The following is a 144,179-nucleotide window of genomic DNA, read 5'->3' on the forward strand; positions in this document are numbered from 1 at the left end:
TATTAATTCAAGTATATTATAAAGGTTAGTCATTAATAACCTGTTCTATACATTTAGTTCATGTGCATAATTTGGGAGATATTTGATGTATCAGTCTATGAGCCTTTGTGTTAAGAAAAGATATATCTGTGATGTGGAAATATGAATACATAAAATTAATAATTCCTTAGGCAGAAATACTTGTTCCTCTAGTGCAATGGCTTTCAAACTATTCTTGGTAGAGACTGAGGAATTCCCAAGAATTATCTGACGTTTGGCAGAGTGCAGGGGTGGAAAACAGAGCCAGCCAGACTCGTGTTCGCCCAAATACACATAATAAAAACACACACTTATTTTAATCAGAAAACTCCATTTACATGTCTTCCATATGGGTTATCTACATCATGTTTTCCTTGAAGAAAAAGATGTACAGATCAGTTTTAAAAAGCTTTAAGTAGTGATTGCTTTGTAACCAGCAGAACTGATCAGCACTGGAAACTGAAATGCATGTTTTTGAAAAATCTTGAAGTATGCACTTTATAATGATATTTTTTGTCATGTCACATTTTTTTTAAGATGATTCTAAGAAATGCATAGTAGAAACATCACTGGGTTGACTCAACTTATTTGTCATTTGCAAGTTACCAGCTTTGCATCCTAGGGTAAATCAACTGATTTTTCTGGATTTCAGTTTCCTTTTTGGTAAAATGAGGTTGACTTAGATTAAAGTATCAAACAGGTTTTAAATCTTGTGCAAAATCTGGTGACTGTTGTTGCCTTTCTAAAGTAATGTGTTTAGAAGAATTCTGAGGCTCAATAAGAAAGATCTCTGAAATCCTTTTACAGTATCTTCCATGGACAAGCAAATGGATCAGGAAAACTTTTGGGCAATTGAACATCCCTGGGCTAGGTGATCTCTTAAAATCTTTTCTAATCTTAAGGAGTGTAACGTCTAAAAAAAACAAGTAAGTAGCACATCAAGTAAACTGCAAAGCACATGAATGAATTGCAAAATGCAAAAAACATTTATATATATATATATATATATAACTCTGCTGTACACATGAGACTAATGTGACATTGTGAATCAATTATAGTCCAATAATTTAAAAAAATAAATTTAAAATGGAATAAATTTCTGAGCAGATTGACAATCAAATGACATGAATGAGACAAAGAAGGAGGGATGAATACGTGGAACACAGGACTTTTAAGGCAGTGAAACTATTATGTTACTATAATGCAATGTTATAAAGTAATGCGTTTAGAATGTGTTATTATAACATTATAATGCTATAATGGATATAGTATGAATTTGTCAAAATCCATAGAATTGTAAAACACAAAGAATGAAGCCTAATGTAAACTATGAACTTTAGTAAATAATAATTTATCGATATTGGTTCATCAACTATAACAAAATATATTCTATTAATGCATGATGTTAACAATACTGGAAATTGGGGGATGAGGAAAAGTATATGAGCTCTCTGTGCCTTTTGTTCAGTTTTTCTTGAAACTTCCTAAATAAAACTGCTCTAAAAAGTAAACCAATATAATATTGTAAACTAATTAGCCTCCAATTAAAATAAATAAATTTATATTTTAAAAAGTAAACTAATTTGTTAATTTTTAAAGTGAGAACGGCTACATTGACCACTTATTACAAAAGCAAACTGCCAAATAATGACAATAGGGGAACTTTCAAAGAAAAATAAAACTAAAGACTTGCCTACTTCCCCAGCTGCTTCTTCCCTAGCTTCTTTCTAAATCCTAGCTGGATTTAGAAAAGATGGAGGAACTAGAGATCAAATTGCCAACATCCGTTGAATCATCAAAAAAGCAAGAGAGTTCCAGAAAAAAAAAAAAAATCTACCTTTGCTTTATTGACTATGCCAAAGCCTTTGACTGTGTGGATCACAATAGACTGTGAAAATTCTTAAAGAGACGCGAATACCAGACCACCTTATCTGCCTCCTTAGAAATCTGTTTGCAGGACAAGAAGCAATAGTTAGAATTGGACATGGAACAAGAAACTGGGTCCAGATCAGGAAAGGAGTATTTCAAGGCTGTATATTGTCACCCTACTTATTTAGCTTATATGCAGAGTTCAGTTCAGTTCAGTCGCTCAGTCGTGTCCGACTCTTTTTGATCCCCAAAATCACAGCACACCAGGCCTCCCTGTCCATCATCAACTCCCGGAGTTCACTCCGACTAGCGTCCATCGAGTCAGTGATGCCATCCAGCCATCTTATCCTCTGTCATCCCCTTCTTCTTCTGCCCCCAACCCCTCCCAGCATCAGAGTCTTTATCAATGAGTCAACTCTTCACATGAGGTGGCCAAAGTACTGGAGTTTCAGCTTTAGCATCATTCCTTCCAAAGAAACCCCAGGGTTGATCTCCTTCAGAATGGACTGGTTGGATCTCCTTGCAGTCCAAGGAACTCTCAAGAGTCTTCTCCAACACCACAGTTTAAAAGCATCAATTCTTCGGCACTCAGCCTTCTTCACAGTCCAACTCTCACATCCATACATGACTACTGGAAAAACCATAGCCTTGACTAGACGGATGCTGGGCTGGATGAAGCACAAGCTGGAATCAAGATTACTGGGAGAAATATCAATAACCTCAGATACACAGATGATACCACCCTTATGGCACAAAGCGAAGAACTAAAGAGTCTCTTGATGAAAGTGAAAGAGGAGAATGGAAAAGTTGACTTAAAACTCAACAGTCACAAAACTAAGATCATGGCATCCAATCCCATCACATCATGGCAAATAGATGGGGAAACAATGGAAACAGTGACAGACTATTTTGGGGGGGCCTCAAAATCACTGCAGATGGTGACTGCAGCCGTGATATTAAAAGACACTTGCCCCTTGGAAGAAAAGCTATGGTCAACCTTCACAGCATATTAAAAAGCAGAGATATTACTTTGCCAACAAAGGTCCATCTAGTCAAAGATATGTTTTTTCCAGTAGTCATGTGTGTATGTGAAAGTTGGACCATAAAGAAAGCTGAGCACTGAAGAACTGATGCTTTTGAACTGTGGTACTGGAGAAGACTCTTGAGAGTCCCTTGGACTGTAAAGAGATCCAGCCAGTCCATCCTAAAGGAAATCAGTCCTGAATGTTCATTGGAAGGACTGGTGCTGAAGCTTGAAACCAATACTTTGGCCATCTGATGTGAAGAACTGACTCATTGGCAAAGACTCTGAAGCTGGGGAAGATTGAAGGCAGGAGGAGAAGGGGACGACAGAGGATGAGATGGCTGGATGGCATCACCTACTTGATGGACATGAGTTTGAGTAAGCTCCAGGAGTTGGTGATGGACAGGGAAGCCTGGTGTTCTGCAGTCCATAGGGTCACAAACAGTTGGACAGGACTGAGTGACTGAACTGAACTAGCTTCTTATCTGATCACAAGAACTCTGATGTAAGTAAAATGTGTGCTGACCACAGACAATCTCTACTCTTGGCATGCTGAAGTATTTGCAGTTTCTTTAATGTTCCATGATGGCAAGAGTCTCTAAGCCAGAAAACATGCTGCTGCACTCCCCTTGCTTCTTCACCTGGCTAACTCCTTCTTAGCCTTTAAGTCATAGTTTATATATCACTTCCTATCAGAAAGTATGGGCTTCTCTGGTGGCTCAGTGACAGAGAATCCGTCTGGCAATGCAGGAAGCATGGGTCTGATCCCTGGGTTGGGAAGATTCCTTCGAGAAGGAAAGGGGAACCCACTCTAGTATTCTTGTCTGGGAAATCCCATGGACAGAGGAATCTGGCAGACTATAGTCCAGGGGGTCACAAAAGAGTTGGACATGACTTAGTGACTAAACAACAAATAGGAAAGTATGCCTGATCACCTCTTATATTCACCAACACATAATATCTCTCTTAAATTCTCTCAGCACCACTTCCTTATCTTTCTATATCTTCTTTATCTTTCTATATCTTCTTTATCTTTCCATCTTTAGAAATGACTAGAAAAAAAAAAGAAATGCCTAGTAATTTGTACATCATTCCACAGTAAATAGTTTCTTAAAAGTAGAGATAATGCCATATCCATGTTAATAATTTTACCCCTAAAAAAGTGCCTGAAAATGAAAGACTCCTTGTAACCCCATGGACTATACAGTCCATGGAATACTCCAGGCCTGAATACTGGAGTGGGTAGCCTACCCCTTCTCCAGCAGATTTTTCTGACCCAGGAATAAAATGTCTCCTGCATTGTAGGTGGATTCTTTACCAACTGAACTATCAGGGAAGGCTCCCCCCCAAAACAAACAAACAAACAGAAGTGCCTACTGTATATTAATTGCAAGAGTTGAACACAACTTAGCGACTAAACAACAAAATATATTTTGTGATTAAAAATATGGGTTGAATGATTAATTTTAACTACCACTCATAGTAGCATTTTAAAACTTAGATATTATAAAATATAAAAAGTAAGATTTTTAAAGTTTTTAATGCTTTTTTTTTTCCTTTTTTTCATTTTCTCAGAGCATATCAAATCCATTGTAGGAAACAAAAAAATGTAGAATGGAGTTGGAAAAGCTATGTACCACTTGCTGAAAGGTCAGTCACTACAACAGATACTTAATTTGTTGTTTTTCTCCATCTTTACTTCAAGCTAGTTATTATAAATTTAATATACAGTCTTCTCCAATGCCTTCATTTAATATTTTACTAATGCTTAGAAATAGCTAAAACCATATGTGGTTTGCATATATTTCCTCTATTATGAGAGAAAGTGAAAATAAATGGAATTATTCATATTTTCTTCCAAGCTCCATCTACATGAACAAACCTGTTTGTTTTGACTGACTTAATCTGTTTGTTTTGACTGACTTAATCATTTCATAACTCAGTGAAGCTATGAGCCAAGCATGCAGGGCCATCCAAAGACGTATGGATCATACTGAAGAGTTCAGACAAAAAGTGGTCCACTGGAGGAGGAAAGGGCAAACTACTCCAATATTCTTGACCTGAGAACCCCATGAACAGCATGAAAAGGCAAAAAGACATGACTCCAGATGAGCCCACCAGATTGGGAGGTGTCCATTATGCTACTGGAGAAGAGCAGAGGGCAATTACTAAGAGCTAGAGAAAGAATGAAGAAGCCAGGCAAAGGGGGAAACAATGCTCAGTTGAGGATATATCTGGTGGTGGAAAAAAGTCTGATGGCTTTTCCTACTGCATAGGAAACTGAGATGTAAGGTCCATGAATCAAGTAAATTGGACATGGTCAAGCAGGAGATGGCTAGAGTGACATCAACATCTTAGGAATCAGAGAAATAAAATGGATGGGAATGAGCAAATTTAATTCAGTTCAGTTCAGCTTAGTCACTCAGTTGTGTCTGACTCTTTGTGACCCCCATGAACCGCAGCACATCAGGCCTCCTTGTCCAACACCAACTCCCGGAGCCTAAACAAACTCATGTCCATTGAGTCGGTGATGCCATCCAAACATCTCATCCTCTGTTGTCCTCTTCTCCTCCTGCCCTCAACCTATCATAGCATCGAGGTCTTTTCCAATGAGTCAACTCTTCACATCAGGTGGTGAAAGTACTGGAGTTTCAGCTTCAACATCAGTCCTACCAATGAACACCCAGAACTGATCTCCTTTAGGATGGACTGGTTGGACCTTCTTGCAATCCAAGGGACTCTCAAGAGTCTTCTCCAACACCACAGTTCAAAAGCATTAATTCTTTGGCGCTCAGCTTTCTTCACAGTCCAATTCTCACATCAATACATGACTACTGGAAAAACCATAGCCTTGACTAGACGGACCTTTGTTGGCAAAGTAATGTCTCTGCTTTTTAATATGCTGTCGTGGTTAGTCATAACTTTCCTTCCAAGGAGTAAGCGTCTTTTAGTTTCATGGCTGCAATCAAGATTTGCAGTGATTTTGGAGCCCAAAAATACAAATTCAGCTACTGCTTCCATTTCCCCATCTATTTGTCATGAAGTGATGGGACCAGATGCCATGATCTTAGTTTTCTGAATGTTCAGCTTTAAACCAACTTTTTCACTCTCCTCTTTCACTTTCATCAAGAGGCTCTTTAGTTCCTCTTCACTTTCTGCCATAAGGGTGCTGTCATCTGCATATCTGAGGTTATTGATATTTCTCCCGGCAATCTTGATTCCAGCTTGTGCTTCCTCCAGCCCAGCGTTTCTCATAATGTACTCTGCATATAAGTTATATAAGCAGGGTGACAATATATAGCCTTTTCCTATTTGGAACCAGTCTGTTGTTCCATGTCCAGTTCTAACTGTTGTTTCCTGATCTGCATACAGTTTTGTCAAGAGGCAGATCAGGTGGTCTGGTATTCCCATATCTTTCAGAATTTTCCACATTTATTGTGATCCACACAGTTAAAGGCTTTGGCATAGTCAATAAAGCAGAAGTAGATGTTTTTCTGGAACTCTCTTGCTTTTTCCATGATCCAGCGGATGTCGGCAATTTGATCTCTGGTTCCTCTGTCTTTTCCAAAACCAGCTTGAACATCTGGAAGTTCATGGTTCACGTATTGCTGAAGCCTGGCTTGGAAAACTGTGAGCATCACTTTACTAGCGCGTGAGATGAGTACAATTGTGCAGTAGTCTGAACATTTTTTGGCAGTTCCTTTCTTTGGGATTGGAATGAAAATTGACCTTTTCCATTCCTATGGCCACTGCTGAGTTTTCCAAATTTGCTGACATATTGAGTGCAGCATTTTTACAGCATCATCTTTTAGGATTTGAAATAGCTCAACTGGAATTCCATCACCTTCACTAGCTTTGTTTGTAGTGATGCTTCCTAAGGCCCACTTGACTTCACATTCTAGGATGTCTGGCTCTATACGAGAGATCACAGCATCGTAATTAACTGGGTTGTGATGATCTTTTTTGTACAGTTCTTCTGTGTATTCTTGCCACCTCTTCTTAATATCTTCTGCTTCTGTCAAGTCCATACCATTTCTGTCCTTTACTGAGCCCATCTTTGCATGAAATGTTCCCTTGGGATCTCCAGTTTTCTTGAAGTGATCTTAATCTTGCCCATTCTACTGTTTTCCTCTATTTCTTTGCATTGATGGCTGAGAAAGGCTTTCTTATCTTTCCTTGCTATTCTTAATTCAGATGACTATATTTACTACTGTGGGTGAGAATACCTTAGAAGAAATGGAATAGCCCTCATAGTCAATAAAACAGTCTGAAATGCAGTATTTGAGTGCAATCTCAAAAACAAAATAATCTCAGTTCATTTTGAAGCAAACCATTCAACATGACAATAATCCAAGACTAGGCCCCAGCTGCTAATGCTGAAAAAGGTGAAGTTGATTGGTTCTCTGAAGATTTACAAGATATTCTAGAATTAACACACACACACACACACACACACACACACACACACACACAATGATGTTCTTTTCATCATAGGGGATTGGAATGCAAAAGTAGGAAGTCAAGAGATACCTGGAGAAAAAAGCAAGTTTAGCCTTGGAGTACAAAATGAGGCAAGGCAAAGGCTAACAGAGTTTTGCCAAGAGAACACATTGGGTATGGGAAACATCCTCTTCCAACAACACAAGATATGGCTCTACACATGGACATCACCAGATGGTGAATACTGAAATCAGATTGATTATATTCTTTGCAGCCAAAGATGGAGAAGCTCTATACAGTTTTCAGAAACAAGACCTGGAGCTGACTGTGGTTCAGATTATAAGCTCCTTATTTCAAAATTCTAACTTAAATTGAACACAGTAAGAAAAAACCACTAGGCCATTCAGGTATGTCCCAAATCAAATCCCTTATGATTATACAGTGGAGGTGACAAATAGATTCAAGGGATTAGATTTGGTAGGCAGAGTGTCTAAGGAACTATGGACGAAGGTTCATAACATTGTACAGGGGGCAGTGACCAAAATCAGCATGGCCTTGAAGGCACTTCCTAATATTCAGAATTTCACTTGCTTTTTTTATATCTATAGGACATATAGTACTCAGCTGACAAAAAGAAAGATTTCAATTTGCAAAGACTTAATTCAGCATTTTACTTTACATATACATATATGTTAATTTTAAGGTATAGTCTAGTAGATATAAACATCTCAAAAATGTCATCTATTTTTAAAGAATGTCTGTTTTTGACAGTATTGATTATTTGAAACTAAAAGAAAAGCAAAAATGCCCACATAAAATACTGCAAGTATCATCATCTGTATTTAATAAAGCTCAGGAGAATATATTGATAAAAACATGTTTTAGCATTTTCCAGAATATATTACAAAATACCCTGTTTACTCTAGAGCTCTCCACAGCATATTTTTGTACACAAAATAATTATTTGTTTGACTCCAGTGTATACTGCAAAATTCAGAGCCCTAAAGAAATTTACAAAATGTATTCAAAGTGTTTTCTTTCTGTTATTTTCTCTTTTCTCCTTTCCCGCTATCTAAAAAGTCTATTACCCATCTCAAATTATTATTACACTATTTAGAAACTCTATGAACACAAAAATTTATGTTTTTGAAAGTACTGAGTTTATTTTAAAACATTGCATCAAGGTTGAATTTCAGCAAACAAAGCCATTTCTTCATTATATGCTGATTTTGGCAAAGAGCACAGACTTGCATACATCAAATGATATGATAAAGTAATTTAAAGTAAAATGTGTTTGCTTTCAGTAATGTGGAACCAAATTAGAATAGTAGTGTGGAACTAAAGCACAATATACATGTCTTCTGGCTGATGTAGGCCATAATGTTTCTTATCTTCTAAGAAGTTTTCAAAATTAATATTTAAAAAATTGATCCTTTTGTCTGATACTTATGGTATTCACTGGAGTAGAGGCATAGAAAAGATTCTCTCTGCTTAGATTAATGCACTCATAAAATAAGCTGAAATAAAAATGTCAAATATGTCAGAGATAGTGGCATTCATGATCATAAGTTGTTTTAAAAGGGGAAACTTAGTTCCAATCTATTTTAAAAGTTAATTAAAAGTCTGAGTTCTTTGCAAAAGGATGTCATTTTAAACTTATTTGCCACCCCACTTCCATAACATACATATGCATATTTCTACAGGGAAAGCACCTTAGCAACATGATTGCATGAAAGTAAAGCAAGAAACTTTGTGGTTAAGCAAGAAACTTTTCAACTAAATACATCTTTTGTGTGTGTGTGTGTGTGTGTGTGGGAGATCATCTGTTCTGGTCACTGCAATATGCAACGAAAGGCTACATTTAGAAGCCTAGAAAACCTGTGATTCAGTACATAGAACTCTTTTAAACTTTTAACTACAAAGGAATGGGAATGTTATAAATGCCACAGGAAATTACAATGTATGACATATCATAAACATTATCTGCAACTATTTTTTAGTCACAATAATTTCACATTAAAAAGGTACAGACTTTTGTTCACTAAAATTAATGAGGCAATTTGGGAACAAGAAACAAATTCTCACTCACCTTTTAAAATTATTCAATGTAGAGATACAGATATAATTAAACTGCAATAATAATACCAAAAAAGGGAACAGGTGCTTGCTTTTTAAAATCACTGAAGTACATAAAATGCCTTAGCAGACAACAATAATATTCCATGACACCCACTTAAAATTTCATGTTCATTTCCTATTTTCCTCATCACAATGTTAACATTTTAATTATGTATTAATTTTAACTGTTTGCATGTGAAAGTACCAACTAATAACATTAAGCCTACTTCTTTTGAAGCCATGATATTAAAGCAATGGAGACTCCTTTTTTAGGATGCTTAAGGCAGAATATTTAAGATTCATGCTTGCTGCTTTGCCTGAGCTTCTGCTTCCTGAAATGGAAGAAAAAAAAAAAAACAGATTTAAATATCATAAAACAGATACCCATGTGTATTTTGAGTAAACTATATTATCTCAAATTAGTAAGAATATTCAAAATAAGAAAAACAGACCCCAGAAAAAGACAGCTTAAAAATTCTTAATAGAAAAACTATAATATAGAAACTTCTGCCTAAAAACAGATGTAACAGAGAACTGTCTACAATTCCATAAAAGCGGGTGATTTACACTTGTGTCAATTATAGTTACCATTTTATTTAAAAGTAGCTAATTTCCTTTTTGAGTGATTTTTCACAAAAATTGAGTGTTCAAAGACATCGTCATCTACAGTTTCCAGTCTGCTGAGTTTTGTTTAATTAAGGCTTAAGTTACTTAGAAAATGTGTTATTTGCCAAAATGCTGTTTTTAAATTTCATAGCCGTTCCTGTGGACAGTGAGTACTTCTACCATAGGAACTCTGAACCATAGGTGTGCTCTGGCACTTAAGATAGTACTCGACACAAAATACAATTCAAGGAAAAATATATGGAAATAAATATGGGTGGCATGAGTGAATTTGGTGAAAGAAACCTCAGATTTAAGTTGTAGAAATCATATATACTCGAAAATCAGCACCTAAACACCTGTCTCTAATAGAATATCAAGAGGAGTGAAAGCAACTGAATATTCCAAAATAAGCCTCTGATGCTAACACCAGAAGAAAGGAAAAATAGAAGGTGCTACATTTTTATCTGCCCCCCCAAAAAAAGAAGTAAAAATGATAGAAGGAAACCAGAAGACAGTGTAATTCATTCTTAATATATCCTTAACAAAACAGATGTAATACACTATTGACTCACCTTCTAAAACCCTTAGTAAATATATATATAGTAAATATATACATAGTAATATATATATATATATATATATATATATATATATATATATATAGTCCCTAAGCTCTTTTGAAATTTCTAAGGTAGTGTTTTGCTGTCAAAATGAGTATGTCTTAGACCCACATTATGTATTTTATTTCATTTTATTTAACAAGCTTCTAAATATTTCCTCACACAGCACAATGAATTTTATACCAAAACCCTTCAATGCCCTAGCATATATAGGTGGGGAAGAGGTGGTATAAAAATATGAATATGTGGCTAATGTAATGTCCTTCTTCTTATGATCACTTAATACCTGAGTAACTAGTATTTTGGAGACAGCCTAGTTCCCTAAAGTCCCTCTTATCAATCTTTACTATAATCTGTCACAAACTGTGTAGCTTTCAGTTATCCTTTATAATAGAATAAATTACTAGCACAAAAATCCAAGACAAAAGGCAATTAAATATTCTTTGTAATTTGTCTTTAAGAACATATACTATTTAATATACTATATTTAAATATACTATACTTACATTTGCTCATAAGTATATTATATATACTTAAATATACATACTATATTATATATACTTAAATATATACCTATAAGTATAGTATGTTAAATACACTGCACTTATATTTAAATATAAAATATACTATATATTTAAATCATTTACTTTTTAAAATATAGTTTATTCATAAAATATATAAATTGTGCTAAAAGCTTTATTATTATGTAAAAGTAAGTGGCTAGTATTTATAGAATCATGAGTTGCTTAATCAACCAGAGAGCTTTAGAAATAGGAATATGATGTGTTCTTTACCTCTACTCCCACCATAAATATCATTCTATAAATGCATTGGTTTTGAATCATATAATCCTGGATTCAAATTCCATATCTGCTACTCGATTATTATGTAGTCTTGGTCAAATTACTTAAATTATCTGAGTATTAGTTTCCTCCTCTGTAAAATGGCATTGAGGATACCTAGCTTTTAAGGGTGGAATAAAGATAAAATGAGATGAATGTGAACTGTGTAGCTCAGTGCTGGGTTCATTGCAGGTGTCCGTATTTTTTTCCTACCTTTCTTCTTTCCACTTTCTGGATTAAGTGGAAAGTAACTAAGACCAACACCACAGCTAAATGTTATTAACATACAGTTTCCCTTGGAGATGTAGTAAAATGGAATGGATTTAGTAGAAATGGGAATATTTTAAATCTCACAGTAGAGGCAGATTTTCGTGGCCTCTCCTTAGACCCAGGTGGTTCAAAGTCAATGAGAATACTTCTTTAACCAGCATGTTTTGGTCCTTCAACATGTTAGTGAACATGGCTTTTCCACATCACTGGATTTTTATATTTTAGTAAAAATATACCAGTTACTTTATTCCATATCAAAACTATCAACTCTACTGAAATGTAAGAAATGCTAAGTGCTAAGAAATTAGCTTTTGTATTAATAAAATAGTAAATAGCAAAAAATGTAAATAGTAAATATATTTATACACTATGTTTAAATGCATCCAATATTCAAAAGAATAAAAAAATTATTTTCTTAAATAAGATTCCTTGCTTTATGGAACTATTTGCTATTGGATACTTTTAAATAACAAGTTTTCCAGTGCACTGGCTTTCAATAATTTTTAAGTATAAAGATAATATATTTTAATTATTTGGAAAAGAAAGGGACAAATAGGCATATTATTAGTTATGATTCTAGTCTCTTTTGCCCTATAAATATATTTAAATGTAATTAGAATGTTAATTACACAATAAAAGCAATTCTGTAGCTCATTATAATGTATCTTTTCACAAACTATCATTTTTTTAATGAGAACATGAGTTCATTATATAAACCATTTTTGTTGATCCTGTTTTTAGACATTTAACTTGTTTACAAATTTCTTAAGATATAAATAACATTTTTATTTTGTTATTTATAAAGCTTTTTCCATGTATAAAATTATTTCAATAGGCTTTAATAAAATTACTTTAGTAAAATTACTGGATGAAGAATTGTAAACATTTTTTAGGTCCCTAATATATATTTGCCATTTTGGTTTTCAAACAGTAGTACCAATTTATACCATCATCAGTAATATATGAGAGAATATGTTTCAATGAACCCTTCTCTGCATTGAGCATTGTCACTCTTTTATATTTGTTAACTTCACAGATGAGTACTGTATCTACTTTTATCACATTTATTTTATTATGACTGCACTTTTCCAATGCGGGTTACTTAGCTGTATCTCTTATTTTGTAAACTTTCTTTTCAGCCAGTTCTTTCTGGAAGAATTATTGTCTTGTTAAATTAAAGGGGGAAACTCTTCTGATATAAAATTTATCACTTTTAATCTTGAGAAAAACTTATTAAATACTAACATTCAAAATCTCCCTATTACCAATCTACCCTCAACTCCACTGTCAATTCTGGACAGCTTTTTGTTATCCCAATCTATCAGCTCCCTCTAGTTTAATCCTTGATAATATCCACTGTTCATTTACTCTATTCCTACTTATAGGGTTAAACAAGGATAAAAAAAAAAAACACTATAAATAAGTTGAATAGCTTCATAATGGGCTCATCAACTCTAACTTCATCTGGGCCTTTCATCTTGCTAAGCCATCATTCCATCCATGGTTTTAGCCTATTCTTTAGCTTTTTATTATTATTATTTTCAGCAAGTGAATACTTTCAATTCTCATTGAATTTCCCATCCCTCCTAGTAGATGATTTTTCTTCCTACTTCATACTAAAGATAAAACATTTTCAAATATGAACTTCCCTAAACTCCCATGCACATTAAAACTTCTATTTTCATCTTTGTCTCTTCATTCTTTCCAGTCTCAGAAGAAAACTGCATACCCTCTCCTTTCCAAGACTAGCCCCTCCCTTGGATCATTCACTTTTCTGTTTCCCCCATGACTTTTGCTTTATTTCCCAATCATCCAGGTTATTCTGCCTTAGAGATTGCTTCAATCCTTCCCAATTCTTTCCAAACACAAGAATCTAGTAAACTGCCAAATTCTATCACAAGTGATTTTCTGTGTCTCTTAAATCCATCTTTTCTTTTCTATAGCTGCTGTCCCACTTTAGGTCTTCTTTTCTGGACTCTTAACATACCCTCTAATGGGTCAGCCCGACTCTAGTATCTCATTTATTCAATGTTTCACAATCCACAGAGCTGCCAAATTTATTTTCTTAACACAAAGATCAAATCATATCTTAAAATACAGATATAATCACCTCATTGCCCTCCCTCATTCCACACCATGGCTTTTATGTGCCTAGAAGATGAAGTTGAAAGTATTTAGCACAACATTCATAATCTGGTCCCAACCTTCCTAGCCAGTCTCATCTCTTAATGCATCTTCTTTTATTTAATATGTCCTATACTAGGTTCATGCTACACTGCACTGCTGCTCCCCAAATATACCATCAGGTCCAGCTATATCCAAATGCAGTGGTTCCTGCTGCAACCCCTGTGGAAGACGCTTAGTGTTACTTCAGTACTTTGGAATCCTTAATAGCGCAAATGTCAATTCCTCTGTGAATCCTTCCCCAAACTCCTTAATAGTAATTTATGATTACTTCTTCTGGATGCCTACTAAACTTAATTCATACCAAACATATAGAATTTACCACAGTATATCATAATTATTTGTAGACATATTCATACATGTCTCTCTCTAGGTTATAAACACTTTGAAGACAGATATTATGCCGTATTCTCTGTATTTGCCCTACCATCAATATCAAGTGAATATTTGACAATCAGTAAATATTTACTGAATGAATAAATGAATGACTTCCAATTTTCACTGAAAGTCATCAGTCATAGAAAATAGAATATCCTTCCTTTCATACTTTCTCTAATATATGCACTGAAATCAGTGACAATTTGGGTTTTCCTAACTTGTTTAAGGGTTTCCCAAGGTGGTGCTAGTGATAAAGAACACTCCTGCCAAGACAAGAGATGTAAGAGATGCAGGTTCAATCCCTGGGTTGGGAAGATCACTTGGAGGACAGCATGGCAACCTACTCCAGTATTCTTCCCTGGAGAATCTCATGAACAGAGGAGTATGGCAGGCTACAGTCCATCAGTTCAGTTCAGTTCAGTCGCTCAGTCATGTCCGACTCTTTGAGACCCCATGAATCACAGCACATCAGGCCTCCCTGTCCATCACCAACTCCCAGAGTTCACTCACACTCACATCCATCCAGTCAGTGATACATTCAGCCATCTCATCCTCTGTTGTCCCCTTCTCCTCCTGCCCCCAATCCCTCCCAGCATCAGAGTCTTTTCCAATGAGTCAACTCTTTGCATGAGATGGCCAAAGTACTGGAGTTTCAGCTTCAGCATCATATCCTCCGAAGAAATCCCAGGGCTAATCTCCTTCAGAATGGACTGGTTGGATCTCCTTGCAGTCCAAGGGACTCTCAAGAGTCTTCTCCAACACCACAGTTCAAAAGCATCAATTCTTCGGTGCTCAGCCTTCTTCACAGTCCAACTCTCACATCCATACATGACCACAGGAAAAACCATAGCCTTGACTAGACAGACCTTTGTGGGCAAAGTAATGTCTCTGCTTTTCAATATGCTATCTAGGTTGGTCATAACTTTTCTTCCAACGAGTAAGCGTCTTTTAATTTCATGGCTGCAGTCACCATCTGCAGTGATTTTGAAGCCCCCAAAAATAAAGTCTGTCACTGTTTCCACTGTTTCCCCATCTATTTACCATGAAGTGATGGGACCAGATGTCATGATCTTCGTTTTCTGAATGTTGAGCTTTAAGCCAACTTTTTCACTCTCCACTTTCACTTTCATCAAGAAGCTTTTTAGTTCCTCTTCACTTTCTGCCATATGGGTTGTGTCATTTTCATATCTGAGGTTATTGATATTTCTCCCTGCAATCTACAGTCCATACGGTCACAAAAAAGTTGGACATGACTGAAGTGGCTTAGTTTGCTTAAAGAAAGACTAAGCTTGCTTAACTTGTTTAAAGAAAAATGCCTTACCTAAAATTTCCTACAATTTGAATTATATAAAGCCTAAAATAATGCATTTTATCCATGGTAAAACAAAGTTTGGCAAGGAAACAGAATTTCATAACTCAAAAATGCCTGTAAATGGTCTCTAATGAAAACATAGACAATAATACAGACTCAAAATTGGAGAAGGAGCTGGAGTTTGAAGAATTTGTTTAACATAAAATTAACTTCTAAGAGTAAAATGTAAAATGCCAGCAGGGGACACACATTTTTATTAAACTAGCCTTTGTGGAGAAGAAATATGGTAAAAGGCAAAGGCATATTTAAAGTCCAATGCTTTGAGACTTTTCTTCAAATTGGCAATTTAATTATCCACTTTTTTCTTTATATGGTCTCCCCTGGGAACTCTGCCACTCACAAAATTTTGTCATTGGCAGGGGGAAATTTCCAAATTCAGCCAGCAATTTAGTGACCAGTTTTGAGACTCAGATGTTCTTAGTTAAAATTTGAATAGGGGACTACAGCATTTGCTTTCACACAAAAACAATAGATACTGCCAAGAAGATTACTATGAACTAAGATGATTTCTGTCTGTGTAGACCCATACATGACAACTGGAATAATGGAGTCTTTAAAATTGCCAACCACTTATTTGTGAATGGGTCAGTGAGAAATTTGCTGTCTTGGGCAGTTTGACAGGGAAGTCACTCTGCCTACCTCTTGTCCACATGCATAATGTATTTGATTATGCACATCTGTTTACCATACTAGGGATTAAGTGCATACAGAAGGGGCATTTCCTTTCAGCTATGCTGTACTGTCTCTGGCTTAATCTGAGTACTTAATAAAGGAAATTTTACTGATTAAAAAAAAAAAAACAGCAATAAAGTGGCCTACAAAGAAAAGGAAAACTGAATCATACCTTTGAACCAGGTGGGGCTGTCAAACCTAAAAAGGCATACACTGCATTATTTTCTCTGGCTTCAAAGAAGGCATCATAATCCTTGATAAAAAGAAGGCACAAAGAATTAGCAATATGAAACCTTTGTTGGTTGGAAGGAAAAGGGGAAATTAATTCAAAATTATCTGACTGCATAACATCTTTGGGGGCAGACAGGTTAGTTAACTTCCATAATGCTAGAATTCTGTAAAGAGCAGTAAAGAGGCAAGGCTTATTGGACCCCAGTTAACGTGGGTTAAAAGATATGCTGTTCTGTGAGACAAGAAATTGGTCTTTTACTTCATACTGCATAGAACTTAAATCTGCCCCAGGGGAAGTAGCTTTCTTCACAGCCCAAAATAGCCAGCTATATGCCAGTAAGAGGTTGCTTATTTTTGGTAGGAAACTGTTGCTCCAGTTCACCCCTATTTCTCCTGCATTATTTATGCAGATAAAAATAAAAATAAATAATTATAAAATAAATAAAATAATAAAAAATAAAAATAATTTTAAAAGGTAGAGATGTCTTCAGAACCAATGAAAGACCAGACATTAGCTAGCCATGCTCATGGCCATAAGAATAATAAATCTGCGTTGTGTTTGGAGGAAGGGTATGAGATTTTCATGAAATAGGACTGAAAGGGCAGTTCAGTTCAGTTCAGTCACTCAGTCATATCCAACTCTTTGTGACCCCATGAACCATAGCATGTCAGGCCTCCCTGTCCATCATCAACTCCTGGAGTCCACCCAAACCCATGTCAATTGAGTTGGTGATGACACCGAACCAACTCCTCCTCTGTCATCCCCTTCTTCTCCTGCCCTCAATCTTTCCCAGCATCAGGGTCTTTTCAAATGAGTCAGCTCTTCACATCAGGTGGCCAAAGTATTGGAGTTTCAGCTTCAATATCAATCCTACCAATGAACACCCAGGACTAATTTCCTTTAGGATGGACTGATTGCATGTCCTTGCAGTCCAAGGGACTCTCAAGAGTCTTCTCCAATGCCACAGTTCAAAAGCATCAATTCTTCAGTGCTCAGCTTTCTTTATAGTCCAACTCTCACATCCATACATGACTAGTGGAAAAACTATAGCCTTGACTAAATGGACCTTTGTTGGCAAAGTAATGTCTCTGCCTTCTAATATGCTATCTCGGTCGGTCATGACTTTCCTTGTAGACTTGCCATCAACAACCAAAATGGCATACTTGAAAACATCAATCACAAAGTAAAAATTACTTTTCTTTCCCTAATCCATATATAAGTTAAAAGTTTAAAGAAAATTCATTAATGTTACCAAAATAAAAGCTTTACTAAATGGCATTGAAACATGTATAATATCATATATGAAACGAACCACCAGTCCAGGTTCGATGCATGATACTGGATGCTTGTGGCTGGTGCACTGAGACGACCCAGAGGGATGGTATGGGGAGGGAGGAAGGAGGGGGGTCCAGGATGAGGACGGATTCATGTTGATGTATGGCAAAACTGATACAATATTGTAAAGTAATTAACCTCCAATTAAATAAATTTAAATAAATTTATATTAAAAAATATTCCTCTTTTTAAACTAATTTCAAACTAAATAAGTCAAACAGCTCACCTCTTTACAGCATCTTCTTCATGAACATACTAAAACAATAACATGCTCTAGTCTGTACTTACATATTCACTGATAACTTTTTGGTGAACGACTCATCTATTTATCTTCAAGTAGAAGGCAAATGGTACCCCACTCTAGTACTCTTACCTAGAAAATCCCATGGATGGAAGAGCCTGGTGGGCTGCAGTGCATGGGGTCTCAAAGAGTCAGATACGACTGAGCGACTTCACTTTCACTTTTCACTTTCATGCATTGGAGAAGGAAATGGAAACCCACTCCAGTGTTCTAGTGTGGAGAATCCCAGGGACAGGGGAGCCTGGGGGGCTGCCATCTATGGAGTTGCACAGAGTCAGACACGACTGAAGTGACTTAGCAGAAGCAGCAGCAGAAGGCAAAATAGGGAAAGGAGTATGTCAAGGCTGTAGATTGTCACCCTGCTTATTTAACTTATATGCAGAGTACATCATAAGAAACGCTAGGCTGGGTGAAGCACAAGCTGCAATCAAGATCGCTGGGAGAAATATCAATAACCTCCGATACGCAGATGACACTACCCTTCAAAAAGTGAAGAAGAACTAAAAAGCCTCTTGATGAAAGTGAAAGAGGAGAGTGAAAAAGTTGGTTTAAAACTCAAAATGCACAAAACTAAGATCATGGAATCCAGTCCCATCACTTCACAGCAAATAAATGCAGAAAAAGTGGAAACAGTGACAGACTTTATTTGGGGGGGGGGGGGTGGCTCCAAAAATCACTGAAGATGGTGACTGCAGCCATGAAATTAAAAGACACTTGCTCCTTGGAAGAAAAGTTACAACCAACCTAAACAGAATATTAAAAAGCAGAGACATTACTTTGCCAACAAAGGTCCATCTAGTCAAAGCTATAGTTTTTCCAGTAGTCATGTATGGATGTGAAAAGTGTACTATAATGAAAGATGAGCACCGAAGAATTGATGCTTTTGAACTGTGGTACTGGAGAAGACTCTTGAGAGTCCCTTGGATAGCAAGGAGATCCAACCAGTCCATCCTAAAGGAAATCAGTCCTGAATATTCATTGGAAGGACGGATGCTGAAGCTGACACTCCAATACTTTGGCCACCTGATGTGAAGAGCTGACTCATTTGAAAAGACCTAATGTTGGGAAAGATTGAAGGCATGAAGAGAGGGGGCCGACAGAGGATGAGAAGGCATTAGCAACTCAAGGGACGTGAGTTTGAGTAAACTCCAGGAGTTGGCGATGGACAGGGAGGCCTGGTATGCTGCAGTTCTTGGGGTTGCAAAGAGTCGGACATGACTGAGTGACTGAACTGAACTGAACTGAACTGAGAAGGAAAAACACCCCAGATGTCTAGGATGGATGCAAAAGATAAGCAGGAGAAATGACTGTATTGAGATTTGGAGTGGGAGTAAAAGAAAGAGAATGGGTTTGAGGCAATCCATTTGAAAAAAAACCAGAATTTTAATTGGTTCCTTACCCCACGGTACTGGCTTTCATTGAAAATCTGAGGTGGCAGGGGGTATCCTGTGGCTGGTCGATTGTTTTCAGGTACATTTTCTCTCATCCACTTCCGATTTTCTTCATTGGCTGCAATATCTTTTTCTTCAAATCCTATTTTGTTAGCTTCTAAGAAACCAAGCACATCTTGCTGTTTTTTCTTAATCTAAGACCCAAAGGACAAGAAATTATATTGTTGAACAAACAGCTTTTATTGTTTTTATTTTCCAAATTCAATTAAAGTGTGTTAATGAACTAGTAGAAATGAATTCATACATGGATTAAGATTTGTGGCTTTCCAGAACATATGTGGTTTTCCCTCTTTATTAATGTGTTCTCAATGATGTCTCATAAGAGGATTGAGAGCTTTTAATTTTTTCGTTTTCCTCTGAAATTACCATATCTAATCATGTAGAATTAAAGCTAGCTGATGCATATCGATAATATAAAGGGGGATTAACTAAAAAGTATCTACAAACCTCTCTTAATTTTATCCCTTGTTGAAAGTCATCCCAAATGACCTGAGTCTAATTCCTGTCTTAATAAGCATCACATAGCTAGCAGAAATGAATCTTACCTTGAGAATGTTTCAAGCCTCTATGCCTCAATTTTCATCATTTAGAATAGAAATTGAAGAAGATGTAAGAAGATCTAAGCCTGGTTTTATAATAAGTTTGAAATATACCTGTACCATTCATTAGCCCTTAACATGTAATACTAAGGCATCTTAGAGATCATACACTTATTATGTTTCCTAATCATTCCTAGAAGGCTTTAGAATAATAAAATTAATATTTTTAGGTTTCTTCCCTGATATGTTTTTCTTTTAGAACCTTGAACATACATCTATAGTAACTTTCCAAATTTAAAACTTAGTAAACATTTCTGAGCTGCAGAGCACAATCAATAAATATTTCTTCATGGAACTACACTAAAAAGACTCACAGAACAGAAGCATCAAAAATACAAAATCAAAAGAAAAAGTCTGTTTAATGGAAATCAAAATGCAAAATAAAAAGAAACTTTCATATAGTCAAATCTTCTTTAGATTTATATCCCCCCACACACATACATACATGTGTAAACTGAGGTCATATTTCTGTTCTTCTAACTTGTTTGTGACTACAGGTAATTTTATCTCTCATCACACAACTTCAGGAAAAAAAATTCTCAACTTCTCCCAATAGGAAGTGAAATCTCTACAGGATATTTAGATTAGAGCACAGAATGTCCTCCTTTAAAGATCACTTACAATCCAGCAAAATTTGTAGCCAATTTTTCTAATAGGAATCATATTTCCTTATTAACTTATAAAATCAAACTTCTATTTATAAATGTAACAATACTACACCCTGGGTCAGGAAGATACCCTGGAGAAGGGAATGGCTACCCACTCCAGTAATCTTGCCTGGAGAATTCCATGGACAGAGGAGCCTGGTGGGCTACAATCTATGGGATTGAAAAGAGTCAGACATGACTCAGCAACTAAGCACACCACCTTTTGAATTTTGAAGATTGTTCTTGTTCAGTCACTCAGTCGTGTTTGACTCTGACTTTTTGCGACCCCATGGGCTTCAGCACACCAGGCTTCCCCATCCCTCACCATCACCCGAAGCCTGCTCAAACTCATGTCCATAGAGTTGGTTATACCATCCAATCATTTTGTTCTCTGTTGTCCCCTTCTCCTCCTGCCTTCAATCTTTCCCAGCATCAAGGTCTTTTCAAATGAGTCAGCTCTTCACAACAGGTGGCCAAAGTATTGGAGCTACAGCTTCAGCATCAGTCCTTCCAATGAATATTCAGAACTGATTTCCTTTAGGATCGACTGGTTTAATTTCCTTGCAGTCCAAAGTAATCTCAAGAGTCTTCTCCAACACCACAGTTCAAAATCATCAATTCTTCTGTGCTCAGCCTTATTTATGGTCCATTTCTCACATCCATACATAACTAAGGGGAAAACCATAACTTTGACTAGATGGACCTTTCTTTCAAGGAGCAAACATATTTTAATTTCATGGCTGTAGTCACTGTCTGCAGTGATTTTGGAGCCCAAGAAAATAAAGTCTGTCACTGTTTTCATTGAATTTTGAGGATAATCCATGTAAAAGTCAGTAACAGGAGTGATAGAAGGCTCAATTAAATTAGTGGGTTTTTATCTCCATGATGCTAAAGGGAGTGTTCAGTTTGCATGGAGTGTGTCAAGTAATTTGTTCATGATTTGCATATTTACAAATTTAAGTAGATATACAGATATCCCATAAATATGGTACTTTGAGGCATTTGCCATTCTAACAGATATTTTTAGGGAATTAAGAGTTACTGTTACATCTAACATGCTAAGAATTATACATGGCCCTCAATGACTGTCACCTGTCATGCTTATGGGAGACAGAAAGCAGAGAACCCTTAAGATAAATGACTCTTTCAGGCCTTTCTCACATTATTGAATGTTTAATATGTTGGGAACACTGTTTTCTATGTCTCTCTCTTAACTCTCTATAAGTTAAGGTGGTAGCCAGGCCTGGTATCAGTGGTCATTATAGTATAGCTTCAGTTATGTCTTTACCCTCTAACCATTAGCTCTGGATCACAAGTATTTCTTCCATCTTCTGGAACTGCCTGACAAGTAAGTACACATGCCTCTTAGAGTATTCTACATCTTCAAAGGGCTGAACAGAATGGGCTATAATACTTTTTAAAGTAGATTCTGCCCTAGCAATATGAACATTTATCCAGGATTGAATCTTCAGGAAATGTAAAAAGTTGTTTCTTAACTTGATATATCTGTAAGTTCATTTTCAAATATCATTTTTACTTCCTACAAGGGATGACTTATATCTAAAGAGTTAGTGCCTATAGGTACATGCTCACTAAAATATATCCCTACAAAGTGGTTTTGGATAGATGTGACTGAAAACCACACATTGCTAAAACAATTAGGAACAATTGTTCAGAACAATTAGGAACAATTGTTCAGAACAATTTGGAATGCATATCACAAAGTTTCCCTAAGGAATAAAGTTTAAATTTCCTACAGGAAAAAATACTTTGGAGTTAAAAGGTTACTGATATCCTTTTCAACACAAAAAAGTATTTGCAAGTAGACAGTGGCACTGTTCAGGAATTTAGATCTATTTTTTTCAAAGAGCAAACCACACTCCCCACTTTCACCCAAAGAATGCCTACCTGTCAGGGTTTGAGATTCAGGGTATCCATCCCACCAAAGACACAGAGCAGGGCTGCTGAAAAACTGCTGTCTACACGAACAAATGTGTCTCCAGCTAGCCTCAGTAAGTTTCCTGTCTGTCAGCCAAAGGTCAAGTTTTTTTTTTTTTTTTTAAGAGGGAAACTGATAAGGTTTCTGCTTTAGAAGGTGTCAGAGTGAATGTTCAAATTCCAAAGGAAGAACAAAGCTTCGATAATCATGCTTCTAATGGGAAAACAAGAGTCTTTTTCATGACAGTGCTGACCTACAATAAAACATTTAATCAAGATGAGGTTTTGTCTTGTTTTATAAATAACCTGACATTTTCCCAGCTGACACTTTACAGTGAAGATCGACAGAAGTTCCAACCGTGATTCACTGAAATTTAAAATGATTGTCTGACACTATTTCACAGCTATTCAACAATATTTATTGGGTGCCTTTTAGGTGTGCAAGAATTTTATGAGGTTCTCGCAAATGTCTAAAAAACACAGCAGATTCCCTCCTAAAATTACAATCTAGTGGGAAGGATTAGACATAAATATATTACAAATTTTAATTACAACAATGTGATTTAAATAGGAAACTAAAACAACCATATAAGGCTGAGAGGAGTCAAGTGAATGACAAAGCAAATGAGTGGAAGAAGAGAAAGCAAATGTTTATTGCTATGAGTGATGTCACTTAGACTAAGCTTAATAATGACTTCACAAATACTACATACATATCCATCTATACTGAATTCAGTCTCATGCTTACTGAAAGCATGATGTGTTTAGTAAAGCTTAATATAAACAACCAGCTGTGAAAAATGAGCTCACAACTATTATGGCATATTGCACTAGAACAATGAAGGTATAGTATTATAAAATAAACCTGTACACTTTCTAAATGTATGTTCACAATTTCTATGATTAAATTCTTAATGAATAAATACCTATGTAGGTATGCATTTTGTCTTTTTATACAAGTTACAATTTGTGACCCAGTCAACTTATGCAGAAATAAATTCAGATATATAGACTCCCTCCAATCGGTTCTATTTGTTTTGAATCTGCTATAAGAGAAGCTGCTCTAATTTGCAGAGAAATAATAAGCTTATCTTCGCTTAGCCAGTGCCTAATAAGCATTTAAGAGTGGGGTGAAGGAAGCATGAACAAATAGAATTTAAAGCTGTTTTTTTTAGGTCTTTTACTAATCTACTTACCAAATATACCCAAAAGGAAAATCAAATCTGAATCCCCAGTCTGTTTGGCTATAGACCACACACAGCAGCATGGCCACTGTGTAGTCATTTGGTAACCAAAGAGATCTGCATGCATTTTTAAGAGAATACTGTAATAAGCCCTTAAGGCACTGGCTTCTTACTGCTTAATCTAATGTTACAACCACAGCAAGAGACATTTGCTTTCAGCTTGCCTGTTCTGCAATATTTTAAAAAATGCTTTGGTCACAATCAGCCATGAAAAACTTGTAATTCATATCTCTTTACCAACAAGTCTGCAAAAAATCTAGGTTAAGACTATTAAGAATTTTCTTGTTGATCTCCCACCTCTACCCCTAGCTCTCTGGAGTTCTCCTGACAGGTATTCCACGATGTGGCAGCATAAGAGCACAATGCAAGGTTTGCTATTTTACTGCTGCTTGCCATCCCAAAATGCTGTAACTATTTTCTCTTTTAGTTGCACTTCTACCACACTATGTCTAAAGAGATGCTAAGGCCCAAGTAACTTCAGAATTAGAGCCTTGTGTGAAGAGGAAAAGGTAGATGTTTAAAGGTACTTTCTCAAAAATAGCTATTATTATGTCTTAAGGTAGTCACAGTAAAGACAGTAGAGTTACGCCTAATTTTCTGGGTTAAGAAGACTTTTTTTGATCAGTTCTGAATAATCTTATCTATCCAGCTCTTTCTTATCTGAAGTTTTGTTTTTTTTTTTTTTTTTTCCCAGAGTCAGAAGGAACTGTGGTGTCTCTCCAGTTCCTTCAGACACTGCTCCATGTGTAGATACAGGAAGTTGTAAAATAAGGAGCACCAATTTAATTCAATTTGATTCAATTCAATTCAATCTTCTGATGCCTGAAACTTTATCATTACTGATTTAGAATGGGCAGGAAGTGTGCATGTTTGGAACGGAAGGATGGACTGCCTGGAGAGAAGTAGGTAAGGAAACAATGAAGTTTCTTTGTGTGCCTTAGAATTTTGCCCAGAGTCGTCCCTACTTAAATTCTAACAGAAGGTTACACAAAAATGCATCGGGAATGCCCTCCCAAGATAATCTGAAAACAAAATTTCCAAGCCTTACTGTATGTTATTATTGAGCTAAGCTTTGTACCAGATAAAGACCTCTAAGGAGAAAGGAAGACTAAGGCCTGTTCAGTGTTTCCTGAGTATCAAATTCTTTGTGAGTCTATGTATACATAGCTCTTGAAATCCTCACAATTCTGAAAGGTTAGTATGATTACCTTCATTTTACAACAATGGAAACTGAAATTTAGAAAGGTTAACAGACGTGCCTGAGAAGAATGATCTATTAATTGCAAATACCAAATTACAAATCTAAAGCTATCTGGCTGCAAAGCCCTGTTCTTTTTCACTACATGCAGTAAATATTAGAATTCACAGTCTTGCTGGAGAAATAAGACTGACATATAAGAGAGAGTTCCTTCTAAGCTATGTGATACAGAATAGAAAGACAAAAAACCTGAGGTATGTTATCTTCCAAATAGCCTCATTTAGTGCATTTGATTTTCCAGGTATTATGGTCTCTTTTCCCTTGACCAGTCCAAATTGACCCCACTGAATTCCCAAGTCCACCAACTTGTGGGCTGACTTGCTTGTACATAGGCAGCATGCACAGAGGAGAACTGAATGGAATGTAATGAGGCCTCTGATTTCTTGTTGACTGCACTCAATATGCCAGCAAGTTTGCAAAACTCAGCAGTGGCCACAGGACTGGAAAAGGTCCATTTTCATTCCAATTTCAAAGGAAGGCAATGCCAAAGAATGCTCAAATTACCACAACTGCACTCATCTCACATGCTAGTAAAGTAATGCTCAAAATTCTCCAAGCCAGGCTTCAGCAATATGTGAACCGTGAACTACCTGATGTTCAAGCTGGTTTCAGAAAAGGCAGAGGAACCAGAGATCAAATTGCCAACATATGCTGGATCATGGAAAAAAACAAGAGAGTTCCAGAAAAATATCTATTTCTGCTTTATTGACTATGCCAAAGCCTTTGACTGTGTGGATCACAATAAACTGTGGAAAATTCTGAAAGAGAGAGGAATACCAGACCACCTAACCTGCCTTTTGAGAAATCTGTATGCAGGTCAGGAAGCGAGAGTTAGAACTGGACATGGAACAACAGACTGGTTCCAAATAGGAAAAGGATTCCGTCAAGGCTGTATATTGTCACCCTGCTTATTTAACTTCTATGCAGAGTACATCATGAGAAACGCTGGGCTGGAAAAAACACAAGCTGGAATCAAGATTGCCGGGAGAAATATCAATCACCTCAGATATGTAGATGACACCACCCTTATGGCAGAAAATGAAGAGAAGCTAAAAAGCCTCTTGATGAAAGTGAAAGAGGAGAGTGAAAAAATTGGCTTAAAGCTCAGCATTCAGAAAATGAAGATCATGGCATCTGGTCCCATTACTTCATGGGAAATAGATGGGGAAACAGTGGAAACAGTGTCAGACTTGATTTTTTGGGGCTCCAAAATCACTGCAGATGGTGACTGCAGCCATGAAATTAAAAGATGCTTACTCCTTGGAAGAAAAATTATGATCAACCTAGATAACATATTCAAAAGCAGAGACATTACTTTGCCGACTAAGGTCCGTCTAGTCAAGGCTATGATTTTTCCTGTGGTCATGTATGGATGTGAGAGTTGGACTGTGAAGAAAGCTGAGCGCCGAAGAATTGATGCTTTTGAACTGTGGTGTTGGCGGAAGACTCTTGAGAGTCCCTTGGACTGCAAGGAGATCCAATCAGTCCATTCTGAAGGAGATCAACCCTGGGATTACTTTGGAAGTAATGATGCTAAAGCTGAAACTCCAGTACTTTGGCCACCTCATGCAAAGAGTTGACTCATTGGAAAAGACTCTGATGCTGGGAGAGATTTGGGGCAGGAGAAGTGGACGACCCACGATGAGATGGCTGGATGGCATCACGGACTCAATGGACACGAGTCTGAGTGAACTCCGGGAGATGGTGATGGACACGGAGGCCTGGCATGCTGCTGTTCATGGGGTCGCAGAGTCGGAGATGACTGAGCGACTGAATTGAACTGCACTGATAACAATGTAGCCCATGTCTCCCCTTTGCCAAGCATTTTATCACATAATAGTTCTGAGTGGGCAAAGTTGCTATGTGGGGCATATTTCTGTACATAAAATTTACAAAGAAATAGATAAGAAAGTGCAAGGGCATCAGATGCTTCCCATTCTTTATTATTTTTTAAATAAGCAATGTACCCATCACTTTAAAAAAGTCCAACAATCATTTCACACAGTAAAATGATCAGAATACAATAAACTACTCTCTTGAAAGTAAAAAAAAAAAAAAAAAGCAGTAAAAGACAGGGAGACTAAAGAAAAGAGTATCTACAGAGGAAAGTTCCAGATAAGAGAGGGCTTATAAAGATGAGATTATTCAGAACTGAAACTTAATTTAGTCAGGAAAACCTCTTTTAATCGAGAAAATGCAGGTGACTATACTTTCACCTCTTGCAGGTGAACTTCAAACCCACATAGTCTTATCAAATGTACATGCCAAGAGAAATGTCTGTTGTTGTTTGGTTGCTAAGTCATGCCCAATTCTTTGTGACCCCATGGACTACATACAACTCACTGGGCTCCTCTGCCTAGAGAATTATTAGCAGGTTAATAAATAATAGACTAATTTGACCAAAGGCTGCAAGCCACAGTATCAAAATATATACCGTAATCCTATTGCTGCTACACTGGTTCCCTGTGGCCAACTTCAACCTTACCCCCTACTGCTTAACTTTAAAGTTTCTGCATAATGTTTTATCTACCACTATAAAAATATGCATTACTCAACCACCCTATAGCAGATCAAGCTGCCTTTATTCTTGCCTGAGTTTATTGTGCCGAAGACCTGGAAAAGGTCAGTTTTCATTCCAATCCCAAAGAAAAGCAATGCCAAAGAACGTATAAACTATACTTCAGCTGTGTTCATTAAGCATGCTAGCAAGGTAATGCTCAAAATCCTTCCAGCTAAGCTTCAGAAGTGCATGAATCGAGAACTTCCAGATGTACAAGTCGGATTTAGAAAAGGCAGAGGAACCAGAGATCAAATTGTCAACATTTGTTGGATCATGGAGAAGGCAACGGAATTTCAGAAAAAAAAAAAAAAAATCTATCTCTGCTTCAGTGACTACACTTAAACCCTTGACTGTGTGAATCACAACAAGCTGTGGAAAATTCTTAAAGAGATATCAGACCACCTTACCTGTTCCCTGAGATCCTGTATGTAGTTCAAGAAGCAACAGTTAGAACCAGACATGGAACAGCATATTAGTTCAAAATTAGAAAAGGAATATGTCAAGGCTGTATATTGTCACTCTGCTTATGTAACTTATACACAGAGTACATCATGCAAAATGCTGGGCTGGATGAATCACAAGTTGGAATCAAGACTGATGGGAGAAATATCGACTTCAGATATGCAGAGGATACCACATTAATGGCAGAAAATGAAGAGCAACTAAAGAGCCTCCTGATGAGGGTGAAAGACGAGAGTGAAAAAGCTGACTTAAAACTCAACATTCAAAAAACTAAGATCATGGCATCCAGTCCAATCACTTCATGGCAAATGGATGGCAAAAAAGTGAAAACAGTTACAGATTTTATTTTCTTTGGCTCCAAAATCATTGTAGACAGTGACTGCAGTGATGAAATTAAAAGATACTTCTTCCTAGGAAGGAAAGCTATGACAAACCTAGACAGTGTATTAAAAAGCAGAGACATTATTTTGCCAACAAAGGTCTGTCTAGTCAAAGATATGTTTTCTTTCCAGTAGTCATGTATGAATGTGAGAGTTGGACCATAATGGAAGGTTAAGCACCAAAGAACTGATGCTTTCAAACTGAGGTGCTAGAGAAGACTTTTGAGAGTGACTTGGACAGCAGGATCAAGCCAGTCAAATCCATTCATGTTGCTGAAAATGGTAAAATGTTATTCTTTTTTTATGCTTGAATAGGATTCTAGTGTACATATATAACACATATTCTTTATCCATTAATCTGTTGATGAACACTGAGATTGCTTCCATATCATGTAAATACTGCTGCTATGAACATTGGGGTGTGGTATTTTTTGAATTAGTGTTTTGACTGTTTTGGATATATACCCAGGACTGGAATTGCTGAGTCATGTAGTAGTTTTATTTTTAGTTTTTAAAGAAACCTCCATACTGTTTTCCATAGTGACTTTACCAACTTACATTTTCACCAACAGTGTACATGGGTTCCCTTTTACAGAGAAAAAAACAGACTTTAAAGCACAGATTGTAAGAGAGAATGAAAAACACTGCATAATCATAAATGGATTAATATAAGAAGAAGATACAATGATGGTAAATACATATGCACACAACAAAGGAGCACCTCAATGTCTAAGGCAAATATTAACAGCAAATAATGGGAGAAATTGACAGTAACACAATAATAGTATGAGACTCTAACACCTCATTTATATCAGTGAACAGATAATCCAGACTGAAAATCAGTAAGAAAACACTGGCCTTAATGGACACAATAGAGTAGATGGGCTTAATAGACATATAAAAAACAGTCCATCCAAAACCAACAGAAAACACATTCTTTTAAAGTGAACATATAACAGTCTCCAGGATAGATCACATGCAAGGCCACAGAAAAGCTTGGTAAATTTAAGAAGACTGAAATCATACCGATCATTTTTTCTAATCACAGTACTATGTGATAAGAAACAAAAATTAAGGGGAAAATATGCAAAAAAAAAAGAGACAAACACATGGAGGCTACTAAACAATGTGTCACAGAATAAATCAAAATGACAGTGAAAAAATATCTAGAGACAAATGAAAACGAAACCACAATGGTCTTAAACCTATGGGATGTGGTGAAAATGGTTCAAAGAGATGTCTACAGCAATCTAGAAAAATAAAAAATTCGGATAACAGTCTAAACCTACACCTAAAGGAACTAGAAAAAGAACAAAGACAAAAGATAGCATAAAAAGAGAAATAATGAACAGCAGAGCAGAAATCAATCAAATGCTGGGAGTGGCATGGGGGAGAAAAAGCAACAAAGAAACTAACAGCTGATTCTCTGAAAACAAACAAAATAACAAATTTTAAGCCAGACTTAGGCAAGTTTTCCCTTGAAGTACAAAAGGAAGTAGGGCAAAAGCTAACAGAGTTTTGCCAAAAGAATGCACTGGTCATAGCAAACACCCTCTTACAACAACACAAGAGACAACTCTACACATGGACATCAACAGATGGTCAATACAGAAATCAGATTGATTATATTATTTGCAGCTGGAGCAGTCCTGTACAATCAGCAAAAACAAGACCAGGAGCTGACTGTGACTCAAATAATGAAATCCTTATTGCAAAATTCAGAACCACTAGGCCATTGAGTTACCAACTAAAACAAATCCCTTAGGATTATACAGTGGAAGTGAAAAATAGATTCAAGGGATTACATCTGATAGACCGAGTGCCTGGACAACTACAGAAGGATGTTTGTAACATTGTACAGAAGGTGAGATCAAAACTATCCCCAAGAAAAAGAAATGCAAGAAAGTAAAACAGTCATATGAGGAGGCCTTACAAATAGCTGAGAAAAGAGAACCAAAGGAGAAAAGGAAAGATATACCCATCCAACTGCAGAGTTCCAAAGAATAGCAAGGAGAGATAAAAAAAGCCTTCTTCAGTGATCAATGCAAAGAAATAGAGGAAAACAACACAACGGGAAAGACTAGAGATCACATCAAGAAAATTAGAGCTACCAAGGGAATATTTCATGCAACAATGGGCACAATAGAGAACAGAAACAGCATGGACATAACAGAAGCAGAAGTTATTAAGAAGTGGCAAGAATACACAGAAGAACTACACAAAGAAGATTTTAATGACCCAGATGACCACGATGTGGTAATCACTCACCTAGACCCAGACATTTTTCAGTGCTAAGTCAAGGGAGCCTTAGGAAGAATTACTATGAACAAAGTTCCTGGAGAGGATGGAATTCCCACTGAGCTATTTCAAATCCTGAAAGATGATACTATTAAAGTGTTGCACTCAATATGCCAGCAAATTTGGGAAACTCAGCAGTGGTCACAAGACTGAAAAAGGTCAGTTTTCATTCGATTCCCAAAGGAATGCAATGCCAAAAAATGTTTAAACTACCACACAATTGCACTCATTTCACATGCTAGCAAAGTAATGCTCAAAATTCCCCAAGCTAGGCTTCAATAGTAAGTGAACCAAGATGTTGGTTGAACATCTTGAACTTCCAGATGTTCAGGCTTAATTTAGAAAAGGCAGAGGAAGCAGAGATCAAATTGCCAACATCCATTAGATCAGAGGAAAACCAAGAGAATTCCATAAAAACATCCATTTCTTCTACATTTATTAAGCTAAAGCCCTGTACTGTGTGGATCAAAACAAATGGTGGGAAATTCTTCAAAAGATGGGAATACCAGAAAGGGAAACCCACCAAAAGAAAGGGAAGACCACCTTTCCTGCCTCCTAGAAACTTGTATGCAGGTCAAGAAGCAACAGCTAGAACCAGACATGGAAAAGTGAACTGATTCAAAATTGGGAATGGAGTACGTCAAGGCTGTAAACTGTCACACTGCTTATTTAACTTATATGCAGAGTCCATCATGTGAAGCTCAAACATGAATCAAGATAGCTGGGGAAAATATCAATAACCCCAGATATGCAGATGACATCTCCTTTATGGCAGAAAGTGAAGAGGAACTAAATATTGATGAAGGTGAAAGAAGAGAGTGGAAAAGCTAGTTTAAAACTCAATATTCAGAGAACAAGAGGTGGAGGAGTAGGTGGATGTGGATGTATCTCTCCATGGATACATCAGGAATACACCTTCAAACATAGAAGTGCATGCAGAACACCAGCTGAGAATGGACAGGAGTACTTGAGAAGCAGAAAATAATCTATGGGCTTCCCTGGTGGCTCAGAGGTTAAAGCATCTGCCTGGAAAGTGTGAGACCTGGGTTTGATCCCTGGGTCAGGAAGATCCCCTGGAGAAGGAAATGGCAACCCACTCTAGTACTCTTGCCTGGAGAATCCCATGGAGGGAGGAGACTGGTAGGCTACAGTCCATGGGGTCACAAAGAGTCAGACACAACTGAGCAACTTTAAAACTCAATATTCAGAGAACAAGATGGTGGAAGAGTAGGTAGATGTGGATGTATCTCTCCACGGATACATCGGAAATACACCTTCAGACATAGAAGTGCATGCAGAACACCAGCTGAGAATGGAAAGGAGTACCTGAGAAGCAGAAAATAATCTATACAGCTACGCGAAACTGGGTAAAATGAAGGAACTAGGAGGGAAAGCAAGAGTGTTAGTAGGACTGGACATACCCTCAGCAGGTGGGGGAACTGAAGCAGGGATCCGATCCCCACATCGGGGCAATTGTCTGTGTCAGAAGAGAAATATTTAAGGCTGAGAGTGAAACAGCTGATCTGTGGCAGCCTAAATGGAATGAAAATCAGACACTCCTTGCCGCAGTCATACATACCATATACAGGGACACGAGTCCTCTGGAAGGCGCAGCAACTAGGAGCTGGAGGTTAGGGATTGTGCAGCAATCCCAGGGTGAGGGTTGCTGTTGACTGTGCAGAGACAGATCGAGGGGACTGTGGTGGAAAATGCCTGTGGAGGAGAGCCAGGCAGCCATGGATGCAAGGCAATACTGCTGAGTCACTTGGCGGGGGGGGGGGGGGGCGGTGGAGCCATCACCATAGCCTCTCTCTCCCCACACTCCAGCACTGACAGCTGAACAGTGGAGAGGCTGGCCCATCAAATGCCTGAGGCACTGAACTACAGAGTAGGACTGCACCCAGGATGCCCCTTTAATCTCATTCAAAATTGATGGAGAAATAAAAAGCTTTTCAGACAAGCAAAAGTTAAGTGAATTCAAGATGACCAACAAATGGGATTACAACAAACATTTTAAAAGAAATGTTGAAGGGATTATATAGTCAAGAAACACAAGAGAAGAAAAAAATAAATCCCAAACAATTAAGAAAGTGGCAATAGGAACATATATATCAATAATTACTTTAAATGTAAATGAATTACATGCTCCAATCAAAAGACCCAGACTGACTGGATACAAAAACAAGACCCATGTATTTGCTGCCTACAATAAACCCACTTCAGACCTAAAGACACATATAGACTGAAAGTGAGAGGATGGAAAAATATATTCCATGCCAATGGGAAGCAAAAGAAAGCTGGAGTAGCAATCCTCATATCAGACAAAAGAGACCTTAAAATAAAGAAGTTTGCAAAAGATAAGGAAGGATACTACATAATGATCAAAGGATTGATCCAAGAGGAAGACATAGTAATTGTAAATATCTATGCATCAAACACAGGAGCACATCAATACATAAGACAATCACTAACAGATATGAAAGGAGAAATTAACAGTAACACAATAATAGTAGGAGACTTTAAAACTGCATTCACACCAATGGACAGATCATCAAAACAGAAAATTAATAAGGAACCACAAGTCTTAAATGATGCATAAGCTGAGATAGATCTCATTGATGTCTTCAGGACATTCCATACAAATGCAGAATACAACTTCTTCTCAAATGCACATGGAACATTTCCCAGGATAGACCACATCGTGGGTAACAAATCAAAGCTCAGTAAATTTCAGAAAGTTGAAATCGAATCAAGCATCTTCTCTAACCACAATGCTATGAGACTAGATATCAATTACAAGAAAAAAAAAACTGTAAGTAACTCAGACATATGGAGGTTAAACAACACATTTCTAAATAACCAACAGGTTAGTGAAGAAATCAAAAGGGAAATTAAAAAATTTCCAGGAACAAATGACAATGAAAACATGACAGCTCAAAACCTATGGGATGCTGCAAAAGCAGTTCTAAGAGGAAAGTTTATAGCAATACATTCCTACCTCAAGAAACAAGAAAAACATCGAATAGATAACCTATCTTTACACCTAACTGGAAAAAGAAGAACCAAAAACCCCCAGAATTAGTAGAAGGAAAGAAATCATAAAGATCCAAGCAGAAATAAGTGAAAAAGCAATGAAAGAAACAATAGTAAAGAATAATAAAACTAAAAGCTGGATCTTTGAGAAGAGAAAACTGACAAACCTTTAGCCAGACTCATCAAGAAAAAGAGAAGGATCAAATCAACAAAATTAGAAATGAAAAAGGAGAGGTTACAACAGACAATGCAGAAACACAAAAGATTATGAGACTATTATGAACCACTATATGCTAATAAAATGGATAACCTGGGAGAAATGGACAAATTCTTAAGAAAAGCTCAACTTTACATCACTGAACAAGGAAAAAACGGAAATTATGTAAATCAAATTACAAGCACTGAAATTGAAACTGTGATCAAAACTTGCACACACAAAAGAAGTCCAGGACCAGATGGCTTCACAGGAGAATTCTATCAAACATTTAGAGAAGAGCTAATGCCTATCCTTCTAAAACTCTTTCAAAAAATTGCAGAGGAAGGAACACTTCCAAACTAATTCTATGAGGCCACCATCGCCCTGATAACAAAACTAGACAAAGACAACACACAAAAAAAGAAAACTACAGGCCAATTTCACTGATGAACATAGCTTCCAAAATCCTCAACAAAACTTTAGCAAACATAATTCAGCAACACATCATAAAGCTCATACACCATGATCAAATTGGGTTTATTCCAGGGATGCAAGGATTCAATACACACAAATCAATCAATGTGATACACCATTTAAACAAACTGAAAGATAAAAATCATACGATAATCTCACTAGATGCTGAAAATGGCTTTGACAAAATCGAGCACCCATTTTTGATTAAAATTCTTGTAAAAATGGGCATAGAAGGAACCTGTGTCAACATATTAATGGCCATATATGATAAGCTTACAGAGAACATTATTCTCAACATTGAAAAACTGAAAGCATTCCCCCTAAGAAGAGGAAAAAGAAAAAGGCTCCCACTTTCACCACTATTATTCAACATAGTTCTAGAAATCCTAGCTATAGAAATTGGAGAAGAAAAAGAAATAAAAAGAATCCAAAATGGAAAAGAAGTAAAGCTCTCACTGTTTGCAGATGACATGATACTGTACATAGAAAACCCTAAAGATAGTATCAGAAAATTACTAGGGCTAATCAGTGAATTTAGCAAAGTTGCAGGATACAGAACCAACACACAGAAGTCACTTGCATTTCTATATACTAACAATGAAAAATCAGAAAGAGAAATTAAAGAATCAATCCTATTCATCATTACAAAAATAATTAAATATCTAGGAATAAACTTACCTAAGGAGACAAAATAATTGTACACAGAAAAATTATAAGACACTAATGAAAGAAATCAAAGATGACATAAACAGATGGAGAGATATTCCATGTTCCTTGGTAGGAAGAATTAATATCGTCAAAATGACTATACTATCAAATGTAATCTACACATTCAATGTGATCCCTATAAAATTACCAAAGACATTTTTCACAGAACTAGGGCAAAAAAAAAAAATTCAAAATTCATATGGAAACACAAAGGACCCTGAATAGCCAAAGCAGTCTTGAGAAAGAAGAATGGAGCTGGAGGAATCAACCTTCTTGACTTCAGATTATACTACAAAGCTACAGTCATCAAGACAGTATGGTACTGGCACAAAAACGTAAATATAGACCAATGGAAAAAGATAGAAATCCCAGAAATAAACCCATGCACCTATGGGTACCTTATTTTTGACAGAGAAGGCAAGAAAATACAATGGGGCAAAGACGGCCTGTATAATAAATGGTGCTGGGGAAACTGGACAGCTACATGTAAAGGAATGAAATTAGAACACTTCCTAACAACATACAAAAAGATAAACTCAAAATGGATTAAAAATCCAAATGTAAGACCAGAAACTATAGAACTCTTAGAGGAAAATATAGGCAGAACACTTAATGATATAAATCAAAGCAAAAGCCTCTATGACCCACCTCCTAGAGTAATGGAAACAAAAACAAAAGTAAACAAGTGAAACTTGATGAAACTTAAAAGCTTCTGCACAGCAAAAGAAACTATAATAAGCAAGGTGAAAAGACAATTCTCAGAATGGGAGAAAGTAATCACAAAAGAAACAACTGACAAAAGATTAATTTCCAAAATATACAAGCAGTTCATACAACTCTATGTCAGAAAAACAAACAAGCTAATCAAAAAGTGGGGAAAAGACCTAAATAGACATTTCTCCAAAGAAGACATACAGATGGCTAACAAACACATGAAAAGATGGTCAACATTGGTCATTATTAGAGAAATGCAAATCAAACTTTAAATATCACCTCAGTCTGGTCAGAATGGCCATGATCAAAATGTCTACAAACAAGAAATGCTACAGAGGGTGTGGAGAAAAGGGAACGTTCTTGCACTGTTGGTGGAATGTAAACTGATACAACCACTATGGAAGACAGTATGGAGATTCCTTAAAAACTAGGAATAAAACCACCATAAATAAATAAAACCAGCAATCCCACCCCTAGGCATATACTCTGAAGAAACCAAAATTGAAACACACATGTACCCTATTGTTCATTGTGGTACTATTTACAATAGCTAGAACATGGAAGCAACCTAGATGTCCACTGACAGATGAACGGATAAAGAAGTTGTGGTACATATACATAATGGAATATTACTCAGCCATAAAAGGGACATATTTGAGTCAGTTCTAATAAGGTGGATGAAGTGAGAACCTATTATACGGAGTGAAGTAAGTCAGAAAGAGAAATATTGTATTTTAACACATATATACAGAAACTAGAAAAATGGTTCTGAAGAATTTACTTACAGAACAGCAATGGAGAAACAGTTATAGAGAATAGACTTATGTACATGGGGAGAGGGGAAGAGAGGTTGAGATGTATGGAAAGTAACCCAGAAACTTACATTACCATATTAAAATAGATAGCCAACAGGAATTTGCTGTATGGCTCAGAAAACTCAAACAGGAGCTCTGTATCAATCTAGAGGGATAGGATAGGGAGGGAGGTAGGGGGAGGTTCAAAAGGGAGGGGATATATGTACACCTATCAGAGAAGGCAATGGCACCCCACTCCAGTACTCTTGCCTGGAAAATCCCATGGATGGAGGAGCCTGGTGGGCTGCAGTCCATGGGGTTGCTAGGAGTCGGACACAACTGAGCGACTTCACTTTCACTTTTCACTTTCATGCATTGGAGAAGGAAATGGCAACCCACTGCAGTATTCTTACCTGGAGAATCCCAGAGACAGGGGAGCCTGGCGGGCTGCGATCTATGGGGTCGCACAGAGTCAGACACGACGGAAGTGACTTAGCAGCAGCAGCAGCATATGCACACCTATGGCTGATTCATGTTGAGGTTTGACAGAAAACAACGAAATTCTGTAAAGCAACTCTCCTTCAGTAAAAAAGTAAATTAAAAAAAAACCTCAATATTCAAAAAACTAAGAAAAATGGCATCTGGTTCCATCATTTCATGGCAAATACATGAGGAAACAATGGACAGTGACATACTTTATTTGCTTGGGCATCAAAATCACTGCAGATGATGAGTGCAGCCATGAAATTAAAAGACGCTTGCTCCTTGGAAGAAAAGCTATGACTAACCTAGACTGCATTAAAAAGCAAAGACATTACTTTGTTGACAAAGGTCAATATTGTCAAAGGTATCATTTTTCCAGTAGTTATGTATGGATGTGAGATTTGGACTATAAAGGCTGAGCATGGAAGAATTGATCCTTTTGAGCTGTGGTGTTGGAGAAGACTCTTGAGAGACCCTTGGACAGAAAGGGTATCAAACTAGCCAATCTTAAAGGAAATCAATCCTGAATATTCATTGGAGGGACTGATGCTGAAACCGAAGCTCCAATACTTTGGCCACCTGATGTGAAGAGCTAAATCTTTGGAAAGGACCCTGATGCTGGGAAAGATTGAGGGTAGGAGGGGAAAGGGATGACAGAGGACAGGATGGTTGGATGGGATCCCCGACTCAATGGACAGGAGTTTGAGCAAGCTCTTAGAAATGGTAAAGGACAGAGAAACCTGGCATGCTGAAGTCCATAGGGTTGCAAAATAGTGGGACATGGCTGAGCGACTAAAAAACAAGAAATCAAAAAAAAAAGGAGAAGGCCCAAATCAAAGTCAGAAATAACTGAGGAAAAGTTACAAACAATAGCACGGAAATGTAAGGATCATAAGAGATTCCTATGAACAATTATAAGCTAACAAAATGGACAGCTTAGAATAAAGGAACATGTTCTAAAAATGTAGAATCTCCCAAGACTGGACCAGGAAGTATGAACACAGAGAAAAACAGTAATGAAATTTAATAAATAATTTAAAATACTATCAACAACAACAATAAAAAATCCAGGACTAGATGGCTTTATATGTGAATTCTACCAAACCTATGTACAAGAGCTAAAACCTGTCCTTTTAAAATTGTTACAAAAACCTGCATAGGGAGGAACTTCCAAACTCATTCTATGAGGCCAGTCTCACACGGTTACCAAAACCAAACAAATGTATCACACAGAAAAAAAAAAAAAAAAAAATATATATATATATATAGGCCCAAATCACTGGTGAACATAGACACATAAATCCTCATCATAGTAGTAAACAGAACCCAACAACACATTAAAAGGATCATATACCATGATCAAGTAGGATTTATCCCAGTGATGCAAGTATTCTTCAACACATGAAATCAATTAATGTGATACACTATGTTAACAAATTGAAGAATAAAACCAATATGATCGTCTCAATAGATACAAAAACCTTTTGATAAAACTCAACATCCATTTATAATAAAAACTCTCCAGCAAGTTAGCTTTGAGGGAAATTGGCATGGCCTGTGTGCTCAGTCATGTCAAACCCTTTGTGCCCCCATGGACTATAGCCTGCCAGGCTCCTTTGACCATGGAATCTTCCAGGCAAGAATATTTGAGTGGGTTTTATCAAGATAATTTCCTACTTCAAGGGATCTTCTCGACCCAGGGATTGAACACACATCTGTTATATTTCCTGCAATGAGAGGTGGATTCTTTACCACTGTGCCACCTGGGAAGACCCCAGAGGACACCTACTTCAATATAATAAAGGCCATATATAACATGCCTACATATAACATTATATTGAATGGAGAAAAGTTGAAAGCACTTCCTCCTAGATCAGGAACAAGACATACATGCCCATTCTCAACACTATTATTAAACGTACTATTAGCAATCCTAGTGACAACAGCAAGAAGAAAAGAAAGAAGAAGAAATAAAAAGAATCCACACTGGAGGTGGGAGGGGGTCCCAAGATGGTGGCACAACAGGACAGGAAGACCACTTTTTCCCAAAAAATTCATCAAAAGATCATTTGAATGCTGAGCAACTTCCACAAAACAACTTCTGAATGCTGGAGAAGGACACCAGGCACCCAGAAAGGCAGCCCAAACTCTTTGAAAGGGAGGTATGGCAAAATACAAAATATGAAAAGAGAGACAAACAATTTAGGGACAAGAGACCCATCCTGTGGAGGGGGTCATAAAGGAGAAGTTTCCACACAGTAGGAAACTCTCCACGTGTGTCCGTGGGGAGTTTTGGAATCTCAGAAGGCAACATGACTGGAGGGGGGGACAGAATGCCAGCAGAGAAGCTGCCCAGAGGCTCACATCCACCACCAGCAAGTGGGGGCTTGGCAGGGAGGCATGGGTTGCATCATCAGTCCTTAGGGGAAGGACTGGGTTTGAATGCTCTGAGGAAAATCTGAAGGACCTAATGTGACATAGCAACCCAAACTGTGAGATCGACAGAGATTCCAAAACAAGAAAGGACCTTTCCCGGTAAAGTTTCCAAAGCTGCATGATGACCTCAGCACACTCAGAGAACAAAGGATTGTGCCCTAGTGAATTCCAAAGGAGAGCAAGCTGGCTGCCATTTAGGGTCCTCCTTCCCTGGAGGCAGAGAGGCAGGTGTGCCACAATCAGAGATGAAAGGCAAGGGGCTGCTGCAATCTCAGCCCTAGAGACTGAATCTCCCACCAAACTGTGAGCAAGCTGCCAGTTGCTAACCATGTCTTCCTGCAATCCAAGACTGTTCACATCCAGAAGGAGTGTCACGACCTGTGATCAGCTCCCCAGAGGAGATACACAGCACACGAGGGACTGTGTGCTCCTGGTGTACCCAGGAAACTGAGCTGCTGAGATCAGGGAGGTGGGTAAGATGCATGGCCCACCTGGGACAGTGAGCTCACCAAGCACCCAGTCGCCTGAGTGGCTTGGACCTGGGAAGTGCACAAAACACAGGGCCCATTTGGGACAGTGCCCTTGCAGAGCACCCTGGAGCCTGAGCAGTGTGGACCCAGGAAATACACACTGCCTTGGGCTATGGCAAACCAAGTGTAGTCCACCACTGCAAGCACTCCCCACACATGCCAGCAGCATTTGTTTGCAGCGTCCCTCCCTCTCCACAGCACAACTGAACAACTGAGCCTAAGTAAGTGGCTACGGTGGCCCCATTGCTCCAGGGTCGGCGGAGGGGGAGAAACGGAAGAGACTTACAAGGAGAGGAAACCAAAATAAACAAAGAAGGGTACACCACACTGGAGGTGACAAGTGCAACATATTAAAACCCTACAGTTAATGCTGAGACTGCATTTAAGGGGGTATTTCAAGACCTTGAGAACAAGTACAAGCAGGAAGAAGGGAATATCTGAAAATGAATTGACACCAAACTGCCCACAACTGCTCTAGAGAAATTCCTAGGTATATTTGGACTATTATCACTTTTTAAGTTCTTAAAAATTTTAGTTCTTTATTACTCCTTTAACTTTCATTCTTATAGCCTGCTATTACCTTTCTAAAAAAACAGTCCTACTTTCTAGACAAATTCAATATGTATATTTTTTAATATTAATGATCGATTTTCTTTTGAATTTTTTATATTATATTTTTGAGAGTCTAACATCTATTCTAGGTTTTAACTCTTTAATGTTGATATTTGTTATCAATTTTGTACCTTTAATAATCTAATCTTCAATATCCATTTTCACCTAGTGATTTGATTACTGGGTTCATTGCTCTCTTCCCCTTTTCAATCTCTATTTTCTCCTCCTGGTCATCTCTATCTCCCTCCATCCTCTTCTCTTCTTTATATGACTGTAAATCTCTCTGGGTGTTCCTGGCAGTGGAGAGTTGGTTCACCATTGACTTAGGGAGTTTATCTTCTGTGCCTTATGGATGGAGAAGTCTTGAGGTTACTGCAAGAGGAGGACCAAAACCCAAAGGCATGAGGCTCTACTTCAGAACTTAAAAATTTTGGAGAACTTCTGATGCCAGGGAACACAAACAGACAAGAGCTTACCCAAAAATCTTTACAACAACACTGAAACCAAGCTCCAAGCATGAGCCAACAAGTCCTAGTCAAGACACGGCATGGTAATTCTCTAGCAAAACAGGAACACAACCCTGAACAATAAAAGACAGGCTGCCCAAAGCCATACCAAACACACAGACACACCATACTCACTACTGAACATTTCATTGCACTCCAGAAAGAAGAGATCCACTCTGCCCCACCAGAATATAGACACAAGATCCCCCAATGAGGAAACCTTTACAAATCACTGGTCCAACTCTACCCACAGGAAGCCGACTCCACAATTCAGAGGAATCAAGATCTTAGAGCCTGCAGGAAGGGCACCCCAAATGCAGTAATACAAGATGAAAAGGCAGAGAGATATTCAGTAAATGAACAAACATGATAAAACCCCACAAAACCAAACAAAAGAGCAGGAGAAAAGAAGTCTACCTGAGAAAGAATTCAGAATAATGATAGTAAGTTCAGTTCAGTTCAGTTCAGTTCAGTCACTCAGTCGTCTCCGACTCTTTGTGACTCCATGAATCGCAGCATGCCAGGCCTCCCTATCCATCACCATCTCCCGGAGTTCACTCAGACTCACGTCCATCGAGTCCGTGATGCCATCCAGCCATCTCATCCTCAGTCGTCCCCTTCTGCCCTCAATCCCTCCCAGCATCAGAGTCTTTTCCAATGAGTCAACTCTTCGCATGAGGTGGCCAAAGTACTGGAGCTTCATCTTTAGCATCATTCCTTCCAAAGAAATCCCAGCACTGATCTCCTTCAGAATGGACTGATTGGATCTCCTTGCAGTCCAAGGGATTCTCAAGAGTCTTCTCCACACCACAGTTCAAAAGCATCAATTCTTCGGTGCTCAGCCTTCTTCACAGTCCAACTCTCACATCCATACATGACCACAGGAAAAACCATGGTCTTGACTAGATGGACTTTAGGTGGCAAAGTAATGTCTCTGCTTTTGAATATGCTATCTAGGTTGGTCATAACTTTTCTTCCAAGGAGTAAGTGTCTTTTAATTTCATGGCTGCAATCACCATCTGCAGTGATCTTGGAGCCCTAAAAAATAAAGTCTGACATTGTTTCCACTGTTTCCCCATCTATTTCCCATGAAGTGATGGGACCTGATGCCATGATCTTCGTTTTCTGAATGTTGAGCTTTAAGCCAATTTTTTCACTCTCCTCTTTCACTTTCATCAAGAGGCTTTTTAGCTCCTCTTCAGTTTCTGCCAGAAGGGTGGTGTCATCTGCATATCTGAGGTTATTGATATTTCTCCCGGCAATCTTGATTTCAGCTTGTGCTTCTTCCAGTCCAGCATTTCTCATGATGTACTCTGCATATAAGTTAAATAAGCAGGGTGACAATATACAGCCTTGACGTACTCCTTTTCCTATTTGGAACCAGTCTGTTGTTCCATATTCAGTTCTAACTCTTGCTTCCTGACCTGCATACAGATTTCTCAAGAGGCAGGTTAGGTGGTCTGGTATTCACATCTCTTTCAGAATTTTCCACAGTTTATTGTGATCCACACAGTCAAAGGCTTTGGCACAGTCAAGAAAGCAGAAATAGATGTTTTTCTGGAACTCTCTGGCTTTTTCCATGATCCAGCGGATGTTGGCAATTTGATCTCTGGTTCCTCTGCCTTTTCTAAAACCAGCTTGAACATCAGGGAGTTCACGGTTCATGTATTGCTGAAGTCTGGCTTGGAGAATTTTGAGCATTCCTTTACTAGCATATGAGATGAGTGCAATTGTGCGGTACTTTGAGCATCCTTTGGCATTGCCTTTCTTTGGGATTGGAATGAAAACTGACCTTTTCTAGTCCTGTGGCCACTGCTGAGTTTTCCAAATTTGCTGGCATATTGAGTGCAGCACTTTCACAGCATCCTCTTTCAGGATTTGAAAGAGTTCAACTGGAATTCCATCACCTTCACTAGCTTTGTTCATAGTGATGCTTTATAAGGCCCACTTGACTTCACATTCCAAGATGTCTTGCTCTAGATTAGTGATTACATCATCATGATTATCTGGGTCGTGAAGATCTTTTTTCTACAGTTCTTCCGTGTATTCTTGCCACCTCTTCTTAATATCTTCTGCTTCTGTTAGGTCCATACCATTTCTGTCCTTTATCGAACCCATCTTTGCATGGAATGTTCCCTTGGTATCTCTAATTTTCTTGAAGAGATCTCTAGTCTTTCCCATTCTGTTGTTTTCCTCTATTTATTTGCATTGATCGCTGAAGAAGGCTTTTTTTTAATCTCTTCTTGCTATTATTTGGAGTTCTGCATTCAGATGCTTATATCTCTCCTTTACTCCTTTGCTTTTCACCTCTCTTCTTTTCACAGATATTTGTAAGGCCTCCCCACACAGCCGTTTTGCTTTTTTTGCATTTCTTTTCCATGGGGATGGTCTTGATCCCTGTCTCCTGTACAATGTCATGAACCTCATTCCATTGTTCATCACCCACTCAATCTATCAGATCTAGGCCCTTAAATATATTTCTCACTTCCAATGCATAATCATAAGGGATTTGATTTAGGTCATACCTGAATGGTCTAGTGGTTTTCCCTACTTTCTTCAATTTAAGTCTGAATTTGGTAATAAGGAGTTCATGATCTGAGCCACAGTCAGCTCCTGGTCTTGTTTTTGTTGACTGTATAGAGCTTCTCCATCTTTGGCTGCAAAGAATATAATCAATCTGATTTCAGTGTTGACCATCTGGTGATGTCCATGTGTAGAGTCTTCTCTTGTGTTGTTGGAAGAGGGTGTTTGCTACGACCAGTGCATTTTCTTGCAAAACTCTATTAGTCTTTGCCCTGCTTCATTCCGCATTCCAAGGTGAAATTTGCCTGTTACTCCAGGTGTTTCTTGACTTCCTACTTATGCATTCCAGGCCCCTATAATGAAAAGGACATCTTTTTTAGGTGTTAGTTCTAGAAGGTCTTGTAGGTCTTCATAAAACCGTTCAACTTCAGTTTCTTCAGTGTTACTGGTTGGGGCATAGATGTGGATAACTGTGATATTGAATGATTTGCCTTGGAGATGAACAGAGATCATTCTGTCGTTTTTGAGATTGTATCCAAGTACTACATTTCAGACTCTTTTGTTGACCATGATGACTACTCCATTTCTTCTGAGGGATTCCTGGCCACGGTAGTAGATATAATGGTTATCTGAGTTAAATTCACCCATTCCAGTCCATTTGAGTTTGCTGATTCCTAGAATGTCAACGTTCACCCTTGCCATCTCTTTTTTGACCACTTCCAATTCGCCTATACACTAATAAAAAAAAAAGAAAGAAAGAGAAATAAAGCAAACAATGTTATTCTCCATTGCCACAAAAAATAAATTATTTAGGAACAAATTTACCTAAAGGAAAAAAAAAAAAGAAAAAAAGACTGATATATAGAAAACTATACAACACTGATGAAAGAATCAAAGATGACCCAAATAGATGGAGAAAAATACATCATGTTCATGGATTAGAAGAATCAATAGAGTGAAAATGAGTATACTACCCAAAGCAAATGATAGATTCAATGAAATTCCTATCAAGCTAACAATTTTCCAGAGAACTAGAACAACAAATTTCACAATTTGTTTGGAAAAAAAAAAAAAAAAAACTCAAATAGCCAAATCAGTCTTGAGAAAGAATAATGGAACTGGAGGAATCCACCTGCCTGACTTCAGACTATATGACAAGTCTACAGTCATCAAGACAGTATGGTACTGGAAGAAAGACAGAATTATAGATCAATGAAGCAAAATGGAAAGCCCAGAGATAAACCCACACACCTATGAATACTTTATTTTTGACAAAGGAGGCAAAAATATATAATGGAGAAAAGACAATCTCTTTAACAAGTGGTGCTGGGAAAACGGGTCAACCATCTGTAGAAGAATGAAACCGGAGCACTTTCTAACACCGTACACAAAAACAAGTTCAAATAGATTAAAGATTTAAATGTAAAACCAGAAACTATTAACCTCTTAGAGGGAAACATAGGCAGAACACTCTCTGACTTAAGTCACAGCAAGATCCTCTAATGCCCACCTTTCAGAGCAATGGAAATAACAAACAAATGGGACTTAATCAAACTTAAAAGTTTTTGCACAATGAAGGAAACTATAAGCAAGGTGAAAATCATAGCAGAAACGGGAGAAATGGGAGAAATAATAGCAAATGAAACAAGAAAGAATCTCCAATATATACAAGAAGCTCATGCAGCTCAATACCAGAAAAAACAAACAACCCAATCAAAAATGGGCCAAAGAACTAAACAGACATTTCTCCAAAGAAGACATACAGATGGCTAGCAAACGCATGAAAAGATGCTCATCATCACTCATTATTAGAGAAATGCAAATCAAAACCGCAATGGGATATCATCTCACACCAGTCAGAATGGCTGCCATCAAAAATTCAACATACAATAAATGCTGGAGATGGTGTAGAGAAAAGGGCACCCTCTTACACTGTTAGTGGGAATGCAAACTTGTACAGCATCTATGGAAAACATTCCTTAAAAAACTGGAAACAGAACTGCTATACAACCTAGCAATCCCACTGCTGGTCATACAGACCAAGGAAAGCAGAACTGAAAGAGACACATGTACCCCAAGGTTCATTGCAGCACTGTTTACAATAGCCGGGACATGGAAGCAACCTAGATGTCTATCGACAGACAAATGGATAAGGAAGTATGGTACATGTACACAATGTAGTATTACTCAGCTATAAAAAAAGAATGCATTTGAGTCAGTTCTGATGAGGTGTATCAAATTGGAGCCTATTATACAGAGTGAAGTAAGTCAGAAAGAGAAACACCAATACAGAATATTAACACATATATAGAATTTAGAAAGACAGTTATGATGATCCTATATGCAAGGCAGCAAAAGAGATACAGATGAAAAGAACCAGACTTTTGGACTATGTGGGAGAAGATGAGGGTGGGATGATTTGAGAGAATAGCACTGAATCATGTATATTATCATATGTAAAATAGATGACCAGTGGAAGTTCAATCCATGAAGCAGGGTACTCAAAGCGCTGCTCTGAGACAACCCTCAGTGATGGGATAAGGAGGGAGGTGGGAGGGGTTTCAGGATGGGGGGACACATATGCATCCACGGCTGATTCATTTCAATGTATGGCAGAAACCATCACAATATTGTAAAATAATTATCCTTTAATTAAAATGAATTAATTAAAAGAAATGAGAATCCACATTGGTAAGAAAGTAGCAAAATTGTCACTGTTTACAGATGGCATGATACTACATATAGAAAATTCTACAGATGTCACCATAAAACTATTAGAACTCATCAATGAAGATGTAAAAGTTGCAGGACATAAAATTAATATATAGAAATCTATTATATTTTTATACATTAAAAACCAAATGTCTGAAAAATTAAGAAAGCAATCCCATTTACCATCACATCAAAAAATAAAATAAAATATCTAATAAACCTAAGTAAGATAAAAGACCTATGCTCAGAACACTATGACACTGATAAAAGAAATTGAAGATGACAAAACAGATGGAAAGATACACTGTGTCCACAAATTGGAAGAATTAGTATTGTTAAAATGAAGATACTATCTAAGGTGATCTACATACTCAGTACAGTCCCTACCAAAATACTAATGTTATTTTTCACAGAACTAAAACAAATAATTCTATAATTTCTATGGAAACAAAAGAACCCAAATAGCCAAAACAATATTGAGAAAGAAAAACAAAGCTGGAGGTACCAAAACCTCTGATTTCAAACTACACTATAAAGCTACAGTATTCAAAACAGTATGGTACCAGTACAAAAGCAGACAAATTGATTTTTGGAACCAAACTGAGAGACCAGAAAGGAGCACATTAAATGGTCTATTAACCTATGATAAAAAGGCAATAATATACAATGGGGGAAAAGAAAGCCTCTTCAATAAATGGTGCTGGTAAAACTGTATAGCTACATGCAAAAGAAGGAAATCAAACTATTTTCTCACATCATATACAAAAATAAACTCAAAATGGATTAAAGGCTTAAATGTAAGACTTGAAACCATAAAACTTCTATGAGAAAAGTATAGGCAATATGCTCTTTGACATCAGTCTTAGCAGAATTTTTTAGATATGTCTCTTCAGGCAAAGGAAAGAAAAGCAAAAATAAACAAATGGAACTAAGTTAAACTAAAAAGCTTCTTGCACAGTGAAGGAAACTAAACAAAATGAAAATCTGCCTACTTAATGGGAGATTACAAACAGTATAGCCAGTAAAGTGTTAATATATAAAATACACAATAAACTGAAACACCTCAACATCAAAAAAAAGAAAAGCTGATTACAAATCAGCAGGTGACCGGAGTAGACAATTTTTCCCAAGAAGAAACATACACATAGACAGGCACATGAAAAGACGCTCAACATCACTAACCATCAGAGAAATCAAAACCAATATCACCTCACACCTGTTAGAATGGTTTTTATCCAAAAGACCACAAATAACAAGTATTGGCAAGGATGTGCAGAAAGGAAAATCTCATGCAAATAACTTTGGGAATATAAATTGGTGCTGTCACTACTCAAAATAATTGTGAGTTTTCTTAAAATATTAAAAATAGAACTACCATGACTTCCCTGGTAACTCAGACAGTAAAGAATTCACCTGCAATGCAAGAGACCTGGGTTCGATCCCTGAGTTGGGAAGATCCTCTGGAGGAAGGCATGGCAATCCACTCTGGTATTCTTGCCTGGAGAATTACATGGACAGAGGAGCCTGGCATGACTCCATGGAAGCACAAAGAGTTGGACACAACTAAGAGACTAAGCACAGCACAGCACAACACATATAATCCAGAAATTGCATTCTTGGATACTTAGCCAAAGAAAATGAAGACACTAATTTGAAAAGATATACACCCCCCCCCATACTCACTGAAGCATTATTTATAATTGTCAGGAGATGGAAACAACCTAAGTGTCCATCAATAGATGAATGGATAAAAATGATGTGACATATATACACACTGGACTAGTACTCAGCCATAAGAAAAAATGCAATCTTGCCATATGTAACAACATGAATGAACCTAGAAGGTATTATGCTAAATGAAATGTCAGACAGAAAAACTCAAATAATATATGATTTCATCTAAATATCAATCTAAAAAACAAATGAACAAACATAATGAAAGAGAAATAAAGTCACAGATAAAGAAAACAAAGAGGCAGAGAGGAGGGAAAGCTAGGGAGGAGAGAAATAGGTGTGGGAGATTAAGAGGTAGGAAAATTCAGTTACAAAATAAATGAATTAAGGGTATGAAAAGTACAGTGTGGGGAATATAGTCAATTATTATGTAATTAATATCTGGGCTTCCCTGGTGGCTCAGAGGTTAAAGTGTCTGCGTGGAATGCAGGAAACCCTGTTTCAATCCCTGGGTTGGGAAGATCCCCTGGAGAAGGAAGTGGCAACCCACTCCAGTACTCTTGCCTGGAGAATCCCATGGACGGAAGAGCCTGGTAGGCTACATTCCATGGGGTTGCAAAAAAATCGGACATGACTATGTAATATCTTTGTATTTTGATAGAGGGTATCTAGACTTATCATCATGGTGATCATTTTGAAACATATAGAAATACTGAATTACTGTGCTGCATACCAGGAACTAGCATAGTGTCATAGGTCAATTATACTTCAAAACTAAACAAACTAACACTGAAAATGAGATCAGATCTGTGTTTACCAGAGGCAGAGGTTGGAAGGAGGAAGAAATGGATAAAGGTAGTCAAAAAGTCGGAGAAGGCAATGGCACCCCCCTCCAGTACTCTCGCCTGGAAATATCCCATGGATGGAGCAGCCTAAAGGCTGCAGTCCATGGGGGGTCGCTGAGGGTCAGACACAACTGGGCGACTTTAACTTTTCACTTTCATGCATTGGAGAAGGAAATGGCAACCCACTCCAGTGTTCTTGCCTTGAGAATCCCAGGGACGGGGGAGCCTGGTGGGCTGCCATCTATGGGGTGGCACAGAATCAGACACGACTGAAGTGACTTAGCAGCAGCAGCAGTCAAAAAGTAGAAACTCAGTTGTAAGATAAATGAGTACTAGGAACATAATGTAATACAACTAAAAGTATGAGTAACACAGCTATATATTATATATGAAAGTTGTTAAGACATTAAACGCTAAGAGTTCTCTTCTCAGAGAAATCATTTTTTTTCTATTTCATTAATTTTGATTCCATATGAGATTATGGATATTCACTAAACTTATTGTTGTAATCAGTTCAATTAAGTTGCTCAATCCTGTCTGACTCTTTGAGACCCCATGGACTTCAGCATGCCAGGCTTCCCTGACCCTCACCAACTCCTGGAACTTGCTCAAATTCCTGTCCATTGAGTCAATGATCCACTATTTCATCCTCTGTGGCCCCCTTCTGCTTCTAACTTCAATCTTTCACAACATCAGGGTCTTTTCTAATGAGTCAGTTCTTTGCATCAGGTGGACAAAATATTGGAGTTTCAGCTTCAGCATCAGTCCTTCCAATAAATATTCAGGACTGATTTCCTTTAGTATGAACTGGTTGGATCTCCTTGCTGCCCAAGGGACTCTCAAGAGTCTTCTCCAACACCACAGTTCAAAGGCAACAATTTTTCAGTGCTCAGCTTTCTTTACAGTTTAACTCTCACATCCATACATGACTACTGGAAAAACTACAGATTTGACTAAATGGACATTTTTGGCAAAGTAATGTCTCTGTTTTTTAATATGCTGTCTAGGTTTGTCTTAGCTTTTCTTCCAATGAGCAAGCGTCCTCTAATTTCATGGCTGCAGTCACCATTTGCAGTAATTTTGGAGCCCCCCCCCCAAAAAAAAAGAAAAAAAAACATCTGTCACTGTTTCCATTGTTTCCCCATCTATTTGCCATGAAGTGATGGGATCAGTTGCCATGATCTTAGTTTTCTGAATGTTAAGTTTTAAGCCAACTTTTTCACTCTCCTCTTTCACTTTCATCAAGAAGCTCTTTAGTTCTTTGCTTTCTGCCATAGGTTTGTTGTTATCTGCATATCTGAAGTTATTGATATTTCTCCCGGCAATCTTGATTCCAACTTGGGCTTCATCCAGGCTGGCATTTCATGTGATGTACTCTGCATGAAAGCTAATTAAGAGCTTCTGCACAACAAAGGACACCTCATGCGAAGAGTTGACTCATTAGAAAATACTCTGATGCTGGAGGGATTGGGGGCAGGAGGAGAAGGGGAAAACAGAGGATGAGATTTCTGGATGACATCACTGACTCGATGGACATGAGTTTGAGTGAACTCTGGGAGTTGGTAACGGACAGGGAGGCCTGGCATGCTGTGATTCATGGGGTCGCAGAGTGTCGGACACGACTGAGAGACTGAACTGAACTGGATGCACCACATCTTCTTTATCCATTCCCCTGTCAATGGACATTTAGGTTGCTACTATGTCATGGTGACTGTAAACAGTGTTGCAATGAACACTGGGGGTGCATTTATCTGTTTGTATCATGTTATTTTCCAGATATATACTCAGGAGTGGGGTTTCAGGGTCATATGGTAGCTCTATTTTTAGGTTTTTACGGAATTTCCAATCTATTCTTTGGAGTGGCTATACCAATTCACATTCCCACCAACAAATAAAAGGGTCGCCTTCTCTCCACACCCTTTCCAGCATTTATTGTAGATTTTCTGATGATAGCCATTCTGCCTGCTGTGAAGTGATAGCCCATTGTAATTCTGATTTGCATTTCTCTAATGATTAGCAATGTTGAACATCTTTTCATGTGCCTACTGGCCATCTGGAGGTCTTCTTTAGAGAAATGTCTATTTAGGTCTTCTGCCCATTTTTTAAGTGGGTTGTTTGTTTTGATGCTGTTAAGCATCATAAGATGTCTGTAAATTTTGGAGACCAATCCTTTATTGGTCACTTACATCATTTGCAAATATTCTCTCCCAATCTGTGGGTTGTCTTTTTGTTTTGTTTATTGTTTCTTTTGCTGTGCAAAAGCTTTTGAGATTAAGTAAGTCCCATTTGTTTGGTTTTTATTCCCATTCTCTGCGAAATGGATTGAAAAATATATTGCTGTGATTCATGTCACAGAGTGTTCTGCTTGTTTTCCTCTAGGAGTTTTACAGTGTCTGGGCTCATATTGAGGTCTTTAATCTATTTCAAGCTTTTTTGTGTGTATGGAATTAAACAATAATCTAATTTTTTTTGTCCAGTTTTCCAAGCACCATTTGTTAAAACAATCTTTCCAACATTGTATAGTCATACCTTCTTTGTCATAGATGATTTGATCATAGGTACATGGGCTTATTTCTGAGTTTTCTGTCTTGTTCCATTGATCTATATTTCTATTTTTTTCCAGTACTACATTGTTTTGATGACTGTAGATCTGTAGTACAGTGTGAAGTCAGGGACCTGATTCCTCCAGCTCTGTTTTCTTTCTCAAGATTGCTTTGGCTATACCAAGTCATTTGTGTCTCCATACAAATTTTTAGGTGTTTTGTTATAGCTCTATGAAAAATGCCATTGGTAATTTGATATGGATTTCATTGTCTCTGTAGGTTGCCTTGGGTAGTATAGTCATTTTGACAATATTGGTTATTCCAATCCATGGACATGGTAATCTACAAAAAGCACTTCTAAGAGGGAAGTTTATAACACTACAATCTTACCTCACAAAACAAGAAAAGGAGAGAGGACAAGATGGTGGAAGAGTAGGTGTATGTGGATCTCTCTCCACATATGCATTAGGAATACATCTTCAGACACAGAAGATCTCATAGAATACCAGCTGCGAGTGGGCAGCAGTCCCTGACCACTTGAAAGGAGTATATAGATCCACAAAAAATTCAGTAGGACAAAGGAAGCAGATGAAAAAGAGGAGAGTGAGCTAATCAGGACTAAACCTGCACCCAGGGGGTGGGGAAATTGAATCAGGGGTCAGATCCCTACATTTGGGCAATTGTCTGGGAACCTGGAGAAGCATTTTAAGCTGCTGAAGAGTGCATCAGCTGATCTGTGACAGTCTGAATGGAATGAGAACCACACAGACAATCCTTGCCACAGCTCTATGAACCCTGGACAGGGATGTAAATACCCTGGAATGTGTGGAGGCTGGGAGCTTGGGCATAGGAATTGGAGAGCAATCCCAGGGTGAGGTCTGCTGTTGACATTGGGAAGAAGGCCCTAGGGGATGTGAGGGAGGAGATCATGGTGGGGAATGAGTTGGAAGAAATCAGAGCAGCCATAGACATAAGGCAATAATGCTGAATCATGCACAGGGGATGGAGCCATCACTGTAACCTCTATCACCCCACATGCCAGCACTGACCAATAGAGAAAGACCCCAGAGAGGGTGGCCCTTCAAGTGTCTAACATGCCAAGCAATAGAGAAGTTCCCAAGCCGGGGAAGGGGGCATTAATTGCCTGATGCTCCAAGGAACAGAAAAGGACCTGAGCCAGGTGGGCCCTTTAAGTGCCTGACATGCCAGGTAACAAAAAAGGACCAGCCACAAAGGCCTTTTGAATACCAACTGCCAGAGGCTAGAAAAAGACTGTAATAGCACCATAGCTTTTGTGGCTGAGACGGCCAGCATCCCTACACACTTGGTGCCACACAGGGTCCCTGCAATAGAAGCAAATACACCACTTCCATGCTTAATCTTCACTGGGAGAGACTTGCCAGAGGCTAGGGAAAAAACTCTAAGAGCACCATATCTCCTGTATATCTGGTATTACCAGAGTCCCTGTGATCTAAGCAGCTGCACCATCTCCACATGCAGTCTTCATCAGGGCAGACCAAGTCCTCCAGGGCAGCCTCAAGACCAAACTCCTGTGGACGATCCACATGGAGAGGTGGAAATAAAACCACATTTGAACCCCAGGGGCAGTGTAGCTGAGGAAGAGGATAGAGAACCTTCCCACAGGTTGTACCAGCTACAGGTTAAATCCACACGAGAAACTAGGCAGACTCTGTGTCTATGGAATATATAAAAGGACAATGAGAGCTCCCACAAAAGAAAACACACTAGCTCTGGCAGCTGTGGACATTGGAGGCAACAATATGCAGGAGAAGGGCCAGATTAGAGTCTAAGCTATCCACATAGCAGGTCAGGAGACCAGCCCAGTATTGGAGGGCATCCTAGGGAGGCAAAGATGGACTGTGACTCACAATGAGGGAAACGATGTTGACAGCTGAAATCTGAGAAAAACATATATTATCATTATTTTTTGACTTGTTCTGTAGTTGGCTCTGTGTTATTATTATTTTTTCCTCTGTTGTTGAGGTTGTTAATTTCATTATTGCTATTAATTATTTAATCTTTTGGAATTTTATTTTTTTAACGAATCTTTTTACTTCCTTTATATACTGCTGCCTCTATGTTGGCCTTTTGCATTTCTGTGGGGTTTTTCCTTTGTTTTGTTTTTTTATTGTTTTTCTTGTTATTCTTTTCCTGCTATAGTTATTGTTTAATATATATAAATCTTTTTTATACACTTCTATTTAACTTTGCTTTTCTAGATTCTTTTACTTTTCTTTTCTTCTATTTCTCTTTTTCAACATGTTAGTTTGTTTTCTTTGCTTAATTCCCCAGTTGGCACTCCATTTTTGTTTCCTGGTTTGCATTTTAGTTAGTTCTGTTTTTAATCGGTTGATATAATTTTTGGTTTCCTTTGCTTCTCAAGTCACATTCTTGTACTTTCTTTTCTTTGGAATGCTGTGGTTTTATTTGTTTGTGTGTATGTGTGTGTCAGCTGGCATAGAATCTGCCTGTAATGCACGAGACCCCGGTTCAATTCCAGGGTCAGGAAAGATCCCTGGAGAAGGGATAGGCTACCCACTCCTGTATTCTTTGGCTTCCTTGGTGCCTCAAAAGGTAAAGAATCCACCTACAATGTGGGAGACCTCAGTTTGCTCCCTGGTTTGGGAAGATCCCCTAGAGAAGAGAAAGGCTACCCACTCCAGTATTCTGGCCTGAAGAATCCCCATGGACAAAGGAGCCTGGCAGGCTACACGCCATGGGGGTCACAAAGCATCAGACACAACTGAGAAACTAAGTGCAACACAACATGTGTGTTAGTGTATTCCACTGTTTTTGTTAGTATTTAATTTTAAATTTACCATTCGCTTCGGTTCATCTTTTGCTTCTTCTCATTTTGTTTATGTATGTTGTGTGTCTGTTTAATCCACTTTAATTCTGTAACAATTTGTGGAATCTCAGTCCCCTGAAAGAGATATGACCTGAGCCTTTGAAGTGGGAGCATTGAGTTCAGGGCCCTAGACTGCCAGAGAACTTCTAACCCCAGGGAGTATTAATTAGTGAGTACTCCCACAAAGGTCTCCACCTATATACAAGACCTGGCATCACCAACTTCCAGCAGCATCCAGTGCAGGACACCTCACCCAAACAACAAGCAAAACAAAAACATAAACATAGTCATCAGCAGACAGTATACTAACAAACACCCCAAAATCAACCACCTGATAGAACCCTGCCCAACAGAGAGAAAAAAGAAAAAAAAAACCTCCTCCCACCAGAATGCAGGCACAAATCGCTCCCAACAAGAAGCCTACACAAACCACTGGACCAACTTTACCCACTGAGAGCAGAAACTGAAAAGAGGAAGCCATATGACCATAAAGGCTAGAAAAAGAAGGCCTCAAACACAGTTAGTTGGAAAAAATGAAAAGACAGAGAAATATTAAACAAATATTACACAAAAGAAAAATTAAACAAGGTAGAAATTCACAAGATCTTATGAAGAAGAAATAGGCAAACTATGTGAAAAATAATTCAGAATAATGATAGTAAAAAATGGTCCAAAACTTTGAAAATAGAATGGAGGAAATATAAGAATTAATTAAGATGTTTAACAAGAATCTAGAAAAAAAAAAAAAAGAAAGAAAGAATATAGACAAACAACACCATTACTAAAAATTAAAAATACTCTAGAAAGAATCAACAGCAGAATAACTGATACAGAAGAACAGATAAGTGAACTGGAAGATAGAATGGTGGAAATAATTGCTGAAGAGCAAATAAAGGAAAATGAATGAAAAGACTTAAAGATAGTCTCAGAGATCTATGGAACAATACTAAACACACCAATATTTGAAATATAGAGATCCCAGAAGAAGAAGAGAAAAAGAAAGGGTCTGAGAAAATTTTTGAAGAGATTATCTTTGAAAATTTCCCCAACATGGGAAAGGAAAGAGTCAATCAAGTCCAAGAAGCACAGAGTATCCCATACAGGATAAACCTAAAGAGAAACATGCTGAGACACGCACTAATAAAACTAAAAAGATTAAATACAAAGTGAGAATATCAAATGCAGCAAGGGAAAAGCAACAAATAACATACAAGGGAAACCCCATATGCTTGACAGCTGATCTTTCAGCAGAAACTCTGCAGGCCAGTAGGGAATGGCAGGACATATTTAATGTACTGAAAGGGGAAAATCTACAACCAAGGTTACTCACCAGGGATCTTATTCAAAATCGATGGAGAAATCAAAAGCTTTATAGACAAGCAAAAATTAAGAGTATTTAGCCACAACAAATGAGCTTTGCAACAAATGTGAAAGGGACAAGAGAAGGAAAAGACCTACAAAAACAAAATAATTAAGAAGATGCCAATACGAATATATATATATATATATATATATATATATATATATATATATATATATAATTACTTTAAATGTAAATGGATTAAACAGTCTTACCAAAAAACACAAACTGGTTGAATGGATACAAAAACAAGACTCATATATATGCTGTCTACAAGAAACCCACTTCAGACCTAGAGACACATATGTGAAAGTAAAAGGATGAAAAAATAAATTCCATCCAAATGGAAATCAAAAAGAAGCCAGAGTGAAAATTCTCATATCAGATAAAGTAGATCTTAAAATAAAGAATATTGTAAGAAACAAAGATGGTACACAATGATCAAGAGATCCAAGAAGAAGACATAACAATTGTTTATTTTTTTATTTAATTATTCATGTATCCTACATACAAGCACCTCAATACATAAAGCAAAAATTAACAGACATAAAAGGGAAAATTGAGAGCAACACAATAATATTAGGGGATTTTAACACCTCACTTACACCAATGGACAGATCATGAAAACAAAATTAATAAGGAAGCATAAGCCTTAAGCGACACATTAGAGCAGATGGATCTAATTGATATCTTCATGACATTCCATCCAAATGCAGATGAATATGCCTTCTTTACAAGTGTACATGGAACATTCTCCAAGACAGACCACATTTGGGGCCACAAATTAAGCCTCAGTAAATTTAAGAAAATTGAAATCATATCAAGCATCTTTTCTGACCATGATGCTGAGACTAGGTATCAATTACAGGGAAAAAAAAAAAAAACTCTTAAAAATAGTCACATGGAGATTAAACAATATGTTTCTAAATAATAAACAGGACACTGAAGAAATAAAAAAGGAATTGGAAAACATTCCTAGAAACAAATGACAACAAAAACACGATGACCCAAAACCTTTAGGATGCAACAAAAGCAGTTCTAAGAGGGACATTTATAGCAAGATAATCCTACCTCAAGAAACAAGAATAACATTGAATAGACAACCTACCTTTACATTTAAAACAACTGGAAAAAACAAACAAAAAAAAAAAGTCCAAAGTTTGTAGGAAGAAAGAAATTATGAAGATCAGATCAGTAATAAATGAAAAAGAAATGAAGGAAACAATAGTAAAGATTAATAAAACTAAAAGCTGATTCTTTGAGAAGATAATATTGACAAACCATTAGCCAGATTCATCAAGAAAAAATGGGAGAAGAATCAAATGAACAAAAAAAAAATTTTAAAAAAATGAAAATGGAGAGGTACAACAGACAATGTGGAAATACAAAGAATCATAAAAGACTATCATGAGCAACTAAATGCAAAATAGACAACCTGGAAAAAATGGACAGATTCCTAGAAAAATTCAACCTTCCATGACTGAACCAGGAAGAAATAGAAATCGTGAACAAGCCAAATATAAGCAATGGAATAAAAATTGTGATAAAAAATCTCCCAAAATACAAAAGCCCACGGCCAGATGGCTTCACAGCTGAATTTTAGAGAAGAGCTAAAGCAAATTCTTCTGAAACTCTTTCAAAAAATTGCAGATGAAGAAATATTTTCAAACTCATTCTACAAGGCCACTGTCACCCTGATACCAAAACCAAAGACATCACACAAAAAGGAAAATTACAAGCCAATATCTCTGATGAACACATATACAATAATCCTCAACAAAATTCTAGCCAACAAAATCCAACAGCACATTAAAAAGACCATATATCATGATCAAGTCAAGTTTATCCCTGGGATAAAAGGACTCTGCAATATACACAAATCAATCAATGTTTCCTTGGAAGAAAAGCTATGACCAACCTAGACAGCATATTTAAAAGCAGACATTACTTTACCAACAAAGGTCCATCTAGTGAAAGCTATGGTTTTTCCAGTAGTCATATATGGATGTGAGAGTTGGACTATAAAGAAAGCTGAGTGCCAAAGAATTGATGCTTTTGAACTGTGGTGTTGGAGGAGACTCTTCAGAGTCCCTTGGACTGCAAGAAAATTCAGCCAGTCAATCCTAAAGGACATCAGTCCTGAATATTCATTGGAAGGACTGATGGTGAAGCTGAAACTCCAACACTTTGGCCACCTGGTGCGAAGAACCGACTCATTGGAAAAGACCTGATACTGGGAAAGATTGAAGGCAGAAGGAGAAGGGGATGACAGAGGATGTGATGGTTAGATGGCATTACCGATGTGACGGACGTGAGTTTGAGTAGACTCTGGGAGTTGGTAATGGACAGGGAAGCCTGGTGTGCTGCAGTCCACGGAGTCTCAAAGAGTTGGACACGACTGAGTGACTAAACTGAATCAATGTGATACACCATATTAACAAATTAAAAGATAAAAACCATATGATCATCTCAACAGATGCAGAAAAAGCTTTTGACAAAATTAAGCACCCATTTGTGATGAAAACTCCTCAAAAATTTGCCACAGAAAGAACCTACCTCAACATAATAAAGGCCCTATATAACAAACCCAGAGCAAACATTTTTCCCAATGGTGAAAAACTGAAAGCATTCCCTCTAAAATCAGGAAGAAGATAAAGGTACCCACTCTTCCTACTATTATTCACCATAGTTTTGGAGGGGCTAGCTATGGCAATCAGAGATGAAAAAGTAATGAAAGGATTTTAGATTGGAAAAGAAGAAATAAAACTCTCAGTTGTTTGCAGATGACATGAAACAATACATAAAAAACCTTAATGATACTATCAGAGAATTTAGAGCTAATCAGTGAATTTAGTAAAGTCACAGGATACAAAATAAATACACAGAAATCACTTCCTTTCTTACATACTAACAAAAGAAATCATAAAGAGAAATTAAGGAATCAATACTATTGCAACAAAAAGAATAAAATACCTAGGAATAAACCTACCTAAGGAGACAAAAGAGTTGTATACAGAAAACTATAAGACACTCATGAAAGCAGTCAAAGACAACATAAACAGATGGAGAGATAATCAATGTTTCTGGGTTGGAAGAATTAATATTGTGAAAATGACTACTACCAAATATAAACTACAGATTCAAGGCAATGCCTTTCAAATAACCAATGGCATTTTTCACAGACCTAGAACAAAAAATGTCACAATTCGATAAACTACAGATTCAAGGCAATGCCTTTCAAATAACCAATGGCATTTTTCACAGAACTAGAACAAAAAATTTATCAATTCGAATGGAAACACAAAAGACCCCAAATACCCAAACAATCTTGAGAAGGAAGAATGGAGCTGGAAGAATCCACCTTCCTGATTTCAGACTATACTACAAAGCTACAATTATCAAGACAGTACGATACTGGGACAAAAACAGAAATATAGACCAACGGAACAAGATAGAAAGCCCAGAGATTTCTATCCACATGCCTATGGGCACCTATATGACAAAAGAGGCAAGAATATACAATAGGGAAAAGACAGTCTCTTCAGTAAGTGGCAGTGGGAAAAACTGGACAGCTATGTCCAAAAGAGTGAAATTAGAACACTTCCTAACAGTATACACAAAGACAAATTCAAAATGGATTAGAGACCTAAATGTAAGACCAAAAACTATAAAACTGGTAGAGGAAAACAAAGGCAGAACACTGTGTGACATAAATCACAGCAAGATTCTTTATGACTCACCTCTGAGAATAATGGAAATAAAGATAAAAATAAACAAGTGAGACCTAATTAAATTCAAAAGCTCTTGTACAGTAAAGAAAAGTATAAACAAGGTGAAAAGAAAAGACAACTCTCAGAATGTGAGAAAATAAGAGCAAATGAAACAACTGACAAAGGATTTATTTCCAAAATATAAAAGCCACTCTTACAACTCAATACCAGAAAAACAAAGAACTCAATCAAAAAGTGTGCAAAAGACCTAAGACGCAGAGATGGTTAATAAACACATGAAAAGATGCTCAAGGTCACTCATTATTAGATAAATGCAAATGAAAACTACAATAAGATATCAGCACACACTGGTCAGAATGCCATCATGAAAAAATCAACAAAAAATAAATGCTAGAGGGTGTGGAGAAAAGGGAACTTCGTGCATTGTTGGTGGGAATGTGAACTGATATAGCTACCATAGAAGATAGAATGGAGATTCGATAGGAGAAAAAAAAAAAAAAAAAACTAAAACTACCAAATGACCCAGCAATCCCCCTACTAGGCATATATCCTGAGGAAACCAAAATTGAAAAAGGCACATGTATCCCAATGTTCACTGCAGCAACCATTTACAATAGTTAGGACATGAAGCACTATTTACAATAGTTAGACATGAAGCAACTTAGATGTCCATCAACAGATGAATGGGTAAAGATGCTGCAGTACATATATACAATGGAATATATGCCCCTCAGCCATAAAAGGGAACATATTTGAGTCAGTTCTAGCAAAGTGGATGAACCTAGAGCCTATTATACAGAGTGAAGTAAGTCAGAAAGAGGAAAACAAATATAAATTTATATGTATATGTGGACTCTAGATAGATGGTACTGATGAACCTATTTGTAGGGCAGCACTGGAGACACAGACATAGAGAACAGACTTATAGTCATGGGGGTGGGGGAGGAAGGAGAAGGTGGGACAAATTCAGACAGTAACATGGGAATATATACACTACCATATGTAAAACAGATAGCCAATGGGAATTTGCTGTATGACTCAGGGAACTCAAACCAGGGCTCTGTAACAAACCAGAGGAGTGGGATGGGGTGGGAGGTGAATGGGAGGTCCAAGAGGGAGTGGCCATATATATACCTATGGCTGATTCATCTTGAGGTATGGCAGAAATCAAAACAATATTGTAAAGCAATTATAAAAACTAAATTTTTTTTTTTTAAAAAAAGAAGAAACAAGAGAAACCTCAAATAACCTAACTTACATCTAGAACAACTAGAGAAAGAAGAACAAATGAAACCTAAAGTTAGTAGAAGGAAAAAAAATCATAAAGATCAGAGCAGAAATAAATGAAATAGAGACAAAGAAAACAGTTGCAAAGATCAATGAAATTAAAAGCTAGTTCTTTGGAAAAATAAACAAAATTGATAAACCTTTAGCCAGATTCATCAAGAAAAAAAAAAAAAAAGAAGAAGATGATGCAAATTAATAAAATTAGGAATGAAAAAAGTTATAACTGACTCCACAGAAATACCAAGGATCATAAGAGTCTACTATGAGCAACTGTCTTACATTAGCCATGCCATATTTTTTTCATTAATGACACCGTAAACTTTTATAAATGAACAATGCCCAATACTTGGACTTTAGGAATTATTCACTTTAATATGTTCATTTTTTCATGAAATTTTTTACTCTGATGCTGTGTTGAGATTAGCATAAATTCAATAAATCACAAGTCTCACAAAATAACCAATATATGGGAATATTATTTTATGGCATGATCTTAAGAGTGTACTAATCTATAGGCATGAACAATGCCCAGAGGGCTTCTTAAAGAAGAGAGGCAGAAGAGAAGAGGGGGAAGAAAAGCCACTAGACCTATTTTAAGTCTTCCAAAACAAGGCAGGCTGTAAATTCTTTCAGAACAAACACCTTTTCCCTCACAGAGCTGAAAGTTTTATCAGCAGGTAGAAATATGTGTTGAATTGATAACAAGTGGATCTCTATGTATTGTACAGAGCTATTCTTTTTTTGCTTCCACTACTTCAATAAACTAATCTTTCTCTTCACTGCACAAAAAGAGGTAAAAAATAACCATCAGTTACCCAGATTTCCACAATCTTAGTCCCAAAATCTAGGACAATAAGAAATAGCATATTATCAAGGGAGGTTATACATTCCTTCTTTGGGGACTTTACTAAGAGAAAATTGATTATGATCCTTCTGGGACAATTCACAGGCAGTCCTTATGTGTATGGACTGGATGACTTCTTATGATCCCTTCTATGCAGATGCTTTTAATATTTTACTTTTAGTGTGTTTGATGCTGAGAAAAATGGGAAAGACTGAAAGCCATTTATTTCCACAAGGAAGAAGGAATTTTCAGTGTTCTACTCTAGGTTTCTTAATAACAAGTGACAACAGTCCAAAAAAAAAAAAAAACAAATTAACTTTTATCATGCCCTTTCTATCGAGATATAGTTGTTTTAGTACACTAAAGCATTGTTACAAAAATTTGAAAGTCATAATACTATTTTTTATATGGCATATGGCATGCAGGATCCTTGTTCCCTGACCAGGGACCAAACCCATGCAGCCTGTGGTTGAAGCGTGAAGTCCTAACCACTGGGCAACCAGGGAATTCCCCATAATGCTATTTTAAGACCAATTTGGTACTAGGAGAAAATTTATCCACAAGAACAAGGCCCAACTGGATTTTGATGCTTATTAATTTTGGTAATTAGTGCAACCATTTTTGATGGGGTTCAAATGTTTGTGGTGGGAAGAGTTAAAAATATGTTGTAAGGGGGAAGGAGGAGCTAAAATTATCTTTATCTAATGAGTTGGTGGAAGCAAAAGATAAATATTGATTATTTCAGCAATGAGTCTTTTTGCTATAAGATTGACCAATGGCAAACACTGAATACCCCCCTCCCTAGGCAGTCTGGCTCAAGAGATGATCCTTATCAAATCTAACATAGCAATTGGCATGAACTAAATCCTACCTAAATACAGGACATTGATACATAGAATCCTGAACCAAACATTAAACCTTACTACTGGAAGTCCTATAATCCTTTAGAAAGGAAAAAGAAAGGGCCAAGGAGAACAGGAAGGGAGAGCAAATAAATATAAGATGATCAAGGATTTATAAATAAATATAAATACACCTCAGATTTTTGTAAGAAATAATTGTTTACACAAAAGATCAAGGCCAGGATCCCAAAGTGAAGGGATTATTAAGAAGACTAAAAGGTATTTTTCAGATAATGAAAAGGAGGCTTAGCATGATTTGTTCCAGTATTCCAAGGTAACAGATAAGCAGTTCTACCACAAATCTTTAACTTTTCAACACTGCTACATCTGGCTTTAAACAGAACTGTATAATAATCATGAAAACCATGCCTGTGAAAAAATGTTCAAATATAAGAAGTGCAAACTATACCTAAGATCTACTTCACACCCTTCTCAAATGTGATGACAGGAAAACTGAGTAAAGCTTGAACTGAACTAATAAACTATTATTATTTTCAGAATAGTTATTCAAGGAGATTATTGACAGGGTGACTAAAAAGGGTAGACAAAGTACTTTGGTACATTCGTTGGGAAGTAGAATGTTGATTACTGTGAGATAGCATGCCAAATTTCAGGCAAGGACTTCTGCCTTTGAGCCCTCACATCACATAAAACTCCTTATTTGCAAACTATATTCAGTTCAGTTCAGTTCAGTCGCTCACTCGTGTCCGACTCTTTGCGACCCCATGAATTGCAGCACACCAGGCCTCCATGTCTATCACCAACTCCCAGAGTTCACTAAAATTCATGTCCATCGAGTCAGTGATGCCATCCAGCCATCTCATCCTCTGTCGTCCACTCCTCCTCCTGCCCCCAATCCCTCCCAGCATCAGAGTCTTTTCCAAAGAGTCAACTCTTCGCATGAGGTGTCCAAAGTACTGGAGCTTCAGCTTTAGCATCATTCCTTCCAAAGAAATCCCAGGGCTGATCTCCTTCAGAATGGACTGGTTGGATCTCCTTGCAGTCCAAGGGACTCTTAAGAATCTTCTCCAACACTACACTTCAAAAGCATCAATTCTTCGGTGCTCAGCCTTCTTCACAGTCCAACTCTCACATCCATACATGACTACTGGAAAAACCATAGCCTTGACTAGATGGGCCTTAGTCGCCAAAGTAATGTCTCTGCTTTTCAATATACTATCTAGATTGGTCACAGCTTTTCTTCCAAGGAGTAAGTGCCTTTAATTTCATGGCTGCAGTCACCATCCGCAGTGATTTTGGAGCCCCAAAAAATAAAGTCTGACACTGTTTCCATTGTTTCCCCATCTATTTCCCATGAAGTGATGCAACCAGATGCCATGATCTTCGTTTTCTGAATGTTGAGCTTTAAGCCAACTTTTGCACTCTCCTCTTTCATTTTCATCAAGAGGCTTTTTAGTTCCTCCTCGCTTTCTGCCCTAAGGGTGGTGTCATCTACATATCTGAGGTTATTGATATTTCTCCTGGCAATCTTGATTCCAGCTTGTGTTTCTTCCAGTCCAGCATTTCTCATGATGTACTCTGCATATAAGTTAAATAAGCAGGGTGACAATATACAGCCTTGACGTACTCCTTTTCCTATTTGGAACCAGTCTGTTGTTCCATGTCCAGTTCTAACTGATGCTTCCTGACCTGCATACAGATTTCTCAAGAGGCAGGTCAGGTGGTCTGGTATTCACATCTCTTTCAGAATTTTCCACAGTTTATTATGATCCACACAGTCAAAGGCTTTGGCATAGTCAATAAAGCAGAAATAGATGTTTTTCTGGAACTCTCTGGCTTTTTCCATGATCCAGCGGATGTTGGCAATTTGATTTCTGGTTCCTCTGCCTTTTCTAAAACCAGCTTGAACATCAAGAAGTTCACGGTTCACGTATTGCTGAAGCCTGACTTGGAGAATTTTGAGCATTCGTTTACTAGCATGTGAGATGAGTGCAATTGTGCGGTAGTTTGAGCATTCTTTGGCATTGCCTTTCTTTGGAATTGGAATGAACACTGACCTTTTCCAGTCCTGTGGCCACTGCTGAGTTTTCCAAATTTGCTGGCATATTGAGTGCAGCACTTTCACAGCATCATCTTTCAGGATTTGAAATAGCTCAACTGGAATTCCATCACCTCCACTAGCTTTGTTCATAGTGATGCGTTCTAAGGCTCACTTGACTTCACATTCCAGGCTGTCTGGCTCTAGATGAGTGATCACACCATCATGATTATCCAGGTCATGAAGATCTTTTTTGTACAGTTCTTCTGTGTATTCTTGCCACCTTTTCTTAATATCTTCTGCTTCTATTAGGTCCGTACAATTTCTGTCCTTCATCGAACCCATCTTTGCATGAAATATTCCATTGGTATCTCTAATTTTCTCAAGAGATCTCTAGTCTTTCCCATTCTGTTGTTTTCCTCTATTTATTTGCATTGATTGCTGAAGAAGGCTTTCTTTATCTCTTCTTGCTATTCTTTGGAACGCTGCATTCAGATGCTTATATCTTTCCTTTTCTCCTTTGATTTTTGCTTCTCTTCTTTTCACAGCTATTTGTAAGGCCTCCCCACACAGCCATTTTGCTCTTTTGCATTTCTTTTCCATGGGGATGGTCTTGATCCCTGTCTCCTGTACAATGTCATGAACTTCTTTCCATAGTTCATCAGGCACTCTATCTATCAGATCTAGGCCCTTAAATCTATTTGTCACTTCCACTGTATAATCATAAGGGATTTGATTTAGGTCATACCTGAATGGTCTAGCGGTTTTCCCTTCTTTCTTCAATTTAAGTCTGAATTTGGTTATAAGGAGTTCATGATCTGAACCACAGTCAGCTCCCGGTTTTGTTTTTGTTGACTGTATAAAGCTTCTCGATCTTTGGCTGCAAAGAATATAATCAATCTGATTTTGGTGTTGATCATCTGGTGATGGCCATGTGTAGAGTCTTCTCTTGTGTTGTTGGAAGAGGGTGTTTGCTATGACCAGTGCATTCTCTTGGCAAAGCTCTATTAGCCTTTGCCCTGCTTCATTCCGCATTCCAAGGCCAAATTTGCCTGTTATTCCAGGTGTTTCTTGACTTCCTACTTTTGCATTCCAGGCCCCTATAATGAAAAGGACATCTTTTTGGGGTGTTAATTCTAAAAGGTCTTGTAGTTCTTCATAGAAACGTTCAACTTCAGCTTCTTCAGCATTACTGGTTAGGGCATAGACTTGGATTACCGTGATATTGAATGGTTTGCCTTGGAGACGAAAAGAGATCATTCTGTCATTTTTGAGATTGCACCCAAGTACTGCATTTTGGACTCTTTTTTTGACCATGATGGCTACTCCTTTTCTTCTGAGGGATTCCTGCCCACAGTAGTAGATATAATGGTCATCTGAGTTAAATTCACCTATTCCAGTCCATTTTAGTTCACTGATTCCTAGAATGTTGACGTTCACGCTTGCCATCTCGTTTGACCACTTCCAATTTGCCTTGATTCATGGACCTGACATTCCGGGTTCCTATGCAATATTGCTCTTTACTGCATCTGACCTTCCTTCTATCACCAGTCACATCCACAGCTGGTTATTGTTTTTGCTTTGGCTCCATCCCTTCCTTCTTTGTGAAGTTATTTCTCCACTGATCTCCAGTAGCATGTTGGGCACCTAATGACCTGGGGAGTTCCTCTTTCAGTATCCTATCATTTTGCCTTTTCATACTGTTCATGGGGTTCTCAAGGCAGGAATACTGAAGTGGTTTGCCATTCCCTTCCCCAGTGGACCACATTCTGTCAGACCTCTCCACCATGACCCGCCCATCTTGGATTGCCCCGCGGGCATGGCTTAGTTTCATTGAGTTAGACAAGGCTGTGGTCCTAGTGTGATTAGATTGACTCGTTTTCTGTGAGTATGGTTTCAGTGTGTCTGCCCTCTGATGCCCTCTTGCAACACCTACCATCTTACTTGGGTTTCTCTTACCTTGGGCATGGGGTATCTCTTCACAGCTGTTCCAGCAAGGCGCAGCCACTGCTCTTTACCTTGGATGAGGGGTATCTCCTCACCGCCACCCTTCCTGACCAATGTGGGATGGCTCCTCCCAATCCTCCTGCACCCACGTAGCCACCATAATACATAGTCTCAAAAACTCACATCTCCAGACTGCCTCACTTATTTTGGTTCATGTGACAACAACAAGCATTTGTCTTTTTTATTATATGCTTTTACATATAATAAGAGCTCATGGCTAATCATATGAAATGAAAATTGCTATGCTGCTGCTGCTAAGTCACTTCAGTCGTATCCAGCTCTGTGTGACCACACAGACAGCAGCCCACCATGTTTCCCTGTCCCTGGGATTCTCCAGGCATGAACACTGGAGTGGGTTGCCATTTCCTTCTCCAATGCATGAAAGTGAAAAGTGAAAGTGAAGTCTCTCAGTCATGTCCGACTCTTAGTGACCCCATGGACTGCAGCCTACCAGGCTCCTCCATCCATGGATTTTCCAGGCAAGAGTACTGGAGTGTGGTGCCATTGCCTTCTCCTTGCTATATATTTTTATTAAAACAAAACAGACATATGAATTAATGTCTACCATTCCAACTTCAAATATTTTCATGAAGTCTTATAAGGACATTAAAAGGTGGTCCTTTTTGCAAATGTGGGTATGAAATTATGTCATAATTATCTCACTCATTGGGCTTCCCTGGTGTCACAGACAGTAAAGAATCTACCTGCAATGCAGGAAACCTGGGTTCAATCCCTGGATTTGGAAGATCTCCTGGAAAATGGAATGTCTACCCACTCCATTATTCTTACCTGCAGAATTCCATGGACAGAGGAGCCTGTTGGGCTACAGTCCATGGGGTCACAAAAAGTCAGAAATGAGTTGGCGACTAACACATTATCTCACTCATTAGGAGATTGTGTACTTTTCCTTATAACTTTATTGGAAAAATATGTGGACAACCCAAAAGTTCAGGTTTTCCACTTTTCTTCCCCCAGAATCTCTTAACATGAGCTGTTGCACAATGTGGTATCTAATTGTTGTAGCAGTAGCCCTTTTTAGATGTTCTCTATATATTCCAAGAAATAAAATTTAAAAAAATAAATAAATAAAATAAAATTGCAAAAAAAAAAAAAAAAAAGATGTTTATGCACTGTATGCCTAGACTTATATATTGAAGTACAACTGAAAGTACAACTCCAATATTCCTCTATCCCACTACATTATACGGTGAAAAAATAAAATATATCTCTGTAGCAAATGATTTTCAAAAAGTAATTATATATTGATTTATAGTTAATCTACTTAGGTATCCAGACATAAATTATTTAAATAATACTGCACTAGATGTTTTGTATTTCAAAGCATCACCCTTTCATGAAATCTAGAGTCACTGAATTTTAAAAGTATATACGTGCTATGTGACTGATGGGACTTCCTCTATACAGACCCTGATATTTTGATAGTGTAAGGATTCTCTGGAATGTATAGCTTTAGTTCTAAGGTCATCTTTTTGGTAGAGTCAGACTAAATATCAAGGGAGATATATACATACTCCTCTCTTAAGACTCCACACAGAGACTGATCATAATCATAAAATAAACGGGATACAAACATATACCAAACAAATTTATTCTTCAATTTCAACTTCAGAATATAATAATAAGTCTTAATGCAACTGGACAAAAAATGTTTAGTCACATTTTCCTAAAATATTTTTAGATTTTCCTTTCAACAACTTTTTTTTTTAAAGCACACAAATTCCAGGGTCTGGTACACAATCAGCCTTATTATGGATCTTGCCACACTTTCTACATATTCCCTTTAAAACTCACCAGATATTTGTCTTGTTGCCTGGCCAATTTGCTATATCACCACCACCAACTTGAGTGTCCTCTCAATATTGCTCAGAATATTTAAATTAAAGACCTTTATTTCTAAAAATTTTAAGTAGAAACTCATTGAAAAAGTTTCACCACAACCACAGCTTTTTGAGTTCAAAATATTTAGTTGATGAGCAAGACCAATTATGCTTAAGATTCTGAAAATGTGAGATCAGATTACACATTATTTAGTAACAGATTTCCAATGACAATTACTTGCAGAAGTTTTCTTCCATAATACTAATAATTTTATGTTATTTATAGTCCACTTGTGAGGGTGATGAGAAGCAAAGGAAGGTTTAGTGACCTAATCAGATTACCCAGGCATCAGGCATACTTCACCCTAAAACTACATTTCCTAGCTAAAAGTTTAAAATTCTTTCCCAAAAACAATATGTTTTAATCTACTTTTAGTTAAACTGTCTTACACAAGGTAATTTTCCTATATTGGGATAAAAGCACATGTTCTGCATTCTAACTAATCATACACACATAAGCTTTTGTGACTTTAAATTTCTACTCTAAAGAAGTCTAAGTTCTTTACATGAACAGGCAACTGAATTATTCTTGGTACTGTTATAGACCAATTAATTAAGAAGTACTTTTTGTGATTTTCCAAGTTTGTTCTGAATTCTAACTAATCATACACACATAAGCTTTTATGACTTTAAATTTCTACTCTAAAGAATTCTAAGATTTTTACATGAACAGGCAGCTAGAATTATTCTTGGTACTGCTATAGACCAATTAATTAAGAAGTACTTTTCTTGATTTTCCAAGTTCAGAAGAAAAGCAATTTTACAATGACTTTTAAACTAATTTCAGAGCTACATTCATACTGGATAATTAATAAGTAACAATCATTAGGCAGAATAACATAACCATTAAGATTATGAGCTCTGGAATCAGACAGATCTGAAGGGTGTTTGTTAGCTCTCTAACATTGCTAGCTCTCTCAGTCTGTTTCCTCTTCTTAAAAGAGTCATAATAATAGAGGAATAACAGGTACCAACTACTACTACATAAAAAAATATATAAGCTACAAGTATACATTGTACAGCACAAGGAATATATACCATATTTTGTATTAAATATAAATGGAGCACAACCTTTAAAAAATGTGAATCACTAGTTGTATATCGAAAATCTACTATATCTCAATTAAAAAAGGGGAAAAGGGAAGGAAAAAAATGAGCACAATGGGAGTACTGACTCCACTGAATTGCCATAAGAATTAAATGACACAATGCATCGAAAGTTCTTGCCACTATGCCTGGCATATTTTAAGTGTCCAATGAGTGATAGTTCTTACTATTATCAACTAAAGCTGATAAATTATTTACATGATAAATTAAAATTAAAAATGAGGTGCTTTATCATATTTTTAACATATTCAGTACTTGTCTATGTTCATCTTCCTTCTAAATCACACTGGATAGAATGATTTCTTAAATAATAAAGCCACTATTCAATATATATATATATATATATATATATATATATATATACTGTTATAATTTCAGTGTTGAGAAATATGCTGCACTTATGGTGAAACAATTGGCTGAGTGCTAGTAAAACAAACAAAATTTTCTCATGTTGTAGCTCAACTAAGAAGACTATTCTCCAGTTTTAAAAAGGTGATGTTCTTTTTGTCTTGAGTCACTGCTGGAAATCCCCTCAGCAAAAATGTTTGGTGTACTCCAACTCTGTGGCAGGGTCTCATTTCCAGAAAGGACTAAGCAAAAGGGACAGAACTCAAAGACTAGAGTTCAGAACCAGAGTTTACAAATCACAGAAGTACTGCTTTCTTAATTTACATTTATAGAATCATTACAGGCCATATTATAATTATGTTAAAAAGAATCAAAGTCATAAAAATTCAATACATGTCACAAATGCTATTTAAAAAATATGTCCTTGGTTAAGCAATTTTATTCAAGAAAAAAAACTAAATTATATATGAAAATGTTGCTACTAACAGATCTTTCCCACTCGCACCTAACTCTCATATGCAGATTATAGATGATATATTTGCCTAGTTAGGCATCATCCAGTCTTTTTCCTTCTTTTCAGGCATCTTATATTTATTAAATGGCAGTTATATGTTCCCAATCACATGACAAGATTTTAATGTACTATTGACATAATTTCTGTTCAGTATCTATCCAGTAAGACAGAGTACAAATAACACAATGCTTAGAAGTATTTAGTCAGAATAACCTGAGTTCTAATCCTAGTTCTACCATTTGTAACTCTTTGATTTTGAGCAATGTACCTAGTTTCTGGGTCTTAGCAATATCCCCTTCAGTCATATGAAATAAATCTAATACTAGTACTTACCTCACAAAGTTATCACAAGGATTAAACTTATTTGAAATGAAGTATGTGAAACACTGGGCACTGTGCTTGATATACACAATGCATAAATAAATGTTAGGCTTTACCATTACTAGAATCAAATCCTGATTAGCCAGGTTAATGAAAAGTAATGAAACAAAAATCTAGCAGCACTACTGAATACTTTTAAACATACAGTTTATAAATTTGTGGTGATATTTTTAAATTTATATTTAACTTTTGCCTGATGTTCTGGCAATCGGAAACACTTTCAACAAACCAATAAAGCTAAAATGTGAGGGACTGAGCCAGAAAACAATCCCTTTGCTTAGAATTATTCTCTATTGGCCAAATGTGAAAAGTCAGCTTTGCTCTCATATTAATAAAAATAGTCATCATAAATTAGCTGTGTCTTCTTTCTAAATGTATGTTTGTTTAATCTTGGTCTGCATTGGAAGAAATAATTAAATACTGGGTTTAGAAGGCTTCCTGGTAGGCTGCAAAGTACAACAGAACTGAAAACAAACAAATGGTCATATAGTCATCAACAGATTCCCAATCTTTTTAATTTTATCAGTAGGAAATGAAACACATTTACCCTTGATAATTCACCTAAAGTAGAAAATATTCCTGTAAAATATATGCTTCACAGCACAATATATATTTTGGGAAATAATTTAAAGATTAACTACAGAAAATTAGAACATTTGACTTGACTATGTCTAGGGCTTCAATTTATTTTTCTCTTCCAGCACAACCCAAGGGGTGCCATGCTGTGTTCACTTTGGTCCTGTCTGACTCTTAAAGACCTCATGGACTGTAGCCTGCCAAGCTCCTCTGTCCATGGAATTTTTCAGGCAAGAATAATGGAGTGGGCTACTATGCCCTCCTCCAGGGGATCTCTCTTGACCCAGCGATCAAACCCATGTCTCCTCCATCTCTTGCATTGCAGGTGGATTCTTTACCACTGAGCCACTGGGGGGACGGTTGACCTTAAGGTTTATTAATCAAAGCCCTTTCCCTGACAGAATAGTCTTTGAGCTAAAAATAAATTTATTTTATGCTTTTCTCCTACCATATTATGAAACTTTTACTAAACTTCTGCAATGCATTCTTTCCTACAACCATTTGAATTTCAAGAACCCAAGAGTCATGATCATTGGTAAGTGTGTCTCCTGAGCCTCTTTAAATTGGGCAAAATTATTCCAAAAGTTTTGCCATTGCTGCTGTGACGTTAAGGAAAGCAGCCACTAAATATAGGACATCAATCTACAGGCACCAGTCTTTAGATTGTTCCTCCATTTATTTCATGAGAGCTACCATTTCCCACGGTTCAGGGCATCCAAAAAGCATGTCCAAATGGCCATCTCATGAAATTTCTAATTTTGCTCTTCTAAATAGCTTATGAATATCTTTACACAGCATTCAAACAAACGTTGGCAGCAATGACAAAGACCACAGCATATTTCAAATTAATGTTCTATTTATAAATACAAAGAGCAGTGGCAATAAATGACAAATGCACAACTACCATAAGACTCAATAGTGAAAAGCTGAAAGCATTTCCTCTAAGATCAAAAACAACACAAGGATGCCCACTCTTGTCATTTTTATTCAACAGAGTTATGGAAGTCCTACCCATGGTTATCAGAGGAGAAAAAGAAATAAAGGGAATCCAAATTGGAAAAGCATAAATAAAGCTGTCACTGCTTGAATATGACATGATACTATATGTAGAAAATTCTAAAGATGCTACCAGAAAACTACTAGAGCTCATAAATGAATTCAGTAAAGTTGCAGGATACAAAATTAATACACAGAAATCTGTTGCATTTCTACACACTAACAATGAAAGATCAGAAAGAGAAATTAAACAAACAATCCTATTTAACATTGCATCAAAAGAATAATATATCAGGAATATACTAATACAACAGAGTGACTGAACTGAATTGATATCTACCTAAGGAGATGAAAGACCTGATCACTGAAAACTATAAGATGAAAGAAATTAAAGACAGTACAGAAAGATGGAAAGATATATCATGTTTTTTTACTGGAAGGATCATATTTTCAAAATGACTATACTACCCAAGGTGATCTACAGATTCAACGCAATCCCTATCAAAATATGAATGACATCTTTCACAGAACTAGAACAGAAAATCTTAAAACTTGTATGAAGAGACAGAAGATCAAAAAAAAAAAATCTTGAAAAAGACAACAGAGCTGGAGAATCAGGTTTCCTAACTTTAGGATATACTAGAAAGCTACAGTCATCAGAACATTATGGTACTGTCATAAAGCAGAAATGTACATCAATGGAACAAAACAGAAAGCCCAGAAATAAACTCATGAACCTATGCCCAACGTTTCTATGACAAAGAAGACAAGACTATAAAATGGAGAGAAGATGGTTTCTTCAATAAATAGTGCTATGAAAACTGAAAGCTACATGACAAAAAAATGAAATTAGAACATTCTTTAATACCATAAACAAAAATAAACTCAAAATGAATTAAAGACCTGAATATAAGACCAGATACTATAAAATTCTTAGAGGAAAACATAGGCAGAACACTCTTTGACAAATCACAGCAAGATCATTTTTTGATTTCTCTTCCAGAGTAATGGAAATAAAAACAAAAATAAACAGATGGGACCTAATTAAGATTTTCACAGCAAAGTAAACCATAAACAAAATGAAAAGACAACCTTCAGAATGGTAGAAAATATTTGCAAACAATGCAACTGACAAGGGATTAGTCTCCAAAATTTACAAACAGTTCATGCAGCTCTCAGTATCAAAAAAACAAACAACCCAATCAAAAATTGGCAGAAGACCTAAAGAGACATTTCTCCAAAGAAGACACAGATGGCCAAGAGTCACATGAAAAGATACTCAACATCACTAACTATTCAGTTCAGTTCAGTTACTCAGTCGTGTCTGACTCTTTGCGACCCCACGAACTGCAGCACACCAGGCCTCCCTGTCCACCACCATCTCCCGGAGTTCACTGAAACTCATGTCCATCAAGTCAGTGATGCCATCCAGCCATCTCATCCTCTGTTATCCCCTTCTCCTCCTGCCCCCAATCCCTCCCAGCATCAGGGTCTTTTCCAATGAGTCAACTCTTTGCATGAGTTGGCCAAAGTATTGGAGTTTCAGCCTTAGCATCAGTCCTTCCAATGAACATCCAGGACTGGTCTCCTTTAGGATGGACTGGTTGGATCTCCTTTCAGTCCAAGGGACTTGCAAGAGTCTTCTCCAATACCACAGTTCAAAAGCATCAATTCTTCAGCACTCAGGTTTCTTCACAGTACAACTCTCACATCCATACATGACTACTGGAAAAACCATAGCCTTGACTAGATGGACCTTTGTTGGCAAAGTAATGTCTCTGCTTTTCAATATGCTGTCTAGGTTGGTCATAACTTTCCTTCCAAGGAGTAAGCATCTTTTAATTTCATGGCTGCAATCACCATCTGCAGTGAAATGCAAATCAAAACTACAATGAGGTATCACCTCACACCCATCAGAATGGCCATCATTTAAAAGTCTACAAATAATAAATGCTGGAGAGGCTGTGGAGAGAAGGGAACCCTCCTACACTGGTGGTGGGAATGTAAATTGATACAGTCAGTATGGAGAACAGCACAGCAGTTCCTTAAAAAACTAAAAATAGAGCTACTATATGATACAGCAATCCTACTCTTGGGCATATATCCAGAGAAAACCATAGCTCAAAAGGATACATGCACCCTAGTGTTCTTTGCAACACTGTTTACAATAGCCAAGAAATGGAGGCAACCTAAATATTCATCAAAAGATGAATAGATAAAGAAGATGTGGTACATATATACGATTAAATATCACTCAGCCATTAAAAAGAATGAAATAATGCCACTTGCAGCAATATGGATGGACTTGGAGATTATGCTAAGTGAAGTAAGTCAGACAGAGAAAGATAAATATCATCACTTATACATGGAATCTTAAAACAATTGATACAAATAAACTTATTCACAAAACAGAAACAGACTTAGAGAATGAACTTATGGTTACAGTGAGGAAGTTTGTGTGGTGGGGGGTAAACTGGATTTAGGATTGAAATACACACTCTGCTATATTTAAAATGCCTTTCCATGAAAAAAAGAGCAGCAGATACTCTTTCACATAATGCAATTATTATTGAGAATACTTGAGAATCATACAGATGAAGAACTGTGGCTTGTTGTTTTATGTCCATATTATCCAAATGAAGAAAATAGTGACTAGTGACTAATGCTTTGGCAATCACTAGCTTTTATAACTCATACACAGAATAATGCCACAGAGGAAAATTATGTAGATTTCATTTACTATATGGACAATCTAAGCTACAACTAGTTTATTTTAACAGTAAAACAAAAGAGATCATTTTGCAGAAGTTAGTCCATAAACAATACCCTCAGAAATTTATCACAATCTATCTACTCAATCTTAAAATTTCTATACTAAGTACATCTAAAATGCATAGAGACCCTGAAATGGAGATAATTATGGACTTGAGGAAAAGTATGGGAAGGAAACTCTAAGTCAGTTATAATTCTCCATGCTATTTTCACTCTAGAGATCCTGATCAAAGGCCAAGGTTGATTTTTGTTGTCATTGAAATTCATTAAGTTTATTACAGGCTCTATGCTTACTATTCCTCTTCCATTAAATGCAAATTTATAGCACATTACAATTTCAAGGGGAAAAAATGTCATGGCATATACTATTGTGTTACAGTAAGTCAAAACATGCATGAGCAGTTCTAAACAAGCAGAAATCACTTCCTATAGACAGGCAACTTGGGAGTTGCATTCTTACTAAATGATTTTTACCTAAAAAAATTAAAAAACAGTATTAAGACTGGAATTTCATCCTTTTCCTATTTGAAACCAACTCCAAATGTGCATCTTCTCTATATCCCTGGCCTTAAGTGAATTTAGCACACTTATTGACATTCGCCTTTAGACATACTATCCCTCCTTTATACTAGATCCTCATTTTTCTATCTCCCTGATTGCATATGCCCAAGCAATTCCACTTACAGGACTTACTCCCTTCTGTTCACATTTATATCTGCATGTCTCCTAGCTGTCATGCATTACTGGGAGGATGTATTTCTTTAAACATATATCATTTGGATTCAAACAGCTTGTACTGGATTCAAGCTCTGTGGCTTACTAATTCTATGACCTTGAGAAAGTTATTTAACCTCTCTGAACCTATATTTCCTTACCCTAAAAATAAAGAAAATCATAGGATGTAATTAATAAGACTAGAAATTGCAAAGAAAAAATGAGATAGTATCTGGCACACTTAAGTGTTCCTACTTACTATCACTATTATGGCTATTATCAAGAAATTTTATACCATTTTATAATGGTATAAAAACCAACATACTTTCATTTCTAAACTTTAGAGAAGCAAGTGCTACACCTTTGTAATTGGGGCAGAGTTGAATACAAGTTTGAAAACTTTTTTTTAATTGTACTGTGAAGGATAGGTACTCTTGAGTTAAGGTCATACTAAGTTGTAATTATCATAGATCCTCCCTTGCCTGATAAAACATCTAGTGTTGGTAATTTTATTGAAATCACTAACAGGAGTAAGAAAACAAAGATTTCACAATCCAAAACCAAAAGCTTTCCTTTAAATGCTCTTCAGAGAACTATACTTAGTCACTTACAGAAGCATCTCACTTTGTGCAATTATTGCTTGTTTCCTGTTAGGATGTTTGCCTCAAAATTTCTAAATCATATGTTAAAATACAACATGACAGCATTCTTTTTTTTTTTTTTTAAGGAAAGACCTTAGTATTGCAAACTGAAGAGTCCCCATGTATGTTATAAAATAACTCTTCTGAAGCTTACTAATTTTACACTATTTTAATATTATTTAAAAGTACTGTAAGATTATAATAAAACAAAAATTTGTTTTGGCAATATGCAGTAGAATTTTGATAACAGGTTTACAAGAACTATAATTACTGCAACAACAGACAAATCTATAATCACTTATAAGAAAAATAACTGAAACAAAACACAAAAAGCATAAATATTTCTTATTTGTATAGTCTTCAACAATGGAATCTGGTAAAGGACATAGTAGGAGATAGTAGTAATTTTTAAGGCCCTAAGAAACTAAAGTCTTAACAAAGAAAGAGGTATAGTTGTTTCTGCTTGAACAGAAATTCTGAAAAGAGTTTCTTGTTGAATCTGCTTTTTAAGAAGTGGCAGAAGGGCAAGAAAGCAAAGAATAAATAAGCAGTATTGAAACTGCATGTTATCCAGTGAAATCATCAAAACTAACTTCCTGATCTGCTCAACCTAATTTGGGATTTAACAAAAGGTATTAAGCTGATCTTCTAAATTTTGCAATTATTGTATTGGACTTGAGACTCTGAGCAGCTCAAACATTATTTCAAATATCATAATTAATATATGGAAAATAATAAGGCAAGAAGCTCATAAAATAAGTTCTAAGACAATATAAGAAGTTTTCTGTTCTCAACCTAAACTTCCTCCAAAATATAAGCTTAAGTATTCTATTTCAAAACTGTCTAAATACAGCCACATATAATTGCCAGACAAGTTGAAGGTTCAAAGTTCTTGTGATTTCGCACAACTTTCAGTGCTATTCCAAATCCTCTTGGGGGTAAACAAAAAAAAAATACATTAACAACAAAAAACATGGATTTTTTGTTGTTGTTGTTGTTGCTGCTGCTGCTCTAAAGCTCAGAAGAGAGAGGGGGTTCATACATTCTACATCCCGAACCCACATCCTGAGCCCAAAAAGCAAAAAAAATATCTGCTTTTTGCAAATTGTGAAAGAGACACTTTTATTTACCATGCAAATACACTCAGCTTTCCCCTAGTTTAGCCTATTGCTCCCCACAACTTTTGAAAATTGTTATTCTAAATTAAGAGCACATGAATGAGAGAGGGATGTCCTATCAATTGAAGAAGCAGTCACTGGGTCTGCAACTACACAAGAAGCCACTTTTTAGTTCCCTTTCCAGTTCTCAATATATTTGAAGCAGTTAGAAACTGCTCGAAGTAATATTTTTTTAAAGAAAAGAAAAAAAAAAATAAGGTAAGATATGGAAGAAAAAAAAAAAAAACAGATCCCTTATCACATTGTTTTTTAAAAAAAAATATTTATCATTGTTCCTGATGTCTCCCATTCTTCCTAGTCCTATCAGACTCTTTAGGCCAAAGTTAAATAACTCTCTCTTACACATTGGCAAAATATTACTCTTTGATTATAGGGGTCTCTGTGAAATATAATCACAGTGCTTTAGTAGGCCTCCACTCCATCATCATCAGTAAGACCATGTTTTACATCCCTTACAGATGTGCACCCCTGTCCCTTGCCTCCATACTTAGAACACATATGTGAAATGTTCCATTCTTACCAGTGTGTGACTTACTTTCTTCACCTAACCCTAAAAACCCTATACCACCATCTCTCAAAACTCTGAAGCTTTCTTTTTCCTTCAAAGAAGAAATGTGACCCTAACATCGTAAGGCAAAGAAAGCTAAACTCCATGGAAAAATGAAATCGATGCAACAAAGAGAAGGAAAGGAAAGACGAGGGGGGGGGAGGGGGCGGGGCGGCGGGGGGATTGGGTGGAAGTGCCTGTGTCTACCGAAGGAGAAGCTGCCAGACTAATTTATGCAATTCAAGTGTTCTGGGGGAGCAGGAGACTGGTGCGTAGAAAAATAACAAAGGTGGGCTTCCCACCTTCCTTACCGCCATGGAGCCAGAGGAAGATGCAATATACACACGGATCACCATCTTGGGAACAGCTTCTGTAGTTCTTTGAATCCTGCAAACGGCTGGAGAGCAGCTGCAGCAAAGGCTGGAATCAAGCTAAGAGCCGTACAGAGGTTGGAAAAGAAGGGTGGGGGAATGTGGAAGGGGAACTTGCCAGAGCCCCGCCCTTGGCTGCTTTCACTGTGCTCCGACCGCTGCAATCCCAGCCCCAAAGTCCAGAAGGCACAGGCTCGTTTGCATCATTTCTTTTTTTCTTTTTTTTTTTTGGGGGGGGGGGGGGCGGGGGCGTGGAATCTCGAATAGCACCGCGAGATCTGTTGAAACATTTATTTTTGACTGTTCACTCCCGGAAAATCAGGAAAGGAGAAAGAAAAAGAAAGGAGCGTTGAGTTAAATTTGATTGCAGGGAAGGACCTTTCCTCACGGAGAGTCAAAGTCCTGCGCCTTCTGGCTCGGAAATGTATACAAATAAGATATTTTCTTTGAAAGAGGAAGTTCTCCTTTGGAAGAGGAAGTTCTACGTTGAAACCAGACCTTAGTAAGAAAGCCCAAGTTCTCAAAGCCTTGTACATTTTAAGACTGCTATTTTGTAGTGATTGTTTTGGAGTTAGCTGACGGCAGGAATTGGACCCTGAAGGACTGAGTGCTGTGGCTTAGGAAAAGTATCAGGTTTCCACAAGTTCAGAAAGAGCAGGATTGGTTTTCTTTTTGAGTTTCGCTTTTTGTTAAATTAGGGAATCCTGCTTCCGTGAGAATTCTCAGGAAGCCTGATTGACTGGCAAACTCAAGAATGGAGGAAGAAATTGCAAAGAAAAAATTGAAAATGCGGTGTAAGAAAGTGAATGATTTTTGTTTTGTTTGCTTTGTAACTGGTTATGGAAAGGGAATTTGGATCGTACCTTTCAGGAGATGTGGAAATGGTGACCAGAGAGAGCAAACGGTTATTTGTCACTCTAGGGAAATGAGCAAACAATTGATAATGCCCAGAGTGGTTTCCACTGACTATCAAAACAAATGTAAAGTGTGTTTCTAAGGATCTCCCACCACAATAATTATACTTCCCAGATTATGTCAAATGAACAGAAATAAGGAACTTGCAACATGACTGAGAGTGGAGAGAGTCAGTCACCTGTCCTACTTCTTTACTTTTACTTTGTCCTCCCTCTCCATTCTAATGCTTTATCATATTTGCCTAGGTTGAATAACTGTAATAGCATCCTAATAGAGTCTCCCTTCTCTAATCTATGTGATCCGTACAATAACCTTGAGAGGTAGATATAATCACGTCAGTTTTTCAGATAAAGACTCAAGGAAAATCAGGAAAATGAGTAATTTTCCTAAAGTCATTTACTTAATAAATTCCAGAGTTAAGATCAGACTTCAAGTTCAACCAACTCCAATGCTTGCCTTCTTAAATATCATTTTTAGTACATTGTGTGGAACAGGGAAAGTAATCAATAACTGTTAGCTATTTTTCTTCCTAAAACATAATTTTCATGTGTCACTAAGAACAGTGTGGCCTGAAATACTTAAGACAGGTTTTCACTGACTATGAAAACAAACATGAAGTGTGTTTGTTTCTAAGGAGCTCCCACCATTATCTGGCCCTACAAAATCCATAGTCTCATCCATTGCTCCCCAAACTAACTTCCTTGAATAAGCATTGTTTAATCCCCACTACAAGAAACATACTTATTCCTATTTCCTGGAGAAGGCAATGGCACCCCACTCCAGTACTCTTGCCTGGAAAATCCCATAGATGGAGGGAATCTGGTAGGCTGCAATCCATGGGGTCGCTAAGAGTCGGACACGACTGAGCGACTTCACTTTCACTTTTAACTTTCATGCATTGAAGAAGGAAATGGCAACCCACTCCAGTGTTCTTGCCTGGAGAATCCCAGGGGATGGGGGAGCCTGGTGGGCTGCCGTCTATGGGGTTATACAGAGTCAGACACAACTGAAGTGACTTAGCAGTAGCAGTAGCAATATTCCTATTTCCATCCCTTCGCTCTTGTCCCTTTCTTCACCTTTCCCCCACATAGTCTGTCTTTTCTGTGCTCTCCATCTGGCCCACTCTGATCTTTAATAAATACAAATAAAAATCTCTATACACATGAACAGGCTAAAGTAAGTAATGGTGACCTAGCCACCCTCATCATGGTTAACATCAGGGTGACTGTGACTGTGCTTCCCACCCACAGGACAGGAACATCTTCCTTCAAGTTTTGATTTGGCATGATGGACATAATTTGCAATATAATGACATAATCAACCCCTCAACTCTTAGTGGTCAACATATACTCTATTTGAACCTATAATCTATTTTGAACTGATGAAAAAGTAGAAAGAAAAAAAAAAAAAACTCTTCTAATGATTCTACATACCCATATAACAAAATTGGTAACTCCAGAGAACTGAATGGTAGACAGTATTGGCAAAGACCAGTTAGTCTTATCAGGAACTTTGAGAAATGGGAAGACAATTGCTAGTATTTAATTTCTTTTAAATACAGATATACTAACCTAAGTGAAAACTTTCCAAATAAATTGGTATATAAACAAAATCTGCAGGTCCTTATTAACAGTACTTGGGATATGTGGGGGAGCCGGGTAACCAGTGATTTTATCCTAGAATAATATTATAGATTATATTATACTTGATCCTTACTAAGATACAATGAAACTAAGCCATGCCATGTGGGGCCACCCAAGAAGTACAGGTTATGGTGGAGAGGTCTGATAGAATGTGGTCCACTTGAGAAGGGAATGGCAAACCATTTCACTATTCTTGCCTTGAGAACCCCATGAACAGTATGAAAAGGCAAAAAGATAGGACACCAAAAGGTGAACTCCACAGGTCGGTAGGTGCCCAATATGCTACTGGAGATCAGTGGAGAAATAACTCTAGAAAGAATGAAGGGTTGGAGCCAAAGCAAAAGCAACACCAAGTTGTGGATGGGACTAGTGATAGAAGCAGGATCACCAGTAAAGAGCAATACTGCATAAGAACCTGGAACTTTAGGTCCATGAATCAAGGCAAATTGGAAGTGTTCAAACGAGATGGCAAGAGTGAACGTCAACATTCTAGGAATCAGTGAACTAAAATGGACTGGAATGGGTGAATTTAACTCAGATGACCATTATATCTACTACTGCAGGCAGGAATCCCTTAGAAGAAATGGAGTAGCCATCATAGTCAACAAAAGAGTCCAAAATGCAGTACTTGGATGCAATCTCAAAAATGACAGAATGATGATCTTTGTTCATTTCCAAGGCAAACCATTCAATATCACGGTAATCCAAGTCTATGCCCCAAACAGTAACGCTGAAGAAGCTGAAGTTGAACTGTTCTATGAATACCCACAAGAACTTTTAATAACTAACACTCAAAAAAGATGTCCTTTTCAGTATAGGGGACTGGAATGCAAAAGTAGGAGGTCAAGAAACACCTGCAGTAACAGGCAAATTTGGCCTTGGAGTACAGACTGAAGCAGGGCAAAAGCTAATAGAATTTTGAAAAGAGAATGCACTGGTCAGCAAACACCCTCTTCCAGCAACACAAGAGAAGACTCTATACATGGACCTAACCAGATGGTCAACACCAAAATCAGATTGAGTATATTCTTTGCAGCAAAAATGGAGAAGCTCTATACAGTCAGTAAAAACAAGGGAGCAAACTGTGGCTCAGATGATGAACTCTGTATTGTCAAATTGAGACTTAAACTGAAGAAAGTGTAGAAAACCACAAGACAATTCAGGTATGACCTAAATCAAATGCCTTATGATTATATAGTGGAAGTGAGGAATAGATTTAAGGGACTAGATCTGATAGATAGTGCCTGAAGAACTAGGGATGTAGGTTCATGATATTGTACAGGAGACAGGGATCAAGACCATCTCCAAGAAAAAGGAATGCAGCAAAAAAAAAAAAATGGCTGTCTGAGGAGGCCTTACAAATAGCGATGACAAGAAGAGAAGCAAGAAGCAAAGGAGAAAAGGAAAGATATACCCGTTTTAATGCAGAGTTCCAAGAATACCAAGGAGAGATAAGAAAGCTTGTCTCAGCAATCAATGCAAAGAAATAGAGGAAAACAATAGAATGGGAAAGACTAGAGATCTCTTCAAGAAAATTAGAGATACCAAGGGAACATTTCATGCAAAGATGGGCTCAATAAAGAACAGAAATGTTATGGATCTAACAGAAGCAGAAGATATTAAGAAGAGGTGGCAAGAATACACAGAAGAACTGTACAAAAAAGATCTTCATGACCCAGATAATCACGACGGTGTGATCACTCACCTAGAGCCAGACATCTTGTAATGTGAAGTCAAGTGGGCCTTAAGAACCATCCCTATGAACAAAGCTCGAGGTGGTGATGGAATTCCAGTTGAGCTATTTCAAATCTAAAAGATGATGCTGTGAAAGTACTGCACTCAATATGCCAGCAAATTTGGAAAACTCATCAGTGGCCACAGGACTGGAAAATGTCAGTTTTCATTGCAATCCCAAAGAAAGGCAATGCCAAACTACCGCATAATTACACTCATCTCACATGCTAGTAAAGTAATGCTCAAAATTCTCCAAGCCAGGCTTCACCAATACATGAGCTGTGAACTTCCAAACGTTCAAGCTGGTTTTAGAAAAGGCAGAGGACCCAGAGATCAAATTGCAAACATCTACTGGATCATCGAAAAAGCAAGAGAGTTCCAGAAAAACATCTATTTCTGCTTTATTGACTATGCCAAAGCCTTTGACTGTGTGGATCATAATAAACTGTGGAAAATTCTGAAAGAGATGGGAATACCAGACCACCTGACCTGCCTCCTGAGAAATCTGGTGTCCAGGTCAGGAAAAAACAGTTATAACTAAACATGGAACAACAGTCTGGTTCCAAATAGGAAAAGGAGTATGTCAATGCTGTATATTGTCACCTTGCTTATTTGACTTATATGCAGAGTACATCATGAGAAACACTGAGCTGGAAGAAGCATAAGCTGGAATCAAGATTGCCAGGTGAAATATCAATAACCTTAGATATGCAGATGACACCACCCTTATGGCAGAAAGTGAAGAAGAACTAAAGAGCCTCTTGATGAAAGTGAAAGAGGAGAGTGAAAAAGCTGGCTTAAAGCTCAACATTCAGAAAACGAAGATCATGGCAACCCGTCCCGTCACTTCATGGGAAATAGATGGGGAAACAGTGGAAACAGTGGCTAAGTTTGTTTTTTGGGGCTTCAAAATCACTGCTGATGGTGACTGCAGCTATGATATTAAAAGATGCTTACTCCTTGGAAGGAAAGATATGACCAACCTAGATAGCATATTAAAAATCATAGACATTACTTTGCTAATAAAGGTCCGTCTAATCAAGGCTATGGTTTTTAAACTAGTCATGTATGGATGTGAGAGTTGGACTATAAAGAATGCTGAGCACTGAAGAATTGATGCTTTTGAACTGTGGTGTTGGAGAAGACTCTTGAGAGTCTGTTGGACTACAAGCAGATCCAACCAGTCCATCCTAAAGGTAATCAGTCCTGGGTATTCATTAGAAAGACTGATGTTGAAGCTGAAACACCAATACTTTGGCCACCTGATGCAAAGGGCCTACTCATTTGAAAAGATCCTGATGCTTGGAAAGATTGAGGGCCGGAGGAGAAAGGGACAACAGAGGATGAGATGGTCGGATGGCATCACCGACTCAATGGACATGAGTTTGGTAAACTCTAGGAGTTGGTGATGGGCAGGGAGGCCTGACATGCTGTGGTTCATGGGGCTACAAAGTGTCAGACAAGACTGAGTGACTAAACTGAAGTGATCATTCCTATATTCAACCATCTCTTGACTGCATATTCTAGAATGATCATTTTTGCTTCATTTTCAGGTCAGTCAGTTCAGTCATTCAGTCATGTCTCACTCTTTGCATCCCCATAGAGTGCAGCATACAAGGACTCCCTGTCCATCACCAACTCCCAGAGTTTACTCAAACTCATGTCCTTTGAGTTGGTGATGCCATACAACAATCTCATAATCTATCTCCCTTTCTCCTCCCTCCTTCAATCTTTCCCAGCATCAGGTTCTTTTCAAATGAGCCAGTTCTTCGCATCAGGTGGCCAAAGTATTGGAGTTTCAGCTTCAGCATCAGTCCATCCAATGAATATTCAGGACTGATATCCTTTAAGATTGACTGGTTGGATCTTCCTGCTGTCTGAGGGACTCTCAAGAGTCTTCTCCAACACCACAGTTCAAAAACATGAATTCTTCAGCACTCAGCTTTCTATAGTCCAACTCTCCCATCCATACATGACTACTGGAAAAACCATAGCTTTGACTAGACAGACCTTTGTTGGCAAAGTAATGTCTCTGCTTTTTAATAAACTGTCTAGGCTGATCATAAGTTTTCTTCCAAGGAGCAAGTGTCTTTTAATTTCATGGCTGCAGTCACCATCTGCAGTGATTTTGGAGCACCCTCCCCCCCCCAAAAAAAAATAATAAAGTGTGTCACTGTTTCCATTGTTTCCCCATCTATTTGCCATGTAGTGATGGGACCAGAGACCATGATCTTAGTTTCCTGACTGTTGTGTTTTAAGCCAGCTTTTTCGCTCTCCTCTTTCACTTTCATCAAGAGGCTCTTTATCTCTTCTTTGCTTTCTGCAATAAGGGTGATGTCATCTACATATCTGAGGTTATTGATACTTCCCCCAGCAATCCTGATTCTGCCTTGTGCTTCATCCAGCCCAACGTTTCTCATGATGTACTCTGCAAATAATGTAAATAAGCAGGGTGACAATATACAGCCTTGACGTATTCTTTTCCTGATTTGGAACCAGTCTGTTGTTCCATGTCCAGTTCTAACTGTTGCTTCGTGACCTGCACACAGATTTCTTAAATCCTTCGTAGAGCAGTCCCAAACCATCTGTTCATGTAATTTGACTGGAAAGGTTCATTTGTCTGTTCAGTTGCTCAGTCCTTTCTGACCCCTGTGATCCCATGTACTGCATCACATCAGGCCTCCCTGTCATTCACCATCTCCCGAAATTTGCTCAAACTCATGCCCATTGATTCCATGCAACCATCTCACCCTCTGTTATCTCCTTCTCCTCCTGCCTACAATCTTTCCCAGCATGAGGGTCTTTCTAATGAGTCAGCTCTTCACATCAGGTGGTCAAAGTATTGGAACTTCAACTTCAGCAATTTTTTCAATAAATATTCAAATTTTCTTTAGGATTGACTAGTTTGATCTCCTTGAATTCCAAGGGACACAAAAGAGTCTTTTCCAACAGCACAATTCAAAAGCATCAGTTCTTTGGTTCTCAGCTTTCTTTATGGTTCAACACTCACATCCATACATGACTACTGGGAAAACCACAGCTTTGACTATACAGACCTTTGCCGTCAAACTAATGTCTCTGCTTTTTAATATGCTGTCCAGGTTTTTCTTCCAGGGACTAAACATCTTTTAATTTCATGGCTGCAGTCACCATTCACAGTGATTTTGGAGCTCAAGAAAATAAAGTCTGTCACTGTTTTCATTGTTTCTCCATTTATTTGCTATGAAGTGATGGGACCAGATGCCATGATCTTTTATTTTTGAATGTTGAGTTTTAAGCCAGCTTTTTCACTCTTCTCTTTCACCTTAATCATGAGGCTCTTTAATTCCTCTACCCTTTCTGCCATAAGGGTGATTTCATCTGCATATCTGAGGTTATTGATATTTCTCCCGGCAATCTTGATTCTAGCTTGTGTTTTTCCAGTCTGGCATTTCACATGATGTACTCTGCATATAAGTTAAATAAGCAAAGTGATTATATACAGCCTTGATGTAGTCTTTACCAATTTGGAACTAGTCTGATGTTAAATGTTCGGTTCTCACTGTTACTTCTTGACCTGCATGCAGGTTTTGAAGGAGGCAAGAAAGGTGGTCTGGTATTCCCATCTCTTTAAGAATTCCTCTGCCTTCTAAATCCAGCTTGTACATCTGGAAGTTCTCAATTCACATACTGTTGAAATGTAGCTTGAAGGATTTTGAGCATTACCTTGCTAGCATGTGAAATGAGTGCAATTGTGCAGTAGCTTGAACTGGAAAACTTAAGATCTGATTAAAGCAATAATGAACTCGAGTTTTCACACAGTGTTTGTGATCAATTGCCATAGGAAAGTTTTAATGAAATAATAATATTTAAAAGTTATAAAATGAATGTACACTATGTGCAGAAAACTTAACAAATTTTGGAAAAAAAAAAAAAAAGACCCACAACCCCAGTTTCTGGAGATAACTATTTTCAAAATGGTGGTGTAAGCCCTTCTAGACCTAGTCAGAGATAGACAAATGAGGGTGGGTGTAAGGGGTTGAGGAAAATGGTGAGGAGGAAGATAGAGAGAATATATTTTTCAAATTTATTACAAGATACATGCTATTTCATAAATAGCTTTATATCACTGAGAACATATATTTTAAACTTAGCACATGTCAGAAAATATTATTCCACATGATTTTTAATGGTTTACATGATTCCACTTAATAGATATAACAAAATATCTTTAAACATTTTTGTGTTATTGAACATATTGCTTGTTTTCAATTATTCTAAGTAATTAAGGCTGCAGTTTACATTTATCAACAGATCTGTCACCACATCTCTAGTACTCCTTTTTCAAATGAGTTCCTAGAGATGGAATTGCTGGCAAACTGAATAGTTACTCCAGTCTATTATAATTTGGGCTCAATGTTGCTCTGATCTAAAGTGGTACAGAATGTTGATTTTATTGAAGAACTGGCTTATATTTTCCTAATCACAAGAATGTGGTTGGGGTGGAAGAGGTTGTAAGCAGAGGCCTTATACCATTGTTGTAAAGAATGGAGTCTAAGAATAGTTCTTAGCAGGTTTTACTTTCTTCTTTTCTCTCTGATTTTCTTGATATAAGTCCTTAATGTTTGGAAATTTTCTGAGGGGGCAGGTGAAAGTGAAAGTTGCTCAGTTGTATCTAACTCTTTGTGACCCCATATAGTCCATAGAATTATCCAGGCCAGAACACTGGAGTAGGTAGACTTTTCCCTTCTCCAGAGGATCTTCTCAACCCAGGGATCGAACCCAGGTCTCCCATATTGCAGGCGGATTCTTTACCAGCTTAGCCACAAGGGAAGCCCTGGAGAGGGCAGGTAAATTCCTATAAATACTTCCCTGTCCCATAGCTCCTTTGATACACTGGTAGTGGCATCAGAATGAGTGTAACACTACTCAAAAATAAACATTTTGATTCCCTGTCCTGAATTTTTGGGCCAACTGCTGAGTTAGAGGGCATAGGGCAGTTTCAGTGAGCTGTACATAGTTTACATAGTGAGTGGTAGAATTGGGTGTATGACATGGGCATTTTTGAACAGACAGAATACGAAAGCTATGGAATTAAGGATATCTGTCACACGCAAGGGTTCCAAACAGGGATTGAATAAATTCTGGTAGATATGGGTCATGCATATGACATAGGATAAGAACTAAAATATGTCTCTCATTCGGAAATTCTACTTCAGGTTTCAGTCTCCATGCTTTCCTCTTTCAAAACCTTTCTGGTGTATTCACTGGAGGTTCTGCTTTATGATGAGAATACTCCCACATCTTCAACCTTTTCTCTGAATGTTCTTTCTTTGCTTTTTGTTGTTCAGTCACTAAGTTGTTTCTGACACGTTGCGACCCCATGGACTGCAGCACGCCAGACTTCCTTGTCTTTCACTATCTCCCCAAGTTTGCTCAGACTCATATCCATTGAGCCAGTGGTGCTGTCCAAACATTTTATCCTCTGTCGCCCTCTTCTATGCTTTAACTGACACTTACTTCTTCAGGACAGTTTTCTTTTCCTTTTCTCAAGTAGAGACTACTTATGCTCTCACGCCCTACTCAGGGTCAGGAGTCTCCAGATGACTTACCTTCATTCCCCATGCCAAATGAGAAAGTCTATCTATCTCGAAGTTTCATTATCTTATTCAGGAAATGGCCTCCCTGCGCAAAAGCAGTGCTAATGCATCACTGAGCTCTTTAATTCTCCCCTTTTCTTACTCTGATAGTTCATCATTTTCTTGTCTAGGTCTTTGATGATTTTAAGTTTTTGTTGTGTCTTCTAACATTTAATTTCATTAATTTATTTTTACAAACTTGTTTTGGGGTATAGTTGATTTACAATGTTATGTTGTGCTTTATTTATTCATTTATTTGTTTACAATGTTATCTTAGTTTTAAGTTTACAGCAAAGTGAATTGGTTATACATATACATATATCCACTTTTTATCATATTCTTTTCCTATATAGGCTGTTACAGAGTATTGGGTAGAGTTCCCTGTGCTATATGGCAGGTTCTACTTAGTTATCTATTTTATATATTTAGTAGAGTGTATATGTCAGTCCCAATCTCCCAATTTATTCCTCCCCCACTTTATCCCCTGGTAATATTTTTGTTTCTACATTTGTGACTCTACTTCTGTTTTGTAAAAAGTTCATTTGTACCCTCTTTTTTTAGAGTCCACATATGAGTGACATCATATATTTGTCTTTCTGTAGACAAATATATGATTTCACTCAATGTGACAATCTATAGGTTCATCCATGTTGCTGCAAATGGCACTATGTTCTTTTTTATGTCTGAGTAATAGTTCACTGAAGTATCTTATAACATTTTAAATTGCCTTCATTAATAGTTGTTCAGATCACCCATTTCACCACTGCCAGAGCAGAAATTTTCCCTATTTTTAAACATTTGAGGAGGTAAAATTATTATTTAACCTATAACACAGAAAGAAGACTAGAAAATCAGAGTTAGGAAATGTTTCATGAAATAGCTGCAAAATATTACCATGTTGACTTATTTAAATATTAAATTTAGTATTCATAAAATTTTCATTTCATTTGAAAATAATTTGGAGTTTAGATTTTGTTCCTACATCAGCAGAATTCCCAAGTATGTATAATGGTTTCAGATAAATAACTTTTGAGTGTAATTTAACCAATTGCTTGGTGTGAATAATTTTAAATTTAAAACAAAGTCAAAAATCTTATTTGCTTAATATTTATATTTAGGTAGGAGGTACGTACATATGAACTTTTATAACTTGATACACTGTGGAGCAACGTTTCCAAAATAAGAGTGCCTGGGCTCTTGATGGTATTCAAAGAGCACTGATTGTTAGGTGGACTCACCAACAATGTTATTTAGTGATGCCCTGGTCACCATCTTTCCACCTGCTCTGGCAGATGAGATACTAGGACTATAACATTTTCTTCTATTAAGAGACAACACATTAATACAAAAATATCTAAATCCAAAAACAAACAAGCAAACAAAAGAAAAAAAAAAAAACCTGCACTTTGAAGGACGGTTGTTCTTTCCAAGTGTTAGCAGCAAGGGCAATATCTTCAGTGGAAATAAGATAGGTTAATAGCAGATTGTTGTGTCTAGGATTTCTAAGTCTGTCTCAGTCACTACATGGTGATGTGCATCAGCAGGACGCAACTTTGCTTTTTTTTTTTAAATTTATTTATTTAAATTGGAGGATAATTACTTTACAATATTGTGATAGTTTTCTGCCATACGTTGACATGAATCAGCCACAGGTATACATGTGTCTCCCCATCCTGAAACCGCCCGTCACCTCCCTCCCCACCCTATCCCTCTGGGCTGTCTGAGATCACTGGCTATGGGTACCCTGCTTCATGTATTTAACTTTCCCTGGTCATCTATTTTATGTATGGTAACGTACATGTTTCAATGCTATTCCCTCAAATCATCCCATCCGCGCCTTTCCCACTGAGTCCAAAAATCTGTTCTTTATATCTGTTCCTCCTTTGCTGCCCCGCATGTAAGATTATCAGTACCATTTTTTTTAATCCCTAAGGTAAAGGAAACAGGGTCACTTGTAGGATGGAATGCTGAGAGGAGAGACTAGGTAACAGAATGCACTCAAGTAGGAAATCTTCCCAGATGAGAGTATCTGAGTAAAATTCCTGCTTTTCCCATGGATCAAGAACAATTTGGGATGAAGTCTGCTTCAATGACAAAACAGTCTTCCAGTTTCAAAGTACTGACCTGACAGATTTCCTCTATTTGCCACCCCATGCAGATTTCAGAAACACAACATTGATTTGTGTTGCAGTTACCTTTTACTGCTCAACAAATCACCGTAAGAGGTAGTGCTCAAAAAAATGATGATGTGTATTTTGCAATTTTGGCAGAGTTTGGCAGAAAAAGGGCCTCTCTGGGGGTTTCCTTGGTGGCTCAGTGGTAAAGAAACCTCCTGCCAGTGCAGGAGACACAGGTTCGATGCTAATCTAGGAAGATCTCACATTCTACAGAGCAACTAAGTCTGTGCACCAAACTACTGAGCCTGTGCTCTAGAGACCATGCTCCTCAACAAGAGAAGTCACCACGATAAGAAGCCTGCACACCACAACTGGAGAGTAGTCCTTGCTCATTGCAACTAGAGAATACCCTGCACTATATTATATGCGTTAATATAGAGTATGGTTGTCTGGGGAGGCCTTACAAATAGCTGTGAAAAGAAGAAAAGTTAAAAGCAAAGGACAAAAGGAAAGATATAAGCATCTAAATGCAGAGTTCCAAAGAATAGCAAGAAGAGATAAAAACGCCTTCTTCACTGATCAATGCAAAGAAATAGAGGAAAACAACATAATGGGAAAGACTAGAGATCTCCTCAAGAAAATTAGAGATACCATGGGAACATTTCATGGAAAGATGGGTTCGATAAAGGACAAAGATGGTATGGACCTAACAGAATCAGAAAATATTAAGAAGGGGTGGCAAGAGTACACAGAAGAACTGTACAAAAAAGATCTTCATGACCCAGATAATCATGATGGTATGATCACTCACCTAGAGCCAGACAGCCTGGAATGTGAAGTGGGCCTTAGAACGCATCACTACGAACAAAACTACTGGAGGTGATGGCATTCTAGTTGAGCTATTTCAAATCCTGAAAGATGATTCTGTGAAAGTGCTGCCCTCAATATGCCAGCAAATTTGGAAACCTCAGCAGTGGCCACAGGACTGGAAAAGGTCAGTTTTCATTGCAATCCCACAGAAAGGCAATGCCAAAGAATGCTCAAACTACTGCACAGTTGCACTCATCTCACATGCTAGTAAAGTAATGCTCAAAATTCTCCAAGCCAGACTTCAGCAGTACATGAACCGTGAACTTCCAGATGTTCAATCTGGTTTTAGAAAAGGCAGAGGAACCAGAGATCAAATTGACAACATCCGCAAGATCATCGAAAAAGCAAGAGAGTTCCAGAAAAGCATCTATTTCTGCTTTCTTGACTGTGCCAAAGCCTTTGACTGTGTGGATCACAATAAACTGTGGAAAATTCTGAAAGAGATGGGAATACCAGACCACCTGACCTGCCTCTTGAGAAATCTGTGTGCAGGTCAGGAAGCAACAGTTAGAACTGGACATGGAACAACAGACTGGTTCCAAATAGGAAAAGGAGTACGCCATGGCTGTATATTTTCACCATACTTAATTGACATATAGGCAAAGTACATCATGAAAAACGCTGGACTGGAAGAAGCACTAGCTGGAATCAAGATTGCCGGGAGAAATATCAATAACCTCAGATATGCAGATGACACCACCATTATGGTAGAAAGTGAAGAAGAACTAAAGAGCCTCTTGATGAAAGTGAAAGAGAAGAGTGAAAAAGTTGGCTTAAAGTTCAACATTCAGAAAACGAAGATCATGGCATCTGGTCCTATCACTTCATAGGAAATAGATGGGGAAACAGTGGAAACTGTCAAACTTTATCTTGGGAGGCTCCAAAATCACTGCAGATGGTGACTGCAGCCATGAAATTAAAAGACGCTTACTCCTTGGAAGAAAAGTTATGACCAACCTAGATAGCATATTGAAAGGCAGAGACATTATTTTGCCAACAAAGGTCTGTCTAGTGAAGGCTATGGTTTTTCCTGTGGTCATGTATGGATGTGAGAGTTGGACTGTGAAGAAAGCTGAGCACCAAAGAATTGATGCTTTTGAACTGTGATGTTGGAGAAGACTCTTGGGAGTCCCTTAGACTGCAAGAAGATCCAACCAGTCCATTCTAAAGGAGATCAGCCCTGGGATTTCCTTGGAAGCAATGATGCTGAAGCTGAAACTCCAGTACTTTGGCCACCTGATGCAAAGAGTTGACTCACTGGAAAAGACTCTGATTCTGGGAGGGATTGGGGGCAGGAGGTGAAAGGGAAGACAGAGGATGAGATGGCTGGATGGTATCACCGACTTTATGGATGTGAGTCTGAGCGAACTCCGGGAGTCGGTGATGGACAGGGAGGCCTGGCGTGCTGTGATTCATGGGGTCACAAAGAGAAGGACACAACTGAGCAACTGAACTGAACTGAATGTATAGTAGTTCTCTTTTTCTTTCTGACTTACTTCACTCTGTATAATGGGCTCCAGTTTCATGTACCTCATTAGAACTGACTCAAATACATTCCTTTTTATAGCTAAGTAATGGTCCATTGTGTATATGTACCACAGCTTCCTTGTCCATTCATTTGCTGATGGATGTTTAAGTCGCTTCCATATTCTAGCTGTTGTAAATAGTGCTGCAATGAATACTGGGGTACATGAGGAGACAATTTTTTTTTTATTTTTAATATAAATTTATTTATTTTAGTTGGAAGCTAATTACTTTACAGTATTGTATTGGTTTTGCCACACATCAACATGAATCTGCCATGGGTGTACACGTGTTCTCCATCCTGAACCCCATCCCACCTCCCTCCCCACACCATCCCGCTGCGTCATTCCAGTGCACCAGCCCCGAGCATCCAGTATCATGCATTGAACCTGGACTGGCAATTCATTTCACATATTATATTATACTTGTTTCAATGCCATTCTCCCAAATCATCCCACCCTCGCCCTCTCCCAGAGTCCAAAAGACTATTCTATACATCTGTGTCTCTTTTGCTGCCTCGAATACAGGGCTATTGGTACCATCTTTCTAAATTCCATATATATGTGTTAGTATACTGTATTGCTGTTTTTCTTTCTGGCTTACTTCACTTTGTATAATAGACTCCAGTTTCATCCACCTCATTAGAACAGATTCAAATGTATTCTTTTTATTGGCTGAGTAATACACCATTGTGTATATGTACCACAGCTTTCTTATTCATTTGTCTGCTGATGGACATGTAGGTTGCTTCCATGTCCTGGCTATTATAAACAGTGCTGTGATGAACATTGGGGTACACGTGTCTCTTTCAATTCTGGTTTCCTCTGTGTATATGCCCAGCAGTGGGATTGCTGGGTCGTATGGTAATTATATTTCCAGCCTTTTAAGGAAGCTCCACACTGTTCTTGGAGAAGCCAATGGCACCCCACTCCAGTACTCTTGCCTGGAAAATCCCATGGATGGAAGAGCCTGGTAGCCTGCAGTCCATGGGGCCACTCAGAGTCGAACAAGACTGAGCGACTTCACTTTCGCTTTTCGCTTTCATGCATTGGAGAAGGAAATGGCAACCCACTCCAGTGTTCTTGCCTGGAGAATCCCAGGGATGGAGGAGCCTGGTGGGCTGCCGTCTATGGGGTCGCACAGAGTCAGACACGACTGAAGTGACTTAGCAGCAGCCACACTGTTCTCCATAGTGGCTATACTAGTTTTCATTCCCACCAACAGTGTAAGAGGGTTCCCTTTTCTCCACATCTTCCCCGGCATTTATTGCTTGTAGACTTTTGGATAGCAGCCATTCTGGCTGGCATGAAACAGTACCTCATTGTGGTTTTGATTTGCATTTCTCTGATAATGAGTGATGTTGAGCATGTTTTCATGTGTTTGTTAGCCATCTGTATGTCTTCATTGGAGAAATGTCTGTTTAGGTCTTTGGGTCGTTTTTTGATGGTGTCGTTTATTTTTCTGGAATTGAGTTGCAGGAGTTGCTTAAATATTTTTGAGATTAATTCTGTGTCAGTTGCTTCATTTGCTATTATTTTCTCCCTTTCTGAAGGCTGTCTTTTCACCTTGCTTATAGTTTCTTTTGTTGTGTAGAAGCTTTTAATTTTTAGGTCCCATTTGTTTATTTTTGCTTTTATTTCCAATATTCTGGGAGGTGGGTCATAGAGGATCCTGCTGTGATTTATGTCAGATCGTATTTTGTCTATGTTCTCCCCTAGGAGTTTTATATTTTCTGGTCTTACATTTAGATCTTTAATCCATTTTGAGTTTATTTTTGTGTATGGTGTTAGAAAGTGTTCCAGGGATCCAAGGATTCTTCAATATCTGCAAATCAATCAATGTAATCCACCACAGTAACAAATTGAAAAATAAAAGCCATATGATTATCTCAATAGATGCAGAGAAAGCCTTTGACAAAATTCAACATCCATTTATGATAAATCCTCCAGAAAGCAGCCATAGAAGGAACATACCTCAACATAATAAAAGCTATATATGACAAACCCACAGCAAACATTATCCTCAATGGTGAAAAATTGAAAGCATTTCCCCTATAGTCAGGAACAAGACAAGGGTGCCCACTTTCACCGCTACTATTCAACATAGTTCTGGAAGTTTTGGCCACAGCAATCAGAGCAGAAAAAGAAATAAAAGGAATCCAAAGTGGAAAAGAAGAAGTAAAACTCTCACGGTTTGCAGATGACATGATCCTCTACATAGAAAACCCTAAAGACTCCACCAGAAAATTACTAGAGCTAATCAATGAATATAGTAAAGTTGCAGGATATAAAATCAACACACAGAAATCCCTTGCATTCCTATACACTAATAATGAGAAAGTAGAAAAAGAAATTAAGGAAACATTCCATTCACCATTGCAACGAAAGGAATAAAATACTTAGGAATATATCTACCTAAAGAAACTAAAGACCTATATATAGAAAACTATAAAACACTGATGAAAGAAATCAAAAAGGACACTAATAGATGGAGAAATATACCATGTTCATGGATCAGAAGAATAATATAGTGAAAATGAGTATACTACCCAAAGCAATTTACAAATTCAATGCAATCCCTATCAAGCTACGAACGGTATTTTTCACAGAGCTAGAAGAAATAATTTCAAGATTTGTATGGAAATACAAAAAACCTCGAATTGCCAAAGCAATCTTGAGAAAGAAGAATGGAACTGGAGGAATCAACCTGCCTGATTTTGGGCTCTACTACAAAGCCACAGTCATCAAGACAGTATGGTACTGGCACAAAGACAGAAATATAGATCAATGGAACAAAATAGAAAGCCCAGAGATAAATCCGTGCACCTATGGACACCATATCTTTGACAAAAGAGGCAAGAATATACAATGGAGGAAAAAAAAAAAAAACAGGAAAACTGATCAACCAATTGTAAAAGAATGAAACTAGAGGACACAGCTTCAGAATTGGAGCCAGAAGTTGTCTCGGTTGGGTCTAGAGTTCTTATTTCACCAGACATTATGTCTATTGTAGCCGCTAGAGGGTGCCACATATCCATGGGAAAAAAAATGTTCTGTGCTTGGAAAAGCAAAACAAAATTTTATCAGCACTGTACAGAATTTCAGCAGACGGCTAGAATAATTGTCCCTGAGCATTTACAAGAAAATGTCTCAGGTTACAATGGGACTTAATGAAAAAGAACTTTCTAAAAATTTTTTGATACCTGCAGTAAGTGCCACTGGCCTCTTATTCTTCACTATTATCTCTGATTCCAGAAGAGTAGTGAGTCAACCTTGAAGAAAACTCATTTATCATTAGAAGAAAGGTAATGCAAGGAGATCAAATTAGCCAGTCCTAAAGGAAATTAACCTTGAATATTCATTGGAAGGACTAATGCTGAAGCTGAAGCTCCACCTGATGTGAACAGTCAACTGATTGGAAAAGACCGTGATGTTGGGAAAGATTGAGGGCGGAAGGAAAAGGGGATGACAGAGGATGAGATGGTTGGATGGCATCATTGACTCAATGGACATGAGTTTGAGCAAACTCCAAGACTTTGTAAAGGACAGGGAAGCTTGGCTTACTGCATTCCATGGCGTCACAAAGAGTCAGACACAACTGAACAAAGAACAACAATGAGGTTATGGTGCAAGGTGATTTCCCAGATATTATTTCTTCCAAAGTGAAATCTGTGCTTAGGCCCTATTCTCTGTCTCTCTCCCTCTCTCTCTCTTTCTCTCTCTCTCTCTTACACACACACAACAAACCAAGAGTTTTGGAATTACAAATCTGAAAAGGTCCTCCGAATTCAGTCTTAACCCCTAGCTCCCTCCACACCCTAATATTAATAACCCCATCAAATGGTTGCCCAGGCATTGCTTGTGAATACCTCTTGTTGCAGTGAACTCGCAATTCCTGAGGCATTCCTGGTTACATTTTTGGGTCAGCTCAAACTCTAGAAAAAAAATTATGAGGTTGAGATGAGAATCGTTTCCTTTTATGTCTCTTTGATACAAATAACTTCCATATATAAACTTATCTCTATTCTTGTCAACTCCTTTGTAACAGGAGGACTTCTCCCCTCCAAGTTAATATTTCCACTTTTTCTAACCATTCTTCATATGCTGTGATAGATTTCTAGAGGTCTCTCCTCTAAATATGCTTTGGTTTGTCAACTTTTTTCTGCATAACATGGTCCCCAGAATTGAATAGCATGCTCCAAGTATGATATGACTAGCATCATGTAGAGTAGTATGGGGTTCTCATTCTGAACCTTCTATTTCTCTTTTAGCCCTATTAGTGGGGAATGTTTATTTAATTGTGCATTTTCCTAATTACTAAGAAGTTACATCCCTTTTCATATATTTGGCACCATTGTGATACTTTATTTTGTGTAGTATCTGTTCAAAACTTCTGCCCTTTTTTAAAATTTGTGTTTCCTTTGTCTCTATCCCAACAGCCTTGTGTCCCTTATCTATGTTAGGAATAATGTCTTCCAGCCTGATTTAACAGTGTCATTTTACAAACAATGTCTCTTAAATTTGAGTTATTTAAATATATCAATATTTTCCTTTCTAGTTAGCTGGCTTTATGCCATTAATTTTAAAAGTCTTTCCAAACCCTGAGGGCATGAAGATGTTCTCCTATTCATTTGTAAAGGCTTTACTGGGCTTTTTTTTTTTTTTTTTTACTTTTAGGTTTACAATCCACCTGGAATTAATTTGCAGGTAAGGTTTGAGATATAGATCTAATTTAATTTTTTTTCCCAAATAGATATCAAATTATTCTGGCACTAGAAATTAAGAAAAACATTTTTTCCACTGCTTCGTAATGCCACTTTTGTCAAAGATGAAGTGATCCTACACGCATGTGTCTCTTTCTGGTATCTCTACTCTGTTCCACTTGTCTATTTGTCTATCTTGTGCCAATACCACGCCATCTAAATTACTATCAATTTTAATATCTTGAAAACTTGTACTGCAAGTTCTGCTACTTTGTTCTTCTTCATTGTGTCCTATTTGTGGTCCTTTCTATTTCCTTTTAAAAAGTTAGAATGCTTGTAACTGCAATATAAAAACACAACAGATTTTTGTATACTGGCTTTGTATATAGAAACTTTGTTAAACTCAAATGTTAACATTAATAATTATCTGTATTTTCTATTTACACAGTTATATCACCCAGGAAAAATGACATCTCTTTTTTCTTTCCAATCTTATATGTTGTTGTTACTTAGTCACTCAGTCGTGTCTGACTCAGTAACGCCATAGACTGCAGCATGCCAGGCTTCCCTATCTTTCATAATTCCCAGAGCTTGCTCAAACTCATGTCCATCTCATCTTCTGTTATCCCTTTCTCCTCCTGCTTTCAATCTTTTCCAGCATCAGGGTCTTTTCCAATGAGCTGGCTCTTCGCATCAGTGGGCAAAGTATTGGAGCATCAGGTTCAGCATCAGTCCTTCATCGGCAGAAAACTGGATTAAAGATTCCAATCTTCTACTTTAAAAAACTTATTTTCATTTTCTCATTGCACTGAAACCTGCAAAACACTCATTCTTTTACTATTGTTGTGTAATAAACAACTCCAAAATATGAAACAACAGTTTTATTATGCTCAAAGTTTCCACGGCTCAGGAATTCAGCCAAGGCATAAAAATTACTATTTGCCTCTTTTCTTAGGCCTCAGTTGGGAAATCTTAAGGGTGAGAGTCACTTATTGGTTGGAGGCTGAAATCATCTAGAGATTTCTCTATTAATGTATCCACTTCCTATGTTGAGATGATTCAAACCTTAAGCTCAGCTGCAAATGTTGACTATAGTATTTCCATATGGTTTCAACATTTGATAATGTTTCTTCATGACATGACAGCTTCAGGTAGTGAATCTTCTTACAGTGCAACTCAGAGCTCCAGAAAATAAGGCAGAATCTATACTACCTTTCATGACCTTAATTCAGAAGTCATTACTTCTTCAAAGAGTTATACAATAGAAATAGGGGAAACAAAGCTTGACTGGACCCTAAAGCGGCCTCTATTATGTTAAGGTAATCTGAAATTTCTCCAAAAGCAGAAGTAACTCCTCTTTGGGATAAGACAATATCATTGAGAGCCTCATTATTACTACACTTTTTTCATCTATAAAGTCTAGCATTCAAAAACAATCCTGTTTAAAAGGGAAAAGATTCAACTGAAAACCAAAGACAAAGAGAAAATCATTAAAGTAACCAAAGAATAAAGAGACATATTATCATTGAAGAAATACTATAGTATCTATTGCTAACTGCTCATCGTGGGGGTGGGGGTGGGGGAGAGACCAAAGGTAGTGGAAATATATCTCCAGTGTGCCGAAAAAATGCACTATAAACATAGAAGCCACAGTCAACATAAATATTTTGAAATATATATTCAGATAAACAAAACAGAATTTTTCACCAAGAGTCCCATACTAAATGAAATACTAATGGACGTATTTCAGGAAAAATAAAAACATTGTGCTTGGAAGCTGAGAGATGCAGCATGGAATGACTACCTATGGAGACTGGTAAATATCTGAGTAGGTCTGAAATGAATAATGACTATGGAGTATAAATTATTTGTAGAGTTTAAAATAATTGAAGAACTTAAAAATGTGAGAAAATTTGAATATAAACTGGATAAATGTAGTTCAAAGATTCAAAGGTAGTTATATTATCCAGAAAGGTGTTTTATATAGATATATACATACATAGATAAGCCAAGGACACTGTAGTAATCTCTAGGATAGGCAATAAAAGTAACAGAATACATTATAATAAGTTTAACAAGGGCTTCACCGGTGGTACTAGTGGTAAAGAACTTGCCTTCCACTTCAAGAAACATAAGAGATGTGGGTTCTATCCCTGGGTCATAAAGATCCCCTGGAGAAGGACATGGCAACCCCCTCCAGTATTCTTGCCTGGAGAATCCCATGGTCAGAGGATCCTGACAGTCTACAGTCCATAAGGTCACACACCTGACCTTCAGAGTTGGACACACATGAAGCAAATTAGCACAGCACACAAGCTTAACAAGCTAATAGAGGATTAAAATAGAATAACTAAAATCAATTTAAAAGTAGGAAAGACTGGAGAGAAAAACAGAACAAAAACAGGTGGCACAGCTAGCAGTGATTTAAGCTCTATATGTAAAAAATATGTGTATATACACATACATATGTGGGCTTCTCTGGTAACTCAGCTGGTAAAGAATCTGCCTGCAATGCAGGACACTCTGGTTCGATTCCTGGGTCAGGAAGATCCCCCGGAGAAGAGATAGGCTATTCACTCCAGTATTCATGGGCTTCCCTGGTGGCTCCAATGGTAAAGAATCTGTCTGAAATGTGGGAGATCTGGGTTTGATCCCTGAGTTAGGAAGATCCCCTGGAGGAGGGCATGGCAACCCATTTCAGTATTCTTGCCTGGAGAATCCCCATGGACAGAGAAAACTGGAGGGCTATAGTCCATGGAGTTGAAAAGCATTGGACATGACTGAACGATTAAGCATGCACGCGCACGCACGCGCACGCAAACACACACACACACACACACACACACACACACATATATATATATATATATAACAAATATTAAATACATTACAGGTAGAGTAACTGATCTAATTAAATGATAAAAACTATCTGACTAGATAAGCATAAAACTCAACTGTATTCTTCCTATAGGAATAAAGTTAAAAGATACAGAAATTAAGTCAAAAAATACTGGAAGATTGAAAATAAAGATGGAAAAATATATGATGCAAAAGCTGCCACAAGAAAGTTGGCATAGTTATATTAACATCAGGCAAAGTAGGATTTAAGGAAAAATTTGCTAGAGTTAAAACAATATTTCATGATAAGCCTTAATTCACCAATGAAGATAGAACTATTCTAAATGTGTATGTACCTAGTCACATAGCACTAAAAATATGCAAAACAAAAATTATAAGAAGAAATGGACAAATCCTCAATTATAGTGAAATATTTTCATAGACATTGTGATAACTGATAAAGTAGAACAAATCAGTATAAAGATATAAATGATTTGAAAAATATAATCTAGAAACTTGACCTAATAGCCATAAATAAAACATTGTACCCAACTGCTGCAAGATATATGTTCTTTTCAAGTGCACATGTGGTGTTACAAAAATTTACATATATTTTACCATCAATAACCTCAGATATGCAGATGACACCAACCTTATGGTAGAAACTGAAGAGGAACTAAAAAGCCTCGTGATGAAAGTGAAAGAGGAGAGTGAACAAGTTGGCTTAAAGCTCAGTATTCAGAAAACTAAGATCATGGCACTTGGTCCCATCACTTCATGGGACATAGACGAGAAAACAGTATAAACAGTGTCAGACTATTTGGGGGGCTCTAAAATCACTGAAGATGGTGATTGAAGCCATGAAATTAAAAGACGCTTACTGCATGGAAGGAAAGTTATGACCGATGCAGATAGCACATTAAAAAGTAGAGATACTACTTTGCCAACAAGTGTCTGTCTAGTCAAGGCTAGGGTTTTTCCAGTGGTCATGTATCAATGTGAGAGTTGGACTGTGAAGAAAGCTGAGTGCCGAAGAATTGATGCTTTTGAACTGTGATGTTGGAGAAGACTCTTGCAAGTCCCTTGGACTGCAAGGAGATCCAGGACTGCAAGGAGACCAGTCCTGGGTGTCCATTGGAAGGACTGATGCTGAGGCTGAAACTCCAATACTTTGGCCACCTCATGTGAAGAGCTGACTCATTGGAAAAGACCCTGATGCTGGGAGGGATTGGGGGCAGGAGGAGAAGGAGACGACAGAGGATGAGATGGCTGGATGGCATCACTGACTCAATGCACATGAGTTTGGGTGAACTCCAGGAGTTGGTGATGAACAGGGAGGCCTGGCGTGCTGTAATTCATGGGGTAGCAAAGAGTCAGACACGACTGAGTGACTGAACTGAACTGAACTAAGTCTCAATCAATTTCCAAGGATTCAAGTTATACAGAATATATTAAACTAGAAATCAATAACAAAAAGAAACATAAACTAATCCTCATATATTTGAAGAAACTAAGCAATATGCTTCTGAACAAAATCCACCATTGAAATTAGAAAATTTTGAACTGCGTGATAATGAAAATACAACATATTAAAACTTGCAATGTGCAGCTAAAGCCATGTTTAGAAGGGAATGTATAGCTAAGAAGAAGAAAGTTGAATGTCTGTGATTTAAGCACCCATCTCAAGAAAGCATATGAAATTAAACACAGAGAAAAGGAGAAGAAAAAGGAAGGATATAATAAAGGTAAGAGCAGAAACTGCTGAAACATAAAATAGACAAGAGTCAGCAAGGCCAAAACTTGGTTCTTTCATAAAAGCTAAATATTCCTTAAACTGTTAGATTGAGATAAGAAAGAGAGAGAAAGAGAATGAATGAGAGAACCCGCAATGTCCTCCCTATCTCAGAAATGAAAAAAAAAAAAAAAGACATCACAACATATACAATAAATTTTGAGAACATTATGAATAATTCAATGTCAGTAAATGACATGAGATGGTCAAATTCTGAGGAAAACACCACTTACTAAAATGTACACAGAATAGACTAAAAACAATTAAGAAAATAACATATGCAATTACAAAACTTCCCACAAAGTAAAATTCCGGCCCAAATGATTTCATTGGCAAATTCCACAATAACTGAAGGAATTTTTCAAATACCAATTTTATTAATATTTCTCCAGATGACAGGAGAGAGGATATTTTCCAATCACTTCAAGGCAATTTTTTCATTCCAAATTTAATCAGTACATTACAAAAAATCACATGCCAATCTCACTGTTGAAAAATAGGAGCAAAATTGCTTAAAAATTAAAAAGTACAAAGCCAAGCACTTGTTGTCACTATTCTAAGAAATTGTTCCCTCCTGCCTCTTAGAATGCAAGAATTAGGATAAGAGTACCATGTATGGATATTAAGTCTATCTGTATTTGGAATGGAGTCATCAGTTCAGTTCAATTCAGTCGCTCAGTCGTGTCCGATTCTTTGCGATTCCATGAATCGCAGCACGCCAGGCCTCCCTCTCAATCACTAACTCCGGGAGTTCACTCAGATTCACATCCATTGAGTCAGTGATGCCATCCAGCCATCTCATCCTCGGTCGTCCGCTTCTCCTCCTGCTCCAATCCCTCCCAGCATCAAAGTCTTTTAAAATGAGTCAACTCTTTGCATCAGGTGGCCAAAGTACTGGAGTTTCAGCTTTAGCATCATTCCTTCCAAAGAAATCCCAGGGCTGATCTCCTTCAGAATAGACTGGTTGGATCTCCTTGCAGTCCAGGGGACTCTCAAGAGTCTTCTTCAACATCACAGTTCAAAAGCATCAATTCTTTGGCACTCAGCCTTCTTTGCAGTCCAACTCTCACATCCATACATGACCACAGGAAAAACCATGGCCTTGCCTAGACGGACCTTAGTCGGGAAAGTAATGTCTCTGCTTTTGAATATGCTATCTAGGTTGGTCATAATTTTTCTTCCAAGGAGTAAGCGTCTTTTAATTTCATGGCTGCAGTCACCATCTGCAGTGATTTTGGAGCCCCCAAAAATAAAGCCTGAAACTGTTTCCACTATTTCCCCATCTATTGCCCATGAAGCGATGGAACAGGAGGCCATGATGTTTGTTTTCTGAATGTTGAGCTTTAAGCCAACATTTTCACTCTCCACTTTCACTTTCACCAAGAGGCTTTTTAGTTCCTCTTCACTTTCTGCCATAAAGGTGGTTTAATCTGTATATCTGAGGTTATTGATATTTCTCCTGGCAATCTTGATTCCAGCTTGTGTTTCTTCCAGCCCAGCATTTCTCATGATGTACTCTGCATATAAGTTAAATAAGCAGGGTGACAATATATAGCCTTGATGTACTCCTTTTCCTATTTGAATCCAGTCTTGTTCCATGTCCAGTTCTAACTGTTGCTTCCTGACCTGCATACAGATTTCTCAAGAGGCAGGTCAGGTGGTCTGGTATTCTCATCTCTCTCAGAATCTTCCACAGTTTATTGTGTTCCACACAGTCAAAGGCTTTGGCATAGTCAAGAAAGCAGAAATAGATGTTTTTCTGGAACTCTCTTGCTTTTTCCATGATCTAGCGGATGTTGGCAATTTGATCTCTGGTTCCTCTGCCTTTTCTAAAACCAGCTTGAACATCAGGAAGTTCACGGTTCATGTATTGCTGAAGCCTGGCTTGGAGAATTTTGAGCAGTACTTTGACCATGTGAGATGGGTGCAATTGTGCAGTAGTTTGAACATTCTTTGCATTGCCTTTCTTTGGGATTGGAATGAAAACGGACCTTTTCCAGTCCTGTGGCCACTGCTGAGTTTTCCCAATTTGCTGGCATATTGAGTGCAGCACTTTCACAGCATCATCTTTCAGGATTTGAAAGAGCTCAACTGGAATTCCATCACCTACACTAGCTTTGTTTGTAGTGATGCTTTCTAAGGCCCACTTGACTTCACATTCCAGGATGTCTGGCTCTAGATGAGTGATCACACCATCATGATTATCTGGGTGAAGATCTTTTTTGTACAGTTCTTCCGTGTATTCTTGCCACCTCTTCTTAATATCCTCTGCTTCTGTTAGGTCCATACCATTTCTCTCCTTTATTGAGCCCATTTTGCATGAAATGTTCCCTTGGTATCTCTAATTTTCTTGAAGAGATCTCTAGTCTTTCCCATTCTGTTGTTTTCCTCTATTTCTTTGCATTGATCACTGAAGAAGGCTTTTTTATCTCTTCTTGCTATTTTTTGGAGTTCTGCATTCAGATGCTTATATCTTTCCTTTTCTCCTTTGCTTTTCACCTCTCTTCTTTTCACAGCTATTTGTAAGGCCTCCCCACACAGCCGTTTTGCTTTTTTGCATTTCTTTTTCATAGGGATGGTCTTGATCCCAGTCTCCTGTACAATGTCATGAACCTCATTCCATAGTTCATCAGGCACTCCATCTATCAGATCTAGGCCCTTAAATCTATTTCTCACTTTCACTGTATAATCATAAGGAATTTGATTTAGGTCATATCTGAATGGTCTAGCGGTTTTTCCTACTTTCTTCAATTTAAGTCTGATTTTGGTAATAAGGAGTTTATGATCTGAGCCACAGTCAGCTCCTGGTCTTGTGCTTGTTGAGTGTATAGAGCTTCTCCATCTTAGGCTGCAAAAAATATAATCAATCAAATTTCAGTGTTGACCATCTGGTGATGTCCATGTGTAGAGCCTTCTCTTATGTTGTTGAAAGAGGGTGTTTGCTATGACCAGTGCATTTTCTTGGCAAAACTCTATTAGTCTTTGCCCTGCTTCATTCCGTATTCTGAGGCCAAATTTGCCTGTTACTGCAGGTGTTTCTTGACCTCTTACTTTTGCATTCCAGGCCCCTATAATGAAAAGGACATCTTTTTTAGGTGTTAGTTCTAAAAGGTCTTGTAGGTCTTCATAGAACCGTTCAACTTCAGCTTCTTCAGCGTTATTGGTTGGGGCATAGACTTGGATTACTGTGATATTGAATGGTTTGCCTTGGAAACGAACAGAGATCATTCTGTCGTTTTTGAGATTGCATCCAAGTACTGCATTTCAGACTCTTTTGTTGACCATGATGGCTACTCCATTTCTGAGGGATTCTTGCCTGCAGTAGTAGATATAATGGTCATCTGAGTTAAATTCACCCATTCCAGTCCATTTTAGTTCACTGATTCCTAGAATGTCGACGTTCACTCTTGCCATCTCTCGTTTGACCACTTCCAATTTGCCTTGATTCATGGACCTGACATTTCACGTTTCTATGCAATATTGCTCTTTACTGCATTGAACCTTGCTTCTATCACCAGTCACATCCACAGCTGGGTATTGTTTTTGCTTTGGCTCCATCCCTTCATTCTTTCTGGAGTTATTTCTTCACTGATCTCCAGTAGCATATTGGGCACCTAATGACCTGGAGAGTTCCTCTTTCAGTATCCTATCATTTTTCCTTTTCCTACTGTTCATGGGTTTCTCAAGGCAAGAATCCTGAAGTGGTTTGCCATTCCCTTCTCCAGTGGACCACATTCTGTCAGACCTCTCCATCATGACCTGCCCGTCTTGGGTTGCCCCATGGGCATGACTTAGTTTCATTGCGTTAGACATGGCTCTGGTCCTAGTGTGATAAGATTGACTAGTTTTCTGTGAGCATGGTTTCAGTGTGTCTGCCCTCTGATGCCCTCTTGCAACACCTACCATCTTACTTGGGTTTCTCTTACCTTGGGCGTGGGGTATCTTTTCACGGCTGTTCCAGCAAAGCGCAGCCGCTGCTCCTTACCTTGGATGAGGGGTATCTCCTCACCACTGCCCCTCCTGATCTTCAATGTGGGATGGCTCCTCTAGGCCCTCCTGTGCCCACACAGCCTATTATGAAAAAGTTGACTACAGAAAAGAATGCTTCTATTTTTAGGTGATAAGACTGAAAAACACTTTTGGAGTTGTTACTATATTCTAACTTCTGTGTAAAGCACTATATGCCATTATGTCCATTATTTCAATTAAACCTTCATAAAAATCCTGTGAAATAGCTACTATTGTCCCTATTTTACAGGAAACTTAGCATAGTGTTTAAGTAACTTGCTCAAGGCCATGTAACTAGTAAGGAGAGAAGCAATACTTCAATTATTATGAAAATTATAGATTTAACCACTATGTGTTTAACACTAAAGTGTTTTTAACCACTTTGCCATACTGCCTCCCTGAGGACAAATATCATATTTTATCTCTATTGTAATACTTCATAGTGTCTCACATAATAGATATTCAAAGAATATTTGCTGAATGAATGCATTTTTAAATCAGTACATTTCAGCTAGGCCAAGGGATTGTCATACATTCAAGTAATTTATGTGCTCTAGGGTAATATCTCTGTCATTCTTGGAATTTCTACCCCAATTTATTAGTGTTGTTCTACATAGTGTTATTCTTCCTTAAAGTATGAATGAATAAATACCATGAATGAATTTTAAAATTAATCATTGAAATTCTGGGAACCGAACCAAAAGGAGATTCTAAAAACAGCTTAAAAGATTTTTGCATACCCTTGAATAAAGGACTTTAGGACGTCTGAGGTCTCCAGGGATAAAGACATCAGTGTAATGAACAAACTTTTTTTTAAGTAATTTTTATTGAACTATCCTCCTCCTCTCTCCTTTTTCTCTTCCATGAACAAAGATTTTTTGAAGTTTAGATTTTTATTTTCACTACCGAGACTCTGTTATTGGAGAATGGTCGTCTTAGATATCACTAAGTATTATGACAATATTGGTATCATTTGTTAACTTAAGAATTTTTTTTTTAATCTAATTTTTCCAAGTCTCTCAGTTCATCACTTCAATTAAAAATCTACTATAACTCCAGGGATTCACAATCTCATAAAGACAACCACATCTAAATTAATAATTCTACTACAAGATATTGGCAAATACAGTAAAAATCAAAAGCAAGATGCTATATGAAAAATAATCATTAAGACAGATGTAGTTGAAAAGGTTATATTCATCCAAAAGATAATTTATTGGGCAGCTATTACTAGCCAGGCACAGTGAACATCATGAAAGAGACAGAGATGCATTAATAAAAGATTTCTACACTTAAGTTCATAGTTTTGTAGGATTAACTAAAAAGAAACAAAAATTATGGTACTAACTGTGAAGTGTTATAAAAAAATACATATAAATAGTGTGGGTTCTGTTTGCTAGAATTTTGTTGAGGATTTTTGCATCCAAGTTCATCAGCGATATTGGCCTGCAATTTTCTTTTTTTGTGGCACCTTTGTCTGGTTTTGGTATTAGGGTGAAAAGTAGCCTCATAGAATGGGTTTGACAGTTTAGTTTCCTCTGCAATTTTTTTTGAAGAGTTTGAGGATAGGTGTTAGCTCTTCTCTAAATTTTTTTTAGAATTCACCTGTGAAGCCATCTGGTAATGGGCTTTTGTTTGTTGGAAGATTTTAAATTAAAGTTTCGATTTCTGTGCTTGTAATGGATTTGTGATACACCATCAATACACAATTAATGTGATACACCACATTCACATTTAAAATTTTCTATTTCTTCCTGGTTGAGTTTTGGAAGATTATACTTTTCTAAGAATTCATCATTTATTCCAAGTTGTCCATTTTATTGTCATTTAGTTGCTGATAGTAGTCTCTCATGATTCTATGCATTTGTGTTGTCTGTTGGAATTTCTCCAATTTCATTTCTAATTCTGTTGATTTGATTCTTCTCTGTTTTTTTTCTTGATGAGTCTGGATAATGGTTTGTCTATTTTGATTATCTTCCCAAAGAACCAGCTTTTAGTTTTGTTGATTTTTGCTATAGTCTCCACTGCTTTTTTCATTTTTTTCTGCCCTAATTTTTATGATTTCTTTCCTTCTACTAACCCTGGGATTCTTTATTTCTTCTTTTTCTAGTTGCTTTAGGTATAAAGTTAACATATTAAAATGATCATACACCATGACCAAGTGGAATTTATCCCAAGGATGCATGGATTCTTCAGTATTAGTAAATCAATTAATGTGATACACCACATTAACAAACTGAAACATTAAAAAAATACAATTATTTCAATAGATGTTGAGAAATCCTTTGACAAAATTCAACATTCATCTATGATAAAAAAAAAAAAACCTCCAGAAAGCAGGCATAGAAGGAACATACCTCAACATAATAAAAGCCATATGTGATAAACCCACAGCAAACATTATCCTCTATGGTGAAAAATTGAAAGCATTTCCCCTAAAGTCAGGAACAAGACAAGGATGTCCACTCTCACCACTACTATTCAACATACTTTTGGAAGGTTTAGCCACAGCAATCAGAGAAGAAAAAGGAACAATAGAATCAAGATTGGAAAAGAAGAAGTAAAATTCTCACTGTTTGCAGATGACATGATCCTCTACATAGAAAACCCTAAAGACTCCACCAGAAAATAACTATAGCTAAGCAATGAATAGAGTTGCAGGATATAAAATTAACACACAGTAATCCCTTACATTCCTATACACTAACAATGTGAAAACAGAAAGAGAAATTAAGGGGAAAAGTCGATTCACCATTGCAATGAAAAGAATAAAATACTTTGGAATAAATCTACCTGAAGAAACAAAAGACCTATATATAGAAAACGACAAAACACTGATGAAAGAAATCAAAAATTACACAAATAGATGGAGAAACATACCATGATCACGGACCAGAAGAATCAATATAGTAAGAATGAGTATACCATCCAAAGCAATCTATAGATTCAATGCAATCCCTATCAAGCTACCAACGGTATTTTTCACAGAACTAGAACAAATAATTTCACAATTTGTTTGGCAATAATAATAATTAAAAAAAAAAACCCTCAAATAACCAAAACAATCTTGAGGAAGAATGGAACTGGAGGAATCAACCTGCCTGACTTAAGACTACAAAGCTACAGTCATGAAGACAGTATGGTACTGACACAAAGACAGAAATATAGATCAATGAAACAAAACAGAAAGCCCAGAGATAAATCCACGCACCTATGGACACTTTATCTTTGACAAAGGAGGCAAGAATATACAATGGAGAAAAAATCTCTTTAACAAGTGGTGCTGGGAAAACTGGTTAACCACCTGTGGAAGAATGAAACTGGAACACTTTCTAACATCATACACAAAAATAATCTCAATGTATATTAAAGGTCTAAATGTAAGACAAGAAACTATAAAACTCCTAGAGGAAAAGAGAAAAAACATTCTCCAACATAAACCACAGCAGGATCCTCTATGACCCACCTCCAAGAGTAATGGAAATAAAAGTAAAAATAAACACATGGAACCTAATTAAAAGCTTTTGCACAACAAAGGAAACTATAAGCAAGGTGAAAAAACAGCCTTCTGAATGGGAGAAAATAATAGCAAACGAAGCAACTGACTAAGAATTAGTCTCAAAAACATACAATCAACTCCTGCAGCTCAATTCCAGAAAAATAAATGACCCAACCAAAAAATGGGCCAAAGAACTAAACAGACTTTTCTCCAAAGAAGTTATACAGATGGCTAAAAACACATGAAAATATGCTCACCATTGCTCATTATCAGAGAAATGCAAATCAATATCACAGTGAGGTACCATCTCACCCCAGTCAGAATGGCTGCTATCAAAATGTCTACAAGCAATAAATGCTGGAGAGGATGTGGAGAAAAGGGAACCCTCTTACATTGTTGGTGGGAATGCAAATTAGTACAGCCACTATGGGGAACAGTGTGGAGATTCCTTAAAAACCTGGAAATAGAACTGCCATACTACCCAGCAATCCCACTGCTGGGCATACACACCGAGGAAAACAGAATTGAAGGAGACATGTGTACCTCAATGTTCATCACAGTAATGTTTACAATAGCCTGTCCATGGAAGCAACATAGATGTCCATCGGCAGATGAATGGATAAGAAAGCTGTAGTACCTTTACACAACGGAATATTACTCAGCTATTAAAAAGAATGCATTTGAATCAGTTCTAATGAGATGGATGAAACAGGAGCCTATTATACAGAGTGAAGTAAACCAGAAAGAAAAACACCAATACAGTATATTAATGCATATATATGGAATTTAGAAAGATGGTAATGATAACTCTATATATGAGACAGTGAAAGAGGCACAGATATAAAGAACAGACTTTTGGACTGTGTGGGAGAAAGTGAGGGTGGGATAATTTGAGAGAATAGCATTGAAACATATATATTACCATACGTGAAATAGATTGCCAGTTCAGGTTCAATGCATGAGACAGGGTGCTCAGGGCCGGTACACTCAGATGACCCTGAGGGATGGGATGGGGATGGAAGTGGGAGGGTTTTCAGGATGGGGAATACATGTACTCCCATGGCTGATTTATGTATGGCAAAACCCACTACAATATTGTAAAGTAAAAAGCCTCTAATTAAAATTAATTAATTAATTTAAAAAATAGTGTGTGGGGGGACGGTCCTAAGATGGCAGAGGAATAGGATGGGGAGACCACGTTCTCCCTCACAAATTCATCAAAAGAACATTTAAACGCTGAGTAAATTCCACAAAACAACTTCTGAATGCTGGCAGAGGACATCAGGCACCCAGAAAAGCAGCCCATTGTCTTTGAAAGGAGATAGGAAAAAAATATAAAAGACAAAAAAAGAGACAAAGGAGGTATGGATGGAGCTCCGCCCCGGGAAGGGAGTCTTAAAAAGAGAGAAGTTTCCAAACACCAGGAAACACTCTCACTGCCGAGTCTGTGGCGAGCCTTGGAAGCACAGAGGACAACATAACAGGGAGGAAAAATAAATAAATAATTAAAACCCACATATTACAAGCCCAATGGTAACTCCCCCAGCAGATAAGCAGCACAGACGCCTGCACCTGCCACTAGCAAGTGGGGGCTGGGCAGGGAGGTGCGGGCTGCATTCCTTAGAGTAAGGATCTGGTCCGAATGCCCGAGGGCAATCTGAGCGAACTAACTTGGGCTAGCAAACCAGAGTGTGGGATAGCTACCACGCGAAAAGCCCTAAGACACCGCCAGGCCCACACACAGAACAAAGGACTGAACAAAACTAGCCAGCTGCAGACCATCCCCCTCTGGTGACAGGCAGCCAGAGCCAGAAGGGGGCAATCACAGTCCCAGAGAGACATTATCTACCAAACTGCAAGCAGGCTTCTTTGTTAACTAAGACTTCTTGAGGTTCTGGACAGTCAACATCCGCCTGAGAAGGTACACCAGTTGTACACCCAGAAAACTGAGCAGCAGGGATGGGGGAGGCAATAAGTCTCAGTGACCAAGCTCGCCAAACACCTCATCACCTGAGCTGCTCGGACCTGGGAAGGGCACAAAACGCAGGGCCAACCGAGTCTGCACCTCTGAGGACTACCCGAGTGCCTGAACCTGAGCAGCTTAGACCTGGGAGGTGCATACAGCCCAGGGCCGGCCTTGGACAGTTCCTGGTAGAGCAACCCAGAGCCTGAGCAGTGTGGGCAGGGAGGGCACATGCGCCATGAGCAGGGGCAGGCTCAGTGTGGCTGAGGCATTGCGAGCACACGCCAGTGTTATTTGTTTGCAGTGTCCCTCCCTTCCCACAGCGCAACTGAACAAGTGAGCCTAAAAAAAGTGTCCACCACTGCCCCCTTTATGTCAGACCGGAAATCAGACACTGAAGAGACCAGCAAACAGAAGAAGCTAAAACAGAGGGAACTGCCTTGGAAGTGACAGGTGCAATAGATTAAAACCCTGTCGTTACTACCGACTCCATAGGAAGGGGCCTATAGATCTTGAGAAACATAAGCTGGACCAAGGAACTATCCAAAAATGAACTGACCCCACAATACCTACAACAACACCAGAGAAAGTCATAGATATATTTTTACTATTTTTATAATCATTCATTTATTTTTTAATTTTAAGTCCCCATTACTCCTTTAATTTTCACTTTTATAACCTACTATTACTTTGCAAAAAAAGAGCCTATTTTTTAAAAGCAAACTTCATATATATATATATTTATAATTTTTGTGACTTTTTTCTCTTTCTTTTTTTCTTCTTTTCTTTAATATTGTATTTTTTAAATTCCAAACTCTACTCTAGATTTTTAATCTTTGCTTTTTGGTATTTGGTTATCAATTTTGTACCTTTAAGAACCCAATCTTCAGTACCCATTTTAACTTGGGAGTGAGATTACTGGCTTGACTGCTTACACCCCTCCCTTTGGACTCTCCTTTTTATCCATCAGGTTGCCTCTGTCTCCTCCTTACCCCCTTCTCTTCTCTACCCAACTCTGTGCATCTCTGTGTGTTTCAGAGAGTGGAGAACAAAACTCTGTGCATCTCTGTGTGTTCCACATGGTGGAAAACACTTAGGGAACTGAATACTGGCTGGATCTGTCTCTCTCCTTTTGATTCCCTCCTTTTATCCTCCTTGCCACCTCTGTCTCCTTCTTCCCTCTTCTCTTCTCTGTATAACTCCAAGAACATTTCTGAGTGGTCCAGTTGTGTAGTGCACATAAGGAAGTGATTACTGGCTAGCTTGCTCTCTCCTCTATTGATTTCATCTCATCTCATTTGGGTCACCTCTAACTCCCTCCTCCCTCTTCTCTTCTCCATGTAAGTCTGTGAACAAATCTGGGTGTCCCTTAGTGCAGAGAAACTTTTCATCTTTAACCTAGATGTTTTACCAATGGTGCTGTATAGAAGGAGAAGTCTTGAGACTACTGTAAAAATAGGACTGAAAACCAGAAGAAGGAGGCTTAAGTCCAAACCCTGAGAACACCAGAGAACTCCTGACTCTAGGGAACATTACTTGACAGGAGCTCATCAAACGCCTCCATACCTACATTGAAACCAAGCATCACCCAAGGGCCAACAAGTTCCAGAGCAAGACATACCACACAAATTATCCAGCAACACAGGAACACAGCCCTGAGCTCCAATATACAGTCTGCCCAAAGTTACTCCAAAACCACTGACATCTCATAACTCATTACTGGACACTTCATTGCACTCCAAAGAGAAGAAATCCAGCTCCATTCACCAGAACATGGACACAAGTTTCCCTAACCAAGAAACCTTGACAAGCCAACTGTACAACCCCACTCACACTGAGGAAACTCCACATCAAAGAGAACTCCACAAACTGCCAGAATACAGCAAGGACACCCTAAATGCAGCAATATAGCCAAGATGAAGAGACAGAGGAATACCCAGTAGGTAAAGGAACAGGATAAATGCCCACTAAACCAAAAAAAAGCGGAAGAGATAGGGAATCTACCTGATAAAGAATTCCAAATAATGATAGTGAAAATGATCCAAAATCTTGAAATCAAAATGGAATCACAGATAAATAGCCTGGAGACAAGGATTGAGAAGATGAAAAAAAGGTTTAACAAGGACCTAGAAGAAATAAAAAAAGTCAATATATAATGAATAACGCAATAAATGAGATAAAAAACACTCTGGAGGCAAAAAATAGTAGAATAACAGAGGCAGAAAATAGGATTATTGAATTAGAAGATAGAATGGTAGAAATAAATGAATCAGAGAGAAAAAAAGAAAAACGAGTTAAAAGAAATGAAGACAATCTCAGAGACCTCCAGGACAGTTTTAAACGCCCCAATATTCAAATCATAGGAGTCTCAGAAGAAGACAAAAAGAAAGAACATGAGAAAATACTTGAGGAGATAATAGTTGACTACTACCCTAAAATGGGGAAGGAAATGATCACCCAAGCCCAAGAAACCCAGAGAGTCCCAAACAGGATAAACCCAAGGCAAAACACCCCAAGACACATATTAATTAAATTAGCAAAGATCAAACACAAAGAACAAATATTAAAAGCTGCAAGGGAAAACAACAAATAACACACAAGGGGATTCCCATAAGGATAACAGCTGATCTTTCAATAGAAACTCTTCAGGCCAGGAGGGAATGGCAAGACATACTTAAAGTGATGAAAGACAATAACCTACAGCCCAGATTACTGTACCCAGCAAGGATCTCATTCAAATATGAAGGAGAAATCAAAAGCTTTACAGACAAGCAAAAGCTGAGAGAATTCAGCACCACCAAACCAGCTCTCCAACAAATGCTAAAGGATACTCTCCAGACAGGAAACACAAAAAGGGTGTATAAACCCGAACCCAAAACAATAAAGTAAATGGCAATGGGATCATACTTATCAACAATTACCTTAAACATAAATGGGTTGAATGCCCCAACCAAAAGACAAAGACTGGCTGAATGGATACAAAAACAAGACCCCTATATATGTTGTCTACAAGAGACCCACCTCAAAACAGGGGACACAAACAGACTGAAAGTGAAGGGCTGGAAAAAGATATTCCATGCAAATAGAGACCAAAAGAAAGCAGGAGTAGCAATACTCATATCAGATAAAATAGACTTTAAAACAAAAGCTTTGAAAAGGGACAAAGAAAGACACCACATAATGATCAAAGGATCAATCCAAGAAGAAGATATAACATTATAAATATATATGCACCCAACATAGGAGCACCACAGTATGTAAGACAAATGCTAACAAGTATGAAATGGGAAATTAACAATAACACAATAATAGTGGGAGATATTAATACCCCACTCATACCTATAGATAGATCAACTAAACAGAAAATTAACAAGAAAACACAAACTTTAAATGATACAATAAACCAGTTAGACCTAATTTATATCTATAGGACATTTCACCCCAAAACAATGAATTGCACCTTTTTCTCAAGTGCACACGGAACCTTCTCCAGGATAGATCACAACCTGGGCCATACATCTAGCCTTGGTAAATTCAAAAAAATTGAAATCATTCCAGGCATCTTTTCTGACCACAATGCAGTAAGATTAGATCTCAATTACAGGAGAAAAAACTATTAAATATTCCAACATGTGTAGGCTGAACAACACGCTGCTGAATAACGAACAAATCACAGAAGAAATAAAAAAAAAGAAATCAAAATATGCATAGAAATGAATGAAAATGAAAACACAACAACCCAAAACCTGTGGGACACTGTAAAAGCAGTGCTAAGGGGAAAGTTCATAGCAATACAGGCATACCTCAAGAAACAAGAAAAAAGTCGAATGAATAACCTAACTCTACACCTAAAGCAACTAGAAAAGGAAGAAATGAAGAACCTCAGGGTTAGTAGAAGGAAAGAAATCTTAGAAATTAGGTCAGAAACAAATGGAAAAGAAACAAAGGGGACCGTAGCAAAAATCAACAAAGCCAAAAGCTGGTTCTTTGAAAGGATAAATAAAATTGACAAACCATTAGCCAGACTCATCAAGAAACAAAGGGAGAAAAATAAAATCATTAAAATTAGAAATGAAAGTGGAGAGATCACAACAGACAACATAGAAATACAAAGGATCATAAGAGACTACTATCAGCAGTTATATGCCAATAAAATGGACAACGTGGAAGAAATGGACAAATTTTTCAAAAAGTACAATTTTCCAAAACTTAACCTGGAATAAATAGAAAATCTTTACAGACCCATCACAATCATGGAAATTGAAACTGTAAACAGAAAACTTCCAGCAAACAAAAGCCCAGGTCCAGACGGCTTCACAGCTGAATTCTACCAAAAATTTAGAGAAGAGCTAACACCTATCCTACTCAAACTCTTCCAGAAAATTGCAGAGGAAGGTAAACTTCCAAACTCATTCTATGAGACCACCATCAGCCTAATACCAAAACCTGACAAAGATGCCACACAAAAAAAGAAAATTACAGGCCAATATCACTGAGCAACACAGATACAAAAATCCTTAACAAAATTCTAGCAATCAGAATCCAACAACACATTAAAAAGATCATCCACTGTGACCAGGTGGGCTTTATCCCAGGGATGCAAGTATTCTTCCATATCTGCAAATCAATCATTGTAATACAGCACATTAACAAATTGAAAAATAAAAGCCATATGATTATCTCAATAGATGCAGAGAAAGCCTTTGACAAAATTCAACATCCATTTATGATAAAAACTCTCCAGAAAGCAGGAATAGAAGGAACATACCTCAACATAATAATAGCTATATATGACAAATACACAGCAAACTAAAAGCTATATATGACAAACCCACGGCAAACATTATCCTCAATGGTGAAAAACTGAAAGCATTTCCCCTAAAGTCAGGAACAAGACAAGGGTGCCCACTTTCACCATTGCTATTCAGCATAGTTTTGGAAATTTTGGCCACAGCAATCAGAGCAGAAAAAGAAATTAACAATCCAAATTGGAAAAGAAGAATTAAAACTCTCATTATTTGCAGATGACATGATCCTCTACATAGAAAATCCTAAAGACTCCACAAGAAAATTACTAGAGCTAATCAATGAATACAGTAAAGTAATTAACCTCCAATTAAAATAAATAAATTTATATTTTAAAAAAATAAAAAAATAAAAATAATATTGGAACACAACAAAGGAAAAGACCAAATCTTGTTTAAAGTGAGGAAGGCTTGTCGAGGAGATAATGTCTTCTTTAAAATGTTATTTATTTATATTGCTTTGAAAATGTAATATACTCAAATGTTTCAAAAATACAGCAATAAAAAAGGTTTATATTGAGAAGTCCCATTCTTATCCCCTCCCCACCTATGCCACTCTTCCCTACCCTCTATAAGTTCAGCTCAGTTCAGTTCAGTTCAGTCACTCAGTCGTGCCCACTCTTTGCGACCCCAGGGACTGCAGCTTACCAGGCTCCTCTGTCCATGGGATTTTCCAGGCAAGAGTACTGGAGTTAGTTGCCATTGCCTTCTCCTCAATAAAGCAGAAGTACATGTTTTTCTGGAACTCTCTTGCTTTTTCGATAATCCAATGAATGCTGTCAATTCGATCTCTGGTTCCTCTGCCTTTCCTAAATCCAGCTTTAACATCTGGAATTTCATGGTTCATGTACTGTTGAAGCCTGGCTTGAAGAATTTTTACTCGCATGTGAAATGAGTTCAATTGTATGGTAGTATGAGCATTCTTTGGCATTGCCTTTCTTTGGGATTGAAATGAAAACTGACCTTTTCCAGTCTTGTGGCCATTGCTGAGTTTTCCAAATTTGCTGGCATATTGCGTGAAGCACTTTCACAGCATCATCTTTTAGATTTGAAATAGCTCAACTGGGATTTCATCACCACCTCGAGCTTTGTTCATAGTGATGCTTCCTAAGGCCCACTTGACTTCACATTCCAGGATGTCTGGCTCTAGGTGAGTGATCACACCCTCGTGATTATCTGGGTCATGAAGATCTCTTTTGTGCAGTTCTTCTGTGTATTCTTGCCACCTCTTCTTAATATCTTCTGCTTCTATTAGGTCCATACCATTTCTGTCCTTTATTGTGCCCATCTTTCATGAAATGTTCCCTTGGTATCTCTAATTTTCTTGAAATGACCTTTAGTCTTTCCCATTCTATTGTTTTCTTCTATTTCTTTCCATTGATCACAGAGTAAAGCTTTCTTATCCTTGCTATTCTTTGGATCTCTGCATTCAAATGGGTATATTATTCCTTTTCTCCCTTGCTTTTCACTTTTCTCCCTTGCTTTTCACTTTTCTTTTCACAGCTCTTTGTAAGACCTCCTCAGACAACCATTTTGCTTGTTTGGACTTCTTTTTCTTCAGGGTGGTCTTGATCACTGCCTCCTGTACAGTGTCACGAACCTCCATCCATATTTCTTCGGGCACTCTGTCTATCAGATCTAATGCCTTGAATCTATTTCTCACTTCCACTGTATAATTGTAGGGAGTTTATTTAGGTCATACATGAATGGTCTAGTGGTTTTCCCTACTTTCTTCAAGATGGCAGGCACTGGAGTGATGGCTGCATGGCACTGAAGTGGCAGTGAGGAGATACCCCACGTCCAAGGGCAGAGAATGCCCAGCAAGATGCTAGGTGCTGAAGTGGTGGCTGAGCGCCATTGTATTGACTTAGAGGAGATATACCACATCCAAGGGCAAAGGAGAAGCCCCAGCAAGATGGTAGGAGGGGCCAAATCTCTTTTAGAATCAACCCAATTTCCACCAGAGATGCTTAGAGGGCTGAAACTTACCTTGTGTGCACCAGGTCCCAGAGACCCCACAGAGAATGAGACAGAGCTGTGTTTGAGTGTCTCCTGTGTAGGTACAGGTCAGCAGTGGACTGCCACAGGGACAGGGGTTCTGGGTGCAGTAGAGCTGGATATGGCATGAGACCTCTTGGAGGAAGTCTCCATTAACCCCAACATAGGGCCACCAGAACTTACACAGGACTGGGAAAAAGACTTTTGGGGGTTACAGACAAAATCATGTGTGTACCAGGACCCAGGAGAAAGAAGCAGTGACCCAGACTTGCCCATGAGTGTCCAGAAGGCTCCGGTGAAGGCAGTGTGGCATGCTGCAGGGTTGGGGGCACTGAGTGTAGCATGCATGCATGGGACCTTTTGAAGGAGTCGTCATTATCTTCATTATCTCCACCATAGTTTGGCCTCAGGTAAATAACAGAGAGGGAACACAGCCCCGTCCATCAACAGAAAATTGTATTAAAGATTTACTGAGCATGTCCCCACCTATCAGAACAAGACCCAGTTTCTCCTCAGTCAGTCTCTTCCATCAGGAAGCTTCCATAAGCCTCTTATCCTTCTCCATCAGAGGGCAGACACACTGAAAATCACAATCACAGAAAACTAACCAATCTGATCACATGGAACACAGCCTTGTCTAACTCAATGAAACTATGAGCCATGGGTATGTCATGGTGGAGAGTTCTGACAAACCGTGGTCCCCTGGAGAAGGGAATGGCAAACCATTTCAGTATTCTTTCTTTGAAAACCCCATGAACTGTATGAAAAGGCAAAAATATAGAACATTGAAAGATGAACTCCCCAGGTCAGTAGGTGCCCAATATGCTACTGGAAATCGATGGAAAAATAACTCCAGAAAGAATGAAGAGACAGAGCCAAAGCAAAAACATCACCAAGCTCTGGATGTGACTGGTGATGGAAATAAAGTCTGATGCTGTAAAGAGCAATATTGCATAGGAACTTGGAATGTTAGTTCCATGAATCAAGGCTGTGTTCTTTGCCTGGAAAATTTCCTTTAGCAATTTTTATAAAGCTGGTTTGGTGATGCTAAACTCTCAGCTTTCACATGTTTATAAAGCTTTTGATTTCCCTGTTGAATCTGAATGAGAGTATTGCTGGTTAGCATATTCTTGGTTGAAAGTTTTTCTTTCACCTCTTTAAATATATCCTGCCACTCTCTTCTGGCTTGCAGAGTTTTTGCTGAAAAGTCAGCTGAAACTTTATGGGGTTTCTGTTGTATGTTTTTTGTTTCTGTTTTCTTGTTGCTTCTAATTTTTCCTTTGTATTTAATTTTTTATAAATTTAATTAATATATATCTCAGCATGTTCCTCCTGGGTTTATCTTTTATGGGACTCTCTGCACAGACTCTCTGCACTTCTCAGACTTGAATGTTTTTTTTTTTTTTTCCTTTCCTATGTTAGTAAAGTTTTCAAAATGATGTCATCAAATATTTTATCAGGCCCTTTCCTTTTGTCTTCTTCTTCTGGGACCCTTATAATTCAAATGTTGGGGTGTTTATTGTTGTCCCAAAGGTCTCTGGGATTATTCTCATTCATTTTCTTTCTTTTTTTCTGTTCCAGAGCAGAGATTTCCATCACTATGTCTTCTGGGTCACTTGAGGAGGGCATGACAACCCACCCCAGTATTTTTGCCTGGAGAATTTCATGGACAGAGGAGCCTGGCAGTCCATGGAGGCTACAGACAATGAGGTCGCAAAGAGTTGGAAACAACTTAAGCAACTTAGCATGCATATGCATTGCCTCAGTTATTCTGCTGTTGATTCCTTCTTCTGTATTTTTCATTTCAGTTCTTGTCTTATTCATCTCTGTTTTCTTGTTCTTTAGTTCTTCTAGATCTTTGTTAAATTTTTGGGACCTTCTCGATTTGTGTCTTCTAACTGAGATCTTGAATCATCTTTATTATCATTAATCTGAATATTTTTTTAGATAGATTGGTTATTTCCTCTTCATTTAATTGTTCTTGTAGGTTTTCATCTTGCTCCTTTGTCTGCAACATATTTCTATATTGTCTCATTTTATCACAGTTACTGTGTTCATGATCTCCTTTTCATAGGCTCTAGTTTATCATGCTTCCATTGTTTGCCTCCTGGTGGATGAAGTTGGTCCAGAGGCTTGTTCCATTTCCCCCTTGATAGGGTATTTGATAGGTGTTGTGTTGGTCAGAGCCTGCCCTAGGTATTGAATGGGATCTCCCCTTTGCTTTGCCGTTGTCACTGCCCTGTCAGGGATTGGATAGTTTCTTGGCTATTGGAGCAGAGGCTCCCAGATTTGTTCCTTAGCTGTGATTCTGATCTGGGTTCAAGGTAGGTAGGATTGGAACACTTCTGCCAAGACAGCAACCAGTGAGTTTTCCTTTTCTGAAGCTGTTCACCTGTGATTGTACTCTGTTGTGTCCCCTTTCACGTGTTGTGTGGGCTCACAAAGTATACTGTTGTTGGAACTGCTCTCAGTCGTACCTTAACTGTAGGAATGCCTGCATTTGGCCCTGGTGACTTTCAAGTGTTTTCACTCAGCCACCACTGAAGATCCACTGATATTAGATCCTAGTACTGCAGTAGTCGCACACTTGTACCCACCATGGGAGCTATGTAGGCAGCTCAAACTCTGATCTGGCCCTACCCCAACATGAATATGACTATAGCTCCTATAGCCAGACTTATGATACTGGGCCTGACTGTTGCTGTGGTGACCAGAGCCTGCCCTGGATATTGAACAGGGACTCCCCTTTGCACCATAGTTGTCACCACCCTGTCAGAGGCAGGGTCTGCTCCCTCTCTGTTGGAGTAGAGGTTCCCAGATCTATTTCTAAGCCGTGCTTCTTATGTGTGGTGTGAGGTAGGTTGGGTTGGAGCACTACTACTAGTACAGAAGCCACCAAGTATTCCTCCTCTGGAGTTGTTCACCTGTGGGTGTGCACTGTTACCTTTCACCCGTTGTGTGAGTTATCAGATTGCCTTTATGTTGGCACTGCTCTGGGTATGCCAGCAATTTGTCCTGGTGTCTCTCAGACATTGCTTTCACCAGGCCACCAGGGTGGATCCACTGAAGTCAGGTTCCAGGATTGCAGTAATCATGGATCTGAATGCATTGTCAGTTTTGTGGGGACAGCTCAGACTCGAGCCTGGCCCAACCCCTATATGGATCCCTATGTGTCCTCCCGAAGCCTGCAGCTGCTAAAGCTAGGCCTGTCTTGTCTATGGGAGCATTCATCTGTTCAAATATTTTGTGTGCACTGAGTTTTTACCAAGCCGATCATGGGGGTGTCAATATGCAGTTTATGCAGCTGCAAGGAAATATGGTAGCTTTTCTTCTTTAGTTGTATGGCCCCTGGGATTCAACTGTGGTTTTAACCTCACCTCTGTATGTGGGCCACCCATAGGTGTCTGCTCCTGAAGCACCCTAGAGTACTCGGGTCTGCCCCAGTGAGGACAGGGTGAGGAGTTGGCACAGTTGCTGGAGTTACAGGAACCCTGGCAGGGACAGGTACACAGGGGGTCAGTAGCCACAAAAGACTAGGCCCTGGTGGTGACACAGAATGAGAGATCTGACCCTAGTGGGAGCCTTTCCTATCTCCTAGCCACTGTCACAAGATGGGCATTTCCAGCAGGGGACCCTCCTAATGGCTGGCAGCAGATGTGTGAGGACCAGCCCTTGTAAAGCCCTTTCTTTGTGCCTGGGGTGGGGAAGGGGCCAGAAAGTAGGGAGAGAGGTTGCAATGTTGGCTCTATCCCTGTGCATCACTCAACTAAGGCACCTTGCTTCTATGGCAGTTTGAGTTTCCTCCATGAGCATCTCCTGTTGCATATTTCCTCACTCCAATCACCTCAGGCTTTCTCCTCACAGCCAGTAGCAGTCCTCTCCCTTGGTTTTCTCATGATCCAGCACCCAGGCCCCATACACACAGGCAGACACATGTTCCAGGCTGAAGCACACAGGGTTGTGGCCCAGGTCATCTGTGTAGGTCTCACTCTGTCCTGCCTGCCCCAAAATGGCCCTTTTGCTTTCCTCTGACAGCTCCAGGTGATTTTCTTCTGTCCCAACGGATTTCCCATTGGTGAGAGAATTTCCATGGATGTGGGAATCTCTCTGCTCCTTCAGCTGCCCCCACCCCAGGGGTGTGGGTCCTATCCTGCTTCCTCTCATCTTCTTTTTCCCTTCTTTTATCCTATCTGGTTATGCAGGAATATTTCTTGTCCTTTCTGATGTTTGAGGTCTTTTGTTAATGTTCAGCTGGTGCTATGTGAAAATTGTTCTGTCTGTATTCTTGATGCATTTGTGGAGAGAGATGAAGTCTATATCTTCCTACTCCTTCACCATCTTGTTTTTTCTAAGGGATTATTGGTATTACTCCTTATGCCCCTAGATCATCCACTTCTAGTTTTATAAATTAGGCCATTAACATTACTAGCCACAATGATTTTGCCTGATTTTTCCTCATTTTATTAATATAGTTTTTCTGTTGTATATTTATTTTCTAACTAGAATAGTAACATAACCATAAATAACTTTCATTTTCTGCGTCACATCATCATGAATGTAAAATAGAGTTATTTTAGCAATCATCAAATAGTATTTCTATAACTCTGGGCTCATTCGTTTTAAAAGAAGTCTAGTACCTGCTCTACTTCTCGATTCTCAAGGGCCCAGTGCATCACAATTGGATTCGAGATTCCTTAGGACATTTTGCAGATGCCATGTGAACCAGTCCTCTTGGCTGCTACTTGGTGCCTTTCATTTCCTTCCTCTTCTTGCTGTAGTAATGTCTCCTGTCCTTGTCTATGTCCCCAGAGAGCTATGGATTGAAGGCACCACTCATTACTTTGCTTATAACTATTGAAGGGTCTTGCTGCTAATGATATTCTTGGACATTTTTATGGTAAGATTGATAATATCAACTGCCCTTGCCTGAGAGGGATATATGAACTGAGGATGCCATCTCCTACCTCAGGTTGCTGACATTGTTGGTCCTGAAAGTTCAAAGTAAGGAATAAACACTTAATGTGTCATGTATACAGTATAGCCAAGGTGAAACAGTTGTGTAATGCTATGTGATGAGGTGAAACAGCTCATTACACTTTCCACTCTTTTTCTTGTTTGGTATTCCTCTAGGACTCAAAAATATGAGTCCCTTTGAGTGAGCTGGGTCGGTGACTAATCCATCTGAGTGATATACACCTCTGCTATAATTGTAATCACTTTTTCTAATGGAGCTGACCTATTGTCTTTGAACTCATCTTGAGTTCTGCAACTTTTTTCTTTCCTGTGAGTGAGTTATTTTATTTCCAAGAGGTTCTTTGGTCCCTCTGATAGCTTGGCTCCTAGAACTGCTTTTCAACTTGTCCGCTAAGTATGTCCAAACATGTCAAAACCCTAAATGGAACAAAACTTGAGTATATACTGAGACCCCATGCAACTTTCTGTTTCTGGCAAAAATTTTGTAGTATATGCTACTGTCTATATCTCAGGAATAAATTCTTTCAGTGATGGTAAAATAATCAATTCTTTAATAATCTAAGCTTAGCTCACAGGCTCAGATTATCACATACTGAGCAACACTGAACTTTGTGATATCCTCTCCTGGTGTGCATGCACACACATACACTCACAAAGATCATTGTATAAAGCTGGGCTATAATGCAGATTCCAAATTACCTCTGATGTGAATTCATACTCTTTTTCAAGATTACCACTTTCCTTTCTGTCTCTGATGCTTTCCACCCTACAGAAGTAGGCCCCTGGGTAATTTATGCCTTCTGAAACTTGCTGAGACCTCTCTGAAGGAGCCACATGTTCATAAACCACTGTTCATTGGAAAGCCTGTGGTTATAGGTAAGCAGATTCCCTTGTTTATAATGGCAATCACTCCAACCTCATTTTGTGGCTCACTCTACCTTAGCTTCTCTTGTTTCTCATGGAAATTAGACACGATCAACTGTGAATTTTTCCCAGGCAAAGGGCAGATGCTTCATATTCTTGCCTTAGTTCCCAAGCACTGAACTCACAGACTGAAGAAAATTATCATTTCCTATTCACCTATGGGCAATTGATCATATTTGTAGACTCCCTCTGTATTAGATGCACCCTGTTTTCTGTCAGCTCTTTTTATACAGATAGTGGCCTCAAACTTTAATCTCATTAGATAGAGTGTAAATATTCACCCGTCATCCATTTCATATTGGACAGGGAGGGACCAAAGTCTACAACAGTACTCATTATCATCTTGGATTTCCTGGTACCACAATTCAGCATTGCTTTCACTGCTATCAGCCACACTAATGTTTCATCTGGGAACTTCCTATTGTTTCTCACTTTATCTAGCTACACGATAGGTTAGTCTTAACCTAATTTCTGGTCTCAACAACCATTCCAAGTTAGACACTTGTGGACAGTCAGAATACCTGCTAAATATGCAAAAATGAAGGGTAAAAAAATATGTTGTTTTTCTTAGAGTCTTTCTAGCCAGCTGCTAAGAATGACACGTCTGGCTCTTAACCATTTGTGCTCCACCACCACACACCAATTCCTGGCATTTTCAACAAAGTACTCAATACGTTAGGTTGTGAATCTCCAGAGAGTCATGATGGGCTGGTTCTGAATTGCTGTGTGTCCATCACCTGGCTACTTTGCATAATAGCTTGTATAGAGAGAAGCATGTCTTCCATAAAATCTAAACAGCCATTATTAGAGCCTTTTAATTTTATGCATCATGATTAAAAGAATTGGCTTCCAGGAGTCTATTTCCTACAAGTTCTGCTATCTGGTTTTAAAAACAAGACAGATTTTTTTTTTGTTTGTTTTTGCATTAACACTATGGCTTGTCATTCTGGATTGTTTCCAGAAAGACTACCAAATTTGGACATCTTTTCTAGTATACAGAAGTTTTATGTTGGATATATTGTCTTCAGTCACCATTGGTAACAAAACAAAACAAAACAAAACAAAATTCAGTTCAAAATTAGTTCTAAGGTCTTTTCTCTTTTAATAACCTCAGTCCTTGCTAATGCCCTCATTAATATTTGCTGATATCCTTTAAGAAAAATCAAATGTGTAAAAAAATCCCATGTGTTTCTATTTTTCTTGCAAATACCAGTGCAAAACTGGACATAATATCAATACTTGACTGATTACTTTCAAATTATATCATTCTTAAAGTAAATCTTCTTGTTGTTCTGTCACTCAGTCATGCCCGACTCTTTGCAACCCCATGGATTACAGCACACCAGCCTTCCCTGTCCTTCACTATCTCCCAGAGCTTGCTCAAACTCATATCCATTGAGTCTGTGATGCCACCCAGTCGTGTCATCCTCTGTCATCTCCTTCTCCTCCTGCCTCCAATCTTTCCCAGAATCAAGGTCTTTTCCAATGAGTCAGTTCTTTGCATCAGGTGGCCAAAGTATTGGAGCTTCAGCTTCACCATCAGTCCCTCCAATGAATATTCAAGATTTATTTCCTTTAGGATTGACTAGTTTGATCTCCTCGCTGTCCAAAGGACTCTTAAGAGTCTTCTCCAGCACCACAGTTCAAAAGCATCAATTCTTCAGTGCTAACCCTTCTTTATAGTTCAACACTCACATCATACATGGCTACTGGAAAATCCATAGCTTTGCCTATAAGGACCTTTGTAGGTAAAGTAATGTCTCTGCTTTTTAATACACTGTCCAGGAGTGTCATAGCTTTTCTTCCAGGAAACACGTATCTTTTAATTTCATGGCTGCAGTCACCATCTGCATGATTTTAGAGCCCCCCCAAATTAAGTCTGTCACTGTTTCCATTGTTTCCCCCATCTATTTGCCATGAAGTGAGGGGACCGAATGCCATGATCTTCGTCACCATCTGTGTGATTTTAGAGCCCCCCAAATTAAGTCTGTCACTGTTTTCATTGTTTCTCCATCTCTTTGCCATGAAGTGAGGGGACCAAATGCCATGATCTTCGTTTTTTGAATGTTGAGTTTTAAGCCAACTTTTTCACTCTCCTCTTCCACCTTGATCAATAGCCTTTTTAGTTCCTCTTCCCTTTTTGCCATAAAGGTGGTGTCATCTGCATATCTGGGGTTATTGATATTTCTCCCGGCAGTCTTGACATTTAACGTGATGTACTGTGCATATAAGTTAAATAAGCAGGGTGACAATATACAGCCTTGACGTACTCCTTTCCCAATTTGGAATCAGTCCATTGTTCCATGTCTGATTAAACTTGTTTCTTCTTGACCTGCATAGAGATTTCTCAGGAGGCAGGTCATGTGGTCTGGTATTCCCATCTCTTTAAGAATTTTCCAGTTTGTTGTGATCCACACAGTCAAAGGCTTTAGTGTAGTCAATGAAGCAGAAGTAGATGCTTTTCCAAAATTCTCTTGATTTTTCTATGATCCAATGAATGTTGGTAATTTTATCTCTGGTTCCTTTGCCTCTTCGAAATCCAGCTTGAACATCTGGAAGTTCTTTTTTCAGGTACTGTTGAAGTCTAGCTTGAAGGATTTTAAGTATTACTTTGCTAGCATGTGAAATGAGTGACATTGCGTGGCAGTTTGAACATTCTTTAGCATTGTCCCTCTTTGGGATTGAATTGAAAACTGACCTTTCCCAGTCCTGTGGCCACTGCTGAGTTTTCCAAATTTGTTGGCATATTGAGTGCAGCACTTTAATAGCACCATCTTTTAGTATTTTAAATAGTTCAGCTAGAATTCCATCAGCTCCACTAGTTTTATTCATAGTGATGCTTCCTAAGGCCCACTTGACTTCACACTTTAAGATGTCTGGCTCTAGATGAGTGATCACTTCATGGTGCTTTTCTGAGTCATTGAGACCTTTTTGGATTTGAAGTAGCTCAGCTGGAAGCCATAAAATTAAAATTTTCTTTCCTTGGAAGAAAAGCTGTGAGCAACCTAGACAGCATATTAAAAAGCAGACACATTGCAGACAAATGTATATCTAGTCAAAGTTATATTTTTTCCAGTAATCATGTATAGATGTAAGAGTCAGACTATAAAGAAAGCTGAGCACCAAAGAATTAGTGCTTTTGAACTGTGGTGTTGGAGAAGGCTCTTGAGAGTCCCTTGGATTGCAAGAAGATCCAATAAGTCAATTCTAAAGGAAATCAGTCCTGAATATTCACTGGAAGGACTGATGGTGAAGCTGAAACTCCAATACTTTGGCCACCTGATGCAAAGAACTGGCTCATTGGAAAAGACCCTAATGCTGGGAAAGATTAAAGGTGGGAGGAGAAGGGGATGACAGAGGATGAGATGGTTGGATAATATCACTGACTTGATAGACATGAGTTTGAGAAAGCTCCAGGAGTTGGTGTTGGATCGGGAGTTCTGGCATGCTATAGTCCATGGGGTTGCAAAGAGTCAGACATGACTGTGACTGAACTGATCTGAAGACCTTTATTGTAGGTCTTCTTTGTATTATTGCCACCTCTTCTTAATCTTCTGCTTCTTATCATTTCTGTCCTTTATTACGCCCATCTTTGCATGAAATGTTCCCTTGGTATCTCTAATTTTCATGAAGAGATCTCTAGTCCTTTCCATTCTGTTGTTTTCATCTATTTCTTTGCACTGGTCATTTAGGAAGGCTTTCTTATCTCTCCTTTCTATTCTTTGGAAGTCTGCAGTCAGATTGATATATCTTTCCTTGTCTCCTTTGCCTTTCACTTTTCTTCTTAGTAAATCTAGTCACCCTAAAAGAATAGTTTTCAGTATGCAGATCATAACCCATAAAGTAGTGAAATCAAGTCAGCCAGTTACAAGCAACTTTTTGATAATATGAAGTAGAAGAGGAGGGAGTAAAAAGAAAAATAAAACAATATATGTCACTTAAAAATAATTCTAGTGTGAAATTTTATTATATACGTTGCATATATATGCATATATGGTTGTGGATATAGTCATTAAATCCATTTCAGGTCACAGAAAGAACTTTTATTTGGAGAGGCCTTTTCTCTTAGCTCATCATCCTCTGTATTTATCCTCTACCCCATAAATTGAGTCAGAAAAGATTTATGTAGGATCCTGTTGCTGGAAAGATTGAGGCATAGGAGAAAGGGACAACAGAGGATGAGATGGTTGGATAGCATCATCAGCTCAGTGGACATGAATTTGAGCAAACTCCAGGAGACAGTGAAAGATAGGGCAGTCAGGCACACTGCAGTCCATGGGGTTGCAAATATTTGGACATGACTAAGCAACTGAACAACAACAAGGACAACATAGCTGACTGGGACTATAGATACTCTCTGGAAGCAAGAACAAGTTTTCAGACATGTTTGCTAAAACAGACTACCAAGTACTCTGGAAATTCCAAAAAGGCCTAGTGGGGGATAAATAGTTTCCATTTCCCTTAAGTACGTGAGATGGTGTGTCTTGTTTTGCAAATATTGTAAGCATAGATTGAAACCTTTAGATTTTAATCTAGGAAAACCACTATGTATTTACACTGAGTAACATCTAAAAGTGTAACATCTGAAATTGTCATTGAATCCCTTCTCGAAAATAAGCAAGAGACTGGAGACAGTGAAGACCAAGGAATGATATGGTATCTTAGATATTAGTGCCACCAATGATTCAAGAATGACCATTTGGGATCTTGTTGCTCATGAAGTTGGACTAAGGACAGGAGTATATGAGCCCTTGCCTGGAATTCTCTGAGATTCTTATTTTCATGAGTCCCTTTTGAGTAGAATTATCAAATACCTGGGCTTCTCTGGTGGCTCAGATGGTAAAGAATACACCTGCAATGCAGGAGACCTGGATTCGATACCTGGGTTGGGAAGATCCTCTGGAGAATGACATGGCAAAACATCCCAGTATTTTTGCCTGGAGAATTCCCATGGACAGAGGAGCCTGACAGGCTACAGTCCATGGTGTTGCAAAGAATCAGAAATGACTGAGCAACTAAGCGCAGAAATTTTTTTTTTTCAAATTTATTCTATAGTGGCTTGATTCTTTAAATAGCCAGTGTCTATGTTCTTCCAGTACCTGATAAAGGCAGTGCTGTCATTTAGAATCACAATACTTCTTTTTAGTTCATGTAATCGACTTCCTTTCCGTTAGGTGCTAAGAGGTGTTGGAAATTTGCTTTTCTCTGAAGTAGTCTTTTAAACTCATAAAGATATTTCCCTTTATCAATTATTGAAATTCTATGATTTATGTTTCACAAATATGACAGAGTAATTTACTGGCTTCCCAACAAACCACAATGTAATCTTGTATTTAGTTATAGTAATTGTGTGATAACCCATGCCCATTCAAAATACTTCTCAGATCATTAATCTCTGATAAAGCAATTCTCCTAGATCAATGGCTATCAATTGGGGGAAATTTTTGTCAAGCAGGGGACATTTAGCAATGTCTGAAGAAATTTCAGTTCAGTTCAGTTCAGTCGCTCAGTCGTGTCCGACTCTTTGCGACCCCATGAATTGCAGCATGCCAGGCCTCCCTGTCCATCACCATCTCCCAGAGTTCTCTCAGACTCACGTCCATCGAGTCCGTGATGCCATCCAGCCATCTCATCCCCTGTCATCCCCTTCTCCTCCTGCTCCCAATCCCTCCCAGCATCAGAGGGATGAGTCAACTCTTTCCAATGAGTCAACTCTTCACATGAGGTGGCCAAAGTACTGCAGCTTCAGCTTTAGCATCATTCCTTCCAAAGAAATCCCAGGGCTGATCTCCTTCAGAATGGACTGGTTGCATCTCCTTGCAGTCCAAGGGACTCTTAAGAGTCTACTCCAACACCACAGTTCAAAAGCATCAATTCTTCAAGCTCTCAGCCTTCTTCACAGTCCAACTCGCACATCCATACATGACCGCAGGAAAAACCATAGCCTTGACTAGACAGAACTTAGTTGGCAATGTAATGTCTCTGCTTTTGAATATGCTATCTAGGGTGCTCATAACTTTTCTTCCAAGGAGTAAGTGTCTTTTAATTTCATGGCTGCAGTCACCATCTGCAGGGATTTTGGAGCCCCCCAAAATAAAGTCTGACACTGTTTCCACTGTTTCCCCATCTATTTCCCATGAAGTGATGGGACCAGATGCCATGATCTTCGTTTTCTGAATGTTGATCTTTAAGCCAACTTTTGAACTCTCCTCTTTGCCTTTCATCAAAAGGCTTTTTAGTTCCTCTTCACTTTCTGCCATAAGGGTGATGTCGTCTGCATATCTGAGGTTACTGATATTTCTCCCGGCAATCTTCATTCCAGCTTGTGTTTCTTCCAGTCCAGTGTTTCTCATGATGTACTCTGCATAGAAGTTAAATAAACAGAATGACAATATACAGCCTTGACATACTCCTTTCCCTATTTGGAACCAGTCTGTTGTTCCATGTCCAGTTCTAACTGTTGCTTCCTGACCTGCATACAGATTTCTCAAGAGGCAGGTCAGGTGGTATGGTATTCCCATCTCTTTCAGAATTTTCCACAGTTTCTAGTGATCCACACAGTCAAAGGCTTTGGCATAGTCAATAAAGCAGAAATAGATGTTTTTCTGGAACTCTCCTGCTTTTTCCATGATCCAGCGGATGTTGGCAATTTGACCTCTGGTTCCTCTGCCTTTTCTAAAACCAGCTTGAACATCAGGGAGTTCACAGTTCACGTATTGCTGAAGCCTGGCTTGGAGAATTTTGAGCATTACTTTACTAGCATGTGAGATGAGTGCAATTGTGGTAGTTTGAGCATTCTTTGGCATTGCCTTTCTTTGGAATTGGAATGAAAACTGACCTTTTCCAGTCCTGTGGCCACTGCTGAGTTTTCCAAATTTGCTGTCATTCAGGTTGTTAAAATTGAGGGGATAGTGTTACTGTTGTCTAATAAATAGATGTCAGGGATTCCAGTAAGCATACACAGGAAGGAGCTCTCCCATTTACCCACCCAGCATAGAACTTTTTGGCCCAAGGTGTCAGTAGTGCTGATACTAATGTTCAGAAATCCTGTACTGACCCTAATATTTGATCTAACATTTCCTGTGTCATTCAAAGTTACAATGATCTATTCCTTTTACATACACTTTCATTTACATGGAGACTATACTATGGCTCTAATCCTGATCTTCCTTCTCAACTTCTTATTCTATGTCTCAGAGCTTGAATAGATCTCAAACTCAAAATTAACTCGTCTTAAACTTGAAATTTTCTAGGGTAATAGGCAGAAGGAAGAGCAACTGAGAGTTGTTTATGTCTCTATTTCTCTCTAATTCTGGTAAGCTGGTGCATGTAAGATAAGTAAGGAGAATTTCTTAAGGATGTGCCATAAGTCTGCTGCTGAAAATAACATGCTGGAACTTATTAAAGACTAAAATTGGACTAAATCAATGCCATGTGCACCACTGCAGGATTGATTCAACTCATTTCAACAGATTATATGGGGGGGGGGGTAAATAATGAGATCAAATTTAAATATAATGAGTTTGAGATGTCTGTGGGTCAGTGAAGCAGAGATGTCAAGTTGGAAGAGATAGAAATAGAAATGAGGGCATCATCAGCTTATAGGTGGTAATTGAAATCACAGAAGTAGATGATAACAGCTAAGGAAAAAATATAGATTTAGAAGAGAAAGTAGTCTGTAACCAAATTCTTAGGTAAATCCAACATTCGATGTTAGATAAACGATCAATTCAGGGAGAGTGATCTTTCCAATCTATCAGGCTGTTTCCCAGACAGAAAGGGAATTGCATTTAATCATTCAATAAATGTCTATCAGTCCAGTTCAGTTCAGTCTCTCAGTCGTGTCCAAACCTTTGCGACCCATGAACTGCAGCAAGCCAGGTCTCCCTGTCCATCACCAACCCCTGGAGTTCACCAAACTCTTGTACATTGAGTTGGTGATGCCATCTAATCATCTCATCCTGTGTCATCCCCTTCTCCTCCTGCCCCCAATCCCGCCCAGCATCAGTGTCTTTTCCAGTGAGTCAACTTTTTGCATAAGGTGGCCAGAATATTGAAGTTTTAGATTTAGCATCAGTCCTTTCAAAGAACAACCAGACCTGATCTCCTTTAGAATGGACTGGCTGGATTTCCTTGCAGTCCGAGGAACTCTCAAGAGTCTTCTCCAACATCACAGTTCAAAAGCATCAGTTCTTTGGCACTCAGCTTTCTTCACAGTCCAACTCTCACATCCATACATGACCACAGGAAAAACCATAGCCTTGACTAGATGGACCTTTGTTGACAAAGTAATGTGTCTGCTTTTTAATATGTTTATCTACATTGGTAACAACTTTCCTTCCAAGGAGTAAGCATCTTTCAGTTTTATGGCTGCAGTCACCATCTGCAGTGATTTTGGAGCCCCCACAAGTAAAGTCTGTCACTGTTTCCACTGTTTTCCCATCTATTTTACATGAAGTGATGGGACCAGATGCCATGATCTTCATTTTCTGAATGTTGAGCTTTAAGCCAAATTTTTCATTCTCCTTTTCCATTTTCATCATGAAGCTTTTTAGTTCCTCTTCACTTTCTGCCATAAGGGTGGTGTCATCTGCATATCTGAGGTTATTGATATTTCTCCTGGCAATCTTGATTTCAGCTTGTGGTTCTTCCACCCAGTGTTTCTCATGATGTACTCTGCATATAAATTAAATAAGAAGGGTGACAATATTCAGCCTTAATGTACTCCTTTTCCTATTTGGAACCAGTCTGTTGTTCTATGTCCAGTTCTAACTGTTGCTTCCTGACCTGCAGATACGTTTCTCAAGAGGCAGGTCAGGTGGTCTGGTAGTCCCATCTCTTTCAGAAATTTCCAGTTTATTGTGATCCACACAGTCAAAGGGTTTGGCATAGTCAATAAAGCTGAAATAAATGTTTTTCTGGACTCTCTTGCTTTTTCCATGATCCAGCAGATGTTGTCAATTTGATTTCTGGTTCCTCTGCCTTTTCTAAAACCAGTTGAACATCTGGAGGTTCACAGTTCACGTATTGCTGAAGCCTGGCTTGGAGAATTTTGAGCATTCCTTTACTAGCATGTGAGATGAGTGCAACTGTGCGGTAGTTGGAGCATTCTTTGCCATTGCCTTTCTTTGGAATTGGAATGAAAACTGACCTTTTCCAGTCCTGTGACCACTGCTGAGTTTTCCAATTTTGCTGGCATATTGAGTGCAGCACTTTCACAGCATCATCTTTCAGGATTTGAAATAACTCAAATGGAATTCCATCACCTCCACTAGCTTTGTTCCTAGTGATGCTTTCTAAGGCCCACTTGACTTCACATACCAGGCTGTCTGGCTCTAGGTGAGTGATCACACAATCGTGATTATCTTGGTCAAGAAGATCTTTTTTGTATAGTTCTTCTGTGTATTCTTTCCAGCTCTTCTTAATATCTTCTGCTTCTGTACGGTCCATACAATTTCTGTCCTTCATTGAGCCCATCTTTGCATGAAATATTCCCTTTGTTTCTCTAATTTTCTTGAAGAGATCTCTAGTCTTTCCCATTCTGTTTTCCTCTATTTCTTTGCATTGATCATGGAAGAAGGCTTTCTTATCTCTTCTTGTTATCCTTTGAAACTCTGCATTCAGATGCTTATATCTTTCCTTTTCTCCTTTGCTTTTTGATTTTCTTCTTTTCATAGCTATTTGTAAGGCCTCCCCAGACAGCTATTTTGCTTTTTTGCATTTCTTTTCCATGGGGATGGTCTTGATCCCTGTCTCCTGTACAATGTCACAAAGCTCATTCCATAGTTCATCAGGCACTCTATCTATCAGATCTAGGCCCTTAAATCTATTTCTCACTTCCACTGTATAATCATAAGGAATTTGATTTAGGACATACCTGAATGGTCTAGTGGTTTTCCCTACTTTCTTCAAGTTAAGTCTGAATTTGGCAATAAGGAGCTCATGATCTGAGCCACAGTCAGCTCCTGGTCTTGTTTTTGCTGACTGTATAGAGCTTCTCCATCTTTGGCTGCAAAGAATATAATCAATCTGATTTCAGTGTTGACCATGATGATGTGATGTCCATGTGTAGAATCTTCTCTTGTGTTGTTGGAAGGGGGTGTTTGCTATGGCCAGTGCATTCTCTTGGCAAAACTCTATTAGCCTTTGCCCTGCTCCATTCTGTATTCCAAGGCCAAATTTGCCTGTTACCCCAGGTGCTTCTTGACTTCCTCCTTTTGCATTCCAGTCCCCTATAATGAAAAGGACATATTTTGGGGGTGTTAGTTCTAAAAGGTCTTGTAGGTCTTCACAGAAGACCGTTTAATTTCAGCTTCTTCAGCATTACTGTTTGGGGCATAGACTTGGATTACTGTGATATTGAATGGTTTGCCTTGGAAACGAACAGAGATCATTCTGTCGTTTTTAAGACTGCATCCAAATACTGCATTTCAGACTCCTTTGTTGACCATGATGGCTACTCCATTTCTTCTGAGGGATTCCTGTCCACAGTAGTAGATATAATGGTCATCTGAGTTAAATTCACCCATTCCAGTCCATTTTAGTTCACTAATTCCTAGATTGTTGACATTCACTCTCTCCATTTCCTGTTTGACCGCTTCCAATTTGCCTTGATTCATGGACCTGACATTCCAGGTTTCTATGCAATATTTCTTTACAGCATCGGACCTTACTTCTAGCATCAGTCCCATCTACAACTGGGTGTTGTTTTTGCTTTGGCTCCATCCCTCCATTCTTTCTGGAGTTATTTCTCCACTGATCTCCAGTAATATATTGGGCACCTACTGACCTGGAGAGTTCCTCTTTCAGTATCCTATCATTTTGTGTTTTCATACTGTTCATGGGGTTCTCGAGGCAAGAATACTGAAGTGGTTTGCCATTCCCTTCTCCAGTGGACCACATTCTGTCAGACCTCTCCACCATGACCTGCCCATCTTGGATGGCCCCACATTGCATGGCTTAGTTTCACAGAGTTAGACAAGGCTGTGGTCTGTGTGATTAGATTGACTAGTTTTCTGTGATTATGGTTTGTGTGTCTTCCCTCTGATGCCTCTCACAACACCTACCGTCTTACTTGGTTTTCTCTTACCTTGGACGTGGGGTATCTCATCACGGCTGCTCCAGCAAAGCACAGCCGGTGCTCCTTATATTAAACAACTATTGTATGCCAGGAGATAATGGAGGCACTTGGATATGTCAGTAAACAAAACTGAAAAAACTCCATACCTTAAGGGAGCTTATTGTATAATGTCTCTTTTTAATGAAACACGGATTCTGAATGTCATTCCTGCTTTAAAACCTTTGTTTCCCTGAGAAATTCAATCACCACTTCTAGTATTAAGAGGAAATCTAGATGCCCCCTAATCTCTCCCTTTTCCTACTCCAGCATCTTTGTTCAGTGTTTCATGTGACTTTAGTTTTCCTACAAATGTGCTATTTGCTTTGAAAAAGTGAAATAGATAACAGAACGATCTGGAAATTATAGAGACATCGACCTTGGGCAAAAGGAAGGAGAAAGAATGTCACATCAAAAAAAATGAGACACATTCATAATGAAATAAATAACATTATAGAACCAGGTTAAGATAAATGGACAAAGAAATCTCAGTTCCTTGATTGACAAAATATAGCAAATATGGACAACACAGCTACACAGTATTGAGAGTAAGGGTAAAGTAATGGGTCCTGCTTGAAAATGCCAGGGAAGAGAAATCAACTCAAACAATTGTCTTTCTGTTTCAGTGTCTTTACTCTTGTTATCTTGGACTGAGTTAGACTCCCAGCAGGCAACAAATTGATGTGAGTCAGACCATATAATAAATTCACTGAACTAAAATTTGATGATAACATATTAGACTTTCTTAGCACTTTTGAAATAACCCTGTTATCATAGGGGGAGAGGACCCACGGATAGAGCCCAGTAACAATTAAGATGAGTTTTGTGCTTCTCTTTAAAATAGTATTAGTTGTATGGAGACACTATCTGTAGCTCTGAAATTTTATACCAACAAAAGGGGGATTTTTAAACACATATGAATCGTTTAAATAAATATGAATCTTCAGAGCCTTATGTGGCAACCCAAGGACACTTGTAAGCTAATTTCAGTTCCTAATAGTTTCCTTTGCCAGTCAGAGTGCACCTGACTTCTAAGAAATGGAAACCTGTCATAGATCTCACAGGGATATTAGGGTACAAATAATTGAATCTCAAATGGAGAACTTATAAGAATCTCCAGGGGTCAGAGGGTTTTTAAAACTACACATCCTCTCTTCTTATCTCTTGTATATTATGATACATACTTCCTACACTTACATCTAAAAGTCACTGTTTGGCGGGACATTGTTAATTATAAGAAAGGGATTCATCCCTCAGGTGTTTTAGGAATGTAGAAAGATTGAAGAAGTGTGACCTGTTTGATATATTTGATACATTCCACAAATATATATCTCTAACAAACTCTAATCCAAGTAGTAATGAGTTTTTCATAGCTGTACTATTTCCAGACTAAAATTTTTAGAATGCATTTCAAAAGTTTAGAGATGAAGTTGCTTAGACAGAACTTTCTGGTAGAACATTCTACCTGCCTGGCTAGAACCAGTTTAAGGAATAAAGAGTACTGGCTATTGATAGGTTCTGTTCCAGTCCTGTTGCTGTGTAACACACCACCCAAAAGAATGGGAAAGACTAGAGACCTCTTCAAGAAAATTAGAGACACCAAGGGAATATTTCATGCAAAGATGGGCTTGATAAAGGACAGAAATGGTATGGACCTAACATAAGCAGAAGATATTAAGAAGAGGTGGCAAGAATACATGGAAGAACTGTACAAAAAAGATCTTCACGACCCAGATAATCATGATGATGTGATCACTAATTTAGAGCCAGACATCTTGGAAAGTGAAGTCAAGTGGGCCTTAGAAAGCATCATTACAAACAAAGCTAGTGGAGGTGATGGAATTCCAGTTGAGCTGGTTCAAATCCTGAAAGATGATGCTGTGAAAGTGCTGCACTCAATATGCCAGCAAATTGGGAAAACTCAGCAGTGGCCACAGGACTGGAGAAGGTCAGTTTTCATTGCAATTCCAAAGAAGGCAATGCCAAAGAATGCTCAAACTACCACACAATTGCACTCATCTCACATGCTAGTAAGTAATGCTCAAAATTCTCCAAGCCAGGCTTCAGCAACACATGAACCGTGAACTCCCTGATGTTCAAGCTGGTTTTAGAAAAGGCAGAGGAACCAGAGATTAAATTGCCAACATCCTCTGGATCATGGACAAAGCAAGAGAGTTCCAGAAAAACATCTATTTCTGCTCTATTGACTATGCCAAAGCCTTTGACTGTGTGGATCACTAGAAACTGTGGAAAATTCTGAAAGAGATGGGAATACAAGACCACCTAACCTGCCTCTTGAGAAATCTGTGTGCAGGTAAGGAAGTAACAGTTAGAACTGGACATGGAACAACAGACTGGTTCCAAATAGGGAAAGGAGTATGTCAAGGCTGTATATTGTTACCCTGCTTATTTAACTTATATGCAGAATACATCATGAGAAATGCTGGACTGGAAGAAACACAAGCTGGAATGAAGATTGCCGGGAGAAATATCAGTAACCTCAGATATGCAGATGACACCACCCTTATGGCAGAAAGTGAAGAGGAGCTAAGAAGCCTTTTGATGAAAGGGAAAGAGGAGAGTTCAACAGTTGGCTTAAAGCTCAACATTCAGAAAACGAAGATCATGGCATCTAGTCCCATCACTTCATGGGAAATAGATGGGGAAACAGGGGAAACAGTGTCAGACTTTATTTTGGGGGGCTCCAAAATCACTGCAGATGGTGACTGCAACCATGAAATTAAAAGACGCTTACTCCTTGGAAGAAAAGTTATGAGCACCCTAGATAGCATATTCAAAAGCAGAGACATTACTTTGCCGACTAAGGTCCATCTATTCAAGGCTATGTTTTTTTCTGTGGTCATGTATGGATGTGAGAGTTGGACTGTGAAGAAGGTTGAGCACCGAAGAATTGATGCTTTTGAACTGTGGTGTTGGAGTAGACTCTTAAGAGTCCCTTGGACTGCAAGGAGATGCAACCAGTCCATTCTGAAGGAGATCAACCCTGGGATTTCTTTGGAAGGAATGATGCTAAAGCTGAAGCTGCAATACTTTGGCCACCTCATGCGAAGAGTTGACTCATTGGAAAAGATTCTGATGCTGGGAGGGATTGGGGGCAGGAGGAGAAGGGGACGACAGAGGATGAGATGGCTAGATGGCATCACTGACCCAATGGACGTGAGTCTGAGTGAACTCCAGGAGATGATGATGGACAGGGAGGCCTGGCGTGCTGCGATTCATGGGGTCGGAAAGAGTCGGACACGACTGAGTGAGTGAACTAAACTGATGTATTATGCACACAGATTCTGTGAGTTAGGAATTTGGAAAAGATACATCAAGGATGGGTTGTCTTTTCTCCATAGTGTCTGGGGCCTCAGCTGAGAAGAGTCAAAGGCTGAGGGCTAACACCATCTGAAGCCTCACCCACTTCTATGCTTTAAAATTGACACTAATTGTGTGCTCTGATCTCACCTGGGGTTGCCTGCCAGAATGTGTGACCTTTCCAAGTATTGGCTTAGATTTCATCATAACATAGTGGTTGGGTTCCACAAGCAAGTGTCCCAAATTGAAGCTCTATCACCTTTAATATTCTAGCCTTGGAAGTCACAAGTCACACAGCATCACTTATGCTACAGTTACAAGCCTCCTCAAATTGAATAGGAGGAAACATAGACCCTCAGCTTTTGGTGGAAGAAATGTCAAAGTCACATTTTAAGAAGAGCCTGTAGTATTGAAACAGGAAGGAAGGGGGCAGGGCATAATCTTTGAAAAAAAATCAAAGACACAATATAAACTGATTAGAATAAAATAGGTCCAAGCTGGCAGAGAAGTTGACTTCGACTAGACCTAGATCTTCAGTATAAGCTCATTGTAACACATCAGCAAACTAAATGACAAACCCAGAGGCATCAAGACAGTTCCAAGGCCAACCATCAAAGACCAAAATGTGGGCAGTGGCCCAAATCCTGGAAATCTCCATCTCTTTCCCAAAATGGTAGGAATAATCTTCCCACTCATTATCCTATGAAATTACCCAGTGCATAAAAGCTAATTACACCACATTTCTACGCCACATGTTCCCTCTGTGATGGCTTACACTTTATCTGTGGAGTGTATTCCTCTCTAAATAAAATCCACTTCTTACCTATCACTTTGTCTCTCAGTGAATTCTTTCTGTTATGAGGCATCAAGAATCTGAACTTCATTAGGTCCTGAAATCAGATCTGTGATCTCAGTTGAAAGACCATGAGTTTTGGCTGGGTTTGAGTTCCAGCCATATAGGTTTGAGTCCCAAACTGGGTTTTGGCTGGTTTCAAGTCCCAGTCATGTGGGTTCAAGTCTCAGACAGAGTTTTGGCCAGGTTTTAGTCATGGCCTTGTGAGTTCAAGTCCCAATCTGAAATGGTTTCAGTATGTGCCATATTGAGTCAACTTTGGAAAATACAACCTGCCACAATTTGCCCACTGGTTATAGCAAATAACATCTTTCCCACATGCAAAATACACAATCCTCTCCTTCAAATCTAATCCCATTATGACAGAAATTTAACTATAATATTTTTTTTTCTAAATTAGGTCCAAGTATAGGTGAAGATCCTCAGATTTTGTCTTTTTGGGAGGTATAGTTCCTTGAGTATCTCTGAAATGAAAATATGCCTACTAAATTTACAAGTTATAAACTCCTCATACACAACATAAAATTGTAGGGCAAGCCTAGTGTAATCATAATAAACACTCTGAAGGAAATGAAAGAAGGGGGAAATGAAAAGAATGTAGTAATCACCAGTCCTTAGCAACTCTGAAATCTGTATGTGAACATGTTGCCAGTTCCTTCCTTTGTCATACTGCTTGAGAATTGTCTCATTCTACCCTCTGGTTGCTTGGTTTGATCCTCTGAGCTATCTTTCCTTGTTTCATTAAAAAAAAAAAAAAAAAAAAAAAAAAGCTCATGTCTGCAGTCGAGTAGTTTTCTCAGCCTGTTTCCTTATGGAGTCCAAAAGACTTTGTTTTGTACTTACTCTATCCCTTTCAATCCAATTTGATACAATTCATTGAAAAACTGTGGGCTTTTTGTGTACTAATTTATAATCCACTCCATTAGACCTTAAAGAGATTTCTCCAACTTTGACTCTCTCTAAAACTGCTATGAGATAACTATCTTAAAATTCTTAGATGTCATATTGTTTGGCAAAAAGGATCTGTAAGGCATGACATTAAGATCCTTAGAAGGACTTTGTTTGAAAGATTCTAGGAGGAACTGCCTTACATCTTTTTGAGGTTTTAGCAACAGAGTTAACACTCTCAATCTTGGCCTAAAGCTTTTTCTAATTTGAGAACCCCTGGAGAAGCTGGGAAAAAAAAAAAAAGTATTGTTCTCAAATTCACTTTCTTGAATTCTTTATAATAAAAGTTAATTCTTTAGCTCACATCTCTCCTTCCACATGTTTTCTACTCAGGGAAAAAGGCAGAAGGCACTTTGAACATTTTGCCTGTATAACTCTATATATGGATAGATCATCAAGTTTCTTAGGTATTCAATATATTTCCTATTTTCCATGTTACCTTAGAAGAGCATTACTGACTTTATGCTAATATCAATACATAAGAAGAGCTCCTTTTACATCAACTTATGCTTTTAAGTCTTTACCAATAAGCCCCTTAGGGCCCTTTATGATTTTTCTACTACTCTCTCCAAGAAATTTGTATCTTCCATTTGCTACTTTGTCCTAAAGCCAATGCCATATGTTTTGGTTTATTTTTTGTTACAGCAGCACTCCACTTTCAGGTACCAACTTTTATTATATTAACTCTTGCTGGGGCTTCCCTGGTGGCTCAGCTGGTATACAATCAGCCTGTAATATGGGAGACCTGGGTTCAATTCCTGGGTTTGGAAGATCCCTTGGAGAAGGTAACAGCTACCCACCCCAGTATTCTGGCCTGGAGAATTCCTCAACCTTGGAGACACAAAACAACAACATTTTGTTATTCTCACTGACTCCTACGGATTTGGAATTTGGAAAGGACAGAACAAGAATGTCATGCTTTTGTTAAAAAATATTTAAGACCTCAGTTGGAATACTCAAAGACTGGAGGATAAAACCATTTAAAGGCTCATTCATTTACATATCTAGCAGTTGATCCTGGCTATTGACTGAGGGCTCCGCAGAGTCTGCTGACTAGAACTCTTAAAAGTGGATTCTCCATATGTGGCTACTAGGAGACTTCTTTTTATTTAGAGAAATATCTCTAAAGGCACCTATTATCCTGTGTCCAAGGGTTCCATCATTATAACTTGAAATAATCAGACCAATCAAAGTGCAGCTCATCTCTGATACATTAGGCACTGTTCTGGTGGCAATCCAAGTACAAGACATCCATGTCATATTTTCACGTAAAGCTGGATGATATGGCCACTTAACCTCAAGAGATCATTTACCATGGAAAACTTATAGCCATCAACTAAAATAATTCATCAGATATTAATTAATGGCAGATGGTTACACATAGCCTTGTGTGAGGCACTCTATAAAGGATATCAAAGTTGTAGCTTGAACTGGGAGCTCATTGTACAGAATAATTGGTTGAAGATGTCAGTTCAAAAACTATACACAGCTTAAATGATTCTGAACATTACCACATGGGTTTCCTAAAACACTGATAGTGAACTTTATGGAATTTCTATTGATCTTGTATCTGGGATGATGCACTTCAATTTAACACAAGTGTCCCTGAATCTAAGAAAACCCAACAAGCACTAAAACTCCTAAGATAGCCTTATCACAGTTGGTATAAGATTGAGGGTTGAGGTCACATTGCAAATACAACTTTGAATTGACCCTCTTCACCTAATATTGTATCAGAAGCACTTTTTTCTGTAATTGCAATGTCTTCATAACTGGAAATATCAATTTCAAATAATTTCTATACATTTCCTCAAGGAATATGTTTTCATAAAATATATTTAAAATCACAATAAATTATATCTATATTTCACATCTCAGAAATTAATACTGTGTCAAAAAAAAAAAAAAAGTGAAGTCACTCAGCTGTGTCCGACTCTTTGTGACCCCATGAACTGCAGCCTCCCAGGCTCCTCCATCCATGGGATTTTCCAGGCAAGAGTACTGGACTGGTTTGCCACTTCCTTCTCCAGGGGATCTTCCTGACTCAAGGGTTGAACCTGGGTCTCCTGCATTGCAGGCGGACACTTTACCCTCTAAGCCACGGAGGGAAATACTGTGTAGGGATATATTTTAAAGCAAAGGAAACGTACTACTTTTATTCATATATTAAGAGCAGTGCCTTTATTATATATTTATTTTAAAACTATTTTTTAAATGATACAATTTCACAGGTGAGTTAAATAGTAACCAAGAGAGCAAAATTATCCTAGAATCTTTATTTACTACCTTGACTACTATTCGAGTTTCTCCTCTGGCTCAGGTAACCTTCGGTTTATCCTGTCACCAAGCCCCTCTGGATTCTCCACAGCTTCAAGTGTAAGATATGACCATCATACTATGAAACCCAATTCTCCAGAAGCACCTACACATATGGACATAGATGAACTGGCAGCAATCCTGAAGTTCTTTCATTAATCTTTTGGAAGAAAACTATTATAAGACAATTGGCTCTGTAATCAAAGGTCTTACTTCTACATACAAGGGCACAACATCTGCATAATTGTTCAGGCATTTAGTACCTTTAAAGAACAGTAGTTTTAATCTGGGTCAATTGATGAAATTCCTTACATAACTCCATGGACACTCTGTCCTCATACTTCTAAGCAAAGCAGAATATTTTAGATAGCCTGCTGATAGAAGAGATAAAAATGGGTCATTCCGCACCTTCAAAAAAATTCACTTCCTATGCCAGACCTATTTTGGATTAGTATTAGAACTCTGAATGGCATGAAACTTCCTGCTCATGAGGAGAAGCAAATACTTTAAAAGCACTAGACAGACACTATGCAAGGGTTCCAGTTGCTGGAAAGGATGTGCTATGGAATGATGCTGCCATAAACATGTCATTCCAAGAAAAGCTTCCCACACTATTATTTGAACAACTAATTTAGATAGGCAAGGCTGGTAGCTTGGACTTGTGTGTATAGCTAAAAGTCTACTTGGATACTTAGACCTACCTCCTAGCCATCCTGGTTCAGTCTAGCAACAGCCATGACTGAGTAAACACACCAGCA

General features: G+C 38.1%; 1 protein-coding gene across 1 annotated transcript; it reads right to left on the reverse strand.

The window, feature by feature from the left end:
- Positions 1-8,310: 8,310 nt before the first annotated feature.
- Positions 8,311-79,089, reverse strand: SH3BGRL (SH3 domain binding glutamate rich protein like). Its single transcript, XM_068962388.1, has 4 exons — positions 78,884-79,089; positions 19,681-19,866; positions 16,586-16,666; positions 8,311-9,801 (listed from the first exon to the last, which is right to left on the reverse strand). The coding sequence occupies exons 1-4, from the start codon at positions 78,926-78,928 to the stop codon at positions 9,769-9,771; spliced, it is 345 nt and encodes a 114-aa protein (XP_068818489.1). The 5' UTR covers positions 78,929-79,089; the 3' UTR covers positions 8,311-9,768.
- Between the last annotated feature and the right edge of the window lie 65,090 nt (positions 79,090-144,179).

This window comes from Capricornis sumatraensis, chromosome X, assembly GCF_032405125.1.
Source record: "Capricornis sumatraensis isolate serow.1 chromosome X, serow.2, whole genome shotgun sequence".
Taxonomy (NCBI): domain Eukaryota; kingdom Metazoa; phylum Chordata; class Mammalia; order Artiodactyla; family Bovidae; genus Capricornis; species Capricornis sumatraensis.

Bases quoted from the DNA above. Each gene is read 5' to 3' on its own strand.
- SH3BGRL (XM_068962388.1), bottom strand. From the start codon at position 78,928: ATGGTGATCCGTGTGTATATTGCATCTTCCTCTGGCTCCATGGCG. The intron at 19,867-78,883 runs GTAAGGAAGGTG...TTTGGGTCTTAG, and splicing joins CTTCCTCTGGCTCCATGGCG to ATTAAGAAAAAACAGCAAGA. The intron at 9,802-16,585 runs GTATGATTCAGT...CTTCCATTTCAG, and splicing joins CAGCCCCACCTGGTTCAAAG to GAAGCAGAAGCTCAGGCAAA.